General features: G+C 42.6%; 3 protein-coding genes and 1 long non-coding RNA gene across 10 annotated transcripts; 2 read left to right on the top strand and 2 right to left on the bottom strand.

The window, feature by feature from the left end:
* Positions 1–24,463: 24,463 nt before the first annotated feature.
* LOC147607149 (HVA22-like protein i) lies at positions 24,464–58,686 on the top strand. Of its 4 annotated transcripts, none has more exons than XM_086791194.1 (6): positions 24,464–24,813; positions 25,071–25,169; positions 26,259–26,315; positions 26,499–26,562; positions 38,353–38,565; positions 58,482–58,686. In XM_086791194.1, the coding sequence occupies exons 1-6, from the start codon at positions 24,782–24,784 to the stop codon at positions 58,512–58,514; spliced, it is 498 nt and encodes a 165-aa protein (XP_086647320.1). In that variant the 5' UTR covers positions 24,464–24,781; the 3' UTR covers positions 58,515–58,686. The 4 variants fall into 4 exon arrangements, 3 of the variants coding, with proteins under 3 accessions (XP_086647320.1, XP_086647318.1, XP_086647319.1); XM_086791192.1 differs by lacking the exon at positions 58,482–58,686 and adding an exon at positions 48,768–49,368; XM_086791193.1 differs by lacking the exon at positions 58,482–58,686 and adding an exon at positions 47,397–48,910.
* Positions 58,687–59,157: 471 nt separating this feature from the next.
* LOC147607150 (plant UBX domain-containing protein 10-like) lies at positions 59,158–63,791 on the bottom strand. Of its 4 annotated transcripts, XM_086790951.1 has the most exons (5): positions 63,654–63,791; positions 62,491–63,568; positions 60,308–60,478; positions 59,785–59,988; positions 59,158–59,693 (listed from the first exon to the last, which is right to left on the bottom strand). In XM_086790951.1, the coding sequence occupies exons 2-5, from the start codon at positions 63,412–63,414 to the stop codon at positions 59,460–59,462; spliced, it is 1,533 nt and encodes a 510-aa protein (XP_086647077.1). In that variant the 5' UTR covers positions 63,415–63,568; positions 63,654–63,791; the 3' UTR covers positions 59,158–59,459. The 4 variants fall into 4 exon arrangements, with proteins under 4 accessions (XP_086647077.1, XP_086647079.1, XP_086647078.1 ...); XM_086790953.1 differs by lacking the exon at positions 60,308–60,478; XM_086790952.1 differs by having other exon boundaries at positions 62,491–63,779.
* A 25,808-nt stretch (positions 63,792–89,599) lies between these two features.
* Positions 89,600–94,413, bottom strand: LOC147607151 (uncharacterized). Its single transcript, XM_086791276.1, has 2 exons — positions 92,798–94,413; positions 89,600–92,670 (listed from the first exon to the last, which is right to left on the bottom strand). The coding sequence occupies exons 1-2, from the start codon at positions 93,024–93,026 to the stop codon at positions 92,534–92,536; spliced, it is 366 nt and encodes a 121-aa protein (XP_086647402.1). The 5' UTR covers positions 93,027–94,413; the 3' UTR covers positions 89,600–92,533.
* A 661-nt stretch (positions 94,414–95,074) lies between these two features.
* On the top strand, positions 95,075–98,246 carry LOC147607152 (uncharacterized). Its single transcript, XR_015264856.1, has 2 exons — positions 95,075–95,213; positions 97,931–98,246. It is a non-coding gene; the product is annotated as an uncharacterized LOC147607152 (long non-coding RNA).
* Positions 98,247–144,179: the final 45,933 nt, after the last annotated feature.

A 144,179-nucleotide genomic window follows, 5' to 3' on the forward strand; every position in this document is an offset into this window, starting at 1 on the left:
TGCAAAAAGAGGAATTCCCATGATATTTGAGATCCAACTAATTAAATGGTAAAAGAGGAATTTTGGCATAATTCAAATTATGAGTATTTATCAAAAGTAAAATTTTGAGTATTATTATTTTTATTAGAAAATATGCGTAGAATTAATTTTTATAAATCCCATGAATCTTTAATTCAAAAAGAAGAATATTGAATATATCTTACTTGAGAAATTTGAGAAAGAATGTGAAAATATTCATCGAGAAAACTTGGATAATTCTTATTCAGAAAAGAGAATCTAGAATCCTTGGGAGGATCGAGCATCGAATGAGTAAACGAAAGTTTAGAATTAATTCTCATTAATGAAGCTTAAGGAATGAAAATACATTACGTAAATGCTCTTTCTAAGTTTTTACTATTCAATTCTGATAAGGTTTATTTTCTCTTTTTAAACCTTCAACAACACTATGATACGTAAATTCAATGGGATTGAGAAAAAGTTCCTTTAACTAGGCCAAGCAATTGGCAGAAACTTAAAAAAGTCCTATCAGTATATCGAAAGTAGAAAACGGTACTAAAAGTGGATGTGATAAGATATAATGTGGATCTGAATGAATGTAAATGAATGTGATGGGATGGAAATAGATGTGATGTGATTAGATGACATGATGTGAATGTGATGTGATAAGATGTGAATGTGATGTGATGAGTTGTGAGTGGATGTGATGAGATGTGGTGAGATGTGGATGAGATGTGGTGTGATGTAGATGGATGAGAATGAGATGTGATGTGATAGATGTGCATGTGAATGAATGGATGGATGTGGATAGATGTGAATGTGAATGAATGATTGGATGTGGATGAATGTGATGAGCTATGAATGGATGTGGTGTGATATGGATAGATGTGAATGTGATGTAATGTGGATGGAATGAATGTAATGTGATGTGGATGGATGTAAACAAGATGTGATAAGATTAGAATGGATGTGATGAGATGTGAAGGAATGTGGGATGAGAATGGGTGTGATGGATGTGAATGGGTGTGATGAGATGTGAATGGTTGTGATGAGATGTGAGTGGATGTGATGAGATGTGAATGGATGCGTTGAGATGTGAATGGATGTGAATGTGATGTGAAGATATCTGAATGGATGTGAATGTGATGTGATGATATCTGAATGGATGTGGTAAGATGTGGTGAGATGTGTGGAAAGATGAGAGTTCGTTAGAAATTGTATTTATGAAACCTGTTTTTAAATGATTGTTTTAAGTCAAGAATGCTGGGGAAGCATTTTGACCATCTTGTGAATGAGATCATTGAGACCTAAGTGATAAAGCTGAATAGCTGATAGAGAGTCAATGGAGGACGTCTCGCATAGCAAGGTCAGCTGAGGTCTTGACCAGCCTCGGTTCGATTTAAATGGTGAGCTTCCGGTGTACGGTGGATGAGGGACCAAGGAAGCAGCCTATGAGTGAAGCACTAGGTGACCTGCGAAGGAGCCTAGAGGGTGCTCACCATACGGTGCTCGTGCTCTGGGTCGCTGAAGATACCCATGAGTGCGTCAGGGAAGAAATTGGAAAGGAGTTAGAGTTGTTTTCTGAACTCAGGCATGGATCTGGTTGATTGGCCTTGCTGGTCCTCAACGAATGAGTCCATGGCTCTTTTACATGGATTTGTTGGTTGATCTTGCTGGTCTTCAACAAAGAGTCCATCTGGATTTTCTTAAGTGAATATATTTTCGGGTGCTATGAGCTAGGAACTATTGATGAAAAGGCCCTTGAGTGAACAGGTTGTGAGCGTTCTGGTTACCAATGATGCCATAGGTACACCGATGAAGAAATTGGAATTCAACCTAGATATTTTGGAGGATTATGAGCAGTGATACTATGGTTTCATTAGAAGATGGTTTTAAAGATAGCTAAATCTTTGAAAAAGGCAATTTCATATTGGGTGTGTAAGTGGATCCCTAAAATGAGACTCAATTCTATGAAGTTACAATAGTTGAAGTAAATTCCGGATAGTCCTTATTCTATGGAAACGAATCAATAGCTATGCCTCTTAATGAGGAAAAAAGCGATGGTCTCTATGATCCAAGTACAAGTCTCTTCCTTGATCTGACCATGTGACTTACGAGTTTGGTCGGATCAATTTGGTTAGTTAAGGCTCTTGACTACGTTAGAGAAGAGATTTTTTCCCGGTGGAATCGCCCGTGCTTTCTAGGCGAGGGAAGTTCTTCCGAGTTCAGTTTTGAAAGAACCGAGGGATTAGTCTCTTGTCCGGATATCCATGGGCGAGGCCATGATTCCGAGACTCTGTGCGTAAGAAGTGCTACTTCCACTGCTAGCACCCCAGAATTCGTTACGCGAAGGGGGCAGGGATCTTTCAACTGGTATCAGAGCGAATTGGCTAAAGTGGATCAACCGAGAAGCAAGAAATGTCAAAAATTTATGAAGTACCAGTAAAAGATTGTAATTGTGTGATGAAATTCATACAAATTGATATTCAAAATGAAGATTCATAAATTGGGGACCATGACTACCCATATATATTGTGGGTATATCTGCAGCTCTTTACTGACAATATATACGAGTAAATCTAAGACCTTGAAGTTATAAGCAAAAATGCTATCCAGAGGATGAATTCGAATACTGATTGATATGATTTTTGAATTCTGGTTGAGAATTGATGAATTGATTTGGATTCTGATTGAAAGATGATGATTTTTGAATTATGGTTGAAAGAAGATAAGTTGAACAAAGCCACAATGAGGATGAATGGGATGAATCCCAGTGATGATGTTAGTAATAGGAAGATGATTATGACTTCAGCAAATCACTATGAGATTAGTGGATTGTGCTGATAGATTGTTGTTGTTTGGCCTTTGAAGATAAGTTAAACAAAGCCACAATGAGAATGAATGGGACGAATCCTAGTGATGATGTTAGTAACAGGAAGACGATTATGACTTCAGCAAATCACTATGAGATTAGTGGATTGTGCTGACAGACTGTTGTTGTTTGGCGTTTGACCTAGTGGATCTAATTAAGGGATGACAAATTGAGAACCTGCATAACTGAAATTCCCATGGAGGAATGTTCAGATGAAATATCCAGTCTGATGATGGACCATTATTGTGTTAAGAATATGAATGAATTATTCTCTAGTAATGAGTTCTGTATGTTCTTCTTGTAGAAGGGATGTTTATCCCATGATTCTGTGGGGGGTTGCCCAAACTATAAAGAACCCTAGAATCAGTTGGATCTGAAGCCGGATTTGAATTAAAAATAAAGTGGTCTTTTCACCACCTGAGTGTCTTGGTTAATTTGAAAAAAAAGGGGACTTAACAAGAATTTTTGTATTGATAGGATCATGGATCGAGGTCGTCGTGGTGGGAATGTTAACCCCCAACTCGATGAGAAAGAGCTCGACCCGGATGTTCATAAAACTCTTCATAGATCACAGCCTAGACCTTTCAAGGGCGAAGGGGAAAACTTGGGTGAGGCTGTGGAGAAGTGGATCAAAGCAATGGAAGAATACTTCAATGTCACCGGGTACAACGAGAAAAGTAAAATGGCTCTTGCAACACTGAAGATAGTAGAAATAGCCAGAATGGCATGGAGAAACCACTACGAGACAAACCGTCTGGATCGGAACACCAGACATGGAATGATCTCAACATTTACCTAAGGAAGAGATTATGTCCTCCCGGCTTTTTCGAAACCAAGATGAATGAATTCTTAGAGTTAACCCAGGGGAGCAGAACTATCGAAGTGTATCGCCAAGTGTTCACTCTCCTCCTCAAGTACTCGCCACCACTGGATGAAGAACAACTGATGGCCAAGTTCATTCGGGAGGACTGAACGAGCCCTTGAATATCCTAGTGAAGAATGCCAAGCCAGTTTCCATGGCTGAAAGCATTGCGGATGGCGTAGGATTTGCCAAGGCCTTGATGTCAAGGTCCCGCCGAAGCCAACACCATCATCTTTCAAAATATTTCTAGCTCCAAAAGGTGATTCCAACTTTCCACTGCCTAAGAGACAACAAGGTCAAACTCAAGATATGGGAAGTTCCAGAATGGAAGAAAGGTCTTTTTCCCGGAACTCAATCCCATGGAATTCAACTTCAGAAGTTCCACCCTTGAACAAAGAAGTGAAATGCTATAACTATCAAGGATTTGGACATCGCAGTATGGATTGTCCAACTCCTTTTGGATCAAGGTTTTTGGGGCAGGGAAGTCAGGGACCAATATTCCAGACTCTAGCTCCTTCCTTCCAGAGTAATCACGTTTCTTTCAATCAAAATCAGGGAAATTCCAGAGGTAGACTCTCTAAACCCTCAGTTTCAATCCAAAGTAATGCAAGACCTCCGGGGAAGTCAAAGAGAGATGTTCCCAAATCGACCATCTACTTCCAAGGCAGTAACACTGGAAGTAATAGAAGAAGAAAGAGAACTAAGAGATTATCCTCCAACTACTGCTGGCGAGATTATCCTCCAACTACTGCTGGCGAGATGAGGACATCTCGCGTTTTTTAAGTGGGGTAAAATGTAAGATTCCTCCCTCCGGCTTTTGAGGTGTAAAGGTATAAGAACCTCCCCTTCTGTTCTTGAAATTATTCCCCTCTCTAAAATAGAAAAAAGATCTTGCTTTACCCTGTTTTGGCCTAGAGAGAGAAAATGTCTAGAGAGAGATAATCCAAAATTGAGATATCTTTGGATATAAAAATCCTCCTAATGTCTAAAATGGATTCCCCTAAATTAGAAGTTCAAAATGGACTTTCCAATGTGCATGAGGAATTAACTGAAAATTGTATAAGAGACCTTAGCCTAAGGGTCTACATTTTTAGAACTTTTTGGATTATGGTCCAATCAAGGTTCCAATGGGCCAATTGGATTAATCCAAGTGTTGGATGAGATAAATCCAAAGAATAAAAGAAAATACCCAAAAATGAGTAAGTTCTCACATAAGATGAAGAGTTGACTAAGTACAAGGTTTATTAGTTAAAAATTAAGAGAAATAACTAAAAACAAATGAGATATTTTGGAGAAATGATGCATTTTTGAGACCTTGGTAAGGAGATGGGGACCTTTGAGTTAGGCATCTTTTTGACATGTGTGGAGGGTTTTTTTATCCAAAAAGTTGTGATATTTTTATCTCTCCTCTCTCTCGGATCAAACCAAATCAAAAAGGGAGCCAAACTGCTCCAAATCTTGTCCAAATTGAGTCAAACTGAACATGGAAAATTCTAGAACCCAGTTGGACTTGGTTAGTGACCTCCCTCACCTATAAATACACCCTCATTCTTTTGTATTTTCATATTGGAGCTATACCATGGCAGTATTATATTAAAATAATCATATTTTCTATTATCCCTTAATTTTTTCTCTCTCTTAGAAGCTTGGAGCTTCTCTCTCTACAACTCTTGGAGCTGCTCTCCTTCTAGATATGAATGGATGAGATATGATGTGGGTAGATGAGATGTGATGTGATGTGGACCTGGGTAGATGTGAATGGATGTGAAGTGATGTAAATAGATGTGATGAGATATAATATGATGTGATGAGATATAATATGATGTGATTGGATGAGAATGGATGAAGGACGGTGGGAATACATATGACTGGATGTGGAATAAGCAATGTGAATTGATGTAGAAGAATGTGGAATAACGAGAAATGATATGGAACAATGTGGAAAGATGAGAGTTCGTTAGAAACTATATTTATGAAACCTATTTTTAAATTATCGTTTTAAGTTAAGAATGCTAGGGAAGCATTTTGACCATCTCGTGAATGAGGTCATTGAGACCTAAGTGATAAAGTTGCAATAGCTAACGGAGAGTCAATGGAGGACGTCTTGCGTAACAAGGTCAGCCGAGGTCTTGACCAGCCTCGGTTCGATTTAAATGGTGAGCTTCCGGTGTACGGTGGATGAGGGATCAAGGAAGCGGCCTCCTACGAGTGAAGTGCTAGGTGACTCGTCGTGAAGGAGCCTAGAGGGTGCTAACCATACGGTGCTTGTCGTGAAGGAGCCTAGAGGGTGCTAACCATACGGTGCTCGTGCTCTGGGTCATCGAAATTAAAGAAGGGTTTGAATTTTAAAGAAAGTGGTCTTTTCACCTAATTGGTTAATTTGGAAAAAAAAAGGACACTTAACAAGAATTTTCGTATTAATAGGATCATGGATCGAGGTCGTCGTGGTGGGAATGTTAACCCCCAACTTGATGAGGAAGAGCTCGACCCAGATGCTCGTAAAACTCTTCATAGATCACAGCCTGGACCTTTTAAGGGTGATGGGGAAAACTTGGGTAAGGCTGTGGAGAAGTGGATCGAAGCAATGGAAAAATACTTCGATGTCACCGGGTACAACGAGAAAAGTAAAATGGCTCTTGCAAGACTGAAGATAGTAGAAACTACCAGAATAGCATGGAGAAACCATTGCGAGACAAACCGTCTGGATCAGAACACCCAGAAATGGAATGATCTCAAGATTTACCTAAGGAAGAGATTCTGTCCTCCCGGCTTTTTGGAAACCAGGATGAATGAATTCTTAGAGTTAACCCAGGGGAGCATAACTATCGACGTGTATCACCAAGCGTTCACTCTCCTCCTCAAGTACTCGCACCACCGCTATGAATGAAGAACATCTGATAGCCAGGTTCCTTCAGGGACTGAACGAACCCTTGAATATCCTAGTGAAGAATGCCAAGCCAGTTTCCATGGTGTACATGTACAGATTCACCCGTGTACGCGTAAAGTAAGCTACATCCCTTGGAAAAGAATGCTTCTCAATGATAGTCTCTTAATTCAAAGCTAAACTCTAGGCTTGATGAGCTAGAGAGTAAGAAAATGATATTTTCATGATTTTGTGCTATTAAAATAATGGTACATTCTTTATATTGTTAATGAATAGTTAAAAACTACTTTAATTCATTCTAAATGAGAAATGGACTATCCTAACAATTTGGGAAAAGAGGAATGTTGAAATTAGCTTAATCTAGTGAGATAAGCATAGTTATGTTTATAATTATGGTTAAAATTATGATTTAAATTCACAATTTGATTTTAAGCATAAAAGAGGAACTACTATCATATTTTCATTACAAGCTTTTACTCTTTTTAGGAAAATTTGAGAATTATCAATAATAGCAACAAAGCTATGGTAAAAATTTAAAAAAATAATACATATCTTATTTTTATGCATAATGCTAAAAGAGGACTTCCTGCCATATTCTAGGATTGGACATCCTATGCAAAAAGAATGATTTTCATCATATTCATGTGAAATAAATTTTTAGTATTTATGCATAAATATTTAATTAAAAGAAAAGAGAAATTTTTGGTAAATTTATTTTTATGCAAAAAGAGGAATTCCCATTATATTTGAGATCCAAGTAATTAAATGGTAAAAGAGGAATTTTTGGCATAGTTCAAATTATGAGTATTTATCAAGTAAAATTTTGAGTATTAATATTTTTATTGGAAAATATGGATAGAATTGATTTTTGTAAATCCCATGAATCTTTTATTCAAAAAAAAAGAATATTGAATATATCTTACTTGAGAAATTTGAGAAAAAATGTGAAAATATCCATCGAGAAAACTTGGATAATTCTTATTCAAAAAAGAGAATCTGGAATCCCTGGGAGGATCGAGGATCCAATGAGTAAATGAAAGTTTAGAATTAATTCTCATTAATGAAGCTTAAGGAATGAAAATACATTACGTAAATGCTCTTTCTGAGGTTTTACTATTCACTTCTGAGATAAGGTTTATTTTTCCTTTTTAAGCCTTCAAACAACACTCTGATACTACATAGATTCAATGGGATCGAGAAAAAGTACCTTTAACTAGGCCAAGCAATTGGCAGAAACTTAGAAAAGTTTTATCAGTATCGAAAGTAGAAAACGGTACTAAAAGTGGATGTGATAAGATGTGATGTAGATCTGAATGAATGTAAATGAATATGATGGGATGTAAATAGATGCGATGTGATTAGATGAGATGTGAATGTGATGTGATAAGATGTGAATATGATGTGATGAGATGTGAGTGGATGTGGTGAGATGTGGATGAGATGTCGTGTGATGTAGATGGATGTGAATGAGATGTGATGTGATAGATGTGCATGTCAATGAATGGATGGATGTGGATAGATGTGAATGTGAATGAATGATTGGATGTGGATGAATGTGATGAGCTGTGAATGGATGTGATGTGATATGGATAGATGTGAATGTGATGTAATGTGGATGGAATGAATGTGATGTGATGTGAATAAGATGTGATAAGATGAGGATGGATGTGATAAGATGAGGATGGATGTGACGAGATATAAAGGAATGTGGGATGAGAATGGGTGTGATGGATGTGAATGGGTGTGATGAGATGTGAGTGGATGTGATGAGATGTGAATGGATGCGATGAGATTGAATGGATGTGAATGTGATGTGATGATATCTGAATGGATGTGGTGAGATGTGAATGTGATGTAATGAGATATGAATGGATGTGATGTGATATAATGAGATATGAATGGATGTGATGTGATGTGATGTGATGTGGATCTGGTTAGATATGAATGGATGAGATATGATGTGGGTAGATAAGATGTGATGTGATGTGGACCTGGGTATATGTGATGTGATGTGGACCTGGGTATATGTGAATGGATGTGTGAAGTGATGTGAAGAGATGTGATGAGATGTAATATGATGTGATTGGATGAGAATGAATGAAGGACGATGGAAATACATATGTCTGGATGTGGAATAAACAATGTGAATTGATGTAGAAGAATGTGGAATAACGAGAAATGATGTGGAACAATGTGGAAAGATGAGAGTTCATTAGAAACTGTATTTATGAAACCTGTTTTTAAATGATTGTTCTAAGTCAAGAATGTTGGGGAAGCATTTTAACCAACTTGTGAATGAGGTCGTTGAGACCTAAGTGATAAAGTTGCAATAGCTGGTGACGGAGAGTCAATGAAGGACATCTCGCGTAGCAAGGTCAGCCGAGGTCTTGACCAGTCTCAGTTCGATTTAAATGGTGAGCTTCCGGTGTACGGTGGATGAGGGACCAAGGAAGCGGCCTATGAGTGAAGCGCTAGGTGACCTGTGAAGGAGCCTAGAGGGTACTGACCATACAGTGCTCGTGCTCTGGTCGCCGACGAAGATACCCATGAGTGCGTCGAGAAAGAAACTGGAACAAGGAGTTAGAGTTGTTTTCTGAACTCGCACATGGATCTAGTTTTTTGGCCTTGCTGGTCCTCAACGGATGAGTCCATGGCTCTTTTATATGGATTTGTTGGTTGATCTTGTTGATCTTCAATAGAGAGTCCATCTGGATTTTCTTAAGTGAATATATTTTCGGGTGCTATGAGCTAGGAACTATTGAAAAGGCCCCTGAGTGAACAGGTTGTGAGCATTCTGGTTACCAATGATGCCATAGGTACACCGATGAAGGAATGATTACAAATTGGAATTCAAGCTAGATATTTTGGAGGATTATGAGCATTGATACTATGGTTTCATGAGAAGATTGTTTTAAAGACAGCTGAATCTGTGAAAGAGGCAATTTCATATAGGGTGTGTAAATGGTGTGACTATCTTGAAGTTTGAAGCACCGACTAGGGGGTCTGGGAACTCTTTTCCCTGGTACCCAGAGCAAAACATAACAAAATTCCTAAATGAAATCCTATCACTACAGTGGTTGGGCAGTTGGCTAACCCATGGGATTGGATGGGGTTAGGTTGGACTGGTGGATCCCTAAAATGAGACTCAATTCTATTAAGTTACGATAGTTGAAGTAAATCCCGGATAGTCCTTGTTCTATGGAAACAAATCAACGGTTGTGCCTCTTGATGAGGAAAAAAGCATTGGTCTCTATGATCCAAGTACAAGTCACTTCCTTGATCTGACCATGTGACTTACGAGTTCGGTCGGATCAGTTTGGTAAGTTAAGGCTCTTGACTACGTTAGAAGAGATTTTTCCCGGTGGAATCGCCCGTGCTTTCTAGGCGAGGGAAGTTTTTCCGAGTTCAGTTTTGAAAGAACCAAGGGATTAGTCTCTTATCCGGATATCGTGGGCGAGGCCCCGATTGGGAGACTCTACCCTACGTGCAAGAAGTGCTACTTCCGCTACTAGCACTCCAAAATTCGTTGCGCAGAGGGGGTAGGGATTTTTCAGCTGGTATCAGAGCGATTTGGCTAAAGTGGATCAACCGAGAAGCAAGAAATGTCAAAATTTTATGAAGTACCAGTAAAAGATTGTAATTGTATGATAAAATTCTTATAAATTGATATTCAAAATGAAGATTCATAAATCGGGGACCATGACTACCTGTATATACCGTGGGTATATCTGCAACTCTTTACTGACAATATATACGAGTAAATCTAAGACCTTGAAGTTATAAGCAAAAATTCTATCCAGACGATGAATTTGAATGCTGATAATTGATATGATTTTTTGACTCTGATTGAAAGATGATGATTTTTGAATCATGGTTGAAAGAAGATAAGTTGAACAAAGCCACGATGAGCATGAATGGGACGAATCCCAGTGATGATGTTAGTAACTGAAAGATGAATATGACTTCAGCAAATCACAATGAGATTAGTGGATTGTGCTGACAAATTGCTGTTGTTTGACCTTTTACCCAGTGGATCTAATTAAGGGATGACAAATTGAGAACCTGCATAACTGAATCTCCCATGGAGGAATAATCAGATGAAATTTTCGGTCGGATGGACCATTATTGTGTTAAGAATATGAATGAATTATTTTCTGGTAATGACTTCTGTATGTTCTTCTTGTAGAAGGGATGTTTATCCCAGGATTCTGTGGGGGACTGCCCAAACTATAAAGAACCCCAGAATCAGTTGGATCTAAAGTCGGATTTGAATTATAAATAAAGTGGTCTTTTCACCTGAGCATCTTGGTTAATTTGGAAAAAAAAGGAGACTTAACAAGAATTTTCGTATTGATAGAATCATGGAACGAGGTCGTCGTGGTGGGAATGTTAACCCCCAACTCGATGAGGAAGAGCTTGACCCGGATGTTCGTAAAACTCTTCATAGATCACAGCCTGAACCTTTCAAGGGTGAAGGAGAAAACTTGGGTGAGGCTGTGGAGAACTGGATCGAAGCAATGAAAGAATACTTCAATGTCACCGGGTACAACGAGAAAAGTAAAATGGCTCTTGCAAGACTGAAGATAGTAGAAACAGCCAGAATGGCATGGAGAAACCACTGCAAGACAAACCATCTGGATCAGAACACCCAGACATGGAATGATCTCAAGATTTACCTAAGGAAGAGATTCTGTCCTCCCGGCTTTTTGGAAACCAAGATGAATGAATTCTTAGAGTTAACCCAGGGGAGCAGAACTATCGAAGTGTATCAAGCATTCACTCTCCTCCTCAAGTACTCGCCACCACCGATGGTCAGGTTCATCGGGGACTGAATGAACCCTTGAATATCCTAGTGAAGAATGCCAAGCCAGTTTCCATGGCCGAAAGCAGTGCGGATGGCATAGGATTTCGCTAAGGCCTTTGATATTAAGGTCCCACCGAAGCCAGCACCATCATCTTTCAAAATATTTCTAGCTCCTCCGGAAGGTGATTCCAACTTTCCACCGCCTAAGAGACAACAAGGTCAAACTCAGGATATGGGAAGTTCCAGAATGGAAGAAAGGTCTTTTTCCCGGAACTCAATCCCATGGAATTCAACTTCAGAAGTTCCACCCTTGAACAAAGAAGTGAAATGCTATAACTGTCAAGGATTTGAACATCGCAGTATGGAAATATTTTATTAACCAATTTTTGTAAAAAAGAAAGGTTATAGAACAAGCTTGGGCTAAAATAGCCATGTAGCGGAGTGCCCTAATAGGTTACAAAAGATCGCTACTCAGATGCAACCAAATCAAGGGAGCACATCGGGAATGCCGGTACTTACATGTAATCGTTATGGCATAGATCATTTGATCGCTCAATGTCCACATAATCCTAATGCACCCAAGATTACGCCATTGAATTTGGTTGAGGTCACCAACCAAGCACGAGGAACCACACCCGTTGTACCCGCGAATGTAGTTACACGGTCAATGCTTCAAAATCAAAACTACATTCTTGAAGAGAGGGATACTGCATCAATCGCTCAGGCAAAGAAAAAGAAAACACGGTGAAAGAGATCGCTTAATGCCACGAGCTCCAAGCCTAGTTCAAAGACTAACATAGGGACAGGAGACGACCCCGTGTATATGAATGATCCTGAAGATGATTCCGATTCAATAGAAACCATGGGGACAAAAGCCACTACCTTAAGGGAGGAACCCACTCGGGAGCTCAATGAAGGAGAATCAAGCGAGTACCTAAATAAGGGAAAACAGAAGGAAACTTCCTTGGCCCCACAACCAAGTCAGTTAATGCCCTCTCGACCACCCAAACTGACTGAGACTCCCCAAGACAAGCCACGTGGGCCAAAAACCCTCAAGAAAAAGATTGGAACTTACCCAAACCCAGTTGAGGAGATTGAACAAGTGCAACACTTAAGGGGTTTGGTGGAAGAAACACAAAGAGAACTGGAGCCAAACCCAAGAAAAGTCAAAATTCCAGACACAGTGTTTCCTACGCAAGTTCAGCCTCACAGGAACCATAAACCGTTAGCTATACCTAGTATCATTCGGGAGGAAAGTGAGGATAGGACATCAAGAAGTGGGCAAACACCCTTCCTGCTGGAAAGAATGTTTAGTGAGGGAATGCCTGACCCCATTGAAGAGGAAGTGATTCCATCTTCACCAGTCCCTAGTCAAGGAGCGATATCTCGAAAAGTACCATTGAATGTGTCCAAGCTAATGGATTTTATGTCCTCTGAGATCAGAACCATGATCATATCCAAATTATACGGAGATCCTGAGCTATTCTTAGCTCTTCGGGCATTTCTCAATGGAGAACTAAAGGCGGGGCTACCACAATTTGCAAATATGGATAGACCCGACACACTTCAAGATGAAGGGGAACATTGGGATCTACAACCCAACCTGGATGAAGACTCGATCGTTGAAATACCTGTGAACAAGTTGGGACAGTACTTTGAAGGTGACGAATCAAATGCCACCCTCCCCATTACTACCAAGGGATTAACTCTAAAGGGAATCCTTGATGGTGGTACTGGAGTGAGCATTGTGACTAAAAACTGTTGGAAATCCATGCGGAGACCTCACCTCGAGGTCACAAACATAGTGGTCAAGATGGCAAACGGAACTATTGCTAAACCTATTGGAATGTTAAGGGACCTTAAGATCAAGGTCCTGGGATACAAGGTAAAACATACCTTCATTGTAATGGATTTCTCCAAGCATTCTATGTCATATCAAATGATCTTAGGACGTCCTTTCATGAGGGAAGCACAAATGGTGCATGACTGGTCGAAAAACCATGTCTACCTACAATTCCAGGACTGTCATTCGAGTTGATCTTGAGAATGGTCGTGCACATCCTTTAGGAAGTAAGGTTATCATTGATAATCGATCGGATACCACTATTCACTCCGCCCCATTAAGGTATTGCTATACATGCAAAAAAGAGACTGATGATGGGAAAGATTCTCCTTATATGGATGTCCTACCGGGTATGACTGAGTCGGATAACGTGGATTGGGTACACCTAGCGGTAACCATAGACACATGGGAAAATAGAGGCACAAATTGGGTAACACCTGAGGGGCAAGATATGCCACCGTTAGTGCAAATAAACATGATAGGTGTTATGCACTTGACTCCTGATGGCAAGAAAGTGGCAAACTCCACTGACACTGAAAGCAGCAAAGACTCTGACCAATACAACTCTGAGTATGAATCTCAAGAAGAAACTGACCCTGAGCCTGATGGGGGGGATGAATCAAATATTCACCCAAATGTGGAAGCAATGTGCTCAAGGCCTAGGACGGCGACCTCCTGCAGTTCATCCGAAAGTGAGGGGGCCACAAGTGAAGAACGACCAAGTGAGTTTGAATCTGATAGAAACAAAAATCAAAAACTTGGTAAGAAGAAAACGAGACATAAGCGCCAACGCTATCGAGCCAATGTACGCATTGCAATAAACAAGGAAAGATCCACTGCAGAATGGCTTAGTTATGTAGGAGCCATTGATGCTCATCGGAAGTTAGCGGATAATTGGGGACAATACCTCCAAAGTGTCATGTGGTGTATTCCGCAACCTCATGACGTCGCCCAATTAGAAATCGAAGAGAAGCCAAAACTAAGTCGTACTGCAAGAAGGCGACAAAACCAAGAGTTAGCTCAGCAACAAAAGGAGGCAGAATTGAAAGAAAAAAACCTGGCACAACAAGAACCACTAGACTTACACCCCGCACCCGAGCATTTCAAATCATTCACCACAGGGGAACGTAAAGTAGTCTACACAAAAGCCCAACGAACGCCTACCAATGGGAGTAGCGGTGTCTACGATGGCCCTGCGGTAGTTAAGGAGATAGACTTAGCAGATCCGAGTGAGGAGTCTAAACCAGTTTTTATTGCTCAAGACCTCACCAAGGCGGAAGAAGCTGCACTTACGAAGCTTCTCAAAGAATTCAAGGACATATTTGCTTGGACATATCATGATATGAAGGGTGTTCCACCCTCGGTGGTGCAACACACGATTCCAATGATTAGCACTGCTAAACCAGTCCAGCAACGTCCCTACCCAATGAATCCTAAATACGCAAAGATTGTACAAGAGGAAATTAAAAAGCTTGTAAAATGTGGATTCATATACCCTATTGAGCACTCAGAATGGGTTTCTCCGATAGTCATCGTACCAAAGAAGAATGGGAAACTCAGAGTGTGCGTTGATCTCAAAAAGGTTAATGCAGCTACCAGAAGGGATCATTACCCCTTGCCATATTCTGAACATGTGCTTGAAAGAGTGGCAGGTAAGGAGGCATATAGCTTTTTAGATGGGTACTCGGGTTACAATCAGATCACAATTGCAGTCGAGGACCAAGCTAAAACAGCATTTATCACGAAGTTTGGAGTGTTTGCCTTTCGCGTCATGGCTTTTGGCTTGACCAATGCACCTGCAACATTCCAACGATTGATAAACACGGCTTTTAAGGAATATCTAAGGGACTTCTGTGAAGCTTTCTTAGATGATCTTTGTGTTCATTCCTCTTGGGATGAGCACTTGATGTGTTTACGAAAAATATTTGAAAGGTGTAGATTATATCGCATCTCATTGAATCCTTTCAAATGCCAATTCTAGGTTAAACACGGAGTTATCTTAGGGCATATAGTGTCCAAAAATGGGATTTCCACGGACGAGAGTAAAATCAAGGTCATTCTGGAATTGCCACCACCCACCAACTACAAGGGAGTCCAACGCTTTATGGGCCACGTTGGTTATTATCAAAGGTTTATTCTCTTCTTCGCCGAGATAGCTCGACCATTGTATAAGCTTCTCATCGAGTTTATTTGGACCGAAGAATGTGACCGTGCCTATGAGCTATTAAAGAAAACCTTGGCGAGTGCTCCAATCTTGAGAATGCCTAACTGGGATTTACTCTTCCATGTGCATATTGATGCATCAAACTTTGCTATTGGGTGTGTGTTAACTCAACCTGGAGAACACAAGCTAGACTACCCCATTAGCTTTGCCAGTCGCCAGTTGAACGATGCTGAGATGAACTACACCACTACGGAGCGAGAAGGGTTGGCAATGATATATGCAGTAAGGAAATTTCGTTATTACCTCCTTGCCACCAAGTTTGTTTTCTATGTGGATCATCAAGCATTGTTATATCTGGTAAACAAACCATGCTCCACAGGAAGAATCACACAATGGCTATTGATTCTTCTTGAGTTTGATTTCACGGTTGTTGTGAGACCTGGCAAGAAACATGTTATGGCTGATCATTTGTCTTGCATACCTAATGGTGAGGCTCCTACGGGGGTTGATGAAAAGTGGGGTTTAGACTTTGTAGGTCCAATTAGCCCAGCGGCCCGAAACACACAATCTCGCTATATTATTGTGGCCAGTGACTATATGACCAAATGGGCCGAAGCGAAAGCGACACGTAAGGCAGATGCAAGGACAACAGCCAAGTTTCTCTTTGAAAATATAATCACACGATTCGGTTGTCCTTTTGAACTTGTGAGCGACAATGGTACGCATTTTATAAATGAAGTGATTAAGGAGCTCACAACAAATTTCATGATCTCCCATCATAAATCTACTCCTTACTATCCGCAAGCAAATGGCCAAGCCGAGAGTACCAACAAGACCTTAATCTCTGTTTTGACAAAGACAGTTGAAGCTCATCGCACGGATTGGGATCTAAAGCTCACGATAGCTTTATGGGCCTATCGTACTGCGTACAAAGTGGCTATTAATTGCACACCATTCAAAATGGTATATGGCCAAGAAGCAGTCATGTCGTGGGAATTTGTCATTCCAAGTCTTCGTGTTGCTGCTCAAGAGGGTTGGGATGGTAATCCCTTAGCAGAGCGTCTGTATATCCTTGAGCGGCTAAATGAAGAAAGACAATTGGCTGTGTACAATGCCCTTGTGGAGAAGGATAGAAGGAAAAAATGGTTTGATCGCCACCTAAAGGACAAGGACATCAAGGTTGGGGATAAAGTCCTGATGTATGGAGTGCGAAACGAAAAGAAAAAGCTCAAATATGCTGGTAAGGGACCATATAGAGTATGTGAAATTACCCCGCAAGGTACCATCAGAGTGGAGACTCTCGACGGAGTTGAAACCATTGGTGGATTCCTTAATGGGAGTAAATTCAAAAGATACTATGACTCCCTGAGCCAAGAGGAGTTACATGCAATCCATCAAAAGAAGGCAGCTAAAGAACAAGCTGAGCTTAAAAAGATACAAGCGAGAGTCGAAGCCAAAGAACGTCAACAGCGTGCTAGGCGACAACGAGAAGCCAACTTGGGAATTACGCAAGTATTTTTCGAGGAGGCAGAGGAGGATTCACTGGAATCCGACCCGCCTCTAAGATACCCAATTGAGTTACAGAGTCCTTACGGGGAGGTGCTGTATAATGCATTATTGGATACAGGAGCTCAACACAATTTGCTATCATATGGCGTGTGGTGTCAACTGGGAAAACCACCTTTATCCAAGAGTTCTATCCAAGTTCAAGGAATCAACAAGAAGAAAACCCCTGTCTCAGGAATTCTGCACACTCCGGTTGCTTATGACAAGGGAACCATAATTCAAAGCTTTTTGGTTATGCCTGCGGGTACCATGGAAGGGACTGTAAACTTAGGGCGCAAATGGATGATGGCCACCAAGTGCAATATCGATTGGGCAACTAGACGAGTCACAACGCAAGAACCAACACTAGGTCTGACCGCTCAAAATCCCGCACCTAAGTCATCCACTCAAATATTAGATAATGAAAAATCACAAAGCCCAGTGGCAAAACCATCTTTGATTGTTTTCCACCCCTCTAACGCTTCAACGCCAAGAGTGGAAACCGGCAAGGTGGTCTCTAAAGCTCCGCTTACTATGCCAAAAAACACGTACAAATGGGTCCCAAAGGCTTCGTTAATAGCTACTTCCCCTGCTCAATCTCGTTCAGCCACCAAGAAGCCTCGTAAAAGGAAAGCAGCTACCCACCCGAGAAAGGGCAATGTAACATCGCGATGGATCCCTAAAAAATTATTAGTAGCCCAAGGGTACTACGAGGGGAATGACCAGATTTGGGTCCCTAAACATAAGCTGAATCCCTCTACATCACCTATAAAACCTTGCAAACCAATTGTTGCCACCCCAATGACAATTCAAGACCGTGGTAAGGAAAAGGTAACAGAGTGCTCCGCACCACTTCTTCCAGAGCTAGTTTGGATTCCCAAACGATATCAATCAATACCACCTAGCTCAGGAAGGGGGGAGTCACATGAAGCTTCTAGCTCTTCATGCCAAACACACATTGATAGAGAAGTTTCTTCATGCTCTACACCTACTCTTGTCAACACCCAACAAAAAACCGATGAGTCTACGTCTCCCCTTGTAATAGTATCGTCGGAAACCATTTCCTCCATTCGTCAATGGGAGCGTACACTACCATCTTTGCAATTGGATGTGGCCACAAGGGTCATAAAAAGCTATCTGCCCACATCACAACCTATGACCCGCTGGACAAATTGGTTCCAAGAGGCTGCAACATCATTGCAAATAATATGATCTACCCAAGGAAAGGGGGAGCATGTACTCACGCTCGACATTTTAATGCTTCCTCCTTAACCTTCTCCCCTGACCATGTAATTGCCAAATTCAAGGGGATGTATATATATAGCTTCATACATTTTTAAAAAAGAAACAAAGAAAAGAAAAACAAAAAATAGTAAAAAGAGCAAGAGCACAAAAAGAGGAGAAATATCCGTAAAAAATCAGGAACTAGATTGACCTATCACATAAACCTACTGATGCTATATCTGTGTTTGCAGATATGGCAAATGCAAGAGCATCGCACACTTCATCCACCTTTGGTGAGAGGTATCATCTATACCTTTCTCAGATATTCCACATGTGCTATCCTGTAATTGAAACTGAATGGGATCATATAGATGTACTAGCCAGAGAGAAAAATGTTGAGGAATTAGAATGGCTAATTCGCCTATTGACCACGACTGACCCCTACTCTGTAGAGGACATATCCCCATTAGCCCAATGCTTTCCTTTTCCACAAGATGACTATCCTCGCATGGTTACATTCTTGATGAGTTTATGTGGATGGGAAAATGAAAAGGAAATATCTGACAATGATGAATGGACGGATGAAACTCATGGCACTACTGAGGTTGACTTTATTTGTTTGGATGATGTGGATAGAGGCTTAGCCTTAGGGCTAGAGCCAGGACTCTACAACATCCTCTTACCGTATCCTCAGTAGTAGTGTGGTGACTGGTAGGTAGGTTAGTGTTTTCTAGTTTTTTCTAGTTCAGATTCCTTAAATGAGTCTTGAAATTTTCACATTGATGTGCCTCTCGAGGTATAGTGCTTGTTAGTTGATTGTACAGGTTAAAAAGTTTGAGGTGGGTTCGCTTTCAAGTCCTGAGACTGTTGCAACGTTCATCAAAATATATCTACATCAAATTGCAAGCTGTCTCGTCAAAACAAGGAGATCTCCAATTACAGGTGTAATTCTTCCATACCCACTCTCTTTCGTTTTTACTGTTTGATTAATTGCATAAACTATAATGCATGACCACATGGGAATTGTCAATGTACTACTTAGTTTTTGAAGTTGCTTGCATGCTAGTGTAAATTAATGAGCTTAACTTTATTGGAAATATTCCTAGGCAGCATGACGTCTTTAGTTAACCTTGGAATACGATTGTCTTAGGTCTAGGGTCAAACCATCTTAATGTTTGACACCTGGCCATGTGTGTGTTGACCTCTAGGGCATAGCTATTACCCCTTTGTCGAAAGGATGCAAGACAAATTATAGTTCAGGAGCGAAGATCAAAAGAAATAGATTTAAAAAAAAAAGCCTACAATAAATGGCAATACAAGTCTATGATGTGCTTTAATGTTGGCCTATCGCCTTATTGATACTTGGTAGGCGAGGAGTATTCCACTCCAAACCGATGCCTTGGTTGGTAGGGGGTAGCCTTGCCTAAAGTGAGCTAATAGATTCCTGGATAATGCCTTGTGTTAAACATGGTACCAGGATTGATGTTAGTTTTGCCTTAAGAAGGTCGCCATTGTGTGTAAAAATTGTCACGTGCATTAAAAAAAAATAAATAAAGGCAAAAAGCTCCTGTAACTCTGATGTTTCTTGTGTCCCTAGGCTTGTGGTATTAACTTGTTCTTAGAGTAGACACAGTGTGGTCATCTGTTTATTTATTAAGCTTGGTTATTTTCCTTGACTTAGGCCAGTTATAAACCTTGATTAACCTTTGACACCTTGCTTACTCTTGATTTACTTTCAATAATTTTAAACTCCTGTTAATTTGCTACACTAGCTCATTCATGTGACCCTTAAACTAACTTCTCATAGCAACATCCATTGTGGTCTAACATGCTTGAATTTATACACTTTATATCTTTTGAATTCTAGCATACCTTCACTCTACTTCCCTGTTTTGCAGACGGTCTACCACAACAACCCTCTCGAGCTTACCATACCATAGCTTCCGAGGACAGAATCTACATCAGGAAGGGGGGCATGTTAACCCATGGCGGACATTGAGACGTACTATGTTTTACGTCATTAATTTAAATATTCTGAGTCATGGGCCGGGCTTGTCGGCACCATATGTTAAGGATAAAGGGATTGGGTGATCGCCGATGAGAGGCGCACCTTGAATATCAGCAGGGTAAGGGTTAGGATCGGCTGGCCATGTATGGGCGCCTAAGTGTGAACGGCCAAGTCACCTATAAGAGTCAAATGTAACCCTAAAATCCTCATTCTCATGTGTTGTGAATACAAGAGTGCTCTTGCCTTTTCTTTTGGGTTTCTTTCTCCTGCGTGTGTGTGTGAGAGAGAGAGAGTGAGAGAGCGATCGAGCACTGTGTAGCGGCACGGCGACGGAGAGGCGGTAGAGCGGTGACGGCGGCTCCTCCTTCACGGCTGCGACGCGGGAATCCTTCAAGGCGGCGGTTGAGCGGTGAGTGACACACCCTTTGGCATTCTGTTTGAGCTTCCTTCCCTGGTTGTATGCTTGCAGCCATTCGTGGCTCGCATACGGTGTCCGACAAGTCCCCAGCTACGACCTGTGCGGCAAAAGCGCACATTTTTAGGACATGCACAAAGTACACTGCAGAGTATTTATGCACAATGTTTCTATCGATGAGATAAATCAAGGTAGAATTGTGTATGCACAGTATGGTCGAGCGATCTAAAAAATCGAGTATGCTTGACATCTCTGAATATCTTTGAGAGGGTGTTCGTGTTCATGGAGAACTTCATCCTGAACAGAAGCTGAACAATGCTTGGGATGACTCTTCTAAAGATGATATAGCCTGGGAAGTTCTTCCCTTGCGCATCTTGGGTTGTTCCACGAACGGGCAATGTCATGAGCTCAACGAAGGTGAGAGCTGTGTGGAAGTGTATGAAGGACCCTACCAATGCTAATTTGTCTAACAGATGGAAGGTTTTTTATCAAGATAATTATATCGAAGGAGAACATGCACGTTACTTTGTAGATAAATCTTATGCTAACAAGGATAATATGGGTGCAAAACATTTTTTTGGTATTAATTTAGTAGGGTGTAAGTGGTGATGGTTTGAATGCTTTAGGGTGTAAATGGTGTAAGGTGTAAAGGGTCTTCTAGGATCTTCTATCACGAATGTTTGTGGGTCTTCCTGTCGTATGGTGTTGTTCCTTGCAGTTCTTGCTCCTCCTTGTAGTTTACCATTGCCCTACCCACCTTGAGGACATCGATAGGCAAAGCAAGGTCTCCTCCTTGGCTTGAATCCGGTTTTAATGCTTGCTTGTAGGGTTCCCAGGTTGTGGTAACAAGGTTTCGTTTGAGTAGGATTTCGGTAACATTCTAATGCCTCATTGGTTTGATTTGTGGTCTTCTCGTTCATTTACTAATAGTTAATTAATATGGGCCTCTTGGATTGGTTATGGTTAGCGCATGTACACATGGTTTCATTTGGTTTTACACATGTTCATTTACTTGTATTTTTTCGTGGATCAAGCTCGTCTTGTGTGCCGAGTGGTTTGATTAATCTCTTAAATCTTATTGGTCGGTCATCTAGGTCAGTTGTGTACAACTATGGCTACTCTATATATGTGCATGCTAGGTGTTTTGGGTCTCTATGGTAGGAGATAGAGCATCGTCAGTACGAGGTCTGTACAACAAGACCTCGGATGAAGGCCTCTACTCACAGTCTTGGTGGTGCCATGAATGACTCCGTGGGTGCATGTCCCTGTTGAAAATTTGCTATCCGTTAGGGAAAGCAAATATAGATCCACAACTTGGTACTGATTCCTCTCTTAGGAAATTGAAAAGGAAAGTGAAAAATATAGGTTCATACAAATACATTAGTTACCATTGTTTTTGTTTTTGCATGTTCGTTTAATGTTCTGTGCATGTTTGTTTACAGGGGTATCCGAGTTTATGGATGCATCTTCAACGAGGAGACACATCTCGAAAGTTCTAAAATCAGATAAGCTTAAGGATTTAGAAGTTTCTATTATAGTTGGTGTTAAAAGTCGTGATCTTCACCTTTCTATGTGGGCACCCATGAGCAGTTTTATAAAAAACAAGTGTAGCAAGGGACTAGTTGCATTAGAGACGGGTGGGATGATGAATCACTTGCATTGTCAAATGGTGATTAAGACATGGGCATCTTCTCTGATCACATTGTAGGCAAAACATTGAAGTCTTACATGCACTGGGACGACACATGCAAGCCTGATAACGACATCATTATGTGTCATGCTCTATGTCGGTTAAGATGCATACTTTCAAAGGGATGCGTGGCTATTGCATGAAGGACATGCACAAAGTACATTTTAGAGTATTCGTGCACAATGTTTTTGCTAATGAGATAAATCAAGGCAGAACTATGTATGCATAGTATGGTCTGGGCAATCTCAAAAATCGAGTTTGTTTGACCTCTCTGAATTGAGAGGGCGTTCATGTTCATGTAAAACTTTATCCCAAATAGAAGCTCAACAATGCTTGGGATGGCTCTTTTGAAGATGATACAATCTGGGAAGATCTTCCCTTGTGCGTCTTGGGTTATTCCTCGGACGGGCAATAGCATGAGCTCAGTGAAGGCAAGTGTTGTGTGGAAGTGTATGAAGGACCCTGGTGGGATGATGAATCACTTGCATTGTCAAATGGTGGCTAAGACATGGGCGTCTTCTCTGATCGCGCTGTAGGCAAAACATTGAAGTCCTACATGCACTGGGATGACACATGCAAGCCTGATGGTGGCATCATTATGTGTCATGCTCTATGTTGATTAAGATGCATACTTTCAAAGGGATGCTTGGCTATTGCATGAAGGACATGCACAAAGTACATTTTAGAGTATTCGTGCATAGTGTTTTTGTTGATGAGATAAATCAAGGCAGAAATGTGTATGCACAGTATGGTCTGTGCGATCTCAAAAATCGAGTTTTTTTGACCTCTCTGAATATCTTTGAGAGGGCATTCATGTTCATGCAGAACTTCATCCCGAACAGAAGCTCAACAACGCTTGGGATATTTTGATACAGTCCGGGAAGATCTTCCCTTGTGCATCTTAGGTTATTCCTCGAGCGGGCAATAGCATGAGCTCAGTGAAGGCTAGAGTTGTGTGGAAGTGTATAAAGGACCCTGGTGGGATGATGAATCACTTACATTATCAAATGGTGGTTAAGACATGGGCGTCTTCTTTGATCGCGATGTAGGTAAAACATTGAAATCCTACATGCACTGGGACGACACATGCAAGCCTAATGGCGGCATCATTATGTGTCATGCTCTATGTCGGTTAAGATGCATGCTTTCAAAGGGATGGTTGACTATTGCATGAAGGACATGCACAAAGTACATTTTAGAGTATTCGTGCACAGTGTTTTTGATGATGAGATAAATCAAGGCAGAACTGTGTATGCACAGTATGGTTTGGGCGATCTAAAAAATCAAGTTTGTTTGACCTCTCTGAATATCTTTGAGAGGGCATTCATGTTCATGCAAAACTTCATCCCGAACAGAAGCTCAGCAACGCTTGGGATGGCTATTTTGAAGATGATACAGTCTGGGAAGATCTTCCCTTGTGCGTCTTGGGTTATTCCTCGGATGGGCAATATCATGAGCTCAGTGAAGGCAAGAGTTGTGTGGAAGTGTATGGACCCTACCAATGCTGATTTGTTTGACATACAGAAGGTTTTTATCAAGATAATTATATCGAAGGAGAACATGCATGTTACTTTGTAGATAAATCTTATGCTAACCACGATAATAATGTGGAAGCTGAAGATACACGTTGTGTTTTGGATCCAACAAATGTGGAAGATCAAGAAGAAAAGATTCAAAACTTTCTTTGTGCCATAACCGAACAAGATGAGTATATTCCTGTAGTGCCTCGTCTAGATCTTAACTACGAGCAATAATGTAACTATGTAAATGAGTTTATCCATGATCATTTAAAAACTCTTCTTGTACATATCAATGGCTGTAGTTTTGCTGCAGTATGAAGTATGACTTTTGTTGATGTAGGTAGTGATGGCCTTTTGGTTTAACTGATTTTATTTAAAAAAGATTTTAATAATTACTACATTTTGTGTAATTTTTGACGCTTTTAAAAATGCACAAAGTTTTTAACAATTCTTTATAGATTTTGTGGAGATCTATCTATGTGTATACGTAAACTTATTAATTTTAACTCTTTTGATTGTGTATATGTAAACTTATCAAATTTTTTTAAAAATATGTGAACTTATGAAAAGAAGAGAAAAATAATTCCTAAGGTCTTAACCTTAGGCTATTCATTAATTAGTGCGTGCTTGTATACAAACGTTTTTCCCTGGCATTCCAAGCCACAACGGACAGGACAACCGGTGACAGGCAGCGTCTCATGAGAACATTCAACTGTAGACTGGTAGATCCGGTTGTCTGCTTTAGAAGGTGTGCTGTGCGTCTTTTCGCCAAAACCCGGGCTAAATTCGGGGACCCAAATTCAGCACACGTTTTGAGGATTGATGATGATGATGATTGTTCTCCCGAGCTCCCCGCGCAACACCTCATTTTTTTTTTTTGAAAAACATGCACACCTTTCTATAGCGCCTCTCACTCTAACAGGCTTTTTCGGAGGCCTTTTTTCGCAGCCAAAATGATGGGCTCTCTCTTCACCCGAGCTCTGATGTGAGTCTTCTTCTCTGCGTTTCTTGCGATTTTTAGTGTCAAGTCAGGGTCTCTCAGTTTTCTAAGGTTTCGGGTTCTGCGATTAGGGTTTTCCATATACTGAGCATTTGATTGTTTTGGACTCTTTATGTAGTGTCTTTGGTTTTCGGGTTGCTTTATGTTGAAACAACAGATATATATAACCTTTTTGTTTGCTGTTTCCTGATGTTTTTTTTTTTTTTTTTTTTTGGGGGGTAAAAAATTGTGGGCTGTTATAGTATGGTTGTGGGCTACGTCTATCCAGCATACAAATGCTTCAAATGCGTGGAGATGAACAGGCCTGATGTGGAGCAACTCCGGTTTTGGTGTCAATATTGGTAATACAGAAATTCTTTCCCTTTTCCATTCAAAAAAACAAATTTACATTCACATATTTTTCCCCTGCAAGTAAAGGTTTCAATAAAGTTTGGGAGAGAAGTTCAAATGCATCATGGGACATCATGAGTAGTTGAAGACTACTCTCACCAGAGAACCCTGACTTCAAGAAGCTCCAATCATTTATAGGGCTATACCCTATGCTGCTTATGCCTTGTGAGAGCCTTAACATAAGTTATTGCTCTCAAGTATCCATCATTCTGTAACTTTGTAAACACATCAACATTATAAGCTTATGTAAGCTCCTCCTTACTGTGTCATATGGGATATTTTTTTGTCCCCTTCTTCGTAAGAAAGGCCCTTGCAGTAGGGATGTATCAATATCCGGGCATGTCCTAACTGCCAGGACATGCGGCATGTGCCCACCTCTTTGTGGGTAGTCTTCTAATGGAGGTGCCATCGATTGGGAAGAGGGGGGGGGGGATTGTATCCTTTTGCAGCACTAATTGCAAAATGCAGCATGCGAGCCCATTTTTTACAGATGAAGCATTGTCTTTATATCTATTTTCTCAATTGAAAAAAAGGTGAAATACCTAACAGGTATGCACGTGTATTGTAAGTACCGTGCCTAACTTTTGTAACCACCTTGGAGGGAGATACAGGGAGTGCAAGTGAATGCCCTCTTGTCCATAATGAAGTAATAATCTCATGATGCAGACCCTGCGAAAGGCTTAGCCATGGACCTCTGTTGCACGGGAGTCTTCTTCTTTAAGCCTTGCTTTTGTGTTGTGCTGTTAAAAAATGCTTATTGTTTGATTGCAAGAGGCTCATTTGTTCTGGTCACTTACTAAGAAGGTTAAAGGAATTCTCACGATAGAATATGTTGAGTTTAGAGTATTAGTAATGCCTTTGTTGATTTCTCTCTGTAGCTCTACTACTGTGCTAAAAAAGCTCATATCACATAATCCCCCCCTCCCCCTCTCCTTTCACATTCTCAATGGAAAAATGTACATTTATTTTCACGCTATCTGTTTCACATATTCTAGTCTTTGTAGTTCAAGCATATATCATTTTATATGGCATTTTTTCAGGATGATTATGGCAATTGTCACTGTCCTGGAGAGACTGGGGGATGCCTTTGTATCATGGTATTATTATTTATTATTTTGTAGAAAGAGAAACTCTAAATTTCAACTTTTGCTTTTGTGCTGCCATATTGTATTATGTATAAAAGAAGTTCCTATAGTCCCATATGCAAAATTTCATAGGCCAAATTCTTCTCATTTCCTATGGAGTTATTTGCTTTATAATTTGCTTTTTTTTTTTTCCAGGCTACCTTTGTATAGTGAGGCCAAACTTGCGTTTATTGTTTATCTGTGGTATCCAAAGACAATGGTATGTTGATGCCATGTATATTGTCTCTAAATGCATTAATGCTATGGGAGTTTGTGTGAGGTTTGAAGAGATTGCTTATTGACCTTTTATTGAAATGGAGTTGGTTTAGCTCTAAATCAAAAGGGTAAAATAGGGCCTTTTAGGCATTGAGAAAGCATTGTTGGGAAATTTTTTGAAACGTAGGCACTATGAATTTCATCAAACAGAAAGGTATCAAAGAAAGCTGATGATACCTTTATGAGCACTTACATCGTTAAACTCAGTCATGAAACCTTTATGAGCGCTTGCATCTTGTTCCTCATGTGAGATCTCCTGCCAAACTATAATCTGGACTAGTGAGATTGATACCAAGTGTGTGCTAGGTTAATTTCCAAGGAAGATCGTAGAACTCTAGAACTTATTGTGTCGTGACTTTGATTAGTTCCTTTTCGTATGATGATGAACCGTGTGACAAAGTATTCTTGCTGATACTTTGTCTTTGTCAAGGCTCAAAATTCCATCCATCAAATTGCTACCATTGGTTTTTGCGGTTGAGTGTCTCCTTGGTTCCTTCAGACATTGAGGGTTTTTGGATTTAGGAACTCTGGTGAGGCAAGACATCTAAGACACTAAGGGTTTTTGAGCTTAGGAACTTTGGTGAGGCAAGACACTTTAGATGCTTCTCCTCATAAGGTAGCCAGCCGGAGGAGAAGTGCATCCCTCCCCCCTATTTTGTTCTTTGATTCTTGCTTTGTACATGGAGGCGAGTTTGTATCTAGCCTTTGGAGGCTGTTTTCTATTAACAAATAGAAAGATCTTGTTTTTGGAAAAAAAAAAAGGCACTTTAGATGCCAAGGGTTGGTGAGGCAGAAGTGTCTAGTTATGTAGTCACCCTTGTTGGAGAATGCATAGGCAGAAGCAAAAAATGAACAAGAGAGAGAGTAGAGAGAGCTTGTGGACAAGATTACCTTTTATATAAGCATGAAGGCTTTACAATGGCAATTAGCCAGCAAGAGATGTTGAACTTGTGCAAAGGAATGGACTACAACAAGTGAACAATGAGAAGACCTCTTTTATAGTGCATATGACCTAGCCGATTGCATGATACAACTGGCTGATTGGTCCAAGACATAAAAAGCATGTAAAAATAGATAAAATGCCGCCCAATAAATAGGTAGAGTCCCATAACATTGAGATGCACAATTCTAACACACCCTCTGTAGCTCATAGTGTGCAAGAGATTGAAGAAGATAAGCTGATGAAGATGCAACCATGGACCCTCCAGCACCGTGAATATTGGAATCACCTCGGAGAGAGCACCCGCCAACCTGTTTCCTCGAAACAAAGTGCCACCACGAACAGCAAGGAACTTTGCTTGGCTGCAAATTCCCACACAAGTGTGCAGTGATCTTCATCACGAATAGATGATGAGCGTCCATAATCCCCAACAGTGGACGGAAAACACATCATGTCCCAAAAGCCTCTGTCACGTAGGCTGTAACGCCTGTGACCGGCGGTAGACCGGATGGCCAGACGGGGCTTTAGCGTCAACGCCTCGGCCGGAGCGCCGAGGATGTGGCCATCCGGGGTTCAGTGGGAGAGGACGCCCATGTGGAGTCATGGGCGGCCAGGCTAGTGTGGACGGCAGGCCACACACTATATAGCCTGGGGGATGAGGGGCAATCCTCATTCTTCCTCTATGGTTGGGTGGTGAGCCAGAGCTTGTCCCCTTCTGTGGTAACGCATGTAGTGGTGTTACGGTGATCTAACATTGGTATCAGAGCATCAGTTTCATTTGGTCAAGGTCCGTGCGTGACCGGGGACCGGAGCCCACTCAATGGTTTTCAACCATTGAATAAAATCTTATCCTTATCTCCACAATCGAGTGTGTGGAGGGAGGCGGCCATAGTTGGAAGGAAGGGTTCTCTCTCTCTCTCTCTCTCTCTCTCTCTCTCTCTCTCTCCGTTGAACACACCCAAGGGCTCCATTGCAGGTAAGTAATTTCTTTTTTTTTTTGCTTTGGAGCTTGTTTGCGAAAGAAGAGTTTTTGTCCTAGTCGGTTGTGAAGAGAGAGAGGCGGTGCTGTCTGGAGCTGTGGGGAGCTGAGGGTCGACTGTGTGTCTGGAGCTGAGGGTCGATTGTGTATCTGGAGTTGTCTGGAGCTGTGGAAGGCCGAGGCCACAGCCAGCGCGGCGGCCAGCGCCGGCGGCGGCCAACCCACAGGCGGCCAGCCAGGCCAGCGCCGGCGGCCAGCCCACAAGCGGCCAGCCAAGCCAGCGCAGCCGGCGGCCAGCCCTCAGGCGGCTAGCCAGTTTTTTTATTTTATTTTTTATTTTTTATTTTTTATTTTTTTAGAGAATTTTTTTTTTCAAATGAACACCTCTCTCTCGGCAGTGGAGGGATAATCCCGGAAGTAAAGGGATAATCCAGGGTGGTTCAGGCACAGGTTCCCGCATGAATGCACGCCATCACCTTCACCATCGAGTCGGAATGTTGCTCCACCCACGACACCGGCACCCTCCATCTCCACGACTTCTCAACCATTATGTGGCCCACGACGACAATCTACACTTGGGGAGAATTGAAACCCCAAGTTGAAGGAGGAGGTGGATATGGCAGTGGCCCGCTTCTTCTTCCACAACCACATTGCCTTTCAAGCGGCTAGGTAAGTGCAATCGATCATTGCCAATTCATCATTCATGTTTTCATCATCCTAGTCCCCTTCTCATTAGTAAATTGCTTTCTTGAATAGGTCGTAATACTTCAAGGTCATGGTTACGAGGATTGGGGAGTATGGCTCAACCTATACGCCCCCCTCATTCGAGAGCTTGCGCACTACATTGCTTGAGAAGGAGAAGTGCATTGTAGAGCAAGCGACCGACAACACAGAGCGGCAGTGGGAGAGGAACGGAGTCTCCCTCATTGTGGATGGATGGAGTGACACCCGCAAGAGGAGTATTCATGGCGTGGTTGCATATTCCTGCGGAGAGATGTACTTCATCTCATCTCATGATGCATCCGGCATCGGGAACAGCGCGGATGTGCTTGCGGCGGAGTGGGCTACCACCATGGAGATCGTTGGCCTCGAGCATGTAGTGGGCTTTGTTGTGGATGGGGAAGGGGAGCCTTCCAATAGGGCGGCGGGAGCTATCCTCCAAGGTATGGATGGACATGTCACGGTGTCCTTTTGTATGGCTCATTGCCTAAACAACCTCTTCAAGGACATAGGGGCATTGCCATGGATCAGTCCGCTCATTGAGGATGCCAACACCTGTCAAAATATGCAGCGGAAATGATAACCAAACTTGGGTTGACAAGAGCAAGTAGAATGCAGAAAATAGACAGCACAAGAAACACAGAGAAATAGGTGTGTAAATCTCTATACACAAGATCCCGCAAATAATTGAATGAATAAGTGGTGGGGGGCATGGGGCCTATTTATATGCCCCATGCAAGCAGTCGGCCAGCGCTAGTGGCTCTCCACGACTGCTTGCAGCAGTCGGCCAGCAGTAGAAAACTCCACGATTGAATAAAGCAAGTCGGCCAGCAGTAAATACTCCACGCTTGCTGATTGGGTAGTCAGCCAGCCACACGACTGTTGAATGGACAGTCGGCCAGCCACCAGAAGCTCCTGCCAACATCTGGCATCCATCCACACCACCGAAAAAATGGAGAAAAATAGGAAAAAAATACGGGGAGTGAGGAAAAATGATAAAACACCTATACAGGCCAGGCACACCCACAACAGAGGCCCTGGTGTATAAATATAGACAGGAGATGACTTCTAACACCCCCTCTCAGCTCCTGGCTGTGAAATCAACCCAAGGGAGTTGGAGTGCCGCTTGAGCGTAGCCTGAGGTAGAGACTTCGTGAAGAGGTCCGCTGCATTGTCCTTCGTCGAACAATAAAGTAGCAAGATGTCACCAGCCAAGATCTTCTCACGTACAAAGTGATACTGTATCTCTATGTGCTTGGTCCGGGCATGGAAGACCGGGTTCTGAGCAATAGCTATACAACTTTGGTTATCGCACTGGATGACTGTGGGCTCCTTTTGTGGAAACCCAATCTCACCTAGCAGCCTCCGTAGCCACACAACCTCACAAGCAGTACCACAGGTAGCCGGGTACTCTACCTCTGTCGAAGAGAGGGCAATAGTTGGCTGCCTCTTGCTGCTCCAAGAAACTGCTCTTGAGCCGAGGGTAAAATTGTATCCTGAAGTAGATCTCCTCGTGTCTGGATCTCCTCCCCAATCTGAGTCACTCCAACCTTGGAGCCTGACTCCATCCCCTCCTGTGTAAAAGAGTCCTAGATCCTTCGTACTCTGCAGATACCGCAAGATCCGCAATCTTGCGTCCCAATGAGACTTCAATGGCGTGTGCATAAAAGAGCTCAACAGCCCCACGGAGAAGCTCAAGTTCAATTTGGTGTTCAGCACCCAGATCAATGAACCAACCAACTTCCGGTATTGCGAGGCATCAATTGGCTCACAAGGATCAGTAACGGTTAACTTTGTGTTCGGATCCATCCGAAGTAATAGGCTTGCAGTTCTCCATCCCAAAGGCCTCAAGCAACTCATGAACATACTGCTGCTGAGAGACGAAAAACCCCCTCTGGGTCTGCCATATCTCCAATCCCAAGAAGAAGTGGAGTAAGCCTAAATCAGTCATCTCAAACTCCTTTGACAAGGCAGCCTTCGTCACTCCAATGTGCTCCACATGACCGCTGGTGAGAATGAGATCATCCACATAAAGGATGATGAGCGTGACCATGCCGCGTTCTTGAAAGAGATACAGGTTCGGATCTACAACCGATCTCTGAAATCCAGTCCGAATAAAGAAGGAATCAATCTTCTGATTCCAAGCCCTGGGAGCCTGCTTAAGACCATACAAGGCCTTACGTAACCTGTAAACCATTCTTTCAGATCGTGGAACAATAAAGCTGGGAGGCTGCTCAACATACACCTCCTCTTGCAAGTCACCATTAAGGAACGCAGATTTTACATCCATTTGATACACGGGCCACCTCTGAGAAGAAGCAAGGGCAAGAACGGTCCGAATCGTGGACATCCGTGCTGTCGGTGCAAAGGTATCCTCGTAGTCGATGCCTGGCCGCGTTGAGCATAACCTTAAGCCACCAGTCTGGCTTTGTGTTTGTCTACTGACCCATCAGACGCATATTTGGTCTTAAAGACCCATTTGACACCAATGATTGACCGTTTCGACGGCCTTGGAACCAACTCCCAAGTGTTGTTCTTCTCGATGGCATTAAGTTCCACCTGCATGGCTTTCCTCCAAGTATCCTGTGAGAGGGCTTCTTTGACAGAAGTGGGCTCCTTGTCCCGCATAATGAGACATCAAAGCATAGTTCACCTGAAGAAACTCCGTTGTATTGCTTTTATCTTAGACTCTGTGTGATCTTCGAGGGCCGTCCTCTGTGGTCCACTCGGAGGGTAACTCCGTGACACCGGACTCCCGAAGGGTGTCTAACAACCACCTAGGTACTCGAACAGATCGTGGAGCCTCCTGTGGTCGCGGGGTTCTACTCCAGTTGCGGGCTCAACCTCTTGTATTGACTGAGGTTGATCAACTCGAATAATGGTCTGGGAATCATCATCAGACTCCTCTGGATCTCCAAGAAGTGGCGGCTCCTCGACAGTGGATACTGGAACATGCTCGTCAAAGACCACATCCCGGCTGACAACAATCTCGTTCCTGTCTAGATCATACAATTTGTATCCCTTGGAAAGAGAATTATACCCCACAAATACAAGCTTGCGGGACTTGGAGTCAAGCTTCCCCCTCTGCTTCTTCGGAATATATACATACGCGTCACTCCCAAAAACACGGAAGTGCGAGACATCAGGTTTCCTGCCAAAGTATGCCTCAAATGGAGTCATATGGGGTACGGAAGTCGTCGGAGATCGGTTGAGGGTATGGACAGCCGTTGCCACAGCCTCTCCCCAAAGTGGACGAGGAAGATCATGATGCTCTAGCATGGTCCTCGCCATCTCCACCACAGTCCTGTTCTTGCGTTCGACAACTCCATTCTCCGAAGGCGATCCTGTATTGGCCAGTTCCCTTTTGATGCCATGATCTGCACAAAATCTGAGAAATACAGTCGAGGAGAATTCACCTCCTTTATCAGCCCTGAGAGTCCTTACTTGAAATCCAGACTCTTTCTCCACCATCACATGCCAATCCTTGAACCGTGCAAAAGCTTGGTCCTTCTGGGAAAGAAAGTAGACCCACGTGAATCTGGTACAATCATCAACAAGCAGCATAAAGTAGAGAGATTCTCCCAAAGATGGTGTCTGCTGAGGTCCACACAAATCAATGAATCAACTCCAATGGTTTCGAAGCCCACCTGGAAGCATGCTTCGGAAAGGATTCCCTGTGCTGCTTACCACGTATGCAAGAACTGCAACGCCCTTGCCTACTACCAACATCTGGCAAGCCAACCACCATTTGGTCTCGGAAAGCTCGCCTCAATGCATCCACATTTAATTGGCCAAAACGAAAGTGCCACAAATCTCCGACCTGAGAACCTGTCAACGAGGAGAGTGCAGAGAGCTTGTAGATACCATTCTCCACATTGCCTTCTCAAACAACCTGGCCAGTCTCACGGTCCCGTAGAGCAACTGAATGCTCCTCAAATTCCACCCGAAAGCTAGTCTTGCATACTTCATGCATTGACAGAAGATGAAAACCCAGAGCAGGGACATAAAGAACACGGAAAGCATGCTTGCCCCCCTTGCCGTCGGGAATAATCTCCATCCGGCCCTCACTATGTATCGGAATAGTGGAGTTGTCGCCAATAAAGATGCGACCTGATTGCCGTTTCAGATCCAAAAAGAAGTCATGGGATGGAGTCATGTGCCTGGAAGCACCACTGTCAAGAATCCATTCCCGGGTATCCTTCGCGGTGAAGCCAACTGCCTCCACGCTCGAAGATGATGAAGCGGTGGAGTCCATCATCTCTAAGTGCTGGAGTCTTTGCAGCTGAGGCTGAGGAATCAACACTCTTCCCTGTCCGCTTAGGACACTTCCTCCAATAGTGGCCTTTCTCTCCACAATCATTGCAGAATCTTTCGGCCTTCAGCTTCTCTCGTTCTGAGTCAAGCTTCTTCTCAGAAGACTTCTCCAGTGAAGCCTTCCCTTTGCCCTTGTTGTTATTCCGGTCTTTCGACCGTTGGCGAGTTAAGGCCTCCAAACCGCCGCTGTGAGGAGGGTTCGTGAAACGTTCCTCCTGGTCCAAGACCATTGGCACAAGCTCCTTCCAGGTAATGGTGCTGAGCCTGCCACTCGTAATCAACGAGGAGTAGAAAGCAGAATATTGAGCAGGCAAGTAGGACAGCAAAGTGATGGCCATGTCTTCAGATGATATCTCCTTCCCAGCTCGTAGGACTTCCTACTGAAGGGCTTGCGGCTTGTTAATGTGTTCCCGCATCGTCGAGGACTTTGCAGGGTTCATAACTCACATCTGCACTTCCAAGGAGATCTGTTTCACGGGTGATACCCTGTTATAAAGAGAAGCCAAGTGCTCCCATATGCCTCTCGCCAGTGTCATGTGCTTTACATGATTGATCACTTGTGGTGTGCAGTTGAGGAAAATAAATGACCGGACCCTGGCGTTGACACGATCCCACATGTGTGCCTGTGTCTCTTGGTCCTTCCTCATTGACAGTAACTCTCCTTCCTCTGCTTCTGACCGTGGAACCCCGATGATGATGAAATCAGCAAGGTCATATGACTCCAGCACAGACTCCATCATGACCTTCCAGATGCCGTAATTGGACCCGTCCAATTGACGGTCCACTGGGAACGTGGGGAGAGTCGGAATCTTCACGTGCTTCTCAGCCATCTCTAGTAAATCTGCCATTGCGGGGATTATACTGAAAAGGGTGGGTGGGTGGGAAAAAAAAATCTCTAAAACCTGCAAGTGGCTGTCCAGCACCTTAGCCCGCCTTCCTCTTGCAACTTCTCTTCCCGAACAGTCCAAGACAGTCCACCAATCAGCAACCTAACGATCCCCCTCTTGCTCAGAAAACTCCCAAGATCTATCATGAGCCTAGAGCTTTGATACCATGTCAGAATATGCAGCGGAAATGATAACCAAACTTGGGTTGACAAGAGCAAGTAGAATGTAGAAAATAGACAGCACAAGAAACACAGAGAAATAGGTGTGTAAACTCTTCTCTATACACAAGATCCTGCAAATATCTGAATGAATAAGTGGTGGGGGGCATGGGGCCTATTTATATGCCCCATGCAAGCAGTCGGCCAGCGCTGGTGGCTCTCCACGACTGCTTGCAGCAGTCGGCCAGTAGTAGAAAACTCCACGACTGCATAAAGCAAGTCGGCCAGCAGTAAATACTCCACGCTTGCTGATTGGCAGTCGGCCAGCCACTAGAAGCTCCTGCCAACATCTGGCATCCATCCACACCACCGAAAGAATGGGAAAAAATAGGGAAAAAATACGGGGAGTGAGGAAAAATGATAAAACACCTATACAGGGCAAGCACACCCACAACAGAGGCCCTGGTGTATAAATATAGACAGGAGATGACTTCTAACAACACCATGGTCTCCTTTGTCCTCAACCACCAAAGACTTCGGCATGAGTTCAACAAGAGGTCCTCTCTCTCTCTCTCTCTCTCTCTCTCTCTCTCTCTCTCTCCTCAAATATTCCGACACCCGATTTGCCTACAACTTTCTCATGTTGGGCCAATTGAAGGATTGCAGTGGTGACATGCAAGAGTCCTGTACAAACGCTGGCCAAGAGTGTAGGTTACGGGCGGATTGTGCCTCTTGGTGGGAGCGTGTGAAGACCACGGATGCTATGGTGAGGCCCATAGTCCACCTATTGAGGATTGTTAGAGTGTGCCAATGACCTTGTCTTCGTTAGCGCGAACTTGTGAATGCTTTGCAAGAGCGTGACGAAGAAGGCAGATCTCTTCACAAAGTGGGAGATGAGTCAACAAGAAGAGCAACAAGAGGATCAGGTGTAGGAGCAACAAGCCATTGAGGATGAGAGTGAGGATGAGCTTGATGCTCCTTTGGCACAAGCTACCCATGACCATGAGGCGAGCACTTCACGTGGATGATCATTCATTGATCATGATTCATGGGCCTTACTACTTAGCTCTAGCCTCTAGCCTCTAGCCTCTAGGCTTTAGCACTTTTTGTCATTGATTCATTTGAGTCCGTCCATGTATTCTGCCTCCTTAAGGCTTAGTCCTGACTCTTGAGTCATGACTCATTTTGTATCTACTTAATTATTGATACAATCAACCGTCAACGCCTTCATTCTTTGAGTGGCGTATTTTGTTAATATGACTCAAAAGCTTACCATTTTAGTGTAAATTTGTGCTCATTTTGATGTACTTCCAAAGTAGAATAAGTGGAGTAGAAAAACTTTAAAACAAAGTTTTTTTTGAGTGCCGTTCCTTCCCCCGTCCCCTTTCCCTACTTATGGCCATCCCCCGTCCCGTCCTCGTCCCCGTCCCTTGTGATTATGGGTGGACCTAATCTTTTGAACCATGTGTGTACACCTTAAGTGGGCGCCTGTTTTTAACTCCCAAAAAGAGAAGTTTTTGGAGGGGCTACCACTTTTAACTATGGGAAAAAAGCAAGCATAGGCTGGAAATAGGGGGGGAAGCAAGCATAGGCTGGAAATGGGGGGGGGGGGGGGGGGGGGGGGGGGGGGTCAAATTTATGAAAGGGGAAGTGATACGCAAATAAAAGGAGGCGGCGACTAGCTCTATAGGGTTGTCTCTCTCTCTCTTGCGTTTATCTGTCCGTACATCTGCCACCTCCAGGGGAAGTGATGCGCAGATAAAAGGAGGCGGCGACTAGCTCTATAGGGTTCTCTCTCTCTCTCTCTTGCGTTTATCTTGCGTTTATCTGTACAGAGATTCAGCCGCCGACAGGGCCTGTCCATACAGTCGTACAGGGACAGTACAGGTCACACTTGTGGAGCTTAACTGGCCAGCCTTGAGAGCAGATTTGGACCAGATGTCATGTGCATGGCATGCTCATGTATATTCTTAGGGCTAATCCAGAGGAAGGCAACTAGAAAAAGAGCATAAGAACCAGAGTTGGAGCACAAGGAGCAGTAGGTTGGACTTGAAGCAAGACTTGGAGAAGAACCAGAAGGTGCCGTTGGCTGTACCAGATGAGGTCGGCTGCAGCAGGCACCTCATGCTGCACCTCAGTCCATGGAGAAGCACAGAGCCCGACCAGCGTTGTATGAATTTCAGGCCACGTCGGCTGGTCCGACAGCAGTCGGCCAGCTCCTACAATGCTCAAGAAGACTATATAAAGCAATGTTTGCTCATTGGTTGGATCAGTCAACTTATTTAGGAGTTGGGTCTTTAGGGTCCCAGTTAGGGACAGATTTTGGTGATGTTCACCTTTTCCAAGAAGGTAGCCTAGGGCTGTGGACTGAGTACCTTTTTGTACTATATTAATATATTGAATTTCCAGCATCTCTCTCCCTCTCTACTCTCTCTTCATGTCTGCGTTTTGCATTAGCATGCTTCTAGTAGTGTTTAGTGCTGAAAGAAGACTCCTAGAGCTTCCGCGTGTTACATTGGTATCAGAGCATCAGGCTCAGCAAAGCTAAACACTGAATCAGTCCCATATGATGGTGTATAGGTCCAAGGTACAAGAAAGTACACGGATACGAAGCCCAAGGCAAGGAACACAGAATCGGGAAGAGCTCCCAAGAGGTTTGTTGGTGGTGTTCCACAAAGCCAGAGGGGATGGCAGTCCTGTGAGCCAGATAGGTTCTCGGGCAACGGTCCCAAGGGAGGATTATCCTCCAAGGGGTGATGTGAGAATGCCAGACTCATTTCTCAGGAATGAAGACCAAGACCATGTTCAGAGTCAGGGCAAGAATGGATTGGGGACTGGAGGGAACAGATGCATTGATCTTATTCAGAGGCAGAGTGGTTTTGGAGACCATCATCAAGTTTAGCAGAGGGGGATGTTATGTGCATGACATGCTCATGTATATTCTCAGGGCTAGTCCAGAGGAAGGCAACCAGAAAAAGAGCATAAGAACTAGAGTTGGAGCACAAGGAGCAGTAGGTTGGACTTGAAGCAAGACTTGGAGAAGAACCAGAAGGTGCCGTCGGCTGTACCAGATGAGGTCGGCTGCAGCAGGCACGTCAGTCCATGGAGAAGCGCAGCCCGACCAGCGTTGTATCAGTATGAATTTCAGGCCAAGTCGGCTGGTCCGACAGCAGTCGGCCAGCTCCTACAATGCTCAAGAAGACTATATAAAGCGATGTTTGCTCATTGGTTGGATCATTCAACAACTCATTTAGGAGTTGGGTCTTTAGGGTCCCAGTTAGGGACAGATTTTGGTGATGTTCGCCTTTTCCAAGAAGGCAGCCTAGGGCTGTGGACTGAGTACCTTTTTGTACTATATTAATATACTGAATTTCCAGCATCTCTCTCTCTCTACTCTCTCTTCATGTCTGCGTTTTGCATCAGCATGTGTGGATGCGTGTGCATAAACTTGTATGGGTGAGGTAAGTATTAGTTTAGGTCCTAATGTAGGTTTACACTACATCAAAAACCCGCGAATAAGTTATAAATTTATATAAATTGGGTGCCTTTCCATTAATAAAAGTGTGGGTTGTTTCGAACTTTGGCATAAACTTGTATGGGTGTGACACAATGTATTTTGTGTGTTTTGCAAGAGGTAAGTATTAGTTTGCACCTAAACTAATGTTTACTGATGAATTGTCAAATCACTTTTTATTTAATGGTTTTGAGCTGTTTTTGTTGCCTGTTCATCCTTCAGGGAACTACTTATGTTTATTCAACGTTTTTGAGGCCTTTGGTGGTCACCCATGAGGGGGACATTGACCGCAACTTGAATGAGCTGACAACAAGAATAGGTGATCTGGTATCTCATTATTGGCAGAGGGGTTCAGTATATGCCCAGTCTCGGATCATGGAATTTCTTCAATATGTGGCATCACAGGCGCCTTCTTCAAGACCTGAACAAGGCTCGGTAAGATAATGATAAAACTAAGTGAGCTTCTATGCTTGTCTCTGGATGTTTTATAACATGGTACACTTAATGAATGGTTGCTTTCTAGCAAGAGTACTGGAAAGAAGTCCTGAAACTTTTACAGGTCTTCATGTTTTATAAAAATAATTGCGAGTTCTCCTCTCCCACTCCCACTCCCACTCCCACACCCACTCCCACTCCCCCTTTCCTTTTTTTTTTCCCTGTTCTTTCCCATGTGCCCCTGTTTGGCTGTGCCACATTCTTTAGACATTGGTTTTAGGGGCCTTACATCTTGGAGACACAACAGAGGGCAGACAATGGCTCCCATGGAAGTTGACCATGTCTTCATCTACGCACTCACCATTACGGGACTGCTGCTGATATGCCAAAACATTGAGATGGATGACAGCATATGGCCTCTTTATACCATCCACCCACAAACACACCTCTCTTCCCTTCCCCCCTATCTTTGTGTTGATGGTTGGATTTGTTCTATTTGGGCCTATTCAGATACAAATTGACCTTATTTTGTTGGGATTCTGCTATTTTTTGGGTCTTTACACACAGTCTAGGGAGCTCCCAAACATGCCAACCCTGTTGATTAGCGATAGCTTTTTTCATGTAGTTTTGTGTGTTGTTTCTGAATTGATTATATTTGTTCTTGTGTTGAAGGAATCTAATTGGATCTCTTGAGGCAATACCTTGTATAGCTGGGGGCAATGATGCATCTCATAGTTGTTTTTCGTACCGGTACGAACAGGTTCGTACGGTACGATACCGTACGATATCGTACGGTACGATATAGCCGTTTATAGCCGTTTCGCTGCCGCCTACACCGTTTCTTTCGCTGTTTTGTAGCTGTTTTAAGGGCCGTTTTTTGGCCGTTTTTGGCTTGCTTTGTGGCCCATGTGTTTGCTTGGCCCATTGGACATGTTACATTCTTATAAAATGCCCACCCCCTAAGCTTCTCTTAAGGCTCTAGCCTCTCATTACTCAAGTGACCATCAAGCCCCCCCCTCTCTTGAGTCTTGCTCAAGTGACCATCAAGCCCCCCCCCCTCTCTCTCTCTCTCTCTCTCTCTCTCTCTCAACTTTCAAGCCACTCTCTCCCCCATAGGCCATCTCTCAAGCCTCTCTCTCTCTCAAGCCTTTAGGCTCTCTCTCTCAAGAGTCAAGACTCAAGCCTCACTCTCTCATTTTCTCAAGCCTCTCTCTCTCTCTCTCTCTCTCTCTCAAGCCTATCCATCTCTTGAATCTTCTAACTTCTCTCTCTCTATTACAATGACAAGGGAGAAGAATGAAGCCTTCAATGTGCATGCTATCCATGTAGAGAAAGCCGATGGAAAGTCCAAGTCATATAGGTGGACTTGTAAGTATTGTGGCAAACAATACACAAGTGGAGTTACTAGGCTTCCCCAACATCTTGGAAAGGTGGGGGGGCAAGTTGCGCCATACAAGGAAGTCCCCCTTGCTATATCCGATGAGATCTAGGTGGACTTGTAAGTATTGTGGCAAACAATACACAAGTGGAGTTACTAGGCTTCCCCAACATCTTGGAAAGGTGGGGGGGCAAGTTGCGCCATACAAGGAAGTCCCCCTTGCTATATCCGATGAGATCTTCAACAAGATCAAGGGTGGATTGGGTGCTCACTGTGATAGTGGTAGAAGAGCTCAAGGGCGGATGTGTCATCTCTTGTCTATATTTATACACCAGGGCCTCTGTTGTGGGTGTGCCCGCCCTGTATAAGGTGTTTTATCATTTTTCCACACTCCCCGTATTTTTCTCTATTTTTTTCCATTTTTTCTAGTGGTGGGGAGGGTTGCCAGAGGGTGGCAGGAGCACTCCAGAGCTGGCCGACTGTCCCAACAGCAGTCTTGTGGCTGGCCAACTGCACACAGGTGATGTGTGGGCTTCAGGGCTGCTGGCCGACTGCATACAGATAAGTCGTGGGCAATTTTCTGCTGGCCGACTGCATTTATGCAGTCGTGGGCATTTTTTATGCTGGCCGACTGCTCTCCCAGGGGCATATAAATAGGCCTCTTGCCCCCACCACTCATTCATTCAGTTTTCTCGGGATCTTGTGTATAGAGAAGAGTTTACACCTCTCTCTCTCTCTCTCTCTCTATGTTTCTTGTGCTGTTTATTTTCTGCAGTCTACTTGCTCTTGTCTACCCAAGTTTTGTTATCATTTCCGCTACATATTCTGACATGGTATCAGAGCCCTAGGCTCGAGATAGATCTTGGGAGTTTTTCTGAGCAAGAGGTGGAGCGTTAGGCTGCTGATTGGTGGACTGTTTTGGGCTGTACGGGAAGAGAAGGTGCAAGAGGAAGGCGGGCTAAGGTGCTGGACAGCCAATTGCAGGTTTACAGTTTTTTTTTTCCCACCCACCCACCCTTTCAGGTTACTCTCCGCGATGGCAGATTTACTAGAGATGGCTGAGAAGCACGTGAAGATTCCGACTCTCCCCACGTTCCCAGTGGATCGTCAGTTGGACGGGTCTAATTACGGCATCTGGAAGGTCATGATGGAGTCGGTGCTGGAGTCATATGACTTCGCTGATTTTATCATCATCGGGGTTCCACGGTCGGAAGCTGAGGAAGGGGAGTTACTGTCGACGAGGAAGGACCGCGAGGCACAGGCACACATGTGGGATCGTGTCAACGCCAGGATCCGGTCATTTATTTTCCTCAACTGCACACCACAAGTGATCAATCATGTGAAGCACATGACGCTGGCGAGAGGCATATGGGAGCACTTGGCTTCTTTGTATAACAGGGTATCACCCATGAAACGGATCTCCTTGGAAGTGCAGATGCGGGTTATGAACCCTGCAAAGTCTTCGATGATGCGGGAACACATTAACAAGGTCTGCAGGCCCTTCAGCAGGAAGTCCTACAAGCTGGGAAAGAGATATCATTTGAAGACATGGCCATCACTTTGCTGTCTCACTTGTCTGGTTAGTATTCTGCTTTCTATTCCTCGTTGATTACGAGTGGCAGGCTCAGCACCATTACTTGGGAGGAGCTTGTGCCAATGGTCTTGGACTAGGAGGAACGTTTCACGAACCCTCCTCACAGCGGAGGTTCGGAGGCCTTAACTGGCCAATGGTCGAAAGGTCGGAATACCAACAAGGGCAAAGGGAAGGCTTCACCAGAGAAGTCTTCTGAGAATAAGCCTGATTCAGAACGAGAGAAGCTGAAGGCCGAAAGATCTTGTAATGATTGTGGTGAGAAAGGCCACTACTGGAGGAAGTGCCCTAAGCGAACAGGGAAGAGTGTTGATTCCTCAGTCTCATTTGCGAAGACTCCGGCATTTGTGCACTTAGAGATGGTGGACTCCGATGCTTCATCATCTTCGAGCGAGGAGGCAGTTGGCTTCACCGCGAAGGATACCCGGGAATGGATTCTCGACAGTGGTGCTTCTAGGCACATGACTCCATCCCGTGACTTCTTTCTGGATTTGAAACGGCAGTCAGGTCGCATCTTTATTGGCGATAACTCCACTATTCCGATACATAGTGAGGGCCGGATGGAGATTATTCCCGACGGCAAGGGGGGCAAGCATGCTTCCCGTGTTCTTTATGTCCCTGCTCTGGGTTTTCATCTTCTGTTAGTGCATGAGGTATGCAAGACTGGCTTTCGGGTGGAATTTGAGGAGCATTCAGTTGCTCTAAGGGACCGTGAGACTGGCTAGGTTGTTTGGGAAGGCGGTGTGGAGAATGGCATCTACAAGCTCTCTGCACTCTCCACTTTGACAGGTTCTCAGGTCGGTGATTTGTGGCACTTTCGTTTTGGCCACTTAAATGTGGATGCTTTGAGGCGCGCCTTTCGGGACCAGATGGTGGTTGGCTTGCCAGATGTTGGTAGTAGGCAAGGACGTTGCAGCTCTTGCATACGTGGTAAGCAGCACAAGGAATCCTTTATGAAGCAGGCTTCCAGGCGGGCTTCGAAACCATTGGAGTTGATTCACATTGACTTGTGTGGACCTCAGCAGATACCATCTTTGGGAGGATCTCTCTATTTCATGCTGCTTGTTGATGATTGTACCAGATTCACGTGGGTCTACTTTCTTTCCCAGAAGGACCAGGCTTTTGCTCGGTTCAAGGATTGGCACGTGATGGTGGAGAAAGAGTCTGGATTTCAGGTCAAGACTCTCAGGGCTGACAAAGCAGGTGAATTCTCCTCGACTGTATTTCTCAGATTTTGTGCAAATCATGGCATCAAAAGGGAATTGGCCAAGACCGGATCGCCTTCGGAGAATGGAGTTGTTGAACGCAAGAACAGGACTGTGGTGGAGATGGCGAGGACCATGCTGGAGCATCGTGATCTTCCTCGTCCACTTTGGGGTGAGGCTGTGGCAACGGCTGTCCATACCATTAACCGATCTCTGACGACTTCAGTACCCCATATGACTCCATTTGAGGCATATTTTGGCAGGAAACCCGATGTCTCGCACTTCCGTGTCTTTGGGAGTGACGCGTATGTACATATTCCGAAGAAGCAGAGGGGGAAGCTTGACTCCAAGTCCCGCAAGCTGGTATTTGTGGGGTATAACTCTCTTTCCAAGGGATACAGGTTGTATGATCCAGACAGGAACGAGATTGTTGTCAGCCGGGATGTGGTCTTTGACGAGCATGTTCCAGTATCCACTGTCGAGGAGCCGCCACTTCTTGGAGATCCAGAGGAGTCTGATGATGATTCCCAGACCATTATTCGAGTTGATCAACCTCAGTCAATACAAGAGGTTGAGCCCGCAACTGGAGTAGAACCCCGCGACCACAGGAGGCTCCACGATCTGTTCGAGTACCTAGGTGGTGGTTAGACACCCTTCGGGAGTCAGGTGTCACGGAGCTACCCTTCGAGTGGACCACAGAGGACGGCCCTCGAAGATCACATCGAGTCCGAGATAAAAGCAACACGGCGGAGCTTCTTCAGGTGAACTATGCTTTGATGTCTCGTATCATGCGGGATAAAGAGCCCACTTCTGTAAAGGAAGCCCTTTCACAGGATACTTGGAGGAAAGCCATGCAGGTGGAACTTGATGCCATCGAGAAGAACAACACTTGGGAGTTGGTACCGAGGCTGTCGAAGCGGTCAGTCATTGGTGTCAAATGGGTCTTTAAGATCAAATACGCGTCTGATGGGTCGGTGGGACAAACACAAAGCCAGACTTGTGGCTAAAGGTTATGCTCAGTGGCCAGGCATCGACTACGAGGATACCTTTGCACCGACAGCGCGGATGTCCACGATTCGGACCGTTCTTGCCCTTGCTTCTTCTCAGAGGTGGCCCGTGTATCAAATGGATGTAAAATCTGCGTTCCTTAATGGTGACCTGCAGGAGGAGGTGTATGTTGAGCAGCCTCCCGGCTTTATTGTTCCAGGATCGGAAGGGATGGTTTACAGGTTACGTAAGGCCTTGTATGGTCTTAAGCAGGCTCCCAGGGCTTGGAATCAGAAGATTGATTCCTTCTTTATTTAGACTGGATTTCAGAGATCGGTTGCAGATCCGAACCTGTATCTCTTTCGGGAACGCGGCATGGTCACGCTCATCATCCTTTATGTGGATGATCTCATTCTCACCGGCGGTCATGTGGAGCACATTGGAGTGACGAAGGCTGCCTTGTCAAAGGAGTTTGAGATGATTGATTTAGGCTTACTCCACTTCTTCTTGGGATTGGAGATATGGCAGACCCAGAGGGGGTTTTTCGTCTCTCAACAGCGGTATGTACATGAGTTGCTTGAGGCCTTTGGGATGGAGAATTGCAAGCCTATTACTTCGCCGATGGACCCGAACACAAAGTTAACCGTTACAGATCCTTGTGAGCTAGTTGATGCCGGAAGTTGGTTGGTTCATTGATCTGGTTGCTGAACACCAGATTGGACTTGAGCTTCTCCGTGGGGCTGTTGAGCTCTTTTATGTAGACGCCATTGAAGTCTCATTGGGACGCAGGATTGCGGATCTTGCGGTATCTGCAGAGTACGAAGGATCTGGGACTCTTTTACACAGGAGGGAATGGAGTCAAGCTCCAAGGTTGGAGTGACTCAGATTGGGGAGGAGATCCAGACACGAGGAGATCTACTTTATCCTCGGCTCAGGAGCAGTTTCTTGGAGCAGCAAGAGGCAGCCAACTATTGCCCTTTCTTCGACAGAGGCAGAGTATCGGGCTGCTTGTGGTGCTGCTTGTGAGGTTGTATGGCTGCGGAGGCTGCTAGGCGAGATTGGGTTTCCACAGAGAGAGCCCACAGTCATCCAGTGCGATAACCAGAGTTGTAGAGCTATTGCTCGGAACCCGGTTTTCCATGCCCGAACCAAGCATATAGAGATACAGTATCACTTTGTACGTGAGAAGATCTTGGCTGGTGACATCTTGCTACTTTATTGTTCGACGGAGGACAATGCGGCGGACCTCGCGGACCTCTTCACGAAGTCTCTACCTCAGGCTATGCTCAGGCGGCACTCCAGCTCCCTTGGGTTGGTTTCACAGCCAGGAGCTGAGAGGGGGTGTTAGAAGTCATCTCCTGTCTATATTTATACACCAGGGCCTCTGTTGTGGGTGTGCCCGCCCTGTATAAGGTGTTTTATCATTTTTCCACACTCCCCGTATTTTTCCCTATTTTTTTCCATTTTTTCTAGTGGTGGGGAGGGTTGCCAGAGGGTGGCAGGAGCACTCCAGAGCTGGCCGACTGTCCCAACAGCAGTCTTGTGGCTGGCCAACTGCACACAGGTGATGTGTGGGCTTCAGGGCTGCTGGCCGACTGCATACAGATAAGTCGTGGGCAATTTTCTGCTGGCCGACTGCATTTATGCAGTCGTGGGCACTTTCTATGCTGGCCGACTGCTCTCCCAGGGGCATATAAATAGGCCTCTTGCCCCCACCACTCATTCATTCAGTTTTCTCGGGATCTTGTGTATAGAGAAGAGTTTACACACCTATCTCTCTGTGTTTCTTGTGTTGTTTATTTTCTGCAGTCTACTTGCTCTTGTCCACCCAAGTTTGGTTATCATTTCCGCTACATATTCTGACAGGATGATGAGGTCATTTCCCCGCCTTGTGATACATCCTCCCCCGTCGCCTCCATCGGTGCCACCTCCATCGGTGCCGCCTCCGCCGCCTCAAAGAGACAAAGGCTTGAGTCTCCCATGAGGCAAGCCACTCTAGCCCATTCGATGTGCTCAAGGTAGATCAATGGAAGTCAATGGTGAAAGCCATTGCAAATGTGGACCCACGTGAAGGATGGACCGGCGTCTCCTATCATGACATGTGCACGAAGAGGCTTGTGGATGAGAGGGAGAGAATCGATAGATCTCTAAATCCGGTGCGGGCGGCATGGTCCAAGTATGGGTGTAGCATCCTCTCCGACGGATGGAATGATCGGAAGAAGAGAGGCATCATCAATATACTTATCTCTTGTCCTCTTGGCACATACTTTGTGCGGGGCGTGGATTCTGGAAAGGCGGGGAGGAAAACATCGGGTGCATTCATATATCGCCATATCAAGCAAGCCATCATGGATCAAGTCTTTAAAGTTTAGGCTTTAGTATATGTGATATGATCATATGTGGCTATGTCATCATACCGCATACGCTCATTGCATCCATTCATGTGCATTGTGACATGTAGGTTGGATCGAAGAACGTGGTGCAAGTCATCATCGACAAGGCTTCAAATTGCCGTCGGATGGGGAAGTTGCTCGAGGATCCCTCCATAGTATGGACGCCTTGTGCCTCCCATTGCATTGACTTGCTCATGGAGGATATGGGCAAGTTAGTGTGGATGAAGGAAGTAATGACCGAAGCTATCTCTATTGTCACCTTCTTTACCACAAAGGTGAAGGTGCTTGCCATGTTCCGCGAACATAGCAAGTTGGAATTGAAGAAGCCTTCATCTACACGCTTCGCCTACATGTGGCTCCTCTTGGAGCGCCTCCACGATGTGAAATCCTCCCTTTGCCAAACAGTGGTCTCCACAATGTGGAATGAGTGGGATGAGCGAGAATCGGCGGAGGCCAAAGCCATGCAACGGCTTTGCCTAAAGGAGGAGTTTTGGCAGTCGGTCCGCACTATTGTCATTGCGGTCATGCCCTTCTATAGGGTATTGCGGATGACCAACATGGAGGGAGCCACCATGGGCGTTCTTGTTCACTTCATGAGAGAGGCCATAGCAGAGTTACGCGCTTCTCCTTCCATCGAGGACGAGGAGAAGCGCGATGGTATGTTGGCCATTGTGGAGAAGAGATGGAAGTGGATGCGAAGATCTATCCATGGTCTTGCCGCTTTATTGCATCCGGCTTACAAATCACCCGTCCTCTTCACCAACGTGGAGCTACTTGAAGCCCGAGATGCTTACTTGCCCAAAGCACTGCCGGAGGATCGCCATGGAAAGTTCCTTGAGGAGCTCATAAGCTACAATGACCAAAGGGGAGGAGCCGCGTTTGCATCTACTACCTGTTGGAAGAGGGAATCCCTTGTGAAGCCCCTCTTTTGGTGGGAGACATTTGGGTATGCCCTCTCAAGCCTCCAAAAGGTGGCTTTGACAATCCTAGCTCAGGATTGCTCTTAAGTGCATGTGAGAGGAACTGGAGTTCCTACTCACTTGTACACACGAAGTTACGTAATCGCTTGAGCACGCAACAGTTAGAGCGGCTAGTGTATTGCCGCTGTAACTTGCGCATGGTGCGCGCAATGCAAAAGATGGAATCGGCGAGACAGGTATAAGTTACAACTTATAAGTTATAAGTTATAAGCATTCAAATTTCAAACTTCAATGTTTATTGAAATTTGGAACCAAATTCTAATACATTGCTTGTGACTTGATCATTGTACAATGTAGGTGAATGTGGATGCATTCAAGCTCACAGGGGGCACTCTTGAGAGTGTAAACAAAGTGCAGGATGAGGAGGAGGAGAGGATCTATGCAGAGATCTATCGAGAGCTCGAGTTGTTTGATCGACGACAAGAGGAGTGCAAGTAGGAAGCCGTGGATGCACGGTTCGTGGTGCTTCCAGGGACATAGTGCATACCTATGTGCGGCGTGGATCGGGTAGCTCCACACTCGCTCTTGCAGATGAGGATGCTCCCTTTGGCTTCTCACATGAGCTTAGAGAGCCCGAGCTCGATGGTGAGGGCAACCTTCTTAGCGATGGTGACTTCGGCGAGGCCATTGATGTGTCCTCTTCTCATGAGGATGATTTCAGCGAGAGCTCTGATAGTGATGCCTTTGTCTAGTCTCTCCTTGGGCCTTGGCTCTAGCCTCTCTTTTTGTACTCGCGCCTAGCGCGCATGATCGCATCGCACCTCTATACTTTATGTACTTTTGTTTGTCACTTCAAACTTGTTTAGTTTAATGATATTTTGGTTTGAAACAACTTCTCTAGACTCTACCCTTCCAAATTGAAAATGTCTATGTTTGTAGGTGTTCTTTAATAAAAAAAACCGTATTTAATCGTACGGTATTCCAAAATTTCATATCGTACCGAAAATTCCCGTACGGTATCGTATTTTCGTACCGTGACAACTATGAAATGTGTGCGCGAGTGTGCACTCTCGTGTGATGTGCAGGCACTCGGCATGTGTGTGCATGTGAATCCCGACACCTAAATATATTATATATAACCCACAACAAAAAAAGTTGTGTATATACATGCACTTATATATGTACATATATCTATCTTGCATGTGCACATGCAAACCTTGACACCTAAATATATGATATGTAATATATATAAAACCCACAACACAAAAGGTTGTGTATATATGCATGTATGCGTGCGTGTGTGTGTGTGTGTGTGTGTGTGTGTCTATGTGTGTACATGCATGTGTGTACACGTGTGCCAACCCCAACACCTAAATATATAATATATAACCCATAGCAAAAACATTGTGTCATACATGCGTGCATTTAGATCTATCTATCTATCTACATGTGTGTTTGTGTACGCGAACCCCATCACCTAAATACATAATGTATAGCTGCAACAAGAATATTGGATCTCCTCCTAAATTTGCAGCACAAAATTATATGGTTCGTGAAATTAACGCTGACATTAAGCAGGAAATGAATGATTAGGATAAACGGAAAGGATGGTTTTGGAAGCATGCAGATTGACAGGGTTAAGGTCTAATCTGCTGTAAGATTCATTTGTTAGGCCAACTCACTTCAATTATAGTTACTTTTAACTCTGTGCCTCTTACTTGACATTAGGATGTCTCTCAAATTCAGCCGCCCCTTGGCTTCCAACAGCCACCATCAGGCCACCAATCACCATCACCAGTAACAAACTACACATACACATCTGCGCCTGTACTGCCGATGGAAAACCACTCTCAGGGCGACCCAACAGTTGGTGCTGGCTATCGTTACCAAGCACAGCCACCCCAACAAGGTTACTCACAGCAAGCACCACGATATCCTCAGCCACCATACCTTAGACAGGAACAAGAAGCACCTTATGAAACGATGAACGTGGTGGAGTCCCAGCCAGTGTCTCAGGCAGTTAGCGTGCTTCCGGATTCAACAAACAGCTACATGACAAGGAGGCAAAGGTCTCACAGGCAGCAGCAATGAGGAGGTGGTATGCAGCCTTCTTTACATCACACACAAGCAGAAACACAAATGTTTATGCTTGATGTTTAACTACTGGCATTCTCTACGTAATTGGAGTTCTTTTTTGAGGCTTGTTGGGCCTCCTTAGGAGGCACTGGAGCTCAACATCTGAGATTTATGTGGCAAACTTGAATTCAAATAGTAATTGACCCCAAAAATTCTGTAGTTGTAAATATTAAGTCTCAGTTATGTTCAGGAATTCGGGGTTTCATGTTAACCAGACCTGTAGGTTCAAACATTTGAGAGAGTGTAAGGGCTGAACTCTACAGAACATGAAATTAGTAAGTGCAGTTTTGTAAACAGAGGTCGTCTTTTTTTAATGCAGTTGATGGATTAGAAGCATGTGACAGCCTAAGAATCAGGTCTTTCTTTCAATATGAAGTTAACAATCCAAAATAGCCTCACAGCAGGCACTATGTTAAACTCTAAGCGCCCTTTGCGCAACTTAAATTGCATACTTTATACTATTGCATTCCCTTTATTTGTCTTTATACCTTCCGGTGTCTGGGATTTGTGAAACTATGCCATACCTACCTACCTTAAAAGTGTCAACAATTCACAGATTATGCAGATTTTTTTTGACACATGAGCCTCCTCTCGGTAGTCTTTTTCTTCATCTTTCTTTTTCACCTTTTACTATATCCCTTACTCTTATCACTCCTATGGTCTACCATTTACAGAGTGGAACTCTGTAAAGGTGGTTTGGTAGAAAAACTAGGCTAGACCTCTGAGCTGCTACATACCTAGCTGCTCTACACAAGGGGGACACTTCTTTAGAAGTTTAAGATTTCAAGTATGACTCCACAAAAAAATGGCATTTCAATGTATTTTTACTTGGTGAAATTTGGAAAAACCCACTAGAAGTATATGAAGACCTTATCCAATTTACTAGTTTTTAGTTAAAATATTATCAAAATATGCAAATTTAGCCTAGAAAATTGGTTAGTTTATAAGCATGTGAATAAAGTGCTTTTATCGAGCCTTGATTTCAAGCCTCTCTAAATTACTGATACTCATGCCAAACGATAGCTCATTTAATGAGGTATTGCTTGGGTTTTCATAAAGCACAAGGCACTTCTATTTCAGAATGTAGAAGAGTAGTAACCTCTACCTCCTAACTAGGATGTCCCAATGTGGTCAACGGTGATAATTAGTGATACATTTGCACAGTGTTAAAGTCATGGAGTGAAGCATCGTAGCTGTTATGCAAGTTTTTCTATTATTGAGTTTCAAGTGGTTCAAGTGGTGCTTTAATGGATGACGGAATCGGTTCACACTTGTTCTTGCATGACATTGACTTCGAGCGATAAGATGCATTGGCTTATTAAGTTGGTTGTACCATATCAACTAATTGTTGGAGAACTATATAAGCTGGGCAAAGACGATATTCTCAGAAGATGTGTGCGAGAGTATGAATTCATTATAGTATTGGAAGAAGCACACTCGGGAATTGTCGGAGGACATTTTATTGGAGAAGTCATAGCTCACAAGGTTCTTCAAGCAGGACTATAGTGGTCTACGCTATTCGGAGATGCCATAAGAATTTGTGAAGAGATGTGAAGAATGTCAACAGTTTGTTATTCCCTAGCAAAAAGACAGGATACCACTTACCCCTGTAATTGTAAGATAATCTTTTGAGAAATAGGGCATTGATTTTGTTGGACCCATTCGCGTCCGTCACACAAGCTCGATATGTGATCATGGCCACATATTATGTCACGAAGTGGGTAGAGGCAAGAGCCTCTAAAAAAGCTGATGCTTTTTCCTTATGATCACTTCTCTCGTTCTTATATGAGGCGAGTTTGTATCTAGCCCGTCGTGGTTGTACTTAGCTCTTTGTGGATGTTTTTCATTAACTAATCTAATCGAAGGATCTTTTTCTCGAAAAAAAAAGTTGATGCTCGAACTACGACCAAGTTCTTGTATGAACAAATCATTTCTAGATTTGGTTGCCTGCTAGAATTAGTTAGTGACCGGGGTTCACATTTCATCAATGAGGTGATTGAACATTTACTCACATGGGATTCCTTGTAGTACATCATAAATCTTCGTAAATCCACAAGCAAATGGCCAAGCTGAGAGCATTAACAAGATTTTATGTACTATCATGATCAAGACCTTAGAAGCCGGTCGAACAGATTGGAAGCACAAGTTGATTGCAGCTCTATGGGCCTATCGTACGTCATATAAGGTGGCGACAAAATATACTTCCTTTTATCTAACTTATGGCATTGATGCAGTAATGTCTATAGAGTTCTTAGTTTCAAGCCTACGTATTGCGGTACAAGAAAGGCTTAAGGAGAATGCTAGCCAAGAGGTTAATTGACTTTGGAGAAACTTGATAAAACACGACTAATTGCATCGCATGGGCTTATGGTCGAGAAACTACGAAGGAAGCATCGGTTTGACCATAACCTAAAATACAAAGAACTTGAAAAAGGGAACCTTGTCCTCATGTATGGTGTTGGAAGCACTAGGAAAAACAAATTGAAATATCGAGGGTTAGGATCCTTTAGAATGTCCAAAGGGTCAATCAGAATCGAGACTATCGATGGGTTAGAAATGGAGGATTATATCAATGGAAACAAGCTAAAAAAAGTATCCCGGACCCCTGATCCAAGAAATGCTCGCATAAGAGCATCTTTTGAAACAAAAGAAAGAGCTAGAAAAAAAAAAATCAAACAAGTGGAAGCCAAAAAAAAACAGAGACTCCAGGGGAGAACGCTACATGTATGTAAACATGGCTTCACTCACATTGCTTGAGGATGATGACCTGTATATTGAACCTACACGCCTAAGTGTACATGATTGATACGAGATTAAGTCACAACTTGATTTCCTATGAAACTTGGGTAGCGTTAGGAGAAACCCCACCTAGAGGCAACTAATGCCTATTTTTGTAGTGTACATCTGTCAGTTACACAAACAATGGGGTTTTTGAATGTTAACATCTCCATCAGAAATAATCCCTTGGTTGGGAAGGTATTTGTTATGCCTGCTGGCACAATGGAAGAGGCGATCATATTGGGAAGATCCTGGATTTGCACCACCAACTGTATCATACAATGGGAGCAACGAAAAGTGCAACTTAGCCATGGTAATAAACCCATGACCATCCCATTATGGAGTCCCTTGAATAAAGGGAAGAAAGCAATTGCATGCGACATGGAGCCGCTAGTGACACACAAATCAGGAGGATCCATGGAACAAGCGTCCACCTCTAACAAACCTCACCACTTAAGAGGGCTGTCCGCAAAAGCACTATATGTATTCGGCAAGGCAACAATGGATTCCCAAGTCCGAGCTTGGAGCCCAATTCTATTATGATAATGTTAACACCTCAGGAGTGTTAAGGAAGCACAATAGGGATGCATGTAAGGGCCAAAGGGACCAGACCATGGAGCAACCCAAACAAGCCCGAGCACTGTTAAGCATTCAAAAGCGATGGGTAAGAAAAGAATTACTAGCAGCCCAAGGATACTATCAAGGAGCCACGCAAGTATGGGTATCAAGGGGCAACAAAAAATCAAGTGCGGCATTTACCTCCAAAAGAAAAGCAGATAGCCACATGCACAAGTAGAATCAAGACATAGCTAAATCATGTGTCAAGACAACACCAAAATTGGTTTGGAGGAAGAAAACCATTCGCCCAAGTAAACAAGAGAATGTAACACCACCAATGTCACCAACCAAAGAGATCAAGCGAGGCCAAGTTCTAAACAAAGGTAACGCTGAAGTGGACCCACATGCACAAGAAAAACAACAGGTTCATGAAGATTTGGTAGATGTTCTCCTCCACTAGATGGAAGGAGAACTCAGGAGTTCCCATTCCGAACTAAGGTGTCTACAACAACAAATACCTACAAGCTCCAAAGTTCCAACGTGGTTCCCCTGGAAATAAGGGAAGCGTATGGTGACAAGGGACAAGTACCTAGATACCAAGGAATGGCTTCAATTTTTAATGGGTACAAAGTAAAGGTTAAGTGAATCACATCTTGCCACGTGGCATGCCCAATTAAGATGGCCGCCATGCCGACGGCTAGACCATAAAAACGATTACCTTTCCCTTTTCTTGCACTTCACTCCTCCTTATCTTCGAAAATTTGCATCTACGCTCTGTCGATTGTGTCAATCGCGTGCACTTCTTCAGCCTAACACTTCGCGACTTCCAATTCTCAGGTAGGAGCTCATACACTCTTGCATGTGAATACTTCAATGGTTTCTCATCATCATGATTCCTTGCATGTTAAAGATTCATCAATTTACTTTGCATCGCATAATGTGCTTAAGATCACAATCATTAATGAAACAGAGATCTCAAGACGTGAAATTGTAGTTTGCTATTTCACAGCGTGAGATCCAAACCTTGGTATTTCACGACTCCATTTGATGTTCTTGCTCTTACAAATGTTCTAGATCCAATAATAATAGCTAACAAGAATCCCAACTAACCACCTAACCTTTTCATGTCGTGAACTGCTAATCTTGCTTTTTCATGTAAAATACCATTTCACGTCGTGAAATCCAAACTCTGCTGTTTCACGGCTGAAGTACCATTTCACACCGTGAAATGCTAATTCTACTATTTCATGACAACACTGCACTTCTGTTGTTGCTCACCATACTAACCCTCTTTCCATAATACATACACCTCTTTGAGGATGACTTGCACCAGGTTGCATTTCACGTCGCAAAATGCATTGACAAACCCGTCAAATACCTGGCCGAACATGAACTTCTAACTTTTCGATACGAGTTTCATGGCATAACACGTATGTACCGAGAGCTCTTGAACTCCTACCAGTTCAGTAGAGGTTGATGCTCTCTTGATTTTGTTCCAGATAGCTTCCGCAGAAGACTCCAACCCAGAGTATGAAGAGACCCCTGTAATAACTCAAGCAATTGCCATCGGATCTCTTGTGGCAAAAAGGAAGAGGAAAACAAAAGAAGATCTTGCGCTAGAATCACCGGACAAAAAGAAGAGAGGGCATCGAGGAACAAAACTCACTTATCTTGGCCCTTATGCCAAGGACTTGAAGGGGACAATGATCCAGTAGGACGTCCAAACAGAGCAAGGGAACCTCCTTTTCTAGTATCACAGCCGAGAGTGCCTCAAAATTCTGGAAGACACAGATGTGCAATACACGCTGGAGAAAGTGGGCTTGGGAAGGATGGTCGGGGTACTCCCCAGAACATTCAATTAAACACTGTGCAGAGTACCTCAAAACATACAACAAAAATACCAAGAGAGGAACTATCACCAAGCCCGATGGATCCAAAGAGCTATCGTAGGAATCATAATCAGAGAGGCCCTTCTCTTGCCACCTCCATTGGCAACACATCTCCATCACATTGATCAGATGCCTATGGAGGATATGTTGAAGAAGCTATCCTACAATTCTAATAAGGTAGAGTACGATAACATCAAGGAGGAAGTGGATGAGAGAGCTTGCCGTGCCATGCCCATGATTATGCAAATCAAGCTGGTGACAGGTACAACTGCATACCCCTTCACAAGACAGCCAGGGTGCATGAAGAAAAGGAAGATGATTGGGCATAGTACCTACACAAGGAGATGGAGAACTACCTCCAATATCACCAATTGAAGGTTTGCAACCCCTAACTCCTCATCAAGATTCTAATCCATGCAAGCAACATTCCGATACCCACTGCCCATCAAGAATAGGCTGTCTCACAAGTCCAACAGAAGGTGATGTCGACTCCTGCACACAGCTACTATAAGCAGAACTGCAGTTAGGGGCAAGCCGTACTCAAGGACACCAAAGAGCTCATGAAGGAGATGTCCAAAGGCGCAAGGAAGGAAAGAAAGAGAAACCAAAACATATGAGAGGCAGCCTTGCAGATCCCCCCAGAAAGCGAATAACTAGATAATAGGTCACAGAGGAAGCCACATGACTAGAGGAAGATGTGGCCAAAGAAATCGCATAATATAATGTAGCCCTAGAAGGCGAGGAAGTTCCCCTGCAGGTAACAGGTGTAGAAACTATTAGCTTCATCAAACAGTTACCCTTGGGACAGGGGAATCGAACATACCAGAATCTATACTCCAAACCCCCCCTTCCAGCTCGAACTATTAGCTTCATCAAACAGTTACCCTTGGGACAGGGGAATCGAACATACCAGAATCTATACTCCAAACCCCCCCTTCCAGCTCGACAAACTTGGTCTTCAAAAACCTCTCGCCTCTGCATGCTACAATACTTTTAGATCCACCCCCATCAATTGAGAAGGGAGAACAAAAAGACAAGGAGGAGCAACCACAGCCACATGCAGAGGTCATTAAGGATATCAAGGAAACAGCCTCAGTACCTCAAGAGCCTAATCTGGAGGAACAAGACAAAGAAGCCAAAAAGCAAAAAAGGCAAGAGGTTAATCCCAGTCCTTGCAAAGGAAGATGCATTGATTTCGACTTCCTCGAAGGACAAAGTTCATTCTTAGAGCAGTTGGCCATGCCAACCAGCAGATGCAGATACATTCTTGGAAGAGAGCTTGGAAGGAATAGACCAGTTGCTAACACTCCAACCTCAGGAAATAGAAGGCTCCGCTTCCACCAGCATAGATATATGGTCAGAGGAGCAGTAAGTATGGCAATGCCACCTCATGACCACACATCTACTACACAACAGGCATGCCAAGCTATGGAAACATATCAAAGCAACCAACAGCCAGGTTCAAGCCTTAAAAGAAGAGCTAGCTGCAACAACCGAGGCCACACACAAAGAAACAATTGTTAAGAGTTTAAAGGCTGCGGAGGATTGAGAAGCAAAGATGAGGGCCTTGGAAGAACATAATACACTGCTGAGCAATACAATTGTCAAGAGGCATAAGGAAACTGACACTTAGCACGCAGTTCGAACATGCTAAGGAACAACTCTAGAAAGAAGTGGAACATAACAAAGCTGAGAAAGCACATCACAAACACTAACTAAAGGAAGCTCATGCAACCTTCCAAGCTCAAGAAGAAGGGTTTACCAGACAGATAAGCGAGCTCAAAGAAGAAAAAGCTACCGCTCAACAGAAAGTGATGAGACATGCAAACAAAGCATGAACAACTCAACAAAGCACACACATAGAAAATAAGGGAGCTAAACGATAGTGTTAAGCAAAGACCAAGTTAATGGAGAAGATGTTGGAAAGTCACCAACAAGTTCTTGAACATGTCAACTAGTAACTCACCAGTAGCCAAGCATTGGCACGGATCGTCTCAAGCAACCAGAGGAGGCTCAAGCCCAAGTAACCACCCACAGAACTGCAAGAGAAGAAACAAAGAGAAGGTATATAGAGAAGCTACAATTTCCAAGCTCCTCAATGCAAAAGATAGAAGGATACATTAGTTGGAGCAGCAGCTAGCCCTCAAAGAATGACCTCAATGACATGATCAAACGGAGTTATGCCAACTTATCGAGCGTGCCTCAGAGATAGGTTCCTTGCCGGTGACTCCTCGGGCCCCTCCTCAAACCCTTACTTTGTTTTTGTCTAGACTAACCCTCTCACTGCTGCAATATGAAATCAACCTAACAAAAGACCTCAGTTTAGGAGATTTAACTCTAATATATCAAAACACAGAAAGAGATGCAGACCCCACTTTAGTAATGGGAATACTTAGAGGAGATATGGTGCTTACTAATCCCAAAGACATTTTCGGGTGTTGCAACAATCGGCTATCCTGGATGACAGTGTCAACAAACTTGACCTGTTCATTCTAGATGACATGCCATCCACACTGGCCAACTACGAGGTTGTTGCTAGAAGCTATCAATGGGTAATTAGCCATGGGTGGGTGGAGGTCTATGATACTCATGAATACCTAAACCTTTCCGAATCTACCTTATATAACCCCTTCGGTATCATAAAACTATATAGAAAAATACATAAACAAGTAGAGGCTATGCTAATAAATGTCCTTTATGATTTTGATTGTGAACATATATAGAATATCTAAATGTAGACCCGGAAGAAATCACAGACCTCCATGAGTTCATGAAGAGTGTGAAACCTCCCCAACCTCCACCTAGTTCAGGAGAAGGGCAAGAAGAAACCCCACAATCCTCCTCCTCTGTAACTTATCCCATGTTTCCATCCCTCTCTAGAGTAAGCTACTAAATCCTTATCCTAATGTATCTCCTACCAACAAAACTGAGGTGGAATGTTGACCAACAAAACTGAGGTGGAATGTTAATCCTAGTGTATCTCCTACCAACAAAACTGTGGCTGTGGTTCTATTTCTAAAGCTGATCGTGGTTCTAATTGGTGGCTGTGGTTCTATTTCTAAAGTTGATCAATCGACTAGCCAAAAGAAAGATATGATGGTTCTAATCGACTAGCCAAAAGAAAGATATGATGGGCATGATGTAGAACATCTTTGCTTCAACATGAAGAGAGGCCCATAGGAACGAGGGATAATGCTCTACTACCATTGCCTTAGGTGTCTACTAGGATACATGCATGTCACATTTGAAGATATGATAGACTTCTCACTCAGCGTTTAGAGGAACCCTAAAAAAGCTTCAGTCATGCCGCAACTTCTACAGACATGAATTCGGCAACTAGGTCTTTCAACCTAGGTAATAGGTTTTGAGGAGAGAACCTACATTAGGTAGGGGGATAATCTCATTTTGGATTAATAGAATGCTCCTCCATTTGAGTACATTAATAAGTGTTACGTAACGGCACTACAAAGATTGTATATTATGAGATATTGGCCAGCCAAGGCTTTAGTGAGTAAGTTTTGGGTGCCCAAGTTTGAATAAGGGCCAGTTGTATATAAGGAAATTTCTCATAATGAAAAGACACAATCCCCCTTCGTGCACCACATACTTAGGTTTGTACAATGCCATATCATTTTGATAAGTCATGCTTATTTATATGTTTCTCTCTACATAGCAATGATTACAATGAATGTTTGATAAATTAGTTCTATGTATGCTTAGGTTTGCATCAATGCCACCATTTATTTAGCAAGGTAAACAATCCTTGAGAAGAGCTAGAGGGAAACAAATAGCTCTCTATCAATCAAGCTACTCTCTTGTACTATACATTTTCAATGTACCAGAGAAACCATGTCCAAGCATTCTGGTTAAAATTGGCCATCAAATTCCTTGTATTGATGTTAAAAAGTTGCTTTGTTTTTTGTATTTTCCTTCTCTTGCAAATAAATTCATAAACGCAATACCTTACAAAATACAGTGATATTTTACCAATCAATTACGTGTAGGAAATTAAGGGTTGTAGATAATTTTATATACTCGATCTATAGATTGGTTTTTTAACTCATCACCTACTTCTTTGCAGGTCTCACATATTATTATACGCCAGAGAGTTTGAATGGGAATAATAAATCTATCGGGTACACAGACCATACGAGGGAACCTCAAGCAAATCAATATTTTTTTATTTTTTTTGGAGCAACCACAGCAGCAGCAAGCTAAACTGGGCATGAATTTTTAATAGCACCTAAACTGGGAAGGTTTGAAGGATCACAAGGGGCCTGTCAAATGTAACATGTTCGTCAATCCTGAACTTTGTGAAGTTCTTCATGCCTTTCAATGAGAAAAAGGTGAAGAAAAGAGACTCAACATTTAGGAGACACAAAGTCTTAGAAATCTACTCTCCAAATGGAAAGCTCAGTTTATGAAGACAAAGTACACAAATAATATGGCACCAAAATGTTTTCTTTTTGCATTTCCATTAAATATATTCTCTAAGATTTTCAAGAACAAGAGTATTTTTCAAGCTTTCATTTTAGTATGTAATGATTAATGCTTGAAAAAGATACACTACAGATCAGTATTTCGCTGTGCTAAAAGTTACAAAACAACGTCTTCTACTGTGAGCATAAGGGGCCAGGGGGGTTTTTGAAACATAAGGCACAGCTTCGTGGTACACAAAATAAACTGATTGAGCTTCTAAGTTTGCGACAGTCTGTGACACACTAGAACAGAAAAAGTGAAGTGATTGATCTTCCAAGTTGCAACAATCCCAGCATGTAAATTTTGCATGAGCTTTAATGGCCCAGGAACTTTGAAGCATTACATTATTACCAGTGAGAGGCTTTCTAAGCAACAGAAATAACTATCAAGGTTCCAAGATTGAGACAATCTCAAAACAAGCAGCACTTCGCTGTGACCAAATATATGCTTTGAGCTTTCAAGGCACAATTTTGACATTCAGAAAGAGACTTTTGACTTAAAATCTGACACTTCATTTGAGGACATGCTCTTCTGAAAGTATAAGCACTGAACTCATAATTGTGCACGAGAGCCCAATAGCCTACTCATCCTCTATTTGAACATACAAACTTGCACGAGGGTGCAGCCCAGCCTCCTTCAGAGTAATTCCCAGCTTATCAGTGCCATAAACAATCCGAGGAAAATTTGAAACCAGCTTGTAGCTTCTGGCACCAAAACCAGGCAGAGAGTCCACGTAATCATAGACAGATGATACTGTTGCAGAAGAGTGGAACCTCCTTTCGCCCCGCTCACCATTTGGAAACCGTATCAACACCTTCAGCAACAGAGAACATTGAAATTAGGCAAAAAGTTAATAATCATCATACTGCTTTTCTGGAAGAATCTAAGGCTGTATGGCTAGATACCTCTGTAACATTTGGGCCTTTCTCTGGCTCAGACCCCAACGCCATGGCCTTCTTCTGCCGCCTCCGCTCTATAGCAGCTTCCCTTTCTGCAGCCTCTTGGTCAGCTTTTGCTGCAGCCTCTTCCTCCTCTCTTCGTTTCCGCTCGGCCTCTGCAGCCTCGAATGCCAAGCGCTTTGCTTCCTCTTGCCGCCTCCGCTCTCTTTCCTGCAAAGAGGACCATAATAATTTTGAGCATAACATGGGAAAAAGCCAACAGCTCCTAACAGGGCATGTGAGAGATAGATCATATTAGCCTTCATAAGGGAAAAATATGACCCATAAGACCAAACAATATAAATAGGGATTATTTACACTATCAGGTAACATGACAGCCAGCTACGTTGGGGCAGGCACGTGTAAGATAAGGCATCTCTTGTGACTCTTATGGCTTTAAAGTCTTAAACCAGTCATGAGATTAAACAGGTTTTAAAAATCAGAAAACACTAGCAAAAGTCAACAACAGAGAAAAGAAAAGGTACTGTACTTGGTCAGCTTGGAGAGCAGCTTGATAGGCAGCATCCTGTTCATCACGTAAGCGCCTATTCAACTGCCTCTCTTCTTCTTCAATTCTTGCCGCTACAAGTGCAGCACCTTGTTCTTCCAAAACTTTTTGTAGTGCAGAAACCAGGTCAGCACTTGACCTTGGTCCTTCCAGCTGCAAAAACAAACACAAAACCAGCTGCTCTGAAGATTTCTGGCAAGCGTACTTTGTCTCTTGGTAAGTTTTCACCCTTAGGTTGCCACGTCATCACAAGTACAGATGTCTTGCTTGCAGACGCATCAACATTGTGAGGCCGCTTTGTCTACTTTGCCAGAAGCCCAAGAAGGTGTGTTTGGATTAATTGTTTTGGTTTATTTCTGAACATAGTCTGAGCCAATGGTTGCTTTCCGGACAAAGCTCATGCCAACAGTAACTTTCCGGGCAAAGCTTGTGCCAACGGCTGCTTTTCTGTGTAAAGCTTGTGTCAAACGGTTAAACTTGTTTGGGCTACCTACTAGATTGTTGTATGGGATTCGGAGCAACTAGTTGAGTTGTATGAACAACAGTAGTAGTAAAAGCTGCAAGTGTAGAGGAAGGGTACAAAAAAGTTGTGATATCATTAAAAGTGTTGTGCAGCCAACGGTTGTAGTATGCAGATTCCAAGCTGCCTAAAATATTGAACAATGATTGAAGCCTTGGGCAGAAAGCCTAGTGATCGATTTGTGTGATTTGGAACAAAGGAATCTTGATATGAGTTTGAAAGTCTTGGCTAGCATGCAAGAAGTGCTGCATGAGATAAAAAGACAGTGGGCTCCTGAACCCAAAGTTGGGTTAGCAAACCTAGATAACAGGAATTTTTGTTGGACAAACTACATCGCCGGTGCCATGTAGTCACACAGACTGAGTTGGGTGGTCGATGAGTTTCCGCCGACACCCAAAAAATTGCTGCGGGGTAGCTTGGTGCAATTTGAGTTACGATCCTGATGGCAAGAAGGGTTTCACTAGATTCTTCAACAAGCTATTTAATTTGTTTTTGTTTTCATGAAAATCTAGTGCTTAGCTGAGAAATTACCAAGTGCACACAGAGCTTTATACTTGAAAGATTGCGGGTAAATTTGACACAACATCAATAGAAGCATATAGTAAGGAGAAGTCAAGAATCCATGAAGATAGCTTGATTTGAACTTTTTGGCTCCTCTTGCACATAGGCATAGTTGCAAAGAAACACGTCAAAGAAACGCGTTTAATTCATTTTTATGAAACGAAACATTTCAAAAACGTTTCTTTTGAATGAAACACGTTTCTTTCCCTCACCTATTATCGATATAATTTGGGCGTTTTTTTTATCTAGGAGGCTATTGATAAGGACATTGAGGATTGAGTGCCCAGACTTTGTGTATTTCAAACTTTAGTTTTCTTTTTTTTTTTGGTATCAACTTAGACTTTTTGTGATCACTTTGAGTGCTCAGTAGTCTATGTCATTGCCTGCTTTAGATATTGCTTCTTGAGTTTTGAGCAATTGCCATTATTGATGATGGAATCCGGATCTTGATTCTTGATGTTGCCAATTTATTTATGCCAATTGGTTGGTTGGGTGCCCACTGTAACCAGGTCACCTTGAATCTTTAGTTTTAACTTGTAAACACATTTTAATGTGTAAATGATGCATGTTTAATATTGTTTTGCAGGCAAGGCAACATATTTTTTGCATATTATAAACTTATATATAAATTTTGGGACATGTACACCCCCCCCCTCTTGTATAAAACGTTTTTGAAACGTCTAGGATGTGAAAGAAACGATTTTCAAAACAACCCTAGCAACTATGCACATAGGGCTGCCCCAAAGATTTTAAAAGCTGCCAGTCTTCCATGCCCGGCCTATGGCTCTCTATTCAGCACTGGTACAGCAGCAACTTTTAAAGTGCTGTTGCAGGTGCTGCATAGTCAACAAATATATCCCAGGACCCATACTGACATGAGGAAAACCCTTATAATCTCCATCACAAATGATCTTATGTCTTATTTTCAAATCAACACATGGGCATGTTCAATAAATTTGATAGTGCAAAACACCCTTTATCCCATACTAAAAGATTTTCCCTGTAATCTCCTTCAACTATGTGCATGTTCATCGAGAAAAAAAGATATAGGACTCCAACTAACATAAATTCATAAGAGACTAACCTGCTGCAGAAGGGCAACTCGTTGGTTCGTAGAAGCCACGACAACTGCACAGAATGGAAATGTCGAAGCTTTGAGACTGTTGCTCATTCTGAAACCTTCACTAGCTCTTATGTTGCCACCCCAGACCACAAAGTTATCATTGACAAATTGCACCACTGCCTCAGAGCAAAGTGTCCGCTCAACAAATAAAGGGGTATTCTCATGATCTGGAGAGTGAAGATACACCATCAGAAACTTGAACTCCTCCCTTGCCCTCCTAAGTGCATCCATGAAGCTTGTGGTTTGGAAGGCGGGATGATAGTCTCCATACTCTCTCTCAAAACTTCTCACAAAAGCAAGGGCCTCAGCAGCCCCGGATGACACAGGCAGAAGAGGACTTGCTCCCTGCATGTCACGTTGCCGCCCAGCCAATCCAAGAGCCCCTATTGAGTGTGTCAAAATTCCGCCAGCAATCCACATACCTAGACCAAAGGCCCCATACATTACATTATAGCTTCCCCTTATGACAGAAAAGGGCAAGGTGGCAACTCTCCACATTAAACCTGGTCCTGCTTGATGAGGCACAATCGGTTGGTACCTGTTTGCATTTACAGAACTTGCATGCATGCCGTCTCTATCAATACTGTTAGAAGGTCCATCCACAGGATGCATGCCATCTGTGCGGATACCATCTTGAGATCCATACATGTGAGAGCTTGAAGAGCGTGGATTGGCATCAGTGACTGGACTGGAGTGATCGATGTGGTCGTGTCTGGCAAAGAGGGCATCATCATTCGTTCCACCTTCAGTCATGGAGCCTACAGCAAGGTCGAGGTCCCAGCCATATGCCTGCAGAATCTGGGCACACAGCGAGGAGTCCTGCAAGCCTGTCACTGCCTGGAAGTGAGCAACCTTGTCATCATTGTCACGCGAACCCTGAGCCATTCCGGACTATGAAGGACCTTGCAGTGCAGCAAGGTCCGGGGAACAGAAGAACTCGCACGGTCTGCAAGCCGAGGAAAGCCTTATTCTCCGCGAATTCACTCACAATTCCCGCGGTTAAAGGAAACACTAATTCTCTGCCGATTCCACACAAACTCTGCAGGCCAAGGAAACCTTAATTCTCTGCAATCTCCTCAATGACACATAAAGCGTAACAGAAAACCTAACACCCTAATCCATACCAGACCAGAAGCCTGAAGGCCTTCTTTGTTGATTTGATCTGTAAGCCTGCATCAAGATCCTTGCTAGATGCGAAGATGAGCTCCTGCAGCCTGCTAAAGAAGCTAATAAGCCGCTTTACTATCGTAAATGGCTACTCGGTCGGATTTATCGCACTGAAAATATGCGAGTTCACACCGTGGGCGACTGCGGACTGATGGGCGGTGGAAATACTTCTTCTTTAATATCTTACCTGCATTTTTCTACTATCGTAAATGGCTACTCGGTCTCCCGAGTCCCGACTGAAAATATGTGAGTTCACACTGTCGGCGGTTGTGGACTGATCTTTTCTTTAATATCTTACGGGAAAGGTGCCATGTGGCAATCTTTTCGTATTTCCCTCCTCCCCTCCTCGTGGGCCTTTTGCTTTTCTCGCCTTGCCTCACCTTTTTCCTATCTCTACTTATTCAAAAATTCAAATTGACATCATCACGCTTTGGTAATCCACCCCCTTTAGGTAGAGTTAGAAGGCTCTTGTGAGATCCCTCTGCCCCTTCTGCGCACCGGATTCCCGGTAGTTGACAGCGAAAGCAGCCCCCTCATGCGCGGGGCACGGTTTCTCACTCGGAGCCTCGCCCACGAATGTCCGGGCACGAGACTAGGCTGGTAGTCACTCCGAAAACCGAAACTGAGAAAATTTTCCATGCCCGAAAAGCGGGGACAATTCCACCTTTTTGAATTTTTCTTAACGAGTTTTCTAGCGAGATCAAAATCTAAACTATCCTCCACCTGAATAAACCAGATAGAAGGAAACTATCACTGATATAATTTGATCAAATTATATCATTGATATAATTTGATCATCTGAGCAATTCAACGCTTTTTTCCTAATCAAGATTAGGCACAGCCGTTGATCCACTCAATCGACAAATTTATCAAGGAATTAACTATCTACTCGAATCCTAGCGTAATCCTAAGATTTTTCAGTTTGATTATTAAAACTCCACTGATTCCAGCCGAATCCCATCCGGCCCATGGGTTAGCCACCACCCTGCCATTGGAATCGGTAGATCCAAACAAGTACTCACCCACCCATAATTGAAATGCCTTTCTTAACTTTAGCTTTAGAAAACAGATACGCACACACTCCTCTTTAAAACTTTAATATAAAAATAATCCATTGACAAATCAAATATGATCACAGATTTCATAACTCAAAATTTCCATTCAATCCCTTGTTTCACAAAAATAGTACCACTCTGGACTCTCCGTTGGGACCAGCTGGCCACAGCAACGAGATCTAATAACAGACTACAATAAGTTTCTCGTCATCATACATATATATATCTTCCACGATATACGCATGGGTGTCCTCGGCATCGCGAGCCCGTGCATCACCTGGTCAGAACCCTCCAGGATCCTCCTTAGGTGTCCTGGCACTTCACTCAGGGACCGCTTCGTCGGCCCTCGTCCATCGTACCGGAAGCGCACCATTTTAACCATACCGAGGCTGCTCAAGACCTCGGCAGGTTTTGCCGCGTGAGCTGTCCTTTGAACACTCCCCGCCAGATAGATAATTTGAGAGCTTTCCTTTGGCTTGATGGTTTGGTTTGAGGGTTCAACTCTTGTTTGAAACAAGAGTGGCCACCAATCTTTTGGAAGAGGGAAGGTCAAAAAACTAATGAATTATGAGTAAAATTCACGGTTTTTGGCACTTGGGAGAGGCAGGGTAACAGTGCAAAACACTATTAAGTTTCAACAAAGGGGAGGGCTTCTATTTATAGGAAAAATTGAGCTTCTAACCAAGCCAACTGATTCTAGAATTTTTCAGATCAGTTTGGTCAATTTTTGACCATTTTTGGGTCAGTTTTGCTCACTTTTTGGATCTAGTTGAAACAAGAGAGAGGAGAGATAAAAATATCTCATTATTTGGGAGTTTAAAACTCATTCAAGCATGTGACATAGGCGCGTCCTTCATGAGGGGAATTCTCCCATACTGAGGTGTCAAAAATACATCATTTCACCTAAATATCTCTCTTTTTTAACTATTAACCTTGTCCTTAGTCAACTCTTCATCTTATGTGAGTATTTACTCATTTTTGGGGGATTTTCCTTTTATTCTTCTATTTATCTCCTTTCTACATTTGGTTGAATCTTATTGGTCCATTATTGGTCCATAGGAACCTTAATTTAAAGTTTCGAAAAAATCTTCACCCTTAGGATAATGCCTCTTGAACAGATTATACTTAATTTCTAATGCACCTTCTGAAAATCTTTTTGAACTTCTGTTTCAAGGGAACTTATTTTGATAAGATGAGATATTTTTCTATCCAAAAATATTTAAAAACTGAATTACCACTCTTTAGAAGATTTTCTCTCTCTAGACCAAAACTGGTAGAAACAAGATCTTTTATATTTCTGAAGAGGGATTTGATTATAGGGGAAGATGCTGGACATCTTGAGAGGCTGGGGAGGAATCTTACATTCTCTCCCACTTGAAAAACGCGAGATGTCCTCATCTCACAAACTGGGGATAATCCTACAACAGATCGGCTTCATTCTCCCAGGTGGCATCTTCAAAAGGATAGAACTTCCATTTTACCAATAATCCTCTAAGAATTCTGTTCTTGAGAATCTTTTCTCGAACATCAAGAATTTCTTCAGGTTGGAGTTCCATCTGCCCTTGGGTTGAAGAGGTTAGGATTTCATCATCAAGCACATGATTTGGGCTTGGCACATATTTGTTTAGAAGGCTTACATGAAATACATTATGAACTTTGAGATGAGGAGGCAGAAGAAGCTCGTAGGCTAAGTCACCTACTTTTTTTGTAATCAGATATGGCCCACAATATTCGGGGGATAACTTCTTGTACTTCCCAAGAGATAAAGAACTTCTTTTGGGCCGTACTCAAATGAAGACCATATCTGCTTCTTTGAATTCTCTGTCTGTCCTCTTCTTATCTGCATACTGCTTCTGCCTATCCTGGGCAGCTTTTATATCTTTACGAATTGCCTGCATCTGCTGCTCCATGTCGTCAAGCATCTGTCTGGATATCTCGACCCTAATCAATGGGTCGGACCAAGTTAATGGAGTTAAGCAATCTTGTCCGTACATAGCTTTAAAAGGGCTCATTCCGATACTTTGGTGATAAGAAGCATTGTAGGCGAACTCAACTAGGTGCAGATAGCTTAGCCATTTCTTGGGTTCCCTACCACAGCATGACCGAAGTATATCTTCGATTACTTGGTTTACCCTTTCAGTTTGACCATCGATCTCAGGGTGATAAGCTGTGCTGAGATCCAAGAAAGTTCCCACTGCTTCAAAAAATGCAGTCCAGAACCTCGAAGTAAACTTGGGATCTCGATCACTTACTATTCTCTTGGGTAGTCCATGCAATCTAAAGATTTCTTTGAGGAACACTGGCCACATCCACTGCAGTGTAGGTTTCTTTTACTGGGATCAGATGGGTAACTTTGGTTAGTCTGTCAACTACCACGAAAATGGAGTTGTAACCTGATTGCATTGAAGGTATTCTAGTAATAAAATCCATATTGATACATTCCCACTTCATCTGGGGGATGTCCAATGGATGTAACTTCCCAGGCATTTTTACTCTTTCAGCTTTGACTTTCTCACATGTTAGACATTGACGTACATGATTCAGTACATCCTTTTTCAGACCAGGCCAAAAGAAGCTTTTCTTTACAGACATGTAGGTTTTGATGAAACCTGGATGTCCTGCTATAAGGTTGTCATGGGCTTCATTCAAGATTTGATCCTTGGTTCCCTCATCATTGGGAATGCATAGCTTGCGATTATAATACATAATGCCATCATCCAGGCTGTACCCTTGAACTCTGTTCAACTCCTGAGGAGTTTTGCTTTCCTGCATAAGTAGGGTAGCAATAGGGCCAAAGAATCTATCCTGCATGATCTTCTCACTTGCTTGAATAATCAAAGGATTTGAAATTACAGTAATTGCAAGCAAGGAGGCTTTTCTGCTGAGGGCATCTGCTACCACATTTTCTTTGCCTGGGCGGCACTTGATTTCAAAATCAAATTCCTGCAGGGTCTGCATCCACCTTCTTTGGCGCATGTTGAGATCCTTCTGAGTGAAGATCCACTTTAAGCTTTGATGATTTGTCCATCAAAGTGAACCTTTGTCCCAGTAGGTAATGTCTCCACAACTTCAGGGCATATACTACTGAAAGTAGTTCTAGGTCGTGGACAGCATAATTCCTCTCATGCGTTCTGAGTTTTCGGGATTCATAGGCCACTGCATGACCTTCTTGCAACCTTCTTGCATAAGTGCACCTCCCAGGGCAAAACCACTTGCATTCGTTATACTACCTCAAAGGGTAGAGAGAAATCTGGCAGCTTGAGAACGGGACTGGTTACCAAGGTGGTCTTCAGCTTATCAAAAGCACTCTGGCACCTGGCAGACCACTGAAATGGGGTATTCTTTTTAAGAAGGTTAGTCAGGGGGGAAGCTATGAGAGCATACTTTGGTATAAAAATTCTATACCAACCAGTCAATCCCAAGAATCCTCTGACTTCTTTCATTGTCTTTGGTTCAGGCCAATCTATGACTGCTTGGACTTTTGCGGAATCTGGAGAAATTTCATCTTTGGATACTAGAAAGCCCAAGTATTCAACGTGGTTGGCAGAGAAAGTGCATTTGCTCTTTTTGGCAAAGAGTTGGTGCTTCCTTAGAATCTCAAGGACTTTTCGGACATGAGTCTCATGGTCAACTGCATTCTTTGAGTAAATCAGAATGTCAAAACTAGAACAAAATCATCCAAGTATTCTCTGTACAAGTGATTGAATGTAGCTAGGGCATTTGTCAATCCAAACGGCATGACCGTAAATTCATAATGCCCATAGCGAGTATTGATGGCTGTTTTTGGTATATCTTGATCATTGATCCTGATCTGGTAATACTCGGATTTGAGATCTATCTTTGTGAAGATCTGGGCTCCATTTAGCCTGTCCAGAAGCTCATCAATTCTTGGGATAGGATACTTATTCTTAACTGATTTAGACCTCTGTAGTCCACACAGAGTCTTAGCGTTCCATCTTTCTTTTTCTGAAAGAGAACTGGCGCACCCCAAGGTGAAACACTGGGTCTTACAAACCCTTGTTCTAACAGTTGTCTAAGCTGTTCCTTGAGTTTGATGGCTTCAGGAACTGGCATTTTGTATGTGCGTAGGGCTACTGGCTGAGCTCCAAGGGTCAGTTAGCTCTGCTGGGAATAGATCATCAAATTCACTTAACCATTCTGTTCTTTTGCCTTAAGCTTTGAGTCTACTGGGTTCATTTTGACAACATAAATTTGCTGCTTCTTCCTAAGTCCTTTCAGCAACCTGGAAGCTTTTACTAATTGAAGGTCTGGGGATCCAGAAACTCCAATTCCTTGAACTTTGTTCCCATGAAGGTCATGGAAGGAAATGGTTCCATTGTGACAGTGTATGTCAGCTTGATTTTTGTGGAGCCAATCCATTCCAAGGATCCCGTCAAAAACTCCCAGAGGTAAGACTTTAAACTGATAGTCGGTTACATTACCATCTAGATTGAACTGGATAAGATCTGTCTCATGGTGAGTGAAAAGAGTCTTCCCACTGGCCAATTCAACTTGCATAGGTTTCCTTGATTTTTGTTCTAAGACTAGCTTATGCAAGCATTCAGGGGAAATGAATGAATGAGAACTGCCTGAATCAATCAAAAGCTTAAAAGGCTTACCCTGATACTCTGCTGGAGTATGGATGACTGAGAACTGAGAACTGAGAACTAGGCCCTTGATTTTCAATTACAGCATAGATCTGTCCTCTTTCCTCTTCTACTACATCTGAAATTGTAACTGTTCTGGCTACTGCAGTCTGAGGCGGAACTTTTTCTCTTTGGTTGCCCCAGTTCTGGGAAGGAGTTCTGAGATTACTCTGGACAGAGGTAGATGGCTGAGCTGGAGTTCTTCTGGGGTTACCCTGGCTTGGACGAGATTGGACTGGTATGAAGGGGTTGGTCTCTAAATTCGGGGTCCTTGACTTCCCTGTCCCCTTGACATGGCAGGAGTCGGGTAGTCTTTCAGTTGGTGACCAAAACCCTGGCATCCAAAACATCGGTTTTTAGTTCTGAGCCCTCTGATTTCTTGAAAGAGGTGGGGCTCCTGAGAAAGTATTATGGGGGAAGGGTCTTCCTTCACTTTGGAATCTTTCTGCATCCTGATTCTGATTCGGGCCTTGCTGCCTCTTTGGGGGTGGAAAGTTTGAAGTACTTCCCTGGGCTTGGAATCTTTTAAAGTTAGAGGGTGCAGGCTTTGGTTGGACCTTTACTACAAAGGCTTTGGCAAAATCCTTTGCCATTCTTACTGCTTCAGCCATGGACACTGGCTTGGCATTTTTGACCAGTGTGTCCAAGGGTTCGTTCAGTCCCCGAATGAACCTGGCCATGAGTTGTTCTTCATCCAGAGGTGAATATTTGAGTAGAAGAGCAAAGGCCTGGTGATATTCTTCGATGGTTTTGCTCTCCTACTTTAGCTCTAAGAATTCGTTCATTTTGATTTCCAAAAATCCAAGAGGACAAAATCTCTCTCTTAGATAGGTTTTTAGGTCGTTCCAAGATTGAGTATTTCTATCCAGACGGTTGGTGTCACAGTGGTTCCTCCATGCTACCCTGGCTGTTTCCACTATTTTTAGCCGGGCAAGAGCCATTTTGCTCCGCTCATTGTAGCCTGTGACGTCAAAATATTCTTCCATGGCTTCCACCCATTTTTCCATAGCCTCGCCTAGGTTCTCCTCTTCTCCTTTGAAGGGTCTTGGCTGAGTCCTATGAAGAGCCTTGCGAACATCAGGGTCAAGCTCGTCATCTTCAGAGAGAGGGTCTGGCTGACGGCCACGGTTTCCTTATCTCATGATTTTGCCAAAAATTTAAATATTATTAAATTTTTATTTTGATATCATCCACACGAGATCCTAAGACAAGACGTTCAGAAAACAATTTCTTAAACAAGACAATGATCTTATTAGAGATCTATGACATATGTCCGATAACAGATTTTTCTTTATCAGATCGTCCGTAAACAATCACTTATACAATAGGAAATTTTTTTCTTCAGAAAACATTTCTATATTTATATAAAAGTTGCAATATGTACATAGAGCAGCTCGGCTCCAAAATTCAAAATCTCCTCGGGAGACGCATATGACGATGGTACTGGGCCATAGCCATGCCCTGATACAAACGTCCACTTACTGACAAGGGAGCTATTATCTTCCATTTAGGAATAAAGCAACTAAGGAGTCTGTAGACTTGGCATGAAAGTCTGAAATTTCGAGGCGTCGAATGATATAGAATGACGCCACGCACCATTTTCAGCTTTGACAGGATCATAGCCAATGAGAGGTTCTGCCACAGCATTGCACGCGGCGGTCGTCTTGTAAGAGGCGTGGACATATTGCCTTGCAAACCACTTATGCTGGAGTCTCTCCACTGGGTTAGGAAAATATAAATCCTCGAAATGGCATGTGAGTCTTGCTCGGCTTGCTCGAGTTGAAGCGAAAGAGATGAGATGCTCAAAGGCGAACGCAGTCATATCTTGAGACTGGGTGAGGCCGGGAATACCAGATAAATAGGGTACTTCCATCTATAAAAACAATTTCTTTGATTAAAAATTCTTCATTAAAGAAGCTTACGGAATGAAAATACATTATGAAAATGCTTTTTTTGAATTTTTATCATCAATTTGTGATAAGAATTTATTTATCTTTATTAGATTTCAACAAAGCTCTGATACCAACTGTGTGATCCCTCTGCCCCCTCCGCGCACCGGATTCCCGGTAGTTGACAGCGGAAGCAGCCCCCTCATGCGCGGGACAGGGTTTCTCACTCGGGGCCTCGTCCACGAATGTCCAGGCACGAGACTAGGCTGGTGGTCACTCCGAAAATCGAAATCGAGAAAATTTCCCATGCCCGGAAAGCGGGGACGATTCCACCTTTTTTATTTTTTCTTAACGAGTTTTTGATCATCTGAGTAATTCAACGCTTTTTTCCTAATCAAGATTAGGCACAGTCGTTGATCCACTCAATCGATAAATTTATCAGGGAATTAACTATCTACTCGAATCCTAGCGTAATCCTAAGATTTTTCAGTTTGATTATTAAAACTCCACTGATTCTAGCCTAACCCCATCCGGCCCATGGGTTAGCCACCACCTTGCCCACTGGAATCGGTAGATCCAAACAAGTACTCACCCACTCATAATTGAAATGCCTTTCTTAACTTTAGCTTTAGAAAACAGATACGCACACACTCCTCTTTAAAACTTTAATATAAAAATAATCCATTGACAAATCAAATATGATCACAGATTTCATAACTCAAAATTTCCATTCAATCCCTTGTTTCACAAAAATAGTACCACTCTGGACTCTCCGTTGGGACCAGCTGGCCAACAACGAGATCCAATAACAGGATTACTATAAGTTTCTCGTCATCATACATATATATATCTTCCACGACATACGCATGGGTGTCCCCGGCCCCGTGAGCCCGTGCATCGCCTGGTCAGAACCCTCCAGGATCCTCCTTAGGTGTCCTGGCACTTCACTCAGGGACCGCTTCGTCGGCCCTCGTCCATCGTACCGGAAACGCACCATTTTAACCATACCGATGCTGGTCAAGACCTCGGCAGGTTTTGCCGCGTGAGCTGTCCTTTGAACACTCCCCGCCAGATAGATAATTTGAGAGCTTTCCTTTGGCTTGATGGTTTGAGGGTTCAACTCTTGTTTGAAACAAGAGTGGCCACTAATCTTTTGGAAGAGGGAAGGTCAAAAAACTAATGAATTATGAGTAAAATTCACTGTTTTTGGCACTTGGGAGAGGCAAGGTAATAGTGAAAAACACTATTAAGTTTCAACAAAGGGGAGGGCTTCTATTTATAGGAAAAATTGAGCTTTCAACCAAGCCAACTGATTCTAGAATTTTCCAGATCAGTTTGGTCAAATTTTGACCATTTTTGGGTTAGTTTTGCTCACTTTTTGGATCTAGTTGAAACAGGAGAGAGGAGAGATAAAAATATCTCATTATTTGGGAGTTTAAAACTCATTCAAGCATGTGAAATAGGTGCCTCCTTCATGAGGGGAATTCCCCCATACTGAGGTGTCAAAAATACATCATTTCACCTAAATATCTCTCTTTTTTAACTATTAACCTTGTCCTTAGTCAGCTCTTCATCTTATGTGAGTATTTACTCATTTTTGGGAGATTTTCCTTTTATTCTTCTATTTATCTCCTTCCTACATTTGGATGAATCTTATTGGTTCATAGGAACCTTAATTTAAAATTTCGAAAAAATCTTTACCCTCAGGATAATGCCTCTTGAACAGATTATACTTAATTTCTAATGCACCTTCTGAAAATCTTTTTGAACTTCTGTTTCAGGGGAACTTATTTTAATAAGATGAGATATTTTTCTATCTAAAAATATTTAAAAACTGAATTACCACTCTCTAGAAGATTTTCTCTCTCTAGGCCAAAACTGGTAGAAACAAGATCTTTTATATTTCTGAAGAGGGATTTGATTATTACAGGGGAAGATGCTGGACATCTTGAGAGGCTGGGGAGGAATCTTACAGCTCTCTTCTGCAGCTACCCCCTGCACCTTCTCCCATGGCCTTTTCTCCATTGCCCACCTCCTTCTTCCCTCCCGCCTCCCTCTTGAAGCCCTAACCTTATTCCATTGCCAAGTCTCATCGAAAGCCAATCAGGAGGAAAATCTCATAAAAAGGCCAAAAAAATGGTGAAGTCCCCCCTCCTCTTCCTAACAATAGCCTTGGAGCCATTGTAATATATGATGGCAAGCTACTGAACATCAAGGCAAGTGGTGCAGTGGAGGTTGACAAGGAGCCTGATCTCTTTGAGCTTAGGAACTGGACAGATGGATCATTAAGCCCTCTGTGCAGCACTAGCCCATTTGAAGGACCCCTCTCAATGTTACAAGGGCAATAGTGAATGCTCCATTAATGATGACGATTATGGCATTGGTGGCAGCAACAAGTTCTTTCTTCTAGACGAGAGCTTGGACATGAATGATGTCTAGTGTGCAGAGGATTCCTCCTCCCCTCCCTCTGCAAGCCCTAACCTTAATTCCATTGCCATGCCTCACCAAAAGGCCAATCAGGAGGAAATTCTCATAAAAAAGGCCAAAAAGAGTCGTCAAAGTGCCATCAGAATGCCTTATAATCCTTTATGCAGCCCAATTCCCCTCCAAAGCCTACCTTAACAGCAAACTCCACTCTATTTGAAAATGAGGGCGATCTTGTGCAGAATAGAAACCTTGGCTATGGTGAAGTTCCCCCTCTTCTCTTCATGATAGTAGCCCTGGAGCCATTGTAATATATGATGGCAAGCTACTAAACATCAAGGAAAGTGGTGCAGTGGATATGGGCAGTGAGACAGGGAGCCCGATCTCTTTGAGCTTAGGAACTGAGCAGAAGGATCATCAAGCCCTCAGAGAACTAGCATAGCTAGAAACAGAAAAAAAATCTATCTCTTCATCTCTCTTGCTTGGGGGGGAATGTGACTGTGGAGGAGTTGCCATAGCCATTCGACTAACATGACTCTGGAGGAAGCAATAGTGCAGCTGTGTCTAACACAGCAGAAAGCAGACGGGTGCACAACCACGAGGAGAGGAGGCAAACAGCCACGCGGGTCGTTCCATCATCAAGCTCAACCATAGCCATGGTGTGAGTAGTGATGTCAAACCATGACACATTTGATGCATTACATACACAAAGCAACAGGTTGCCTACAAAGAGGCGCATGCAAGAGGAAGCAACCATTCACGAGAGAACACACACTCTCTCTCTTGATCCAACGTGCAGCCAACTACAAACAAGGGCGCAACAACAAAAGGAGCAGCTCTCTCTCATGCCAGTCGTGCATGCATTTTTGCCATCGGCGTAGTTGCAACATTAGGCCATTCACACCAAGTTGTCAAGCGCCGTTGTGCCTACCACACCCAGATTATCGCAACGCATCGCCATTGTGTGTGATCCATCCTCAACATCATAGCAACCACGCCGTAGTGCACTAGTCGTCCCTTCAAGTAGCCTCGCCGTCGTAGTCCGCAAGGATTGCAACTGATGTCGCAGTGTATCGGCCGTCGGCATATCGACATCGACATCAACGAGACCACGTCTCTAGCAATGGGACTTGGGTAGCTAGTTCCAATTCTCGCCCTGTCATTTATTTATTTTATCAGATTTTGTTACTTATCTACAAAATAAATAAAAAGAACAGACTTGAAAAATTCGATTTCAACATGGCTAGCGAGGGTAGTTAACCACCATTAGATGGATTAGGGGGGTTTTCTAATACGTTGTCCTCCGTTTTCGGCCTGTCCCAGGTCAAGCTTGGCCTGTCTCCCAGGCCAAGCTTGACCATATTCATCAGGCACGGACCGCTGGCCAGACAGATAACATGATTACCTTCGAGCTTGCGAGGGATGAGGATGTTTCCATGGATGTAGCTCCTAATGTTTCCCTGTCCGTAGATGACCCCGTAGGCTCGTCCAACGACGCACATCATGGAGTTAGTGGATGATCAGTCCCCTTGTTGGCTAATGAAACTATCGAGAATTACTTCGAGGACGATCTTCTTGATGATGAGGACCCATGGATGTGGAGTTAGAGGCTGAGATAAATATCTCAAGGGTAGGCCGAAGTGCTTGCAAAGTAGTCCGTAGAGTGAACATGTTTCTATAGAAGTGTTTGGATATCCACAACCTCAGGCAATCGCTAAAGTAGGTGAGGCCCGTAGAGGCTAGCTTGTTGTTGAGACAGCCAAGGTGTACGAATGGTGGATGATTTTGGTCGAGAGTGCCAGACTTCCGAGGACTTGGGTAGAGTTCGAAACGATGTTTTGAAAAGAGTTTTTGCCTATGAATGAGTTGCAGAGGTCTTGGCGTGATTAGGATAAATTCTTGATGCAGGGCATCTTCCTCACATAGTACATCTCCAACTACCACAAGATTGTGTTGAAATTAAAGGGAATCGATGAATTCCAAACTTTACGTGGATTCGTGAGAGGCCTACACCCAGACTATGAGGCTTTTGTAGAGTCTAAGTAGCCGACAAATTTCGGTTAGGCCATAAAGTATACATGGATTTATGCTGACATTTCACGTCGCTCTAAATCCAAGCTTACCAAAACATTTGAGAGTAAAGATGGCTCTAAATCCAGGCTTAGCAGAACAACTGAGGATAAGAGGACTCTAGCTTTAAGAGGAAATTCTTTCGAAGTGACAGGGGGCAAGGGGGCCAGAGTAAGTAGCAGAGAGGGCAGAGTGGGCGTGCTAGGCGAAGAAACCACACTGTTTTGGAGAGAAAAACCAATCTAAATCCACTAAGAAGGAATAATACGGGAAAGCTAGAAAGGAAAATCTATGATTTAATTGTTTTAAGGCTAGACATAGCAAGACATCATGTCCAAAGCTGGGAGTTGGAGGTAGTTCCAGTGACGCCAAGAAGGATGGTAAATCCTCTTGGTAGTTGCATACTATCCAGGGGTTACCTCCTAGTTCTGCAGAGTTCAGAGAGGTAACTGTTGTACATACAGATAGTACCTACGCTTGCTACGCTACCCAAGCGATGTGGCAGCCATCAGTGGGACCACATGATTTGGTCCGCTTATATGGCAAGCTAGGTGGCCGTAAAGTCATCGTTTATGATTGATGATGGAGCCACTTACAACTTCCTTAACTACGCGTTAGTTAAGAAGTTAAGATTGCCAGAGACCTAGAGCGACCCATAAGTACACTGTATCATTGGCTAATGGTCCCAATAAGACTGTTTGGGACACAGTGGTCGTGGCGGTACCTTTAGCTATGGAGGGCTATGAGGCAAAATTGGATTTTCAGGTCATGCACTTGGCCAAAGCCGATATATACCTAGGCAGGGAGTCGTTGTATAGCCTCAGCCCTACCCTGAGTCATAGATACTAGGACAATAGCCTAAAGTTTGTACATGAGGGGAGAGTAGTGAGGCTGCAAGGTAAGCAGGAGATTCCAACTACACCCACGATTTTATCCCTAGAGTTGTGTTGTGCCATTGATGTCGACGACATACATGTATACGTTTATACTATCTTGCATCGGTTTGTTTCCGTGGATGAAATAAATATGGTTGATAAAGTTTTTGTAGTTGAAACTAATTTAAGTTGTGATAACTTAAATGGCTTTGGTCAAGACCATTTTTTTTTTCCAAAACTTGTTTTGTTTTCTTTTAAACAAAACGTTAAACAAAACTTGTTTTGTCTTCTTTTAAACAAAACTTGTTTTGTCTTCTTTTAAACAAAACGTTAATACCAAGGCTAAAATTGAGACAATAAAACAAAAGTACACAATTGCTTTGAGTGATTTATTGTGAAAGTTTAGGGATGTGTTTCTCGATGATCTCCCAGATGGTGTTCCACTATCTAGGGAGCTTAACCATGGCATTGATGTGCTACCAGGATCAAATTCTATAAGCAAACCTGCTTATAGGTTAAGCCAATCCGAGGTAAAGGAAACGGAATGGCAGTTGGCCGAGTATGTGAAGAAAGGGCTTATACGCCCAAATTCTTTGCCATGGGCTTCGCCCATTCTTTTGGTAAAAAAGAAATATGGGTCTATGTGGATGTGTGTAGACTATCGTGCTCTTAATCAAATAACGATTAAGAATAAGTATCCGATGCCCCACATTGACGAGTTGTTTGATCAACTCAACGGTGCAAAGTATTTTTTTGAGATTTATCTTAGATCAGGGTATCATTAAGTCAGGATTAGGGAACATGTGTTCCCAAGACCGTGTTTAGGACTCATTTTGGACATTATGAGTTCCTAGTCCATGACATTCGGCGTGACAAATGGTCCAATGATGTTGATGGACAAGGTTTTACGTCCATAATTGGAAAAATCCGTAGTAGTTTTCCTTGATGACATACTTATATATAGTAAATATAAACAAGAACACTTATAACATTTGCGCTTAGTGTTCAAACTCCTTCGAGAAAATAAGCTATTTTGGAAGGAATCCAATTGTGAATTTTTTGCTAAGGAGATCCACTATTTAGGCCATATTGTCTTCATGGTATGCAAATGGATCCTGACAAGGTGGATGCCATTGTCAGATGGCTTGAACCTAGAAATCTCGAAGAACTGCAGATTTTTCTAGGCATGTCAGGGTTCTACCAGATAGTATGTTAAAGACTACACGAAGATCGCAGTCCCCTTAACTGATGAATTGAGGACAAAGCATAAATCTATCCGTTGGGGGGATCCTTAATGAAGAAGTTTTGAGAAGCTCAAGGTGGCCATTGCAACGCCGCCTATATTGAGCCTTGTGGATCCCAATGAGCCATTTGTTTCGTAGACAGACACTAGTGGGAAGGCCATTGGGGTAGTTTTATTGAAAAGGCGATGCCATGTCATCGCATTTGAAAGCAAGAAGCTTGATTGTGCACAGTGTAACTATTTGATTTACGAGTAAGAGTTACTTTGCTATTATTCATGCTCTAAAAAAGTGGCAACATTATTTGTATCATGCTACGTTTGAGGTCCGAATGGATCATGAAAGTGGCTTTCAAATCAGGGTGATTTAAAGGGTAGAAAAGCTTGGTGGGGGCCGAGATCCTACAAGAGTTTGATCTACAAGAGGTAAATTTAATGTAGTAGCAGATGCACTGAGATGCATGCCGATAGTGAACAAGTTGAGTTTCACCACCATCAAGAGTGACCTCTTGGAGTCACCACATGGTTTATGTGCGCATGATTCATCTTTTTCAAAGGTATGGCATGTTGTACGTGCTGTCGTACTTATATACAACAAAGCAGCCAGCTTCCTTGTTAGAAAGGTTTAATAGTCCAGAGAGATTAGTCGAGGTTTCTGCAAGGAAGAGGGGTGAGAGCTAGTCCAGAGCAAGTGCTAGTCCGGAGCGACTAGATGAGTCTCTTGGGGTATGTACCAAGACGGAGAGCTCAGGCATGGATCCTTCACAACCATTTTACACCTGTTCACTTGGGGGTGATAAAGTTCATCGGGGAGAAAAGTATAAACACTATTTTGTTGATGATGAGTACCTACTCTACAAAGGTAGAGTCTTCATACTAGCTATTGGTGATTTTTGGGCCCAAATTCTTATAGAAGTCATGATAGTCCGAGTGCTCACCCATCCCGGGATACAAAAGACCTATGCACTAGTCAAAAGACAATTTTATTAGCCTAGTTTGCTTAAGGACATCCAGGACTTTGTGTTGAAATGCAAGAAGTGTCAGGTCAATAAACATGAGCACCTCAAGATTGGAGGTTTTCTGCATCCATTGGATATTCCCAAAGGGAAATGGGAAAGTATTTCCATGGATTTCATCACTGGTTTACCTAGAATGAATCAAAGAAATGATTCGATTTTGGTAGTGGTTGATTGATTCACCAAGATGGTCAAGTTTATACCTACTAAAAAGACAATGAAAACACTTGAGTTAGCTAGGTTGTTCATCGAGCATCTCTGCAAACTATATGGCATGCCCACAGATATAGTCTTTGATAGAGATAAGAAGTTTGATAGTCACTTTTGGAGGGACGTCTTTAAAAAGTTGGACACTACCTTGAGTATGAGTTCGGCTGATGATCCACAGTTTGATGGTCAGATAAAAAGAGTCAACCAAGTGTTAGAAGATATGCTTCGTGCGTATGTCAGCAAAATCCGATTGGGAGGAGTACCTGCCGCATTTGGAGTTTGCTTATAAAAGCTCGAAACATTATGCGATTGGATTTAGTCCATTCATGTCGATATATGACTTCCAGCCGAGATCTCTTATAACCGTAGGGCTAGAGAAGGAGAAGTTACAGTTTGTTAAGGAGTTCCTTGAAGACATGCAAGATATGCTATAGGCAACAAAAGACAGCATACATAAAGCAAAAGATCGTGCGAAGACGTATACAAACAAGGGTCACAGAGAAGTAGCCTTTGAAGAAGGTGACTTCGTATATTTGAAAGTCCCTATGAAGTCGGAGACTTTAAAGTCGATGGGAAAGTGTGAAAAGATTTCACCTAGATACTACAGTCCCTTAAAAATCCTGAAGAAGGTTGGTGGATTAGCGTGAAAGCTTGAGTTGCCAAAGAGTTCTCGATTTCATGCTGTTTTTCATGTCAGTAAACTACGAAAAACCGTTGACCATAAGGAGAACGTAGTTTCTCCAAGCATTTTGGTGGAGTTGATAGAACCACCATCTATTCCACATGAACCCAAGAGGATTCTTGGATTTAGAGTTTGGAACACGAGGCACATTATGTACTGAGAGGCACTTGTTAAGTGGAAAGACCATGAGGATGATGTCTCCTCATGGGAGTGCTTGAGTATGCTAACCAAGAACTTTTCGAAGTTCGTTTTCATAGACGAAAACCCTTCTTAAGGGGGGAGCAATGTAACGTAGCTCATAGCATCTACGAGGAGCTTGACCAACCTTCGAGACTATCTATCGAAGCGTGGACGGCGAGCGAGTCGGGGTCAGGGGAGAGGGCACTCGAGCGTAGTCTTGTGCGGGTGGTCGGACATGTGTGGGCAGGCAGGCCACTTTATATGTCTGGCGGTGAGGATCCTATCCTCATTCCCTCTATGGTTGGGTGGTGAACAAGAGCTCCTTCTCCTCTGTGCTTGACGCATCGTTGCTACGCGAGTGTAACATCTGAGGAGACAATACCACACCTAATGCAGAAGGATGAAGATTGCTTGAGCCGATGCAGATGCTCCAAAGCTCCTAAAGCTCCTAGGCGCACCTCTCGAGAAAGAGGCAAGGGTGACAAGTACATTCGTTTTTAAAAATATATATATTTATATATATATTTTAACCTTAATAACAAAGGTTTTGGGATTTTGCAAAGGGATGCCGACGAACAGGCCACGAGTAAGGCCAGAAGGAGGACGTCATTGCTTTTGTTCATGTTAGAGCGAGCCATTGAGCACTTTGTCCTATAGATGGTGTGATGGTGCTTAGCATAAGCAAAGGGATGCCGATGGACAGGCCACGAGTAAGGCCATAAGGAGGAAGCACCTTTGTGAAAAGATCGGCGAGGTTGTCCTGTGTTGGCACATAGACCAAGCTGATCTCTCCTGCTGAGAGTCTCTCCCTGACATAGTGATAATGCACCTCAATGTGCTTTGTGCGAGCATGAAAAACTGGGTTTCTCGCAACTGCCAATGCGCTTTGACTGTTAGTGTAGATAGAGGTGGCAGACTCCTGTCCAACACCCAAGTCAGCCATAAGCCGTCTGAGCCACACAGACTCAACCATAGCTGTGAAAGCTGTCCTGTACTCAGCTTCACAACTAGAAGTGGCCACAGTAGGTTGCTTCTTGCTCAACCAAGATATGCATGAGCTATTGAGCATGAAACAAAAACCACTTGTGGACACTCTTGTGTCATAGCAACCAGCCCAATCTGAGTTCGAAAAAGCATGCAAATCTGGCGGCAACGATCCCCCCTTGGGATAAAACAACCCAAGATGTATGGTGCCACTCAAGTAGCGAAAGATGCGTTCAACTGCCTTCCAATGCTGAGACCCTGGGCTATGCATAAACCTACTCACCTATGAGACTACAAACTGAATGTCCAGCCTCGTAATGCATATATAAATGAGCCAACCAACAGCTGTTTGATAGAGTGTGACATCAAAGTGATCTCCAGCATCTTGAAGACTCAACTTCAAACCTGTCTCCATTGGAGTAGCAATAGGCTTGCAGTCTTCAAGGCCGAATCTCCGCAACAATGTCTCAATATACTTTGTCTGACACAAAGCAATACCTCCATCACACTGCTTAAATTGTATCCCCAAATAATGATGCAAATGCCCCAAATCTGACATCTCAAAAGAGGCATTCAAATCAGCCTTAAAATTAGCAATATGACTCTCATTTGGTCCTGTGAGCAGCATGTCATCGACATAGAGAGCAATGATTAGATGTACATCATCCACACGTTTAGCATACAAAGTGCTTTCTGTTAGACTATTCTAAAAACCATGTGCAGTCAAATATACATGTATCTTTTCATACCAAGCTCGTGGAGCTTGCTTTAAACCGAACAAAACCACGAGGCTGTGATACATACACCTTCTCATGCAAATCTCCATTCAAGAACGCAGTCTTTATGTCCAACTGATGTACATTCCAATTATGAGCTGCCAATGCACAAATGCTACGAATGGTAGTCATACGACAAGTGGGAGCAAAGGTCTCATCAAAATCAATGCCCTTTTCTTGAGCATAACCCTTTGCAACAAGTCTAGCTTTATAGCGATCAACATTGGCATTTGGCTTTCGTTTCAACTTAAAAACCCACTTACATCCAATGGCCTTTTTACCAATAGGCAAATTACACAAAGACCATGTACCATTCTTCATTATAACATCATATTCACTTTGCATTGCAGCCAACCAATTTTTTGATTTTTGTGCCTCATCAAATGAAAGAGGTTCTTCCTCTTCACACATACTAGACACAGCCAAAGCATAACAATCTGATGCATAAGAGGCATGCTGAAAACCTGAACGAGTACGACTAGATATAGGTGCATCAATTTTAACATCACGCAAGGTTTGCACCAGCCATTTAGGCATACCTCTAGCCTGCTCATTTTCAGCCCTATCCTCATGAATTACATCATGTAGTAAATCTGCATAAGAAATAGGCTGATCTATGATGTCGTTTGAAATTTGCATTTTGAAATTTGCATAGGCTGAGTATTTGCCTCATTAGGACTTACATTTGAATTCCCACCTGTAAATAGAGGCAACAACGTATCAAATACATCCCGTGAGCTCACACCTGTCTCTTTGGTACATGATAACAAAGGCTGCACAACATCTTCCACAAAAACAACATCTCGACTAATCAAGATATGCTTTGAATGCCGATGATACAATCTATAACCCTTGCTCTCAGCACTGTAACCAACAAAAATGCTTATTCAATCTTATTTCTACACTTTACCATTATTCATACACTTTACAGGTTTCTTCGTCACATCGATGTGATCAGCCATATCAGTTGCATTTAATCAGCATTGATAGTACCTATAGGTAGTTGGGATATTTTGATTTTGTGTCAGAGATTCATTATTTGCATATTGAAATGGTAGGCAGTGATATGTTTGGGATGCTTTATTGGCATTGAGGCACTCCTATCTCACCCACAGGGGCACGATATTATAGGTACTTTAGATGGTAGCTAGGTGGGATATCATGGATGCACAAGCACATGCGCATTGGTGGCACTTTCTCTGAAAAAGAGCATTATTTCTTATATTCACTCATGTAAAACTACCAAGCAAGCTTTGGATGTTCTTGATGCCCTTTACTAGGTGGATACCAAAGAATGAGTGGCCGATGTGGACACGTAATTAGAGTCTAAGCATATGAATGAGGGAAACTTAATGGAAGAGTTTCTCACAAGGATCAAAGGTCTCAAGAGAGAAGCTTACATGTATTGATGATGCCTATTCATTGGTTATTACTGTTCTCACAACATTACCACTCATTCCAGGGTTTTGCATCCACACCAACCCCAATTCCCTTATGTTTGATGAGTCAGTTTATAGTGCTCTTACAAGAAGAGCAATTGTAGCAAGGATCAAAGATCTCAGAGAGCAGCTTGCATGTATTGATGAGAGGACTATTCATTCATTCATACTATTCTCGTAGCATTAATGATTCATACCATGGTTTTACATCCACACTCCATACTTTGGCTCATGATCAATGCCCTTACGTTTTTGATGAGTTGGTTTTTACTATTCTCATTACAACACTACCGATTTATACCAGGGTTTTACATCCACACTCCGCACTTTGGCTTATGATGTGAAGGGTAACCCCAATGCCCTTATGTTTATGAATTAGTTGTAGTGCTCTTACAAGAAGAGAAATCCCAACAAAACCAAACTGGTGTGTGAGAGAGAGATTAAGCATTCACTGCCACTCAAAAAGGTAAAGCCAAAGTCTTTTCTTAACTATAAGCCAAAGGCACAAAGCAACCTAGCAAGGATGCCAAGAAGTGGGATGATAAGCCTAAGAAGAAAGGCAAATGTAGCTACTGTTGGAAGCCATGACATTATATCAATGAATATAGAAAAAGGCTAGAGAAGGAGAAGAAGAAAGATTTACGCATGGTTGTGGCTAATGCATCAGCACCAAGTACTGAAAAGAAGGCATAGCGAAAAATGCACACACAATGGTTGGGCATTCATTATGCACCTACATTTATGATATTTTTGTCCATGATGTATGTACTACACTTATGACCCTTCGATCCATGATGTATGCATGTCAAGGAGCAGATTAGCATGTTTGTTATTCTAATAGTGGTATTAGCAAGCACATTACTTCTCAGCATGATTTGTTTTCTCCCCTTAATTCTCCTCCTCAGAAGGCACACTCACATATGTAGATAACTCCTCATATCTAATGAAAGGAGTTGGTAAGGTTCTTCTCACTACTATAAATGGTGGAACCATCACTATCTCATAAGTCTTGTTTATTCGAGGTATTAAAAAAATAACTTTGCTACTATCGACTTTAAGGGTTGGATAGGTATGAGAGATGGGCACACATAATGCTTATTCAGTTTCAGTTAGCCACACATGCTATGAGTGATACAGAGCTATGGCATGCCCCCTTTGGTCACTTGAATTTTGGCAATTTGTTATCCCTTAAAAGGAGAGAGAGAGTGTCAAAGTTACCAAAGCTTGAGACCCCTTGTCACGTAGGCTGTAATGCCTGTGACCGGATGGTCATGTCCGGGGTTCAGTGGGAGAGGATGCCCATGCGGAGTCATGGGCGGCCAGGCTAGTGTGGACGGCAGGCCACACACTATATAGCCTGGGGGATGAGGGGCAATCCTCATTCTTCCTCTATGGCTGGGTGGTGAGCCAGAGGCCGTCCCCTCTTGTGGTAACGCCCGTAGCGGCGTTACGGATATCTAACACTGGTATTAGAGCATGGTTCGATGGGATCGTCAAAGTCCGCGCGTGACCGGGGGACCGGAGCGATGGTTTTCAACCATTCATCTCCTTATCCTTATCTCCAATGGAGTGTGTGGAGGGAGGCGGCCAAGGAGGAATGGAAGGGAAAGAACACACACACTCTCTCTCTCTCTCTCTCTCTCTCCCCGTCACACACAACAAGCAGCATCGCAGGGCAGCACCAGCCCACTGTCTGCGATTGAAGCGTGTGTGTGGGGGGTGCAGACACCAGCCCCACGGCTGCGTTGAAGAGCCTGGGGGGGTGACTTGCGTTGAGTGGGGGGGGGCGAAGAGCAGCCCCACTGCGAAGATCAGCCCCACACGTTGAAGAGAAAGCTCCGTCGTGTAGCGCAGTTGCCCGTTGTTGCTGTAATGCGACGTTTGAGTGGGGGAGGCGTGAACAAAATTCTGCGTGCGCCGTTTGAATAATGCGAAGAGCAGCCCACCAGCCGGCGAATGCCAGCTTTGTTTCCTGCCCCGGCTTGTGTCTCTACCGTCGAAAGCCTGGGAAGAGCTGAAGACGCACAACGCGCTGGTGTTGCTGGGTGGGTAAATGGCGGGCGGGCGGAGTTGAAGGCCCTGCTGAGGCCCAGCGGGGCGGCCGGCCCAGGCGGCCAGCCCAGCGGCGGGCGGCCATGCCAGAGGGCGGCCCAGCGGGCGGCCAGCCCTTGATGCCATCACATATGGGCCTGCCCAGCACACAGCTGGCAACGGGCGGCCAGCCAGAATCGTGTGGACACTCCCCACCACGGGCGGGCGGCCACGCCCGAAGCGGCGAGGGCCGGCCCGGCCCGTTATTTTATTTTATTAAAAAAAAAACACAAAACAACGGTACACCCCACGAAACAAACCCAACACGAGCGTCGCGCCGTGTGGCCGTAGTGCCCGTTTTCCACGAAAGAGACCCACCGCACATGGCCGTAGCGCCGCGTGCTAAGAGAGAGACAAATCCCACGGCCGTAATGCCGAGTCCTTTGAGAGAGAGACGTTCTATGGCCGTTGTGCCTAGTGAACACTTCTATGGCTGTAGCACCTCGAGGGTAGCACATGTGGTGATCACACATTTGGTTCGAAGAGACTAAATTTAAGCTGAGCATAGACTTAGTATTGACCATCAAAGTCACGTAGTTTGGCTATAGTGTAAAACTGCGGTGTGTTTTACTTGGGCTAAGAGGACCGGCAATGGCGTCAGTTGTGCCCAAATTAGACGAAGTGCTTATCACGAGAAATCAAGGTAAGCCTAATTGAGCCGTAGTGCTCATAACCCTTCACAATCTTTTAACAGTTGCTAGAAGATTGTGATAAACTTTGGCAAATGAGAACCATGTACAAGCGTAGTCTTAACAGTATTGCAAACAAGTGGTTGTCGTTGTAGACTTGCAATCCACACTACCCTCTCAAGTGCCCATGTTCCCTACCATCTACTCTCTATTGTTCCACCAACACATGGTAGCAACAATCTGCAGAGCACGTAGGACAAGAGAACACTACACAGGGTATGTGATCTTGTAATCCGGTTCCTCCCTCCTACTATTTGCTTCCATATTTAAGCGTAAAAGCTTACCAATAGCAAGTAGAGTCGATGATAGCGGAAGTCTCCGCGATGGAATTCCTTGGAGTGTTGAGATCTTCGATTTGTTGCCTTTCTTCGCGACAAAAGTCTTCAAGAGGATGAAGGAAACCTTGGGAAAGCTTCCCCTATGGTTCAACTTGAGAAAGGAGGGGCAAATTCCACAAGTGGTAAGTACTTCTAACAAGAAAACTTCTGATCCGCCACATAACATTTCAAGAGATCCAACACGGCTGAAACATAGAGAGGAAATTGGCCATCCTCATATGCTTCTCTGACAACTTAGTTTGGGTAAGAAAATACCTCAAACTATGGTGATCTGTCTTCACAATGAAATCAGCCCCAAGAAGGTAATGTTTCCATATAGTAAGTGCATGAATTACAACCAAGAGCTCTTTCTCATCATAAATGCCAAGAGATAGCTCTGCATCATGCAATCTACGGCTCTCATAAGCCACGGCATGTCCCTCTGGATTAAGAACAGCTTCTATGCAATTTCCAAATGCATCACATTCCACACTAAAAGGCTTTTGCAAATCCAGAATGATCAACACTGGACCATGAGTAGTTGCATCATTCAATTTGAGGAATGCATCCCTCTCTACATTAGTCCATTTGAACACGGCCTTCTTCTTTGTCAAATCATGCAAAGGAGAAGCAATCCATGCAAAGTGCCGAATGAACTTGCAATAGTAAGAGCATAATCCAAGAAAACTACGGATCTCATGCACCGAAATCAATTCGGGCCAATTTCGAATTGCATCAATCTTTGCAGGATCCATCCACACTCCATCTTTGGACACAATATGCCCAAGATAATGTATCTCTGACAAGAAGACCTCACTCTTATTTGCATTTATGAAGAGTTTATGCTTACGGAGTTCTTAAAAAACAATGGCCAAATGAGCTCTATGCTTGTCTTCGGTCTTCGAGAAGACTAGGATGTCATCAAAGAAGACACCTGTAAATTTCCTATACCCACGGAATATGTGATCCATCATTTTGTTGAATGTAGCTGGGGCATTTGTAAGACCAAAAGGATAAAGCCCAAATGCTGTCTTGAAAGCAGTTTTGTGTACATCCTCAGGCACTACACGCACTTGATGATATCCACTCTTGAGATCAATTCGGCTAGAGCATGCCGATCCATCCAACTTGTCAAGGATGTCGTCTATGCGTGGAATCGGAGACCGATTCTTGATGGTAAGCTTATTCAAAGCTCTATAATCCACACACATATGAAAGGGTCCATCCTTCTTTTGAACCAAAAGGACGGGTGAACAATATGGAGAAGAGCTTGGCTGAACCAAACCCTTCTCAAGAAGCTCATTCACCTGCTTCATGATCTCCTCTTTTTGGGATGCACTTACACGATAGGCTGGCCTATAAGGCGGTGAGCTACCCGGCACAAGATCAATGCGATGATCTTCTGGTCGTACGGGTGGCAACTCATTTGGTAACTCATCAGCAAAACAATCATTGTGCTCTTGCAAAAATTTCAGCCTATCATTACTAAGAGTGTTTACATGTATATTATTTTCCTCAACATGATCTCGTACAAAAATCAAGTACGCAAAAACACTCTTTTTCATTACTTTCTTAATTTGTACATGAGATACAAGGGGAATGGTATCACCCTCTTCACCAGCATCAATTACATGCTCTTGGCCTTTATGCATGTAGGCGATCCTGTTGGTCTTGTAAGCCTTGCACTGATCAATACGTGTATGCCAAGGCTTTCCAAGCAATACATCACAGCCATTCAAAGGCACCGCAAGAAAATCCTCATGATCCACATAGCCTTGAATGTGTATGCACAACTTGCCAAAAATAGGCATGACCTGTACTTCTCTACCAACAAAGGTAGCCCCTGCTTCAATTTGAGGATCCATGTCCTCCACTTCAATACCCAAAGCAGCTGCCATCTGTGTGGATATGAAATTTTCAGATGCACAATCATCAAACATGAACAAAGCGGGCTGATTCTTGAGCTGTCCCCAAGCTTTACATACAACCCTGTCTTTGCTATCATGTGAAGTGTTGCCCTGCACATCCGGAACCATATTCACATTAGGCTTTGATGCATTTATCACGCTTCTTCTTGTTTGGGCATGCCTTTGCAATATGCTCGGTAAAGCATTTTCCCTCACTCATATATTGCTTTTTCTGCTCAGGAGTGAGACCATAGTCTCTCAGTTTGAAGGAACGCTTCTTGATAGTGTTATTTTCAGCCTTTAGACCATTTTTAGGTGGTTGCCCATCATTTTGCAGGTTTCGGATAGTCCTCTCTTTGCCTTGAAATGAGGGTTTAGCCTTATTGGATCGACTCAATTTGAGTTCCAATTGCTCGGTGGCGGTGGCGGCTGTGATTAGTTGGTGTAAGGTATGACCATGATACATTTGTAGCCTCGCTTTGTACACGGGTTGCAATCCCGATTGAAGCCTTCTCTTCCTTTCCGTCTCGGTGACATGCATAAATGGAGACACCTCCAAAAGCACTTTCCAAAACTTTTGTACATATGCATTTACCGATTTCCCCTGATTTTGCTTCATCCAATCCCACTTCATTGTTATCTCATTCAATGCATTGGGAGGCAAGAATTGAGCATAGAACCTCTCCTTGAACTCTTCCCATGATCTAATAGGATTCGGTGAGAGCTTCTCCGTGTGCCACCAATGGGCAGCAGTGCCTTTCATAAACATGCTTACATGGCGGATCATGGATTTTTGAGTGAAATCCTCATCACTGAAAGCAATATCAAACTGGGCAATAAAAGCAAGTGCCTTTGATGCATCATATTCCCCATGATATGTGTCAAACTTCACAGATTTGTCTCCGGCTTTGAAGTCACGAGACTTTGATGCATGTGCTTGCATCTCAACATGTTTTCCCCCATGTTTGTCCATTGGGACAGCCCCTGTGAGACTGGCATCATTTTTGGACCAAAAGGTGATGCATAAGGCATAGATACATGTGCCCTGTAAGCATGAGGCATGGCTGGCCCCTCAACATGCATTGATACATTTTCAGCCATAGCTTCTCCCTCACGAGCACACTGGAAGGCATGACTGGCATGAGAGATACGCAGAATACCTGCACTAACAGAAAATTGCAGCCCATGTTGCATGTATTGTGCATGCACATTTTCAGCCAGCAATGGCATTTGACATATATTTTGACCACTGCCATAAACGGTATATCCTTCAACGGGCTACATAAGGTATTCCTGCATGGCTTGAAGTCACTGATTGTTCCTCTCCCATAGTATGGAGATTCGTCCTCTTAGACATAAGTTCTTGTTCGGACACCCATGGGGACTCCAAGACATGTGGGATGGTTGCCTTTTCTGCATAGGCATCCTCGGTACAAGCCAAGTATGCACGTGCTGCATCCCTCGGTTGCATGTGCAACTCTTGAGCAATCATTGCCATTGCATGATCCATATAAGATTCAGCTTTCTTGGCCTTAAAACGGTTATGTACCAATGGATCCTCGCGGCGGTAGAGATTCAATTCTTCTTGTTGTGCATGAAGAAGAGCCTGTATAATACGAGTAAATTCAACCCTCAAGACTATGGACTCTTCTTCCTGCATCTTCTTTTTGCCACGGAACGGCTGTCCCACATATTCATGTTCCCTATTGTGCACCATATGAGTTTGCTCATCCTGTAAAGCATTGGAAGCATGCATTTCATTGTCCCTGCCTCTTGTGTTAGCATCTCCAACATTCATTGTATGGCTGTCCATAATGTTGTAAGTGTAGAGATAGCTAGTGTTCATGGTGATCGTCTCTCACGATAGAAGTGAAAGAGAACCGTATGCTCTGATACCAATGTAACTTGGTTGAACACAATGCTAATCAATACACTTAAATACACTAAGATTTGATGGACACTTGCTCAAATACAAGAAGTAAATTGCTGAATTGACAAGAGACACACAATAAGCCGAAACGGCCGACCCCTCTCTCAAATAAAGTATATTGATATTGGGAGAATCAAGTACATAGTGTCATGGGCATTTCTGACCAGATTTCCATACCAATGCATATGAATACAGTATTGCAAACAAGTGGTTGTCGTTGTAGACTTGCAATCCACACTACTCTCTCAAGTGCCCATGTTCCCTACCATCTGCTCTCTATTGTTCCACCAACACATGGTAGCAACAATCTGTAAGAGAGCACATTGTTCTACCCTCTCAAGTGCCCATGTTCCCTACCATCTGCTCTCTATTGTTCCACCAACACATGGTAGCAACAATCTGCAAGAGAGCACGTAGGACAAGAGAACACTACACAGGGTATGTGATCTTGTAAGCCGGTTCCTCCCTCTTGCTACTTGCTTCCATATTTAAGCGTAAAAGCTTACCAATAGCAAGTAGAGTTGATGACAGCGGAAGTCTCCACGATGGAAGTCCTTGGAGTGTTGAGATCTTCAATTTGTCGCCTTTCTTCGCGATGATAAAAGTCTTCAAGAGGATGAAGGGAACCTTGGGAAAGCTTCCCCTATGGTTCAACTTGAGAAAGGAGGGCTGAAATTAGGGTTTTCAGCAAAAAGACCAGAAATTACAGCAATAAAGAGAGTTGTTTTACTGAATTTCAGTCACATTGGGAGTGTGTAGGAGAGTGATTAGCATCCGGAATCACTCTTGGAAGCCTGAAAATCACCTTAGCAAGCTTGGAAATGGAGTTGGGAAGGAGAATGTGCAGAAAATGCAGCCTAACAGCCCTCATGAAGGAGGCGCCAATCTCTAGAGAGAGGAAGACGAGCGAGGTGGTGAGTTGTCCAGTGTAGCAGGCAGGTGCTTTGTGGAGCAAGCTAGAGTGGACACATGGCTGGTTACTTCCTTTGTACAAAGGAGATAAGGTCTGGGCGGTGGACATTGGGTTATGTCCACCTCGGGACATCAGTGTGTGAACATCGGGCTGGTCATAATTTATGAGTGAGTTTTGGTCGCCCAAAACTTAATGAAGTGTGTACACACTCACTTATAAATTAGTGCTAACTCCTAAGACTAGGTTTATGACCAATACTTACCACCTGTCACATGCCACATAACCATGTCAGCAAAACAGTTTCACACGCATGGTTCGCGGGCGGGTGTCCCCTTACTCGAAACTACACATTGGTCAAGAAAGCATGAAAACAGCATGCAATTTCAATTGCAAGCAAGCACATAAAGATGCTATGCAATGCAGCATTGGTATGGACAATCCCCGTTCATGAGACTATACCAAAATAGACGAGCTCCAGGCAAGTACACGAGGTACCAGACCCAATGGAACACCAATCCACCAAGCATTTTCGCGCATGTTCACGGAGGCATAAGTCCCAAACGGAAAGCCACAGTATCACATGAGTGGCATCAATCCCGGGCATATACAACTGCCATGGACACTAGTCCAATGTACATACATGATAAGAAAGCATGGGTGGACCAATTGGGTGGCCAAATGGTGACACCAACACTTGAGAAAAAATGATGAATGAATTAAATGGCAAAAAGCTTATTCTTATATACATCATGAAGGGCTAGTCGGCTAGCATAAAAACCCATGACTAAGGACAAAGTCTACGACTAGGAAAAATGCCTAATAAAAGGTGGGAAAAATATCCTGAAATATCATACAAATATGCTGAATAAAAGGGGGCACAAAAGGGATCAAGTGCTAAAAGGGATTTCGTAGAAAATATGTGAACTATAAGGTTACCTTGTTAGTGTTGTTTCCACCTTGCACTCGTGATGAATTTGTAGGAAGGACTTGTCATGGTGATAGATTCATGCTATTCAAACACCTCTATTATATATGTCTTTGACATTTGGGGTTGGATGTGGAGAGGCACATATTCCTTCATCAAGCAGCTTTAATTAAACAAGAGCTATTCTAACCTCTATGCATAATGCACTAGGGTAAAAATATAACGGTTTTTTTGTTATGTTATTTATATTGTGGATATGTTATACATTGGTTCATTATAAAGAGATGTATAGGGCGGTTGATGAATCAACCACTCCTCTAATGGTTGAGTCAAAGCTATATATCTCCTTTTTCGAGCATTCGAGAATACAATATCAATTTATGGGTTTCTTTTTGAATATTTACATAGACTTTATACATTTCTCCATGAAATTGTGTTAATTTGATGAGTTTGTATTAAGAGAGATTTTTCTTGGCGCTTGGACGCTTGGAGGTTTTTGCTTGGAAAATGCATTTATGCATTTAGATCCTTGCATTGGTTCTTTGCATCTAAATCCTTGCACTATTTTTTCTCTTGTCATTATGGATTCCTCCAACCTCTCCAGAACCTTCCCAACAAGCTCCTCTTTTCACAGTCTCTTGCAAAACCAATCCCCTCCTTTTGATCTAATCCTTTGGTCCTCTTGTGCCACTTTCCATTGTGGATGAGGGAGGAAACTGTCAACATAAGACGATGGTTATTATAATAGCTATTCCTTCAAAAATTATCCTCTAGAAATCTTGTATCCTATCCCTCACCCTACAAAAGCATCCGGCATGAAAGAAGGCGCAACTGCAACCGTACCTGGAGTAGGGGTTGATCCAAGAACAACCCTTTGTAGGAGTGACACTTGATCCCACAATTGCTGCATATCAGCCTGCAAGTCGGCCCGGAGTTTGGTGATTTGCTCCTCAGAGTAAGGTTTTTCTACACCTTCAACCTTCTCCTGCTTGGTCTCAATAGGCTCCCCATTGGGTTGAGGGTTATCCTCATGATCCGACATGGCATCATTGAAGTTAAGGGCAAGCTCCATGGAGAATCAAAAAAGTGGTGCTACAAGAAAACTATGTACCAATTCTGAATTCCAGAAATTAAAGAGAGAAAAACACGTTTTTTCAAGCTAGAAAAGACAAGAAAACACGCAAAACTACCGATTTACTGATACTCCACGCACAAGAGTTGGATGTATTGTGAAGCCTCACAATAGACTATCTCCAAGGTTTTGTAACATTTGGAGAAGGTAAGATGAGAAAAAGACTCCCTAACCCACGGTTTATAGATGAAAAAACACCCATGTGCTTTCCTACTATAAAAAAGTAGGGTGCCTTTAATAAAATAACTAGGAGGTACTAGGCTCCATCATAGTCACAAGAAATGTTTCGAGGTTTTTCAGGTTTTGTTTCGAAAGGTTTCGTCCCTCAGCTAAGAAACCGCGAGGTTTCGAAAAATCAATAATTTCACAAAGTATAAATACTTAAAGAACTTATAGTAGCCATCTAAAAACAGTGTAATGATATAACATGCACGTTCCTAAAAGGTGAATTTGGGCATGTTCCTGGATTCATCTAGGTATATAATTCAACCGTATTAGCGGACATGCAGATTTCACATTGTGAAGTTTTCGTCTGAGTTGCAACTTGTTGATATTGTGCTTATTATTTCTATCTTTAGTGGTGCATTTGCCCTATCAACTACTCATTTGTTGTACTAATTCTTTCTATTTGCTACTTCCCTTAGTGCTAGGCTTCATTATGGCTGAGTCCGCCCTGTATCTCCGGAGGTTTGACAGAAACTCAGTACAAAGGGCTTTGTGTGAATATATGCTCTTATGTGTGCGTGTGGAGTGCGTGTGTGAGAGCATATCTTGATATAGAGTTCTGCACTCCTGACGTTAGTGGGGATGTCGTAGTATCTAGTCCATACTATGCATAATGGAGTTGATAGTTATATAGTCTTGTGAGTTGACTACCATGAGTATATAACATGCACGTTCCTAAAAGGTGAATTTGGGCATGTTTCTGGATTCATCTAGGTATGTATATGTAATGATTAAAAAATGGTATCTCACACATCTCGGGAAACCATCCTTATTTTGGTGAGGTATTATGGCAATTTTGCTTGATTAGATGCCACAAGCGGTTCAATCAAGGATTCTTAAGAAATTGAAGAAGAGAAGGTAGAAATTGGGAAAGATTTAAGACATTGAAAAAGGGAAAAGAAGAGAGGAGGAGAAGAGCAAGGGAGAAGAGGAGGAGAGAACAAGAGAAAGGAAGAAGAAGAGAGAATGAAGGAAGGAGGAGTAGAGGTGAGAGAAGTAGAAGAAGATGGAAAGGGAAGGCCGAGAGGGGGAGGGGGGGGGGCAAAACCTGAAATTTGGGCGAAATTGAGAGGTTTCGATGTTTTTAAAAATCGTTTCGAGGTTTCAAAAGCTAGAAACAGGTTTTTTTGTTACTATCATGCACGTTTTTCCTCAAAAAAGATAGGTGCTTTTATATTTTTCCATGCCCTTAAAAAAATAATTTAAACCCACCCTAAAAATATTCTTGCTCCAACTTGAGAAGCATCAAGCATGGCTCCAACTTGAGAAGCTGGCCAAAAATAACTTGGCTTTCTGTGCAGCCCAATTGGGCACCTGTACGGCTGTTTCTGTACACAGTAACCGCACGCGTGCACTCCATCCTTGTTACCCCCTTGTCACCACTGGTGTAAGATGCGCTGCGCAGCGCGCTGTTGACACCAAGGCTCGCTGACCAGCTGCACAAGATGCGACTGCTGTGGGCAGCAGTGTGCAGCACTGCTGCTGGTGGTCCCAAGCAGCCGCTATTGTACAGAGAGGACAACCTTGCTGCCGACAAGAGCAAAGGTGTCTTACCCACTACCCAGGCTCTTACACAGCACACCCAAGTGCAACACAGCATGCAGGTGAAATGACCTAGCAGCTGTCAAAGGGAAAGTAGGGGGTTCTCCGCTTTAGGGTTTCCGGCGCTTCTGGGACAGCCTACCTCTCTAGTCAAACATGCGCATGCCTCTCTCCCTCTCCCCCCCCCTCTCTGTACACAAAATCTACAAGTTCCTTCATGCAGCCCTAACAGCAAAACTCTTACCTGATTTGCAAATCAAACAAAAGCATGGTGACCCTGAGATACCTGGACAAGATGACCGATCACAACATATGATAGACATGCAAACCTTGTAAACCTTTCTGAGCATCAGTGATCAGGTAAGCTCTGATACCAACTGTAAAGCCCCCATAGGACCACTTGATACACAAGCTTAACACTCAAGGTTAGTACATAGAGGGGTACAGGCAGACTCACCTCCCAACTGTAGATTCCATTAGGAATCTACTAGGGTTCCACTCTCCGGCCAAGCGAGTCAGCTTTGGCATCCCATACCACAAGAGCCTGTCCTAAGGGACCTTCAGCAAGATTGCTTGTGAATCGCCGTGCCTATGGCAAGAGTCTGGTCCAGGCACATACTAGTAATATGACCGAATGAATCACAATAACCCATAGGTCGCTTATATAATGACCATTGTCGCTATAAATAGCTAGTAACAATGGATTATCACTAATAATGAACCCTAGCCACCCGTACCCTACCTCTGACCTTCCCCTATTCAGATTAGGCCCTAATCTCGAGGATTAGTGTGTTAGGTACATAACATGAAGTCTATGCGACGCACCAACAAGGAATCTGAAAGGCTTAGGTTGATTAGGGTGATGGTTTTCTCATTGCATTGCGGCCACCTCATTGCTTGTCTGGTTTAGTATCTCTTGGATCTTGGTCGTCTCTTGAGACCATCTCCCATACTCCCTCTCGCATTAGCCAGAGCTGCATCTTGGTTTTCTAGGGAGGGAACCCGGTGCCAGAGAATTTGTCGATTGTTGCCATTGATAGTGCCATGACGTTGAAGCAGAGGTAGGTTCATTGGGCAAGCAGAGATGAGATGCTAAAGGTGATGTCACAAGAGAAACTCAGATTAGCGCAGGTCGGGTGTAAGAAGTCGACCCTGTGCTCTGATGGATCAGGGCTACAAATTGAGGGCAGCCTTCTTCTTTTGCTACGTGGATTTTTACATCATGTAGAACTGTAGACTATTGCAGATTGTTCTCAGAAGAAAACTGGAGGAGCGCATTGGGTTGAGCAGGTGCACCGAGGCATAGAAGTCGACAGAAGGCAGCCGGGCGAAGTGGCACGAAGGTGCAGGTACGGCTGATCAACAGGCAGCAAGAGGCAAAAAAATGACCTTGGTTGGGAAGGGCAGTAGGCGAAAAATTCACCACCCAGGGAGTGAGCAGCTAGCTGGCGGGGCTATCATGAGCACGGTCACTCTTGGCGGCAGAATGGTGGAGCAATTGGCGGGGGATACGATGGCTAACTCACGGAGCCTTCACAAACAGAAACGTTGGCGGCCTAAAACAGAGAACATGGACAAGATTTAGGAGCAGAATACTGGCTCTGATACCACTGTATGGTTATGGTGGATAGGTGGGCATGACTGAAGAAGGGAGGGGGAGAGAGCTAGAGATATAGAAAGACAATGCTCAAGGAGAGAGAAAATTGCACGACTCAAGAATGATTGATTAGACGTGTTGAAGTTCACCAAGTACAGTGCCTTTTGTAGGCTGTAGAGTAGCCTTATCTTTTGACACATACAGAGGACACATGTCAACACACACACACACACTAGTGAACACATGCCAGACCAGTAGCTGGGCAAGTTGGACAAGCAGTGGAGCCAGGCCAACCAGTAGTCGGAAAGGCCATGCAGCTGTTGGGCATGGGCAGACGAGCTGCATAAGAATGGTCAGACAACCTACATCAGGTTGGTTGGCCAGGAGGAGGGTCGGGCAGCAGTCAGTGAGCTGGTTGAGACACTTAATGGCCCTATAAATAGGCATGCTACCCTCTTATTTATCCCCAAATGTTTAGTCGAGCAGCCAGAGAGGGTGTAAGAGTTCTCTCGGGCTTGTTGTGGGCTTGTCTAACTGAGATCTCCTAAATACAGTTCAACAGAAGATTAGAGAAACCAAATAAAAGGGGTGTAGGCAAGCTCACCACCTAACCGAAGAACATCATTGGATGAGGACTCGAGGTAGCTCTGCAATCCTATCAGGCTTTGACATATCACACTAGTTGTCCATGAGTCTCTCTTTTCTTTTCTTTTTTTCCCCAGGAAATAGATCCTTCTATTCAGGGTTCCGGAAAACAATTTTAGGGAAAAGGAACTAAATCCTTTTCACCACTAAATGAGAAGGAAATTGCTATTTTTGAGATGGTATTTTCTATGTGAACTTAGAAAATATAACTAAAACTTGTAAAATTTGAAAGGGTTTTATTTCCTTCTCATAAGAATTTGAGAAGGATTTTCCTGAAGTTGAACAAGTTCTAGGCTAAAGCGAACCCGTCTTTTCCCGAACCCTGCTTCTATTAGCTAAAAGAAAAACCAGCCAACAGGCTAAAATAAATGCTCAGAATCTCCAAAGGACGAAAAGACACTAGTGAGGTGCTCCCCACCCTCTCTGGCCGCTCTTAGAGGGAACTACCACATACAAGGGCCACGCGGGGGGGGTGGATTTATCGGCACTGTGTGAGAGGGAAGGGGCCCTGCTGTCAGATGCGAAGGAAGGCCTCTCGCATGTGGTCTGAATCTCCTTGAAGCTTTCCCCACTGACTGCAGAGGTTATGAATGATATCTGTCCATCAGTTTCCATCTCTCTTTTTTTTTAATTTTCATTATGCTTTGTTTAGGCTTGTGGGATACCTAATCATCTTCCACCACAGTTCTCACACTATAATGTCATTGGTCTCTGGGCTGTGTTGACGCTCCAAAGACACTTATAACTCTCTCTCTCTCTTTTCCTTTTGCACGTGCAGATGATTGTTTGTTTGCTCTTGGTGGCTGACGATTTTTTGCGAATCATTTATTGCCAGGGTACAAGTTAGATGAGAGTGATCGTGCTTCCCCCACACTTAAGCTGCAGTTTGCACGAGTTCCTGGTCCCCGTGGAGCATATCGAGGTAATTCAGGTGGAAGGCACGACAGCTTTCTCCAAAGGGGTCAATAGGCCATAATATGGCAGGTTGCGCGATGTAGAGGGAATTATTTGGTATGAATGTATTCTCCCGGTCTTGTTCATTTGTGCTTTCCTAGGCACAATGCCAAGCATGGGGTGTCCAGTTATATCGATGGCAATCCAGTTACACATGTAATCAGCTACCTTTTCAACTTGAAACAAGCTTTGCGTTCTATCCGTATCACCACATCAATGCATGCAGTATCTATCGTTGTAAGATGACTGGAATATTTATGGTAATGTCTGCAATTAAGTAATTTGCACAGCAGGTACTTTTTACTGAAAAAGGTTCCATGGTGGATGGCAACCTTGTTTGGAAATAATTTGTCAATGTGGTGTAGGGATAGAACCATGTAGTACACTTAGTTTAGCGATGTTTGCTTCAGGCTGTGCTGAATCTGGTGTTTTTACCTCAGTTTTCTAATATAAAAAATCACTAAGTAAAATGAGATTAGCAGGAGTATCTAAAATGTACCTCAATGTTCTCAGCATCATATGAGGCTTTTAACACACCCTTTTAGTCCTGCCAAGGACGTAGTGCTCCTCTGGATATCGAACATCCAAAGGCCTTTCAATCAATATGGTAAACTTTTTGCTTTAGAGGAAAAGTGACATCAAAATGTGAAGATTTGGCTTTATCATGATATAAATAAAAGAAGATATGACAAGTAGTCTCTGTCGTATCAGTTTATCTTTAAATTTCCGATCGCATTTAATAAGCATTAATTGCCTCAATACATACATGTACATTCAGAGATTCACATCTCTGTTGGTGGTCATCTTGGGTAGTAGTTGTAGTAGGTAGGTAGTGTTGGTAGCAGCAGTAGCGGCCATGGTAGCACCAATAGGTTTTTTTTTGGGGGGGGGGCAGGGTTCACACTTGGATTTCACAAGGATTACACATGGATCACAAAAATCCGACGGCCCACCCGATCCTCGATTTTTGAGCGACAATGTCCGCCATTGATCCCCTTTGAAAAAAGGGGTGTCAAATAGTCCCGAGGGGGGGGGGTGGGCTAGTGTGACGTGCGCATATAGGAAGGGTTCTTGGGAGGTACCCATCCCGATACTATTATGGTCCAAGCACGCTTAATCGTGGAGTTGTGATGGGATTTGATGTATTAGCGCTAATATGACCACCACAGTGATGCTACTAGATGTATTGTCTGAGTGAGTGTGATGGACTTGGATGTATGTTTATTGCTTCCATGTGTTGGATCCATTGAGACCCCCCCCACCACAAACACACACAGACACACACAATATACATCCATCCCCTCAACTTGTTGTTCCTTCCCACTCCCCTTTCGGTGTCTTGGGTGATGGGATCCCTTTATTTTTCTTGTAGATCTTTGATTCGTCCTTGTTGATTTTTCTAAGCCCGTTTCCTTGGTCGTGGTTTTACCAGATAGTAAGTAGGGAAGTTGAGCCTAGAGTCAAGATTAATAGAGTCTTGTTGATACCATTCCCTAGAAGATAGTAAGTAGGGAAGTTGAGACTAGAGTCAAGATTAATAGAATCTTGTTTAACCCATTCCCTGTAGATAGGAAAGTGGGAATCTTGTTAATCCATTCATGCATATCGGCAATTAGATAACAAGACATTTAGCTATGGGAGCCATTGTTGCTCCCCGTTTACTTGTGCTTGGTTGAATATTTTCAATTTGACATTGAATCACTTGGCAAAAATCACCACATTGCATAAATATCCATGGGGATCATCGTAATGTTTTGTTTTGATTAAACTATGGGATTTTCCTTGTGTACTAAATTTGAGATGGTAATCATGTCCTAGGGGGGCCATCCCATGAGGGATGATTGTTTACACACATTGCTCGATCCGCAATTGGAGGTTCGCTCTCTATTGGGTTAAAAACAATAGTAGTAGTAGTGTTGGCGGTGGTAGGTAAGTAGTATGTAGCAGTAGCGGTAAAAGTTGTAGCAACGATAAGTAGGTATGTAGGTAGGTACTTATGGCAACAACGATAACATGTAGGTAGGTAGTTATTAGTAATAGTAGCAATAACATCCGGTAGCTGGGTAGGTAGTTAGTAATTATCAGTAGTAGTTAGTTAGTTAACAGCAGTAATAGCATCAATAGCAGCAGCAACAATAGTAGTAGTATGGTTATTCTATGGTGGTTCAAGGATGCCTAGGTAACCATTGTACCATGTCGACAGGTTGTTCGAGGACGCTTGGGTGACCATTGTACCATGATTGATGGGTTGTTATTGTGGGTGAGACCACTTAATACTAGCGACTTAGTGTTATTAGTATATGTATTTGGGACAAGTCTAGTGTTATTAGTATTGCGGGTCCCATGTTAAATACTGAGCTAGTGTATTATAGGTACATATGTTTGTGCCTATTCTATGATGTCATGTCACGATTGATTATGTGGATTCAACGTAATTGTTTTAATTGACACTGTTGACGTGTGTGGTTCCTCTTCATTGTATATAAGAGCAATGAGAGCAGGCAAAGGAATAGCTAATTTGTTATCCTGTAATGTTTGCATCAACTATTTTGGCATACTCTTAAATGCATGTATGGCTGTCCTTTTCTCATCCATTGTATCATCCACAATTACCTCATTAATAGACTGATTTGTGGGGTTGAAATTTAAGATGATTTTCACTCGGCATGGGCTGATTTGTAGCACCTTGTTGAGCATTCATTTGCTTCACATATGGTTGCTTGGCATTGTACAAGGTAGGAGTGTATCAAGCGAGTATAAATTTAGTTGTTTTTTTGCATAAAAGCATGGGTTGAACTAATTTCTCAACAAAGATGTCTCTACTCACCAAAATTTTCCTTGTGTTTAGCTTGTGACTAGATGGTAGAGTCTTTACTCTTTGCTTTCTGAGCTGTATCCCACAAGAATACATTTTATGACCTTATTATCTAGCTTATTGTATTGTTGCTCAAGCACAAGAGCATAAGGAAGACAACAAAAAACATGCAAATGATCCACACATGGCTTCTTGCCAATCCAAGCTTACAAGTTGATGGGGCGTTTGTTTAGCACATAAGTGGCACACGTAATTGCCTTAAACTAAAAAACATGAGGCGCCATCTTCATGAGAGGTCTATTCTTCTTCTCAATCGATACCATTTTACTAAGGTGTGTAAGTAACTACGCATTGATGTTTTATGTCTCTTCTTTCAGTCATATATGCATGAAACTCCTTTGACATATACTGCCCCCCTCCATCTGTATGAAGGGTGCTAGGTTTACATGATGTAGACACATTTTCAGCATAGAAACAAAGTGTCTAAAGCATGTAAAAACCTTTGAATTTTCTTTCAACTCATACACCGAGGTGTGCCTAGAGTAGTCATCAATAAAAGTCACAAAGTAGAGATACCCCCGATTGATGGTGTCCTCATAGAATCACATACATCAGTATGCATAAGCTATAATTTATGTGGATAACCCTTACTGATCTATCTTTCAAGAATGGATGTCCGTTTCATCTTTGTCCAAATTGTACTCCATATATATGTTTGAGGGGTGTTAGATATCCGTAACGCCACTACGGGCATTACCACAAGAGGGGACGGCCTCTGGCTCACCACCCAGCCATAGAGGAAGAATGAAGATTTCCCCTCATCCCCCAGGCTATATAGTGTGTGGCCTGCCGTCCACACTAGCCTGGCCGCCCATGACTCCGCATGGGCGTCCTCTCCCACTGAACCCCGGACATGGCCATCCGGTCTGTCGTCGGTCACAGGCATTACAGCCTACGTGACATTACCCCCCCTTAAGAAGAGTTTTCGTCCTCGAAAACAAACTGGGGAAACCTTTTGAAAATTGCACTACGGCGTTCCCAGGTAGCTACCTCCTCATCCCTTAAGAAGAGTTTTCGTCCTCGAAAACAAACTGGGGAAACCTTTTGAAAATTGCACTACGGCGTTCCCAGGTAGCTACCTCCTCATCCCTATCTGTCCATTTAACAAGTACCTCCTGGTACACTTTATGTCGGGTTTGTCTGTCACGATACTCAGAATCTTTTCAGGTTCATGTGGTATCTTTGGTGGCTCTATCAAGTCCACCAAAATCTCTAGAGAAACTGCGTTCTCTAACCCGTGAACTTATTTCTTCAGTTTACTGACATGGAAGACAGGATAGACTTGAGAACTCTCCAGTAACTCAAGTTTATATGCTACGTCCCCAATCTTCTTAAGGATTTTAAAAGGACCACAATATCTCGGAGAAAGTTTATCACACTTTCCCGTTTTCATGGTTTCTGACTGCGCAGGAACCTTGAGGAATACAAAGTCACCTTCTGCAAAGGTCACCTTTCTACGTCCTTTATCCGCATAAGTTTTAGTGCGATCTTGAGCGCTACGAATGCTCTCACGTGCGGCTCTGAGCATATCATTCATATCTTCAAGGAAATCCTTGACAGATTGAATCTTCTCCTTTTCTAGGCCTACAGCCATCGGAGATCTCGGCTGGAATCCATACATTAACATGAATGGTGTAAATCCAGTCGCTGAGTGTTTGGAGCTGTTATAAGCAAACTCCAATATGGGCAAATATTCTTCCCAATTTGATTGTTTCTTACCTACATAAGAACGTAACATATCCTCTAGAATTTGGTTAACTCTTTTAGTTTGACCATCAGACTCCGGATGATCTGCCGTACTCATACTCAGAGTAGTATCCAACTTTTTGAAGATTTTTCTCCAAAAATGACTGTTGAACTTTCTATCTCTATCCGACACTATATCTGCGGGCAGGCCATATAGCTTGTAGAGATGTTTAATAAAGAGTTTTGCCAACTCTGGCATTTTTATAGTTTTCTCGTGGTAATAAACTTTGCCAGTTTAGTTAACCTGTCCACTACCACCCACACCAAGTCATTCCCTCGACTCGTCTTGGGTAAACCGGTAATGAAATCCATGGAAATGCTTTCCCATTTCCCTTGAGGAATCTCCAACGAATGGAGTAGTCCTCCAACCTTAAGACGTTCATGTTTATTGACCTAGCACTTACTGCATTTTAGCACATAAGTTTGGACGTTCTTAAACAAACTAGGCCAATAAAACTGTCTTTTTACTAGTGCATAGGTCTTCTAAATCCCAGGATGACCCGCACTTGGACTATCATGACTTTCTTTAAGAATTTGGGCCCGAAAGTCACCAATAGTTGGTACACATACTCTACCCTTGTAAAGTAAGTACCCGTTCATCAATGGAGTAATTAGCATATTTCTCCCACGTGTCCGGTTGAGCTCGACCGCCGCTACGAGCAATCCGACGTGCCATTACAGGATAAAGAGTTTTCGTCTCCTCGAAAACAAACTGGGGAAGTCATTGGTAAGCAAATGTCTAGTAGTACTCACGCAAGCCGTGATTTGGTATTTCAACCAAAACCCCAAGGCAAATTTCATGCCTTGATTTTGCATCATGTCATTAGCACAGAAGCTAATGCACTGGAGAGCACTCTAGTAGCGTAAGTTCGTAGACTATGCTACTAGATATTTGTAGACTATGCTACCATGTTGCATCACCAACTTGTTAAAACTTCTTGTTGGAAAGCTCTACGGCCATAGGAGAAATAAACTAGAGCCAATCTAATCATGCATCACAAGGATTAGTTCCAAAGTTGAGAGATACTTTCTCTCTTAGAGTAACATCTTTGCACAAGCATATGCTCTAGAATCTTGTTGAGTTTCTAACTACCATCAATCTACGGATGGTTAAACTCCACTCTAACTCAGAGTAAATGTAAGTTTTGAAGATTTCCCTTCAAATATAACAATCAAACTTCCTATCTCTTATGCCATACTATATCTGTGGGTAGACCATATAGTATGTGAAGATGTTTGATAAAGATTCTTGCACCACTACAGGTGTCTGGAGTTACATCCAATCACTTACAACTCTTTGTTGCTATTACCAGACACATCCCTTCAAGTATTGTCTGGACTCACACAACTATTCGAGTTTATGTGATATTTGAGGATATCCCTCCTTTCCCTCAAGAAAGGTTTTTGTCCTCAAAAACTCTACTCTCAAGCGGACTACGCGCTAGTGTCATAGGTCCAAGAACAAATCTAGACCATGTTTAATATCATATGTTATATTCTTGAGTCCTTCCAAGAAACTTTTAAACATCTTGCAACGAAGATGTGGTATAGTGTCTACGCACATATGGTGGTACTATTGATAAACTGCTTTGCAACAGATCAGTGGTTTCACACTTGTAACAAAGTGCTTCATTGTTGCATATTATTACCCTTCATAAGCGGTTACACACTTATGAATCATTTGGGTGGGTTGTACCATCTATCAAGAAAAATTCTAAACTACTAATTACCACATTATCAATCCACTGATAATGACTGAGCTTGCTATGAAGCCATAGGTTGCTAGATAATTGATGGTAATTACACTAGCCCAATGTCTCATTACATCATACATTCAATATAAATGCAAACATCACAGTACTTCGTGATGATGAACTTAGGAATTTCATCCTATCCCTGTTTGGTGTTGGTATGAAGTATAACTATGAGAACATTATTTGCTGCCTCCTCATTATAGCGGCAAAGCTACCTACCCATCACAGGTGGCAATCTCTACCAAGCTATAACCAATGACAAGCAAATAAACGAGTACTCTTGTAAGAACTTCATAACCATATCTCACACCAAACTCATAATCACTACGGATTAAGTGCCAAGGCTTGCAAAATTGAATGTTATCTGATAGGTAGAGGGGATCATCAAACTACGGATGACCTCGACAACTGACTAGGACTAGTGATGTGTAACTTTTAAGTTACTCCACTCTTTTTGCTTATTCCATACCATCGAACAAATCGGTCCCTCGATTTGAGCAACGTCAACATATTTAGGAGTACCTCGATACTCATGGATTGTGGTTCGGTAATTTAAAATGTTGATCTAGAGTATCTTTCACTCGAGGATCTTAATTTTATTAGCAGCTATGTATTAGTAGTGAGTAACTACATACTCACTATCATCACACTAGTAGCTCCATACTAGTCTGTGAGTAACTCCGTACCCAATGGCGTACCTCCCCCGAGTGGGAGTACCATATACAACCATCTGTAACAAGATGCTTAAGTCACTTGCTGCTAAGAAGTGACTACACAAATTGACTCCTCCATTGCACATTGCAGTACAATCTCTAGTATTACAACACAAATTTTTGGACATCCTTATCATAGAGGTCAACTTAAAAACTAGTGCATAGGTCTTGTGGAGTCTCGGCTGACCTAACCACACCACTGGTGACTTCCTACAAAAAAAAATGTGGCGCCGAAGTCACCACCTATGTACTTTAACTCCGTAAAGTACATGGTCTTCATCTATCATCTATGGAAAGTTGTAAAACATTCTTGCGATGGATTTTTATCACCCTAAAATTATTGTGCACTATTTTAGTGTGAAGAGCTTTTTTCCTGGGTACCATGGTTCACCCCAAGCTCATCTTTTGCTAAATTCTCCGATTTAACAAAAGATATGTCTGCCTCCGAACACTCCAGCTCAGCCCCAGACTTTGAGTTTACTTCTTAACACTCCGGTTAAGTCAAAACTCACCAGATACAGTAGGATTTACCACTAAGCTCTCCGGCTTAGCCTTCTATCCTAACTCAGCCCGAGTTTATGTACACTTCATATGTCGGATCCGATACTAACAACAACCAGGCTCGTCTGGAGTGAGATACTACTCACTATTGCCATGTAAAACCTTATTAAATCCTAGAAATGCTCCACTCATTCCCCAGGGGTCATACGACTTATAGGGTTTACACGCACATGAACTTTGTAAGCAAAATAGCCTGTCATGCAATATTACAATTGCTTATGTAGGAAAGTAATATGTTTCCCAAATTCATATGGTAGCAACTAAAATGTGCTCACAATCGCACACTTATGTTGAACATAGGCAAGACTACGCTTGCAAAATGCTATAGGGCATCCCCCATGCATGAAACTGTCTAACCAAACTAGTCTTACTGCTAACCTCTAGATTTAGATCACTCTGGAACTAAATCACTCTGTTAGCACTAGTACACCATCATGGTCTTGCTACCTAGAGCTTCTCCGAACTCTGTAACTAGGTTTTATCCCATCTTATGGCTATATTTGGTAATTTTCAAAGTTCAAATTTTATCTTGCACACTTTATCACTACTGACAAGTGTACATACAGACCTGCCAAAGAGTCAAGTTACATGCACAAGCCTTGGCGTCCCATTCCACCAAGACTACAATCGATTCCGTGAGAATTTGATATCCCATACCATCAAATTACCACCAAACCAATTGATGTGACATATAAAAAGGCTCTTTCCCCCCTCGAAAGATCACCACAAACTCTTGAGCAGTGGGATGTCAACGCATGGCAATAAAAAGAAGAGAAAACCATGCTAGTAAGTTTAAGAACAGTTCTCTTCGATCAAATTCTATAAGGGCATTGAGCATTACATCTCAAGACTATACCCCTTCAGATTTACCTTTGATTTCTACAAATCAATCCTAAATCTGCTATTATTATCTAGGCGTATACTAATCCCCCAGATTAGTACTCCTAGATAAAGCATTCAATTGAGTACTGCTAGCAGCACTGCTAGCCCCTTTATCCCAAGTAATACACACCTTAGGGATTACTTTGACAAGGCAATCTACGTGACTAAATCAAACTAGTCACTACTCTCTAGGCCCAAGTAGTGACACTATTTTGTTACTACCAACAAGGGCCAGCTTGCCTCTACGGGCCAAGGCTCTCTTGTTGCCACAAACAGTAAGCAACTTGTTTGGACACAAGGCACTCATATGCATTGGTATGGAAATCTGGTCAGAAATGCCCATGACACTATGTACTTGATTCTCCCAAGATCAATATACTTTATTTGAGGGAGGGGTCGGCCGTTCTGGCTCATTGTGTGTCTCTTGTCAATTCAGCAATTTACTTCTTGTATTTGAGCAAGTGTCCATCAAATCTTAGTGTATTTAAGTGTATTGATTAGCATTGTGTTAAACCAAGTTACAGTTGGATCATTGCTCACTGCTCCAAATCTCTCCTCTACTTCTGCTTGCTCCCTTCAATCATTCTCTCATAGTATCAAAGCGCTAAGATTCTCAAGTTGTTGCTTCTCTACTCCACAGGAAGATCATTGCTCGCTGCTCCAAATCTCTCCTCTACTTCTGCTTGCTCCCTTCAATCATTCTCTCATAGTATCAAAGCGCTAAGATTCTCAAGTTGTTGCTTCTCTACTCCACAGGAAGACTATCAGACAACGTTTTATTTTTTTTCCAACCCTCCCTCCCTCCTTGCGATTTAATGCTTTTTTTTTGCAGCATTCCTATTTTTTAAATTCAATTTTAACACCTTTTTTTTTGCAGCATCCCTATTTTTTGTATTGTATTCCATTTTAACGTAAATTTTTGCAACATCCCGAACTAGTGGTAGAACCATGCACTTGCTCCATTAGCCTCTCCCTCCCTTACTTCATCGTGCATCGGGTTGGCTCCTGTCTTCACCCTCTGAATTTCGAAAGGAGTACTCTATATCAAGATATGCTCTCACACACGCACTCCACACACACACACACATAAGAGCATATATTCACACAAAGGCCTTCGTACTGAGTTTCTATCAAACCTCCAAAGATGCAGGGCAGACTCAGTCATAATGAAGCCTAGCACTAAGGGAAGTAGGAAATAGAAAGAATTAGTACAGCAAATAAGTAGTTGATAGGGCAAATGCACCACTAAAGATAGAAAGAATAAGCACAAAATCAATTGGCCGCAACTCGGACGAAAAGGCTAAAGCCTAAATCCTGAGGCCCAAGGAAGGGGAGGGGGGAGAGAGAGAGAGAGAGAGAGAGAGAGAGAGAGAGAGAGAGAGAGAGAGAGAGAGAGAGAGAGAAGTTATATTAGCTTCTACGGAAGACCCCAAGGGCCTATGAGACCAAAAGTAATACAATGGTACCATGGATATACTGAGAAAATGGCCATTTTCTTCAAAAAACAACAGTCAAAACAGCAACAAAGTGGGGGGAGGAGAGGGAAAAACGGATCGTACGGTACTGTACGATATTGTACGGCACCGTACCATACGACTGTGTCGTACGGTGTATGATAGAAACTATGCTTCTACTATTCGAGATGTGCTTCCCAAGCTCTCTAGCAATTTTCTCTCTGTGTTTCGGATTGCAAAGAAAAGCTACAGTGCCTACTTTGACAATTTAGCTCTTGAGATCATTGACACTAGCACCTTGCAGATTGTTGCCAAAGGTGTACAAGAAGGTGGTCTTTATAGGTTGTCAGACTTTGGTGGTTCTTTGAATGAGTCACGGTCTCATTTGCTACAATTTCAAAGCTATCATGCCTGGTAGCTCGGGAGGATACATCCTTGTGGCATGCTCGCTCTACGGGCACTTGAACTATGCTTCTCTTTAGCAACTGTCTTCTCAGCAGATGGTCAAGGGTCTTTCACAGAGCTGAAACCCTCGGCAAGCAACACAGGGAGCCTTTCTCTCACGAGGCTACTCATCGGGCTTCTCACATCCTCGAGCTTATCCATATGGACTTGTATGGTCCCATAAAGACTACTACCCAAGGTGGTGCTATGTACTTCATGCTTATTATTGATTATTTCTCACTTAAAGTTTAGGTGTATCTCTTGGCAGAAAAATCTCAGGCTTTCTCCCGCTTTCAAGAGTGGGTGGCTCTGGTCGGGAATGCAACCACACGGAAGGTTCGACTAGTCCGTTTGGAAAATGGAGAAGAATTCATCTCCAAAGCCTTCCACAACTTTTGTTCACAGAAAGGTATTGGCCATTTGTTCTCCACGCCTTCACTCCACAGTAAGTAGAGTGGTGTGGTTGAACGCAAAAACAAGGCTGTTTAGGAGATGGCCCATACCATGCTTTCTTCTTCTGATCTTCCTTCCTCTTTCTTGGGAAGAAGCTGTGACCACTGCTATCTACATCAACCATTCTCCCACAAAGGCGGTTGCTAATATGACACCAGAGGAGGCTTTTACATGACAGAAACCTCCACTTTCACATCTCAGGGTTTTTCGTTGTGATGCCTATGCTCGTATCCCTGATTCTGTGATGTCCAAATTTGATCCTAAATCCAGTAAGTGCAAATTCCTTGGTTATAGCTCTCAACCCAAAGCTTACAGATTATGGGACCTGGAGACGAAGTCCTTAGTGATTTCTCGCAATGTTCACTTTGCTGAACCCTCGTCCAATGATTCCCAGACTCCCCCGAGCTTACCATAGAGGTTCCTCATCCTCCTGCTTCTTACTCTTCTTCCCTGCCAACCCCACCCCCTTGGCTTCTCCACCCCCAACTTCTCCATCCCAAGTTTCTCCACCCTCAGCTTCTCCTACTCCTCCTGCGTTTGTGCAACGGAGGATTGCCCCCAGGCTTCCTCGATGGCTGGAAGCCAATGTTCATGACTCTCATCTCTCAAATGTTGATCTTCATCACTTTGCTGACTCCTCAACAACACCTTTGACACGAGCAAAGAGATTATAGAAGCTTCGTCATTCCTGTAACCTCACCTTGATGAGTAACTCATTTTCCAGAAATTGGGGACTACACTAGGTATGTGTTCCTCTTATCATCCTTAGTCCGATGGGCAGATGGAGAGGGTGAACAAGTTCTAGAAGATATGCTTTGTGCATACATCTCTAGGCAACCATCTAATTGGAAGAGAAACATCCCAATGGTCGAGTTTGCCTACAACAGTGCTAAGCATTCGGCTACTCGTTACACCCTGTTTATGCTGATGTACGATTACCAACCTAGATCTCCGGTAATTGTATCAAGACTTAAGGGTATAAAGATTAATGCGGCTAGAGATTTCTTAGCACATGTGCATGAGATGCTGGTCAGTGCATAGGAATATATCAGAAGTGCTCAGGATAGAGCATGGTTTTATGCTGATAGGAAGTGTTCACATCGAGGGAATTTCCGAGAGAATGCTTGTTTATCTACAGATATCCCAGAGTTCTGAGACGTTGTGGGGACAGGGAAGGTTGGAAAGTTGTCCCTAGGTACTATGGACCTTATCGGATCCTGAAAAGGATTGGTGAGGTGGCTTATAGATTAGAATTGCCTCCTGATGTAAAAGTTCATCCAGTTTTCCATGTGAGTAGACTCAAGGAGAAACTAGGAGCTGAGGATAACGTAGTTACACCCTAGGACCTGGTAGAAGGTTGCGGACTTGTTCTTTGTTCCACATAAGCCAGAGCTTATACTGGATTTCAAGGAGAGGAAGCTTAGAAATAAGTTGATCCAGGAGTATAAGATCAAGTGGAGAGACCTGGCAGTGGATGAGTCGACTAGGGAGACAATTGCTAGTTTAGAGCCGAGATTCCTTGTTTTTTTTCCTAGAGAGAAAAGATCTTAGGAGGGGAAGTATGTTATGTACCTAACACTAATCCTCGAGATTAGGGTCTAATCTGGTCAAGGTTGGGGAGCCCTAGGGTTAGGGAAAGGCCATTCGAAGCACAAAAAAGCAATAAAAAGATCCAATGCAGGTACTACAACCGAATGGGCTACAAAGAAGCAAACTACTTAAAAAACTTTGAGAAAGAGCAAGAAAAGCACCATGTAGACCTTGTTGCTAAAGATGAGGAGGAGTTGACTGAAGAAGAAGAGATAACTACAACAGCAGCCCAAGTCTCCCTTAATGAGGAAGACTATGATTGGGTTTTCTTGTGTGTTGAGTCAATAAGGGTTCTATATCTAGGTTGTGCCCCGAAAAAGATTTGTAACAAATGTTTGTGTGTTTTGTGTGCCATCACTCTTAAATGTTATCCTTTATCTTTGTTAGGAGTTAGGGAGGTGATGAAGAGTTGGCATTGTCGCTTTGATCACTTTTGCTGATGGGAGGATTAGCATGGCACGGGAGGGGCGCACGGCTAGATCACTCCCTCGCGGCATATGATGGAGTTAGAAGGTAGCTACTTTCTTTGCATGTTGGGTCTCACCATCTTCACTCCGAAGGGGGTTTGTTGGGTATTTTGGAGCTTCACGTATGTAACCATCCTATGTGAGTAGCCTTATTCATGTGTGTGTGTGTGTGTGTGTGTGAAACACCTACTTAGGTGTGAACACCCCTTATATGTGGATAAGATAAGTATGCCACATGTCATTAGTGTGTGTGTATTGACATGTATCCTCTATATATGTCAAAAGATAAGGCTATATATATATATACCTAGATGAATCCAGAAACATGCCCAAATTCACCTTATAAGAAAGTGCAATTTATAACCTCATGGTAGTCATCCACAAGACAATAAACCATCAACTCCATCATGCATAGTATGGACTAGATACTATGACATCCCCACTAACGTCATCAATGCCCAATAGTGGGTGTAGAACTTGGTATCAATATATGCTCCCACACACACACACCCCACACGCACACACAGCATACATTCATACAAAGGTCTGTGTACTAAGTTTCTGTCAAAGCTCCGGAGATACAGGGCAGACTTAGCCATAATGAAGCCTAGCACCAAGGATCATAACAAATAGAAAGAATTATTACAATAAAAACGTAGTTGATAAGGCTACTCTAAAGCTTGCAAAAGCCATTGTACTTGGTGAACTTCAACACATCTAATCAACTATCACTGAGTCGTGCAATTTTCTCTCTCCTTGAGCATTGTCTTTCTATCCCTAACTCTCTCACTCCCTTTTTCAGTCATGGCCACCTTCTATCCACCGTAACCCTACATATTCTACATCCCAAATTAAGTTTTTCACTAGAACTTTTGAACATCAAACAGAGCAAAAACAAGCCATTCACAGATATCAAAATCATAATATCAACCTGTGTAGTGTCACGAAATGTACCTTGCAAGGCTTCCAATGCAATAGTTGCACATCTTGCATCAGCAAAATCTACAAAGCATAAGACCAATTGATCTCCTCCAGGCTTTTGACATTCAACAGTTAGACAAGAATGTCAAATGCTATCCATGAAACAAGCAAACTAGTCTTCAAAACTTCCATACTTAACAAGGAAAAAAACTAAAAAATCTCTCTCTCTCTCTCTCTCTCTCTCTCTCTCTCACACACACACACACCCCCTCCCAATAGCTCCTATTCACAAGGCTAGAGATCCAATGGAACCAAGCTACAACAGAACCATCATGTGAGCCATACTATGATTGAAATTTTATCGGCACTTAGTCCATAGGAGTTCTTTCACATAAGTGCAGGAGGGAGATCTGGTTTCAAACGTGATTACTCCACTTTGGCACATTTTCACTTTGAGGGCAGTTATTTATGAGGCACATGCTCGGACTCAGCACCAAGATCTTGACTTTCCAAAACGGCAGATTACGAGTGTCAGAACTCAAGAGGGAAAGTTGAAGTTAAACGGGCTGCAGAGCTATCCATTATCTTAAACGGGCTGCCAGGCTGTTCCATCCCTGGTTCGGTCCAACTTTAGGCTCTGCTCCAAACTTAACTTTCTGGCTGTGGCTTTGTCTCCAATGGAGACTTCACTTGCCTGTGCCACCACTATTTCAATAACTACGCGTGCCGCAGATAAGCTGCAAACAACTCCAAGCCCTTGCAACATCTAGCTTGACAGTCTTTTTCTACTTTTTTGTATCAGGTGGCTTGTTTTTCATTATCTTCTTGTCTGTATTGGATTTAAATATTCTTTCTAGGTTGCTTCATATGCTGCTTCCATGTTGTTGCATGCCCACTAGACCTAGACTTCATGCAGACTATGCTATAATGCTATGTTTGCTGTGAAAGACCTAGCACTAACTGTGTAAGACTTGGACTGCAAAAAACCTGATGCAAACACCTATGTGACTCTTGGCTGCCTGAAAATCCTAACGCACATATCCTTATGCAAAAACACCTCAAGATGACCTAGCGCAAGACCTAGAAGACCTGATCCTTACATACCACTATATAGTATGGGTACCAGAGCTAATCTTAACTTACTGCTAATCAAACACATATTAAGAGGTCCAACAACCCACTTAAGTGTTGAATATGTTGTTCACACTGCTCCTTGACATGGGCACCTGGCTGCCCCTTGTCTGAGTACCCAAAAAACTCCCATAGGCGACCTCTGAACTTGCCTTTTGGACAGCTGCAGCAGAAAACTATGTCTAGGTGCAACACTAGTGGGGTGTGCACATGACAATTCTCAAAAGTGCCAGGTACTTAATCTAGAGGTGCCTGATCAGGAGACACAATTGCAGATACTTGTGTTGAATTAAAGACGATAGTACAATGTACCCTTCAGTCTGGTATCAGAGTGACTTGATAATCATCTACTGTAGGAAACCCTAATAGAGTCCAGTGCCTCTTTCACTATGCCTACTGCAGCAGACCTGCAACCACAACCTGAGGCCACACTCCCCAATTCCTTGTATCCTTTGTCCTCTCCTCCATTGCAATACTGCAGCAGGCACAATCCAAGCTCCTATATCACGAAAGCAAGACAGCAAAGTTTTGTAGCCAAAATGTTGTAAGTGAGGTGTTTATTCTTCATTCTCTTTGTAGGTCATCCAGTGAAAAAAAGATGTGCTGATACTGAAGAAAGGAAGAATGTGTGCCTTCTTTTCCATTCATAAAAGCTAAGAGGCCAAAAAGAAAGGACTATATAAACCAATGGAAACTTCAGGTTATTTCCTAAACTTAACAAAACCAAAGTGCCACCTTGATTCCATGAGAATCTACTCACAACACTTCAAATCATCAACTCCATCATGCATAGCATAGACTACATGCTATGACATTCCTTACATCATCAAAGCTCAAGAGTAGGTGCTGGTTCATGTCTAAAAAGTGACTAGTAGACAAATCTTCATACATATATACCTAGGTGAATCTAGGAACATGCCCAAATTCACCTTATAAGAAAGTGCAATTTATAACCTCATGGTAGTCATCCATAAGAAAATAAACCATCAACTCCATCATGCATAGTATAGACTAGATACTACGACATCCCCACTAACATCATCAGTGCCCAATAGTGGGTGTAGAACTTGGTATTAATATATGCGGAATCCCACCCACACACACTCCACGCACGCACGCACGCACACACACAAGAGCATACATTTATACAAAGATATGTGTACTGAGTTTCTGTCAGAGCTCCAGAGATACAGGGCAAACTCGGCCATAATGAAGCCTAGCACTAAGGGTCATCGAATAGAAAGAATTATTACAACAAAAAGGTAGTCAATAGGGCATATGCACCACTAAAGATAGAAAGAATTAACACAATATCAACTCGCTGCAACTTGGACGAAAACTTCACAATGTGAAATTTGCATGTCCGCTAATACAGCATAAAGATATACCTAGATGAATCCAGGAACATGCCCAAATTCACCTTATAAGAAAGTGCAAGTTATGACCCTCATGGTAGTCATCCACAAGAAAATAAACCATCCACTCCATCATGCATAGTATGGACTAGATACTACGACATCCCCACTAACATCATCAGTGCTGCTCAATAGTGAGTGTAGAACTTGGTATTAATATATGCTCCCACCCACACACTCCACGCATGTACACACGCACATACACACACACACACACACACACACACACACACGAGCATACATTTATACAAAGATATGTGTACTGAGTTTTTGTCAAAGCTTCGGAGATACAGGGCAGACTCAGCCATAATGAAGCCTAGCACTAAGGATCATGACAAATAGGAAGAATTATTAGAACAAAAAGGTAGTTGATAGGGCATATGCACCACTAAAGATAGAAAGAATTAACACAATATCAACTGGCTGCAACTTGGGCAGAATCTTCATAGATAAACCATCAAACTGAATTTTTATGACTTCTCCTGAGGTGAAGGGCACACTCAGCCATAATAAAGGCTAGCACTAAAGAAAACACAGACACACGCAGCACATGGGGTGGCCGGTTGGGAAAATCGTACCACTTTGGATAGAAGAACTGATATAAACAAAAGGACGCCCAATAGAACTGAGTGTAGTCAAGTCCACAGCTTTAAGATTGTCACCCCTAGTAGAAGCCCAGAAAGTCAAAGTGTAATTTTTTAAGACTTCTAAAACTGCCAACAAGACACCCGCACGAGAGAACTGGTAGAAAGCAACGAATGCACAAAGTCGTTTAGCCTCCTTCTACACGACTTTAAACCCAATAAAAGGGCGGAATATGTCTGTATTTGTCCAGTGAAGTAGACACTTCAAGTTCAAAGAGCTTTCTTGGCGAAATAACGGCAACTTTTTTAAAAAATACATGTCTTTTTGATGGCATGTCTCTCTATCCCAATGATCAAAAGGCACAGGCACTTAACAAACAGGAGATTGGTGTTGATCTGTTGCTTATGCTGATTGGGTGCCCATAGAGGCTCAATTTACTGCCCATGAGGGTCACAAAATCAGAGCACTACCAATTAAGATGGATACGGGCTGCTTCTCTTTGTTTGCAATCAGCTGGAATGCCCTCCACGTACAGTGTTGCAGAAGCATCCAGAGGAAGCAGACCTAGACCAGGACCACCTGTTTGGATGAACTGCGGGCAGCTCTTGTCTCATAAAAAAATCTTGTCTTCCACCGTACGTGGGGATTTAAAATTGATCCTGATCCTACAGCCGTGTCAAGCCCCATCCCTCGTTTATCTTGTGCATCCTCCATAATTGGCTGAGTTGCCATCCGCAGCTGGCAAATAAGGTCTCATTCCAGGGGGAGGGGCAAGCCGCCCCATACACATTCTGTCATCATTGAAACAAGAGAGATGATCGAATATAAGAGAACAAAGTGATGACATACTCAAAAAAAAAATCACCAACGATCACTTCAACATTGCTGCAGCACGATGGCTAAAAATAAGTGAAAAGAAAGAGTGCTCATAGTGCTGGCACACGGAATGTGTCCACGTGTGTGTGTGTGTGTTGGGGGGGGGGGGGGGGGGGGGGGGGGGGAAGGTTGCGCACTTCTGTACACATGTGGATGTGGTGCGCTTGTGCATGCGTACTACTTTAGTTTTGCTACAGTACAATTTCTTTCAAAAAGGGTGGTACTAAAAGAGGTCAAGATGATTCATGATGGTCATGAGACGATTTGTTTTTTCTCAATACAGGTGGCACATCTGATATTGTTAAACAGTGTGTTCACAGCCACAACGGGATCACAAACCACGAGATTGTGTGCAAGTTTGCAAACAAGTTGTTTGAGGAATATAGGGGATAAATGTGTGGTTTTTTGACACCATTTGTGGCCATGCCATGACTCCTCCCTTATCCTCATGCATCCTCTGCAACCAATCCTGTACGTTCCTCTCCACTGCCTCATGTATTCATCTTGTTTGCCTTGTCTATGCAGCTAACCATGTCACGAACCAAACATGATTTTGAATACAGATACATGCGAATGGCAATTAGTTAAGTGATTTCTACTAGGTGCCAAGTGAAAAAAGTTTTAATTTGTGTTTGAGCAAGGCAGAAATAAACCTTTAGCATCAGAGGGTGTGTCTCCTATTCATGTATTTGTGACTCTTCATGTATCAGCAACTCATTGTCTCCACCAATAGTACAATATAGTGAGCCGCCTTCCATCAAGCACCTTTGTGTCGTCTCTCTCTCCTTTTATTCTAACATCCTTCCATCCAAAGCTCAATGCCATGAACCTCCCACCTTTTATCAGCCTGTTGTAACACAATGTCCTGCCTTGGCCTGCCTTGCTTGACACCGTCTCAGGCATTCCATCGACACGTTTGAAACATTAAAAAGCGGGCATCTTTGTGCTCCCATTGGCATGTGTAAGCACTTGGCAAACTTGGATGTTTACGCTTACAAAGCCTATGTGTGCATCCCATAAGTGCTCCTTGTGTGACCCCCACTCAACTCTTCTTCCTTTTTTTCGTAATAGAAGATATATTACCGAAAAATTACTTTACAAATGGCCACATGGCCGCCATGTGATGTACTAGCTTTGCCTCACTAATTACTCTGAACAACTGGTGTAGCTCGGAGTACCCTCATCCAATATATAACCGTGTCATTCTCCACCAAATGAGCTGACCGCAAGGAAGAGACTTGCCACAATAGTAACCCTTTTATACGACCTATGTGAGCTGTAATACACACTTTTGCATCAAATATGAAGGCATTCCTAATTAACCAGATATGCCACAAACCTGTCCATCTAAAAAAATGAAAGAAAACTGAATGTTATGGGTTATCTGTCCCATTCGATATCTTGCCAAAAATCCAGTCTTTTAACCTTTACGGGCCTATCTATCAATGGAATCCACACGCAAGAAAGGAAATCCCACACCTTCTTTGCCACCAGACATGAAATAAAAAGATGCGGGCATGTTTCCAAACATATAGTACAAAACACACAATTACTAGAAGCAATCCGCCGCTTTTGCAATTGGTCCCCCAATGGTAGGCCTCCAACTAGCATGTGCCATAGGAACACCCTCCCTTGACATACAATCTTAGACCACCAGGCCCTACTTTTCCTGATGTTCCATACCCCACTCAACTCTCTCTCTCTCTCTCTCTCTCTCTCTCTCTCTCTCTCTCTCTCTCTCTCTCACTCACTCACTCAGAGAAGTCCTCAGTATGTGAGCCCGATCTATCTTGCATGCCAGATACCCTCAATCCAAAGCACCACAACCCTCCATCTGACAGAGATAGATCCACGAGATTCTCCGCCAATATGACATGCTCCCGTCATAAAGGCCTGACTGGAACTTCCAAAGGGCCCGGGAGTTTCACAAAACACTTGAGCATTAATGAAATTAAACACTGAAATTGGCCACAACCTTAAACATACGCCACTTAATCCACAAAACTGTAAAAGAGAGATGTGCACAACTAACACCGCATAGGGCCTGGAATGCCCCCCTTCCCCCGCAAAGTATTTTATTGCCCAAGGAGAAAATGGCTGGTACAGCAGATACAAGGGCTGGTATAGTAGATACAATGGCTGGTACAATAGGTACAGTGGCTGGTAGAGTGGGTTAAGTGGTTGGTATAGCAAGTACAATGGCTAGTAGAGCTAGAAATCATAGATGATAAAATACCCTTGCCTTCAGTATTTCTTTTTGGTGGAAGCCTTCAAAACAGTCCCCAACAGCCGGTATACTTCATGGGCAGCCTTCAAGAGAGAAAAAGAGCAGCCTGCATTAGGGCATCCTATAACGGTAGTAGTAGAGAACCACCAAGAATAGAGAGGACTTGCCAACATGGTAAAGGCTTGTTTGCACTTGTAGAGCCTCCCTAAATGAAGAGAGAGGGCTCCAATTTATAGATTTGGGACCCCCATGAGCTAAAATGGCAAGAGAAGGCTATAATGACAAGTGGAGAGCCACACAATAGTTGACGTGACAAGTGTAAGGCCACTTGTGTCACTTTGATCAACTTTCTAACAAGTGTGAGGCCACTTGTCTCACTTCGATCCACTTTCTTGCCACATGTCCCAATCTAAGAGATGGGTCCTCCCATAATCTTTACCTTTAAAAACATCCCAACTAGTAGCCCATTTGTCATAGGTACTTTGGCAACTCTTGCTATTTATTCATTCCCAAACGTAATGATGCAAACAAAATTCCTATCGAAGTAGGCCCAAAAACAATAACCCTCCTAGATTAGGAGTGTGATCCTTTGTATTCTGGATAATCCCCCATTCCCAAAGCTTGTACTTTCGATATATTTAAATGTCTGGAGTCCACCAGAACCCTTTCATACTGGGAAATGTCCAAGCTAGTGACACTGACATCGCCTCCACCACTGGATCAGTTCTAGCCGAGGCGGGTATCTGATCCCAGCATATCTCACTCTACACAAGATCATCTACTGATCACATGTATATATACTAGTGTGAAATTTTTCTTTCTACCTTTCCTTTTAAATTTCCATGGCTCCATATATCCATATGGTAACATTGTATCCCTTTTAGTCTCATAGATCCTTGGGGTCTTTCGTAGACATTAATATAAATCTCTCTCTCTCTCTCTCTCTCTCTCTCTCTCTCTCTCTCGATCATGATTAGCCACACATTGGCCAAACTCTACGGATCAGTGCTAGAGGCAGAGCTCAGTTCATTTGCAGGGAGCCAGGGATGCAGAGCCTCAGGACAGGTTGGCTTTCGGAGGAGCTAATCTACCCTTGACCACATCTTCACTCTCTATGCCATCATCGAGGAGGGTAGAATAGGACATCAAAGGATTTACTGATGCTTTGTGGATTTTCGCAAAGCTTTTGATACTGTACCCCGAGCCCCCTCCTACACCGTCTACAGGAGATAGGAGTCCCACCTGACATGGTTTGGAGCATCATCGCCCTCTATGAGTCTGTCATCACTGGCTAGACCATGGTTTGTGGCTGGTGGACTATGGTTGGTGGATGGACTATGGCTTGGACTATGGTTGGTGGCTGGTGGACCATGGTTGTGGACCATGGCTGTACTATGGCTGGTGCTATGGATGGCTAGGCAATAGATGATTGTACTATGGTTGTGGGCTATAGATGATTGTACTATGGCTGTGGGGTGGACCATGGCTGTACTCTAGCTGTGGACTATGGCTAGAGCATGGCTAGATGATTGTACTATGGCTGTGGGCTATGGATGGATGGGGTGGACCATGGCTGTACTCTGGCTATGGACTATGGCTAGAGCATGGCTAGTGGCCTATAGCTGAACCATGGCTGTACTCTAACTGAGGACTATGGCTAGAGCATGGCTAGTGGCCTATAGCTGATGAACCATGGCTGTACTCTAACTGTGGACTATGGCTAGAGCATGGTTAGTGGCCTATAGCTAGGGTTAGTTGAACCATGGCTTTACTCTGGCTGTGGACTATGGCTAGAGCATGGTTAGTGGCCTATAGTCGAGCCATCTATACATACAAATGGGGCTGCATCTATGTGTAGTATATAGGTCATTTTGAAGAGGGGCAGGAGAGAGAGCCAACCTCCACTTTGAGTGGTGAGGAGTTACTTTTTTTTGCTATCGAGAGAATCGGGATGTGCTATATTTGAGGAGAGGGAGCTTTATGTTGGTGAGTCTAAGAGTTGCGAATCTTGAAGTCTTGCTGAGAGGGAGCGATCATTTCAATAATGTGTTGTGAAAAGAGTATACATAAGACCTACATGTGTGGGTGCATTAATGAATGTGTTTGTGTGCGTCGGTTGTTTCTGAGGTGAACTTAGCTCACTCTCTGTTGCCCTCCTCTCTCTCTCTCTCTCTCTCTCTCTCTCTCTCTCTCTCTCTCTCTCTCTCTCTCTCTCTCTCTCTCTCTCTCTCTCTCTCGTAATAGTGTGCTATAAATGTGTTTTGATGAACTATGAACTATATAATTTATGAATGTGTGGTATATCTTTGGAATAATTCGACTTTACAAAGGGGGTTTGATCTCTGCTTATAAGTGTCAACATTTTTTAGAGTCACATGGCCTTCACAACGACAAATATACATCTTGCGCATATAAATTGCAACGAAATAGTCACTTTAAGATACTATATCAACACTACGATGAATATCTCAATGGATATTTGGTTTAAGATCTATATTTGTATGCATCTCAAGTTTGTGTTAAACATAATATGCATTCATGGAAATGGATTATGACCTATATATTAGTTAAAAAGCTCATCAGGATAGTGCATATGCTCAAGAAACATACATAAATACAATTACTCTGCAAGTGGTATGGTTTCATGTGGAATGTCGATAATGAAGAATGAACCAATAGGGACAAAGAATCATCAAGGTATTGAATGCCAAATTGAAGAATCATCTCTTGTTGCTTTGCAAGTGAGCAAAGCAACGATTCCTAAGCTTTTTAACTTCTCGACACTGGCTTGTACGGCATGAAATAAGAAATCCTTTCACGGTTAGTTTCTTCTATTTTGTTTTTCTCCACATATGCGCCATTGTAGTTGGATTTGCCACATATGTGCCATGCGACACAGTGGTCATCCAGTTTTTAAGCAGAAAGGATAAAGGTCATAGAGCATTGTTAAAAGATTTCATAGATCATGGTCCATCGCATAGAGCATAGTTCATGGAACATGAGCCATAGTGCCTAAAGCATAGATCATTTAGGATAGTCCTTAGTTTCTTGAGCATATGCACTATCCTAATGAGATATACCATGAGATATACCACATTTTTCATATGTACCAGTTGGCAAGCATAAGAGAAGTACACATGTAGGTCTTAAGTTCCTTTAGATCACAGTTGTTTTGGATCATAACTCATTGAAAGCCGATGAGACTATATTCTAGAAATGTTGTGTTCTTCTAGGAATGTTGAGACTATATTCTAGGAATGCTGTGTTCTTCTTTAAATTGAGGATAGTCTATCCTACATACCACAAAATCATAGAACATAACAACAAATTGAGCTATGAGACTTTATTGGTGTGATGACCAGTTATTCTAACATGAGAGTTTGCCAAGATGACATGGGCCTCTACTCTCCTAACACGACTCTGTCAGATAGAATAGCAAAGACCATGTTAGAATCGCAAAGACCCATTTGAAAATAGCGTAGACTCCTTAAGCAGTGCGAAGATCCATGGAACAATCACAAGATACCAATCTATTCCTATATCCATGTATTTTTGGTGTAGATGCTCGTAGTAATCATATAAGAGAGCCATGTAATCATAGAAGACATGCATTTCAACAAAGCTTACACCTGTGTTAGAGTAGTACAGAGCGTAAAGCAAACTCTCCCCTATATGGGTCTCCACTTGCTGCACAATGGTGTCCACTACTTATACTGTATCTGGTCCACCCACACATTGGTCTCCTCTACCCACACATTGGTCTCCTCTACCCACACATGGGTCTCTTTGCCTCACAAAAATGGGTCTTTATTACTTACATGTGTGGGTAATAGAGACCCATTATAAGTAGTAGACATGACTAGTGGAGACTATGGGACTGTGTAATCATGGACGAATGGAGATCCATGCAACAATCATAAGAGACCCATGTAAGAATAGTGAAGAGCCATCTAACCATAGTGGAGGCCCATGTAATCCTAGAGGAGATCCATGCAAACACAGCAAAGACCTAGGTTAAAACCGTAAAAATCCATGCAAACATAGGAAAGCCCCATGTTAGAGAAGTTAAGACCCATGTACTAATATTAAAGACCTATCTAACCATAATCATATAAGAAGACTGTGTACGAATGGAGATCCATGCAACAAATATGAGACACCCATGCAAACGCAGTAAAGACCCATGTAGTCCCAAAGGAGACTCATGCAAACACAACAAAGACCCATGTTAGAATTGCACAAACCCATGTTAGAATTGCACAATCCCCACGTAAAAGTAGTACAGACCCATATAACAATACTAGAGACCCATGTAAAGAACTGCACAAATCCATGTTAGAATTACACAATCCCCATGTAAAAGTAGTACAGACCCATATAACAATACTAGAAACCCATCTAACAATTTCGGAGACCCATGTACTAAAGGAGACCCATGTAAAGATACCAAATAGCCATACTAGTATAGTAGAGACCCATGTAAACATAGCAAAGACTCATGTTAGAATAGCAAAGACCCATCTAACCTTAGTGGAGACCCATATAATCATTAACGAGACACATGTAATCATAGCAAAGACCCACATGATATTAGCGTAGACTCCTCTAACCAGAGCAACGATCCATGGAACAATCATAGTATAGCCAATCTATTCTATATCCATGTTCTAACCCATATATAACTAGTGGAGACACATAGTTGGGTAACAAAGACCCATAGGTAGGTGAGACCCATAGGTAGGCATAGACAGATTATAAGTAGTGTAGACCCAAATGTAAGTAAGTAGAGAGCTATGTTTAAATATAGAATTAACTACACACATGCCAATGTGTGTAGTTAATGGAGACCCATTTGTACATATGTGGAAAGCCAAGCTTAAATATTACATATGTATGTGGTGCAAAAAGTCCATGAAAATGAATCTTGTAACTTTGTGTGGTTCAGGGATAAAAGTCCTTTTTGTGACCTACTAAGCCTTTAAATTTTGACCTCATTCTGTGATTCCACAAAGATCCCTTTCTATTCTCATAGTAGAGAGGCCCATTTATATTTTGTTGAGACGCATGTGTAGAGAGAAGAGACCCAAGTGTACATAGTAGAGACCCCATGTGTAACTACTACATTCGTAGTGCACCCATGGGGTCTCTACTATGTACAGTTGGGTCCGATGTTTTATGAGACTTTGAATTTCATGCTAGTGAATGAAATGGAAAAGAAGTAGAACTTTTACATATAAATTATTGAATGTGGGAATCTCCTTCTCCACCATTTCATTCGTTAGCTCCCTGACACCACCCATATGTCTATACCTACCTGTGGGTGTCTCCTACCTAGGTATGGGTCTTTGCTACCCAACTATGGGTCTTTCCTACCTAACTATGGGTGTCTCCTACCAACTATGTGTCTTTGCTACTTATAGTGAGGTTTGTGTGTGTAGGAGTGTGTGTCTATGTGGCTATGCGTAGGTGTGTGTCTATGGTGTGGTTAGCATGTGTATGTGTGTGTGCATGTGGTGTATATATGTGTGTGTGTGGTTAGCATGTGTATGTGTGTGTGCATATGTGGTATATACGTGTGTATGTGGGTGTGTCGGTGGGTTGTGTGTGTAGTGTGTATGGCGTGTGGTGTGTATCTGTGGTGTGTATCTATGTGGCATGCATGAGTGGTTGCATGCAAGGAAACACAAGTGTAGGAGTCCAAGGGTGCATGTCTATGTGTGCAACATGTGCAACTATTTGTGGATGTGCAGTAAAGTGGGTGAATGCACATGTCAACATGGTGCACACCACAATAATAAAAAAGGTTTGACTATCTCATTCAAAATTGATGAGAAAAAGAAATTGTAGCACTCAATCAATGCACTCTGCATGCATCAGAGCACAGGCTGCAGGTGGACCCTCTCTCTCATACACCCTAGACCTTCACCCGTCCAAGGGGTGAGTGTCAGTGATGGTGGAGGAGTAGGTACCCCCTAGCTTGTGCACTTAATTGCCATCACACCCTGAGCATTTTAATGATGGTGGACACATCAAATTTTTAAACCCATACCTCTCATCATGCATGGCCTTGGTTTACTTGTGCACTGTTAGCTCCTTCTCTTGTGATAGCAAGCCTTCTATCTTGGATGGCAATTCTTGGCTCCCTCCTCTTAGCTCCTCTTCTAATGGTAGCTCTCGTCTAACCCCCTCTTTAATGGTCAATGCCGGGAGGAGCGGTAAACAAAAAAACGTTTTGGTATTTCTAGCCCTGATGAATATTGAGCTAAATACTCCCTGAAATAAGCTCAATGTAGGCTTAAAGGTTGCACTCCAACTCCTCCTTTCTCTTTTCCTCAAATCTATGGATAAGTCCTACCTTTGGTGGGAAAGAGCGGAAGCTGTTTGGATCATTAGAGGCAAACATAAATGAATTAAGATATACCATTATGAAACAAAATGAGAAGGTTGATATTATGTATAGGAATATCAAGCATGCCTTCTTTCAATCGAAAAGGAGATGATTACTCTCCTTCACCTACACTTCCATAACTTTATCATGGTTGGAAACAAGAGGACTAAGGATATACAATTCTTTGTTGAGGTCATGATGTAGTTCAAATACTAGGAGAGGCATGTAGAAGAGGGAATGGGAGGAAGGGCAAGGTGGCAAGAAGACTAAGGTGAGCATGGCTAGCAATCAAAGCTAGGCTTCACTATACTGACTAGAGGAAGACAACCTACTATTTGCACAAGGCAATACAGTTTGTCACACAACACAGAGGTGTGCCTCAATCTCCTTTCCAAACAATAGGATGAGCTTATCCCCATTCCTCGATGGTATGAGAGCCGCTCCTGCAAGAGTGAGGTGTTACTCACTTTCCTGCTATCCCTTCAAGCCCATGTAGATCAATCCCACCAAGGTACAAGCCCAACAGTTTAATAGTTCACTTTTTGCTTTGGGGACCCTTGTGGACCAACCAACCAAAACCACCACATCAATGTTGTTTTTGTACCCCTCTCCGATCTTGGATATCCAAATAGCCCACATCTGCCAAAAGTGGCCAACCTGTGGTGGCCCCCAAAAATAGGCCGATTGTCTCAAAAGTGGCCACCAATATTGTTGCCATATATATATAGACAGTGGTGTGTGAACACACTTAGGACCGCCGGGGCACTTTTTCCCTCTTTAGGAGGTTTTTTCCCCCGGCTTGTATATACGCCCATCCTTCTAGAGCTAACTTATCTTTTGTACATTGACACAATCTAATACACTTTGTGTTGTGTGCATTCTTGCTTCTTCTTCTCCAAGCTTTGTGTGCTTTCCTGCAACCCTAATTCCAACAATTGTTGGTATCAGAGCAGGCAGCATCGGCTCCCAGGGCTACACCGTCAGCACCCTCTGGCTCACGTTCTTCGATTGAGGTGAGCTTTCACGAGCGCTTCCAGGTCCCTATACTCTGAGGTCGTTTCGGGCTCCGTTTTTGCATTTCAAGTTCTGCACAGGTGTTTTCGTCATTTTCTGTAAAAATTTCGACAGTGCAGTTTTCTGCAAAACAGGCATACATATTCTATTGTGGCCCGTGCTACATAGCACGAGTTGTTTTCTGTTCAGTCTTTGCTTCATTACAGGTAGTTTTTGCATCAGTTTCAGTCAGTGGCCATGGCTGATAACAGCAATGATGTATTTCGCATGTTATCTGCTGATGACAAATTGGATGGAGACAGCAACTACCCACTTTGGGCATACATGATGCAGCATGTTTTGGTTGCAAAAGGAGTGTGGAACATTGTGCAGGATATGGATGTACGTCCAGGTTCTGTGGATGTAGGATCTGTTGAGGATGTTGCAGGTTCTAGCAGCTCTACTGTTGCTGCTGTTTTACCCACTGCTGAACAAGCTCGTTGGGATGGTAAAGATGCGCAGGCTCATGCCTTGATTGCACTTTCTATCAAACGTAACATCACCCCACATATTCGTTCAGCTAAAACAGCAAAATAGGCTTGGGATATTCTAGCTGGTTTGTATGCAGGTCGTAACGAGGCAAAAATCGCTTACCTGCGTAAAGAGCTAGAATTGAAGATTATGTAGGAAGATGATGACATGAATGTTTTTCTTGCTGAGATTAAAGATCTCAAGGAACAGTTGATTTGTGCAGGTGAGATTATTCCTGATCATTCTCTTGTGCAGACTGTTCTTGATGCTTTACCTGAGACATATCAGACTTTTGCTTCCACGTGGAGACTTCTTAATGATGAGGACAGACCTGATGCTGTCAAGTATGATACTTTAGTCAACAAGCTCTTGCAAGAAGCGCAGTCCATGCAAAACAAGGCTAGGCAACGTGCAGTTGATCAAGCATTTATTGCTGCCCAGCAGTAGAGAAGAAGTGGTAAGGCAGCCCCTTCCACTGTTTCTTCTCCTATTAGTAGGTCTGCAACTTCTTCTCCTTCCACACGTAGCAACAATAAGTCTGAGAAGGCTCTTGATAAAGGCAAGAAAAAGACCAGGTGCAACTATTGTAAGGCAAATGATCATGTCATTAAGAATTTCCCTAAGCTAAAGGCTAAAGAGGCAAAGAAGAAAGAGTCAAATGCAGCCACAATAGCGGATGCTTCTACAAATGCAGATTCTGCAAATGTTGTACAGGATACAGAATGGGCGTTTAGCGTGTATTGCCAGTATGACCCATCTGTACATGATGCATGTTTGGCAGTTTCTGTTGACTCTAATGTATGGTATTTTGACAGTGGTGCTACAAAGCACATTACCTCACATCGTGATATGTTCACTTGTCTTGAGGCTATCTCTAATGGGAATACTGTCACATGTGCCAATAATGCTTCTTACCCAGTGAAGGGCATTGGTAAAATTATGCTTACTGCTGCAAATGGCAGCGCTTTCACACTTTCAGATGCTTTGTATGTGCCAGGGATAAAGAAGAATCTATTGTCTGTCTCTACGCTTGCTAGACTTGGATTTGTAGTCAAATTTGTGGATGACAGATGTACTGTTCATGATTTGACTTCTGGTGATACGATTATTGCATCTGGCACCTTGTTTCGTGGGCTGTATAGGCTCAATTCTTATGACAAGTGTGTGGAAGATTCAGGAAATGCAGTTTTTGATGAAAAGGCAGTTTCAGATGCAAAACTATGGCATGCTCGTTTTGGTCATCTGAACTTTGCTAGTTTGCTGCGTTTGCAGAAATTTGATATGGTTGCTTCATTGCCCCCTCTTGAGGCACCATTGAAACATGTTTGTGAAGGCTGTATTTTGGGCAAAATGCAGCGTTCTGCATTTCCAAAGGATGATTCTGTGCAGGCCAATCGCAAATTGCAACTTGTACATAGTGATGTATGTGGTCCTATGCAAACTCCGTCATTTGGTAAACACTTGTACTTCGTGACTTTCATTGATGATTACTCAAGGCATGCATGGGTATATCCATTGAAGGCAAAGTCCGAAGTGTTTTTGTGCTTCAAACAGTTTTTGCTTATGGTTGAAAATGTATCCAATTGTAATGTGGGCACCCTCCGTTCTGATCGGGGGGGAGTACATGTCTAAAGAGTTTGATGCATTTCTGGCTAGTCGTGGGATAAAACACCAGTGTACAGTGCCGTATACCCCTCAGCAAAATGGTGTTGCTGAGAGGAAAAACAGGTCACTTATGGAGATGGCACGATGTATGGTCAAGAGCCAAGCTTTGCCACATGCGTTTTGGCTTGAGGCTGTCATGTGTGCTGCATATGTACTCAACAGGTGTCCTACTAAGGCCTTGCAGTCTATTACTCCATATGAAGCTTGGCATGGCAGGAAGCCTTCTATTGGTCACTTGCATGTCTTTGGTTGCTTGGCCTATGCTTTAGTGCCTGTGCAACAACGCAGAAAATTGGATGATAAGGCTATCAAATGCATTTTTGTTGGTTACAGTGTTGAGAGCAAGGGTTACAGATTGTATCATCCACAGTCAAAGCGTATCTTGATTAGTCGAGATGTTGTTTTTGTGGAAGATGCTGTGCAACCTTTGTTATCATGTACCAAAGAGACAGGTGTGAGCTCACGGGATGTATTTAATACGTTGTTGCCTCTCTTTACAGGTGGGAATTCAAATGTAAGTCCTAATGAGGCAAATATTCAGCCTATGCAGATTTCAAACGACATCATAGATCAGCCTATTTCTGATGCAGATTTACAGGATGTAATTCATGAGGATAGGGCTGAAAATGAGCAGGCTAGAGGTATGCCTAAATGGCTGGTGCAAACCTTGCGTGATAGTAAGATTGATGCACCTATGACTAGTCGTACTCGTTCAGGTTTTCAGCATGCCTCTTATACATCAGATTGTTATGCTTTGGCTGTGTCTAGTATGTGTGAAGAGGAAGAACCTCTTTCATTTGATGAGGCACAAAATTCAGAAAATTGGTTGGCTGCAATGCAAAGTGAATATGATGCTATAATGAAGAATGGTACATGGTCTTTGTGTGATTTGCCTATTGGTAAAAAGGCCATTGGCTGTAAGTGGGTTTTTAAGTTGAAATGAAATCCAGATGGCAGTGTTGATCGCTATAAGGCTAGACTTGTTGCAAAGGGTTATGCTCAAGAAAAGGGCATTGATTTTGATGAGACCTTTGCTCCCACTTGTCGTATGACTACCATTCGTAGCATTTGTGCATTGGCAGCTCATAATGGTTGGAATGTACATCAGTTGGACATAAAGACTGTGTTCTTGAATGGAGATTTGCATGAGGAGGTGTATGTATCACAGCCTCGTGGTTTTGTTCAAAAAGGGAAGGAAAACAAAGTGTGCAGGTTGAAAAAGGCTTTATATGGTTTAAAGCAAGCTCCACGAGCTTGGTATGAAAAGATACATGCATATTTGACTGCACATGGTTTTCAGAATAGTCCAACAGAACGCACTTTATATGTTAAATGTGTGGATGATGTACATCTAATCATTGCTCTCTATGTCGATGACATGCTGCTCACAGGACCAAATGAAAGTCATATTGCTGATTTTAAGACTGATTTGAATGCCTCTTTTGAAATGTCAGATTTGGGGCATTTGCATCATTATTTGGGGATACAATTTAAGCAGTGTGATGGAGGTATTGCTTTGTGTCAGACAAAGTATATTGAGACATTATTACGGAGATTTGGCCTTGAAAACTGCAAGCCTATTGCTACTCCAATGGAGACAGGTTTGAAGTTGAGTCTTCATGATGCTGGAGATCACTTTGATGTCACACTCTATCAGGCAGTTGTTGGTTGCCTCATTTATGTATGCATTACGAGGCCGGACATTCAGTTTGCAGTCTCACAGGTGAGCAGGTTTATGCATAGCCCAGGGTCTCAGCATTGGAAGGCAGTTAAACGCATCTTTCGCTACTTGAGTGGCACCATACATCTTGGGTTGTTTTATCCCAAGGGGGGATCGTTTGCCTCCAGATTTGCATGCTTTTTCGGACTCAGATTGGGCTGGTTGCTATGACACAAGAGTGTCCACAAGTGGTTTTTGTTTCATGCTCGGTAGCTCATGCATATCTTGGTTGAGCAAGAAGCAACCTACTGTGGCCACTTCTAGTTGTGAAGCTGAGTACAGGGCAGCTTTCACAGCTACGGTTGAGTGTGTGTGGCTCAGATGGCTTATGGCTGACTTGGGTGTTGGACAGGAGTCTGCCACCTCTATCTTCACTGACAATCAGAGCGCATTGGCAGTTGCGAGAAAAGGTTTTTCATGCTCGCACAAAGCACATTGAGGTGCATTATCACTATGTCAGGGAGAGACTCTCAGCAGGAGAGATCAGCTTGGTCTATGTGCCAACACAGGATAACCTCGCCGATCTTTTCACAAAGGCGCTTCCTCGTGAGAAGTTTGAAGCTTTCCACAAAGCTTTGGGCTTGCTTCCCTTTGTGGACTGATCTACTTCGGGCATGGCACTCCCCTATACATGAGTGCTAGCTCTCGTTCTTTAGGAGGTTTTTTTTCCCCGGCTTGTATATACGCCCATCCTTCTAGGGCTAACTTATCTTTTGTACATTGACACAATCTAATACACTTTGTGTTGTGTGCATTCTTGCTTCTTCTTCTCCAAGCTTTGTGTGCTTTCCTGCAACCCTAATTCCAACAAATATGGCGCCACCCCCAAAATAGGACGCCTCCCTCAAAATGGCCCCAAAGAGCCTCTAAAATAGGGCTGGTTGCCCACCACAAACAAGGCCAAAAAGAAATGTGGGAAGGAAACTCATCCCGAGGAGAAGTGCTAGCAAAAGTACCCCCAAAGGAGAAGGAGCCAAAGGATTCGAAGGATTCAAAGGCCACATCGCCACGACACAGTATAGTAGCCCCCCTTAATCCCACACGCTTCTTCTTACAGATTTCAGCACTCTAGTCTCCATGCCTCTTTGACATTGGTGCTGCCATTCATCTCAGCCTGATTAGATGCCCTAAGCGTCAACAGATTTCAGCACTCTAGTCTCCATGCCTCTTCGACATTGGTGCTGCCATTCATCTTAGCTTGATTAGATGCCCTCACTTACGTGCAAGGATTGATCAATCTAGATCAACATTCATCTTCAATCAGTGAGGTATTTCTTCCTTCATTTTTTGCTCTCTTTCTCTCTCTCCTCGCCATCCCTGCCATCACCTGGTCAGCCCCGTCGCCTATTGCAATGAGACCATGCACACATGCCACTTAAGCCCAAGCATGCCCTAGTGACTGTGCAGGAGACTAAGTAATGTAGACCCTTGTGTAAGTAGTGGATTCATACCCATTTCTAAGTGGTGTAGACCCATCATAAGTAGTGTAGACCCTTTGTGTAAGTAGTGTATTGATTCAATCGATTTGACATGCTACATTATTGTCATCATCATTCAATTTACTTAGAGACCCATAGGGTGGAGTATGTGTATGGGTGCGGATGAGTGGGGGTGTTATAAGAGTATGTGGAAGTGTGTATCGAAGTGTGAGCATTGGGTGGTGTTATCTTTTAAGGGCAATAACAAGAATAACAACAAATACATATAGTCATCCACACATAGGACTCCCAAATACCCACACCCACATAGGACTCCCAAATCCATACCCACATAGGACTCTTGGATATCCACAGCCAAATAGGACTCCTAGATTTCATAAATGTAGGGATTATTCATATCTCATGTGAAAGGGAGTGTGTGTATAGGTGCGATGGGAGTGTGTATAGGCATTATAGGAGACTCAAATAGGAATGAAATCAACGATACGCTCACCTCTTCTTGCCAGGATGACATCCTTCCATTAATATAATGGGAATCTACTACCCCTTTACTTACCATATCAATCTTCTATATCCCTTTACTTCCAATTTGGATGCTTCAACTAACCCTTTTCACTTTTAACAATCCTCATGGTAGCAGCAGACATAACCAAAAAATAGAGTTCTCTCGCAGAGAGAGGAAGTTAGAACACATGATCACAAGGCCAGGGCACAACCACAATGTATGTAAACCCCTCTACCAAGTCACAATTACAATGAAAATTTTGCCTACCTGAAAACCCGTCAACCAGGGCACAATGTATGAGAACCACTCTGCTGCTCGGGCACAAACCCCTCTACCATAGCATGGCTCCAAAAAGAGCCTGATTCTAATTAGCACATGATTGTGTTAGCTGTTCAACTACTTCAAATGCCTTCTTCAAGGCATCATACTCCCTTTGGGCAGCAGCTTGATGTGCAGTCATCCACAACTATTTTTTGCTCATCTCAAGATTCAACCAGAATTGCAAAATTGCCTCAGTGTTTGTAAGAGGCATAGGCATGTCATAAGCCATATGCTCTCATTTCCCAAGCCCAAGGCATGTTATTCCACTACATATTCAACATTTTCATCTTCTAAGATGAGTTGTAAGGTTGAGCATAGCATCACTAAGTGCTCTACCTTGTTGTTTGTCATGTTTTTAAGCATCTCTTGGCATTATCTTTGTAAGAGGCATTGGCAACATTATGAGCCATGCCCTCTCCTTTTTGAGCCAAGAATGATGTACCTTATTGGTTTGAGTATTTACCTCAACCACTTACTCACTTTCATTAAGCTTGTACCTTCAAACCCTAATAGGTATCATGTAGCCAACATGCACAAAAGCTTTTGTTGTAATTGTGGAGTAGACACTGCCCTTGACCAATCCATAAGGCAAATGGTAAGACCCTCCCTTTCCCTTTCCCATATAATATAGACTTTGTAATGCATGTGAGAACTCTGGGTATGCCATCAACAGTCTGTAACTCATTTAAATACCTAACATGAAAAATGCACCACACAAGAGATATGAGGTCATCAGTAGCTGTATATACCAAATGTCTTGTACCTTCAATGAATTGTAGGATCACATTATCAGATGCAGTTTGTATTCTTCCACAGAACCTACCATGCTTGCAACCAATCTTTTCAGCAAATCCCCAGTCATGTATGAAGAGCCTACATTTTCCCGTATGCAGACTCTTTGTAACCATTATATTTTCCTGGCAAATATCCTTGTTTATAATATTCAAAGCATGTGCATCTCCTGGAGTACATCAACTAAACTAGCCACTGATAAGTCAGGTTGTCCAATTAGACCTGCTTCAAATACTTTACCTACAGGTTCTACAACATTAAAGATGAGCACTTAGTGTACATGAGCCCAACTTTTAAACCACTCAAAAAAGTGAGTTTGTTGATGAAAAACGAGAAATCTTCAACCTCTTTGGCTTATTGGATGAAGACAATGGTTCATGGTTGCACCATTTCTCCTTGAAGCTTGCCAAGGTAAGCATAGAAGCGGGTTGACGATGAAGATTTATAGTGTGACACTTATGGTGTGTGCCCGGCCTCCAATGTTGATGAGGAAGAGCCTCCTTAGTGTTAAAGACCTCCTCCTTTGATGGTTGAGACCACATTAGTGTTAAGCAACACTTTGTTTGGTGATTAAGATCACCATTAGTGTTTTAAAAACACGATTAGTGCTTAAGAGCACATTTCTAGCATCTAATGACACTTATATTGGTGATTAGATTCACCATTAGTGTTTAATAACACTCTTAGTGTCTAAAAACACTTTGGAATAACTTCTCTTTGTTGGATTAGAAGGCTCATTACTATTAATCAATACTATTAGTGCTCATATGGACACTTTGAAGAGCTTTGAGAACTTGAAGATGATGAGGAAGCTTGATGACATAATGAGTGAGACTTATGAATGCCTCATGTGGTTGGCCACCGCTTCAAAATCAAGAGAAGGATCAGCCAACAAGCTCTCACAACATCACTTGGGTGATTAGAGCAAAGAGGGAAGGATTAGAGCAAGAAAAAAACAAATTTGAAGCTTTAATGGAGAGCTTCAAGAACTTTGAAGGAGGCAGCCCTGGTTTTTCTACTGTAGCCGGGGAATGGAGTAGCCATTGGAGACGAAAATTGAGGTGTAGCTCTAGACACATTGGGCTTCAAAAGCCCTCAACTCCCATAGCCTATAATGGCCTACAGGCGGCGTATAGCTATACGGCCAGCTGCGCTGCCAAAAGGTACATGCATGTAAGGATTGTTGCTTCATGGTTGGTGAACAGAATGCAAGTTTGTTTGTATTTGAGTTGCCACCACACCCTACATCGAACCAAGCTAGACATTTATAGAGAATGCGAGCGTCTTTGTACTTGAAGGACCAAAAAAAGAGCTACATTAATCTTACATAATCCTTAACAACATGAGACTTACACACCCTTACATTTCCATCTATACCACCCTACGTTAGCTCTCACCCAAGGCATGTACTAAATAACCTTTCAATTAGTCTTAGCCTTGCTATTGGATTGTCTATGTGCGGAGCTTTCAAGATAGTTGCCCCATCATTGGTGACTGTTATACTTTGACCTCGCCTTGTAGACTGCAAAATCTTGTCCATTCCTTTTGGACCGAGGGTGGTTTTCACCAAATCTGCAATGGCCATGGCACGAGTAAAAAATGCCATCCATGCACGCTCTCCTTTCTCCTTCTTGGCTTCATCTTTCAAGAACTTCTGTGGACCCGTTGTATAAGTGGTGGTGGTTTGAATAGGGTGGACTCATTGTATCATGGGTGAACGCAATAGGGTGGACGTAATAGGGTGGACCCATTGTCAAAAGGTAGCTTAAGTTAGAAATGGCTTCCACACAGGGTTGGTTTGGACCCATTATTAGGAGTGGGTGAACCCCTAATAATGGGAGCACCCATTATTAGGGGTGTACCCATTATATTTATATACGTAATGGACCTATATTTTTATGTAGTGGACCCAATGTAAAAATGAATAGGTGCCCTACGTGGCCCAAAAAGGTCAACCATGCAAACCGCTCTAGACTTGGTTTCACACCATATTTGGCATATTAATCACATGTCACTACATCTAGAAGGATGCAATCTCATCCAAAATTTTTTTGTTTGCTCAGCGTGATCTTCTTGTGCATTTCCTACAATCAGTGAGATGACATTCCAAGAAGGCAGCCCGTCAATAACTTGTCATGCCTTTGAAACAGCACCGCACTTTGCATACATATCCATTAGAACGGGTCCACCCATTATACAATGCATTCATTACTTTTACAATGGGTCCGCTTTATAGAATCCACCCCTTATATAGAATGGGGTCCACCTCTTATACAGTGGATCCACCCTTCCACTCTTATGGCTCAACACCCAATCGATATGGTGGACCCAATAGGTTGGACCCATTCCATACGGTGCGCCCCTCATAGAATGGGTCCACCCTTTATACAAAGCGTCGATGACTTTTACAATTGGTCCGCAATCTCATCCAAATTTTCTGTGCTTGCTCAGCGTGATCTTCTTGTGAATTTCCTACAATCAGTGACGACTAAAGGTACAACTTTAGAATTAGCACAATAGGAGGGCTCAAAATTGCTACTGTCTCCAAATGGCGTAGCTTGGGCATATGAAAACCAGGTACTCTCTCTTGCATGTAAGATCTAAGGTCCTCTACCAGGGCCAAGGTGCCCCTCCCCCTCGTGTCAAGAGAGGTGGGGGTGTGGCTCGTCTTAAGAAGTCTATGATCTGGGTCTACTGTAATCTCTCTCCCTAAAAGTGGTACACTCTAGAGCTATTATTTGTCTATGTCTCTACATAGTAAGGGTACCAAAGTGAATCAGGTGCAAGGATATTGTATTCCCAAAAGGAGGCAATTTTTTGATCATATACTTTTGAATACACTACTACACACTTCCTATACATTCCCCATTGGGGGTAGAGAGAGAAATGTAAGGGTTTATGAGGGTTCTCTAAGACTAAGTAGAAGGTTATTCAGTACATGCCTTGGGTGAGAGCTAACGTAGTGCTTGGATGCAAGGTTATGTTTAAATCTATATGAGGGTATAGATGAAAATGTAAGGGTTTTGGATTTAGGTATTAGGATTTAGCGTTTAGGTTTTAGGGTTTATGGTTTAGGTATTTAGCACATGCCTTGGGTGAGAGCTAACTGGTTTCTGTATTAATATGTGTGTGGATATAGATGGCAATGTAAGGGTACTTTGAGACCCTTACATATTCTTTACAAGGTAAAGCTTCACAATAATATAACTTACATTGCGCCTTATGAGGCCTATCAAGAGACTAGGAGCCCTTATTAGGTTGAGAAGCTAGTCAAAAACCTCTTGCTTTTGGTGATGTATTTTGTTTTCCCAAAGTTTTGTCTAATTGTACTATTCAAAAATGCAATTTGCCTCTACCATGAAGCCTAGTGATACGGCCCTAAAGGGATAATGGGTATGGTTAAGGTGTAGAGTTGGAAATGGATGGTATCTTTTTTGGTGCCATGGCCATTGCAGATTTGGTGAAAACCATCCTTGGGCTAAAAGGAATGGACGAGATTTTGCAGTCTACAAGGCAAGGTTAAAGTGTAACAACCCCCAATGATGGGGCAACTATCCTGAAAGCTCTTCACATAGACTAACAGTATATGTAAGGGTACTCTAAGCCTAAATCAAAGGTTATTTAGTACATGCCTTGGGTGAGATCAAACGGAGCGCTTGGATACAAACAAACTTGCATTCTGTTCACCCCATGAAACAACAACCCTTACATGCATGTACATTTACACAAGTTTTCACACACACCATAAGCATTCTAAACTAATCAAATTTTACTTTTTAAAGAGAAACAATATGAAAAGTTTATTCTAACAATTTGATTACACATCTAGGATAAAGAAAGGTTGAATTCAAGAATGAAGAGAGGGGGGAAGCCTTTTCAACAAGGCATAGCACCATTTTTCATTTTAAAGAAAATAAAAATTAGAAAACCATTAAACGGAATAAAGAAAAAGTAGGATTTCTAGCTTACATGAATTTTTGTGAGCTTTCCTTTGGCTTGATGGTTTGAGGGATCTACTCTTGTTTGCAAAAAGAGTGGCCACCAGTTCTTTTGAAGAGGAAATGGTCAAAAACTAATGAATTATCAATAAGTTCACTTTTTTTGGCTCTAGGGAGGAGTAGAGTAACAGTGCATAAAACACTATTAACCATTTACAAAGGGGGAGGCTTCATTTATAGGAAAAAGTGAGCCTCTAACCAAGCAAAGTGATTCTAGAATTTTTCAGATCAGTTTGGCTAATTTTTGACCATTTTTAGGTCGGTTTAGCTTACTTTTTGGATCTAGTTGAAGCAGGAGAGATGACAATATCTCATTATTTGTGAGTTTAAAACTCAACCACACATGTGAAATAGGCGCCTCCTTCATGAGGGGAATTCCCCCACACCGAGATGTCAAAAATGCATCATTTCTTCTAAATATCTCTTCTTTTTTAACTAATAACCTTGTCCTTAGTCAACTCTTCATCTTATGTGAGTATTTACTCATTTTTGGGGGGATTTCCTTTTATTCTTCAATTTATATCCTCCTTATGTTTGGATTAATCTAATTGGTCCATAGGAACCTTAATTTAAAATTTTTTAAAAATCTGGACCCTTAGACTAAGATTCTTTTCACCTGATTTCAATTTATTCCAATTGCACATTGGAAATTTCTTTTTGAATATCTGTTTCAGGGAAAACCATTTTAGACACTAGGAGGAATTTTATATCCAAAAATATCTCAATTTTGAATTACCTCCCTCTGGACATTTCTCTCTCTAGGCCAAAACAAGGGAAAATAGGATCTTTCTTTTATTTCAGAGAGGAAAAATAGAATCTTTCTTTTATTTCAGAGAGGAAAATCATTATAAGATCAGAAGGGGAGGTTTTTACACCCGCACACCTCAAAAGGCGGAGGGAGGAATCTTACATCATCCTACCCCACATAAAAAATGCGAGATGTCCTCATCTCGCAAAATTAGAGGAGAAATTTTTTAAAGGCCCCCTAGCCGGATATTCATGCAAACTTAAAACTAGTCACACCACTTACACACCCAATATGAAATTACCTTTTACACAGAATCAGTATCTTCTAAAAATAATCTTTTAATGAAACCATTGTGTCACTGATCATAATCTTAAAAATCTTTGGTTAAATCCTTATTTCTAATCATTCCTTTATCGATGTACCTATGGCATCATTGGCAACAAGAACGCTCACCACCTATCCACTCAGGGGCCTTTTCGATAGTTCCTAGCTCATAGGTAACCGGCAATATATTCACATATCAAAAATGAAATCTCCGTGTGTTGAAGATCAGCAAGATCAACCAACGGATCCATATAAAAGAGCCATGGACTCATCCGTTGAGAACCAGCAAGGTCAATCAACCAGATCTATACCTGAATTCAGAAAACAACTCTTACTCCGACGTACGTGTGGGTATCTTCGGCGACCCAAAGCCTGAGCACCGTATAACACTTTTATAATCAAAATATTCCCAATATACATCCTTCTATGCATAGAAATTAATTCTAATGAAAATAACACTTTTATTATAAAAATATTTCTAATATGCATATTTCTATGCATAGAATAAAAATAACACTTTTAGAATACACAAGCGGTGGGGATTACTCTTTTTGAATAATAAAAGATAAAACTTATTTCACAAAATTTAAGAAAATTTTGCCATAACCTCCTTTGTATGGCTGACCATTTTTTAATTTTTTTCATTCTCAAGTTACTTAGAAATGATCCCAAATGGTTTAAAGCATTCTAAACTAATCAAATTCCACCTTTTTAAGAGAAACAATATGAAAAGTTTATTCTAACAATTTGATTACGCAACCTGGGATAAAGAAAGGTTGAATTCAAGAATGAAGAGAGGGAGAAAGCCTTTCCAACAAGGCATAGCACCATTTTTTATTTTAAATAAAACAAAAATTAGAAAACCATTAAATGGAATAAAGAAAAAGTAGGATTTCTAGCTTACATGAATTTTTGTGAGCTTTCCTTTGGCTTGATGGTTTGAGGGATCTACTCTTGTTTGCAACAAGAGTGGCCACCAGTTCTTTTGAAGAGGAAATGGTCAAAAACTAATGAATTATCAATAAATTCACTTTTTTTGGCTTTAGGGTGGAGTAGAGTAACAGTGCATAAAACACTATTAACCATTTACAAAGGGGGAGGCTTCATTTATAGGAAAAAGTGAGCCTCTAAGGAGGGACGAATCTTACATCATCCTACCCCACTTAAAAAACGCGAGATGTCCTCACATCTCACAAAATTAGAGGAGAACTTTTTTTTCTTAAGATCCAACCGATTCTCGGTTTCCTTTTAGTATGGTGAACCCAACAGAATCGTGGGATAAAGATCCCTTTTATAAAACTCATCATCAGATAATAATTCTTTCAGATTGTGTCATTCAAATTCTTATCACAATAATGGTCCATTAGATCGAGTTTTCTATCTGAAGAGCATGGAAATTTTCAATTATTCAGATTTTTAATTTGACATCCCTTAACTTGATCCACTGGGTCAAGTGTTAACAGTACCAAATCTGTCAGCATAATCCACTAATCTCATATTGATTTGCTCAAGTCATTTTAACGTCATTCGAGTTATGAACATCATCACAGGGACTCGTCCCATTCATCCTCATTATGGTTTTTCTTAGTTTAATACATTTCAACCAAAATTCAGGAATCTTTATTTTTCAATCAGAATCCAAATAAACTCATCAGTTCTTAACTAGAATTTAAAATCATATCAACCACATTTGAATTCATCATCTAGATAGTATTAATGCTTATAATTTCAAGTCTTAGATTTACTCGTATATACTGCCAGTAAAGAGCTGCAATTATACCCTTGGTATATACGGGTAGTTTCACAGTTCTTGGAACTATAAGGTAAATACCATCATGTCTAAGCCTCAAGCAAGTCAGGGATTCCATACAATCGCGATACTTCCATCTGAAGACCCAATTACTAATTTACGAATTTCAGTTTCAATATCAATTCGAATGAATTTTTTTTCCATACAATTATAACCTTTTATTGCTTCCTCATAAATTTTTGACATTTTTGGCTTCTTGGTTGATCCTCATTAGCCAATTCGCTCTGATACCAGCTATAAGATCCCTGTCCCCACCGTGCAATGAATTCAGGGGTGCTAACAGAAGCGGAAGTAGCACTTCTTGCGTAGGGTAGGGTCCCACACTTGGGTCCTCGCTTACGGATATCCGGACAAGAGACTAATCCATTGGTTCTTCCAAAACTGAACCTGGAAAAACTTCCCTTGCCCAGAAAACACATGCGATTCCTCCTCCGGGATAAATTTTTCTCTAACTGGTTAGGTTTTGTCCCGGGTAGTACCAGGGAAAAGAGTTCCCAGGCCCCCTAGCCAGATATTTATGCAAACTTAAAACTAGTCACACCACTTACACACCCAATATGAAATTGCCTTTTTCACAGAATCAGCATCTTCTAAAAACAATCTTTTAATGAAACCAATTCTTTTGAAGAGAAAATGGTCAAAAACTAATGAATTATTAATAAATTCTCTTTTTCTGGCTCTCGAGAGGAGTAGAGTAACAGTGCATAAAACACTATTAACCATTTACAAAGGGGGAGGCTTCATTTATAGGAAAAAGTGAGCCTCTAACCAAGCAAAATGATTCTAGAATTTTTCAGATCAGTTTGGCTAATTTTTGACCATTTTTAGGTCAGTTTAGCTTTCTTTTTGGATCTAGTTGAAGCAAGAGAGAGGAGAGATGAAAATATCTCATTATTTGTGAGTTTAAAACTCAACCACACATGTGAAATAGACGCCTCCTTCATGAGAGAAATTCCCCTACACTGAGGTGCCAAAAATGTATCATTTCTTCTAAATATCTCTTCTTTTTTAACTAATAACCTTGTCCTTAGTCAACTCTTCATCTTATGTGAGTATTTACTCATTTTTGGGGGGATTTCCTTTTATTCTTCAATTTATATCCTCCTTACATTTGGATCAATCTAATTGCTCCATAGGAACCTTAATTTAAAAATTTCAGAAAATCTGGACCCTTAGGCTAAGGTCCTTTTTCCCTGATTTCAATTTATTCCAATTGCACATTGAAAATTTCTTTTTGAATATCTGTTTCAGGGAAAACCATTGTAGACACTAGGAGGATTTTCATATCCAGAAATATCTTAATTTTGAATTACCTCCATCTAGATATTTTCTCTCTCTAGGCCAAAAGGAAAAACAGGATGTTTCTTTTATTTTAGAGAGGGGAATAATTATAACATCACAAGGGGAGGTTTTTACACCTGCACACCTCAAAAGTCGGAGGGAGGAATCTTACATCATCCTACCCGACTTAAAAAACGCGAGATGTCCTCATCTCGCAAAATAAGAGAACTTTTTTTTCTTAATATCCAACTGATTCTGGGGTTCCTTATAGTCTGGTGAACCCAACAGAATCCTAGGATAAAGATCCCTTTTATAAAACTCATCATTAGATAATAATTCACTCAGATCGTATCATTCAAATCCTTATCACAATAATGGTCCATTAGATCGAATTTTCCATCTAAACAGTCCTTCATGGAAATTCTCAATGATACAGATTTTTATTTTGACATCCCTTAACTTGATCCACTGGGTCAAGTGTTAACAGTACCAAATCTGTCAGCACAATCCACTAATCAAATAGTGATTTGCTGAAGTCATTAACATCATTCGAGTTATGAATATCATAACAGGGACTCGTCCCCATTCATCCTCATTCGAGTTATGAATATCATAAGAGGGACTCGTCCCCATTCATCCTCATTGTGGTTTTGCTTAGTTTAATACATTTCAACCAAAATTCAAGAATCTTCATTTTTCAATCAGAATCCAAATAAACTCATCAGTTCTCAACCATAATTTGAAATCATATCAACCACATTCGAATTCATCATCTGGATAGTATTAATGCTTATAACTTCAAGTCTTAGATTTACTCGTATATACTGCCAGTAAAGAGTTACAGTTATACCCTCGATATATACGGGTAGTCACCACAGTCCTTGAAATTATAAGGTAAATACCATCATGTCTAGGCGTCAAGCAAGTTTGGGATTCCATACAATTGCGGTCCTTCCATCTGAAGACCCAATTACCAATTTACGAATTTCAGTTTGAATATCAATTCGTATGAATTTTTTTTTTCACACAATTATAACCTTTTACTGCTTCTTCATAAAATTTTGACATTTTTAGCTTCTTGGTTGATTCTCATTAGCCAATTCACTCTGATACTAGCTGTAAGATCCTGTCCCCACCGTGCAACAAATTCAAGGGTGCTAACAGTGGAAGTAGCACTTCTTGCGCAGGGTAGGGTCCCACACTCGGGGCCTCGCCCACGGATATCCGGACAAGAGACTAATCCATCGATTCTTCCAAAACCAAACCCGGAGAAACTTTCCTTGCCCCGAAAAATACAGGCGATTCCTCCTCCAAGATAAATTTTTCTCTAACGTAGTCAAAAGCCTTAACTAACTGAACTGATCTAACCGAACTCGTAGTATCAAAGTCAGATCAATGAAAAGATTGCACTTGGATCAAAGAGACCAATGCTTTTTTCCTCATTGAGAGGCACAGTCGTTGATTCTTTTCTATTTTTTATAGAGGGATTTACTTCATCTATCGTACCATAATAGAATTGAGTCTCATTTTAGGGATCCATCAGTCCAGCCTAACCTCATCCAGTCCTGTGGGTTAGCCAACCGCCCAACCACTGTAGTGATGGGATCCAATTAAGAATTTGGTTAGGTTTTATCCCGGGTACCAGGAAAAAGAGTTCCCAGGTCCCCTAGCCGGATATTCATGCAAACTACAGGGAAAAGAGTTCCCAGGTCCCCTAGCCGGATATTCATGCAAACTAGTCACACCACTTACACACCTAATATGAAATTACCTTTTACACAGAATCAGTATCTTCTAAAAATAATCTTTTAATGAAACCATTGTGTCACTGATCATAATCCTAAAAATCTTTGGTTGAATCCTTATTTCTAATCATTCCTTCATCGGTGTACCTATGGCATCATTGGCAACAAGAACGCTCACCACCTATCCACTCAGGGGCCTTTTCGATAGTTCCTAGCTCATAGGTAACCAGCAATATATTCACATATCAAAAATGAAATCTCCGTGTGTTGCAGATCAGTAAGATCAACCAACGGATCCATATAAAAGAGCCATGGACTCATCCGTTGAGAACCAGCAAGGTCAATCAACCAGATCTATGCCCGAATTCAGAAAACAACTCTTACTCCTTGTTCCAATATCTTCCCCGACGTACGTGTGGGTATCTTCGGCGACCCAAAGCCTGAGCACCGTATAACACTTTTATAATCAAAATATTCCAAATATACATCCTTCTATGCATAGAAATTAATTCTAATAAAAATAAGACTTTTATTATAAAAATATTTCTAATATGCACATTTCTATGCATAGAATAAAAATAATACTTTTAGAATACACAAGCGGTGGGGATTACTCTTTTTGAATAATAAAAGATAAAACTTATTTCACAAAATTTAAGAAAATTTTGCCATAACCTCCTTTGTATGGCTTACCATTTTTCAAATTTTTTCGTTCTCAAGTTATTTAGAAATTATCCCAAATGGTTTAAGGCGTTCTAAACTAATCAAATTCCACTTTTTAAAGAGAAACAATATGAAAAGTTTATTCTAACAATTTGATTACACATCTAGGATAAATAAAGGCTCAATTCAAGAATGAAGAGAGGGGGGAAGCCTTTTCAATAAGGCATAGCACCATTTTTTATTTTAAAGAAAATAAAAATTAGAAAACCATTAAATGGAATAAAGAAAAGGTAGGATTTCTAGCTTACATGAATTTTTGTGAGCTTTCCTTTGGCTTGATGGTTTGAGGGATCTACTCTTGTTTGCAAAAAGAGTGGCCACCAGTTCTTTTGAAGAGGAAATGGTCAAAAACTAATGAATTATCAACAATAAGTTCACTTTTTTTGGCTCTAGGGACGGAGTAGAGTAACAGTGCATAAAACACTATTAACCATTTACAAAGCGGGAGGCTTCATTTATAGGAAAAAGTGAGCCTCTAACCAAGCAAAATGATACTAGAATTTTTCAGATCAGTTTGGCTAATTTTTGACCATTTTTAGGTCAGTTTAGCTTACTTTTTGGATCTAGTTGAAGCAGAAGAGAGGAGAGATAAAAATATCTAATTATTTGTGAGTTTAAAACTCAACCACACATGTGAAATAGGCGCCTCCTTCATGAGGGGAATTCCCCCACATCGAGGTATCAAAAATGCATCATTTCTTCTAAATATCTCTTCTTTTTTAACTAATAACCTTGTCCTTAGTCAACTCTTCATCTTATGTGAGTATTTACTCATTTTTGGGGGGATTTCCTTTTATTCTTCAATTTATCTCCTCCCTACATTTGGATTAATCTAATTGGTCCATAGGAATCTTAATTTAAAAATTTAAAAAAATCTGGACCCTTAGGCTAAGGTTCTTTTTACCTGATTTCAATTTATTCCAATTGCACATTGGAAATTTCTTTTTGAATATCTGTTTCAGGGGAAACCATTTTAGACACTAGGAGGATTTTTATATCCAAAAATATCTCAATTTTGAATTACCTCCCTCTAGATATTTTCTCTCTCTAGGC

The sequence above is a fragment of the Cibotium barometz genome, chromosome 56, assembly GCF_041138505.1.
Source record: "Cibotium barometz isolate CiBa-2024 chromosome 56, ASM4113850v1, whole genome shotgun sequence".
In the NCBI taxonomy this organism is placed as follows: domain Eukaryota; kingdom Viridiplantae; phylum Streptophyta; class Polypodiopsida; order Cyatheales; family Cibotiaceae; genus Cibotium; species Cibotium barometz.

What these genes read in the sequence shown, in the direction of transcription:
- LOC147607150 (XM_086790951.1), bottom strand. Translation starts at nt 63,414, where the DNA reads ATGGCTCAGGGTTCGCGTGACAATGATGACAAGGTTGCTCACTTCCAG. An exon ending in GAGTTGCCCTTCTGCAGCAG is followed by an intron (nt 60,479 to 62,490) that starts GTTAGTCTCTTA and finishes TTGTTTTTGCAG; the next exon opens with CTGGAAGGACCAAGGTCAAG. An exon ending in CTGCTCTCCAAGCTGACCAA is followed by an intron (nt 59,989 to 60,307) that starts GTACAGTACCTT and finishes TCCTCTTTGCAG; the next exon opens with GAAAGAGAGCGGAGGCGGCA.
- LOC147607149 (XM_086791192.1), top strand. Translation starts at nt 24,782, where the DNA reads ATGATGGGCTCTCTCTTCACCCGAGCTCTGAT. An exon ending in CTCTTCACCCGAGCTCTGAT is followed by an intron (nt 24,814 to 25,070) that starts GTGAGTCTTCTT and finishes GGGCTGTTATAG; the next exon opens with TATGGTTGTGGGCTACGTCT. An exon ending in CGGTTTTGGTGTCAATATTG is followed by an intron (nt 25,170 to 26,258) that starts GTAATACAGAAA and finishes GCATTTTTTCAG; the next exon opens with GATGATTATGGCAATTGTCA.
- LOC147607151 (XM_086791276.1), bottom strand. Translation starts at nt 93,026, where the DNA reads ATGGAGCTTGCCCTTAACTTCAATGATGCCATGTCGGATCATGAGGAT. An exon ending in TGGATCAACCCCTACTCCAG is followed by an intron (nt 92,671 to 92,797) that starts GTACGGTTGCAG and finishes TTATGTTGACAG; the next exon opens with TTTCCTCCCTCATCCACAAT.